Here is a 113,640-nt window from a genome sequence, read left to right on the forward strand (position 1 = left end):
CTTAGCCTAGTAACTAAGTAACTATGCCTCAGTAGAGGGAAAAGTTGACGTAAAACAAACACAGAGCTGCCGACTAAAATACCGGTACATGGCGTGAAGCCCCGTTGTACCGAGTTGGAGTCAAAGTGACCCACAACAGTATTCTCAGAGGCAAAACAGCAGCGCAGTCATACCCATGGACGTAACCCCCTCATCCCCCAGAAAGTGGTTGGACAACCAGATCAACCTGCTGAGCATGTAACAGTATGTTATTAAAAATAAATTATTGTTAAAAAATGTTATTATTTATTAAATAAATGTTATTAAATAAATCGCAACAAACAGGGACCAAAATAATACGTACCGGCAATTAGCAGTAATAACTCTCACTAAACGCAATCATCTTTTTGGTTCACAAACTGGATGCCAACCCGCATTGAGATAGCAGACAGCCCACGCTAACAACAGCGGGACAATATTGTCCTATAGTGGTAAACAGAGCACATGAGCAAGCACACACATAAAGTTTGCTGGACAAGTTAACATGCGGTTACACACACACACATACCTGGGGAAAGCCATGAATGGGGTCCCACGAGAGGGCGGTGCCAGCAATGACACATAGCCAGGTAACCCAAAACCAGCCTTTATATAATTCATTCACTGATCACGTGACCCAGCAATCAATTAGTCTCATTCACTCTGCTACACAAGCATTCATACACCTTCCTAATGGTAGCTGCACAAGAATAAATGACCGTATCTTCTGCATAAAAATAGAAAGATGCATGTTGAACATTTTCGCCTAGACAGTTTATTTAAATAGTGAATAAAAGTGGCCCTAAAATGGAGCCTTGCGGGACCCCTTTACAGATTGATAAATATTTTGACGTTAGGCCATCAACTTGCGTAGCTTGAGTCCTATCATCGAGGTAGTTAATAAACCAGCCCACAGAGTGCTGAGATATACCTATACTGATCAGTCTCTGCATTAATATACTATGGTCAACAGTGTCAAATGCTTTGGACAAATCATACACCGTTCCACCTGTGGAACACTACCACTAGGGGCTGAAGCTCATAATTTCATTGTAACTTTTAAGCATTAAATCCTCTAAAAACACGAAAAAACTTATGTTTCAAGTAAAGTTTATACTTTCAATATTTTTTTAACCCACGCACAAAGCATAATAGGATTCATAGCCGTCATACTCTTAGAAAATTTTTTTTGGAGAAAACTGACCTAGGTAGCGCTAGACCAGTTTTTCCTTACCTTTAGACGCATCCCTTTCTTCACTGGGGTAATATATTCCAAAACAAATATTCCACAAAAATCCACTAATATCAAATATTCCGAAAAATTGGAAACAGTGGTGCACCACCATCTTTGTTTCGGCTCTAACTTCTCATTGGGGTATTCAAAAATTCTAAATTACGTCATATTTATAGCCCGGGGCGTAACGAATCAAACAAGCCCTCACTTGAGCCAATCGGTGCTTGTATTGCAGAGATAGACGGCTGAGAAGCCAATGAGGTCAGACATCATTTTTGGGAACCCTCGCTTGACTGACAATTACTCCTTCCAATAGCAATGAAATTGGCCGGGACCTATACAGCTCTTTAGCCAATAAGCAGACGATTCCAACGGTATGCCACGACCCGCCTCTCTAATGCTGGCTTCTGCACGAAAATCGTGAGCGATGGGTTTATTGCGCAATCCTCGACCTTTTCACACTCTCACAGCTCAGGGTGTCAGGTTACAGGCCTTTTTACACAACAGAATAGTAGAGAGAGAGGCTGTGTTTGTTTTAGGCCTTTTAAACTGAGCATGCAGTCTTTTAATTCAAAGTTATACAGTAAACAAGTAAACAAGAAACACATGACCGGATGGACATGTCCGTAGAAAAATAGTTTTATTGAAGCCATTTTTGGGTCTTTTGACTTGATTTTTTTTTGGGTGAAAGCCAAGACATGTGGCTATGACCCTCAGGTGTTAAATGTTACCTAAAATGTTCCAGAGAAATAAGATAAATTAAAAACCTCAGGCAAAAATCTAAATTTTCCATTCTAGCCTCTGTAACTTTGTGTCAGTAAGGCCTAGAATCAATCTGACACTTGTATCTGAAAGTAGAGAATCACTTCTTTCCAATGAGACCAGGCTCACCCCTGTGTGTTAAAGTATGTGGGAGCTGTATCACTTTTTGTTTTGTATACAATTTCGTCCGATCGTTCGTGTGCATGAACAGGTTAACATAGACACACAGTGTTTCTTATCATCAAGTGCTTTGACTATATCATTAATTACATGTATAGCAGCAGTGGTTTTACCATAACCTCCGACGACCTTGTGTCCACATACGTGGACATCACTGCAACTAAAATGCAAGGCCAAACCAAAGCTCAGGTCTTAGGAGGTTAATATTGGAGTCGTGGTTCCTCTCTGAGTCTTAGGAGCTTTAACTACTTTTGTTTATTTTGTTATAACAGAGGAAGTGGGACTGGTAAGATGTCGTGCGACTTCCATTGTACCACACGTAGGTAACTCGACGTTAAATACATTAGGTAAGAGTGTACGCCACCACCTGTATGTTTCTGTTTAATAGCTTAGAGTAGGGAAGTATAGGCACTCTGCGATGAAGACTTTATTTTATTTACTTTGGCATCACTAATATCTCATTTTCTCTTGGGTTTATATTTTTATATTTTGTTGTCCATTTACCTTTCTCGCCTGGTATATAATCAAGCACACATTTTATTGTTATTTCATGTCCCTGCATTCTTCTTTTTGCTTACTACACCCACAAAAATTACCACAACCATAAATGTTACTCCTTACCCTAGACAACTTTTAAAAGGTCATAACAATTATACTTCACCTCTGTGTAGCTTTGGACATTTCTATATTTATTGTACTTCTTTTGTGCTGTTGGTACTTTGTCAAAGTAGCTGCAGTTGTAACACTTTACACTGTGCTGTTGACTGAACCAGAGTTGTGCATGGATGTAATGATGGGCCGGGAACAGCAGATGCTGAATCTGTATGCAGAGATTTAATGAGAAGGCAAACATTCCAAAACAGTAGGCAAAGGGAAAGTCAAAAAACAGGCAAGAAATTCCGAAAATCAGAGAGCAAAAGAGTGGCAAACAAATCTGACAAACAAATCCAAACACAATAAAATAAACAAATTGAACAAGGGCAAAATACAGCAAGACAAGCAATGGAACCACAAGGTAATGCAAGGAAAACACTGACAATAATTTGCATTAAACAATAACACAAGGTTTCCTCTGGTGGGCTGGAGGGGAAATGCAGGTATTGCTGTAACAAAAGGGTAATTCTTCTTCACTAAATCTACACTTCTGTTTAGTGAAAGTGGATTTAGTTTGATGACAAATTTAAACCTTACCCTAACTTTTAGCCCTGTATGTTTGTGATGTATGTTTGTGATGTGGAACACAAAACACAGAGATACACTAAAACACAAACTTGAAATGTACTTTTATTTGATAGGAAACAGGCAGCAGTTATTATCACCCATATCCTTACACATTAAAGAAACAAGTGCTCAGAAATCCCAGGTATAGAATATATATATATATATATATATATATATATATATATATATATATATATATATATATATATATATATATATATATATAAAACATAAAAAAGAATAATGATGATTTTAACATGTTTACATGGCTTGGTGTTCTAAACTTCCTGCATAGGTGTAAATGAACTGAATATGATTTAGTTCTTTATTCTTACAAAGCAGACATAAAACAGTAAAATATGCAAACCAACACACTGTAGTTTAAACATCAGGTTAATAGATTTCACCTACATTACCCAGAAACCCCATTATTAACAAAAACCGTCAGTAATAATGATAATAATAATAATAATAATAATAATCATAATGTGTAGAAGAGTATAAATGAGACATTACTGTAGATCAGCTGATGCTGGACACAGATGATGGACCACAACTTGTCTTCAGTCTTCATGTTTAATAAAACAAATCTTTAAACAATTTTAAATGCGATATCAATGAAGCGCAGTAAAACACAAGCATACAAAAACACTGTGACTAATCATCATAGGTAGAGCAGATGAAGTTGAGCTTCTGGCTCTCAGGCAGCTCGATCCACTTCTGCTCTCCTCCAGACTGCACTGCTCTGCTTCTCTTCTCATGACTACAGTCTTCATTCCAGGTCCCATTCCCTGGTGCCCAGCCCTGATAGCAGATTATTGATCCAACAACCCAGAACCAGACACGCTGGGCGCAGTCGTGACGCAGGCCGAGCCACACGTGTTCAGTGGAGGTGTTTTGAGTCACTTCCTTCACCCAGAGCTGCATCTCCTCGGTGCGCACTGACACCAAGTCATGATGATGGTTCCTGCAGTATGTCAGAGCTTTCCACCAGGTCAGATTCTCCTTAATCAGGACCACTTTATCTGGATTAAAGAGGCAGCATTCAATAAAAGCTAAGGTGAACATTTACAACCCAATTGTTTTTTCATCTTTTATTTAGCCAAAGATTTAAACAGGATTCTGGATATAATATCCTGAAAATATTGTTAATATAAATATTTTTTCTCCAAATTTTATAAAAAAAAGGTTTAATTATCTCTCTCATATCCATTTGTGATTGTATTTATACAACAAACTGTATTTTATAGAGTTCATGATAATACAAAACAGCATCAGGAATCTAATAAATGAAACACGAATCCGCATCATTTAACTTACTCTCATGGCAGATGAACGGGAGTTTTTCTGTGCAGTCCACATCAGTCCAGTAACGTTGCTCAGACTCAGACACTGCAGCACAGATCAAACTTCCACTAGGTTTGTCAGATCTCCAGTATCTGAATGTGTAGTTACTCTGATCTGACCACTTCCAGGAGTCATTAAACAGACCGATCCAAACACCTGAACTGACTGAAACATTAACCACACTCCAGATCTCGTCATTCTCAGTTTGGTTCCTCACACTGACCAGATCGGTGTAATTCTCTCTGCAGTAGGTCTGAGCATTTTACCAGCTCTTTGTAACATTAATATATACATATTTATTCGTGTTTGTGTTTTTTCTGAAAATAAAAATTTACACAATGATTAGATCATTCATGACTTCATTAATTTTTTGCTGATTCTTAAGTCAGTAAAAGAACTTTATTATTAACTTTATTTTCTGAAAGAAAAAGAAAAAAACAACCAAACATGCAGTTAACACAATTAAGAGCTCATTCATTACTACATTAGATTTTTGCCTTTTGTGCCAATAAAGGAATTTTAACAAAAAACTAAAAACAAAAATCAAGAAAAATAACTAATACAATTAGATCCTCCATTTTAGAATTAGATTTTCATCACTGTAACATTATTAAATATATTACTTTTTATTAACATCTCTTACCTTCATACCATACAAAAGGATACAATGTTTCACATCGGTTATCATTCCATGTTGTATCAGATCTATAACATGCCACACAGTACTGAATTCCCCCAAGATTATTTGGCTGTCCACTGTCCCAGTGTGTGTAAGTGACTCCGTCTCTGTAGAAAGTTTGGTCTTCCAGAGACCACAGCCATCTCCCAGGTCCTGCTCTCTGTAGACCAATCCAAGCTTTCTTTGTATTTTCCTTCATCAGTGTGTGATTCAGCTTCTTCATCTCTCCCTTGTTGCTGATGGTTGCCAGATCAGTGTAATTCACTCTGCAGTAAGTCTGAGCTTCACTCCAGGTTTTATTCTCCTTCACAAAGTGATAGTGATGAGTATATGTTCCTATACCACATACTACTGTGAAAAACATAAGAAAGTGACGTGTTATTGCATGATGTTATGATACGATTTTAAAAGGTTACCTCTTACTTTCAAAAATCAGTTTAATTTTATTTTTATTTCCTGGAATAACAGACCAACCCTTCACATTATTATAGTCTCATGGTTTTAAGGTTCTTAAATGTGCAAGGTAACATATGCCAGGTGAAAGTTCCACCACGAAACATTTTACACTTAATAAACACAAGTGGCTTTTTAAACCTGTTTTTTTTTCACCATGTAATTTTTCTATTTTGTGGAATCAGAAACAGAAACTAAAGCATGACAAAATGTATTATAATATAACATTAGCTAAGCAGCTAGAAATGAATTCAAGTTGTTCAACATCAACATGATCATTTAATCCATGAAAACTGGCTAAATGTTTCTTGTGCGATTCTTTATTTTGTTTGTAATCAGATCATCAAATGTCTCTTTACACTTCATAATAAAACACTTGTGTCTCTGTTTATGTTTCATTCAGCTTGGAATCACCCTAAGTGATGCTGTTATTAAAAAGATTACAGTCTGCTTTTTGTAGATTTATGTGAAATATTCATGAGGTCAGGTGCATATTAAGTATATTATGTTAAATATATGTTAGAAAGCTTCCTTGAGAATAGACCTCATGATTAGGATCTCACAGAACACAACAAGGTTTGTTAAGCTCACAGCTAATGTCATGCTCCTGTTTGGAGTTTTATTTAAATATGACAAATAGTGACCATGCACAAAACTGTGTTGTAAATGCAGGACATGGCTTTTAAAATGGCTTCAGATAAATATACTCTGATGTCTGGGTTTGTGCTAAGACGGAAGTATCGGACTTTCACCACTGGTGCATCAGCAGATTTTTCACCCACTTTTAAGCTGCACAATACTTCAGCATTGAGGGCTTCATTTGTTGATACAAAAATAGCCTCAGATTACAAAGAGAAAAAAATAATGTTCAAAATTGTTTCAAACTGAAACTAAAGAGTAAATACAAGAATTGAGATCAGAATAAAGTCATTTATAGCCCCACATTCACAGAGTCTGTCTTTTTCTTTTAAATAACACACACACACACACACACACACACACACACACACACACACACACACACACACACACACACACACAGTGTACATTATGTACACACTGACCTGAGAAGAGCAGAGTCACTGAAACGAGTTGAACCATATCTGTAAAGAAATTGTTAAAAAAAACATTTCCAACATTACAGCTTATGAATTAACAATCTGACTCTTTCTATGTTCTTTATCAGTTATATTACTGTAGTAAAGTTATTAATTCACCAACTTCTCTCTCTCTCTCTCTCTCTCTCTCTCTCTCTCTCTCTCTCTCTCTCTCTCTCTCTCTCTCTCACACACACACACACACACACACACACACACACACACACACATAAATAAAACAAATAAAAACATGAATAAATAGATATCCGTACCTCATGTATGTCATGTACTCCACACAGGGTGTGTGTTACGAGTGTTCTTCACCTCACTTTGTGCACCTAAACCTAACAAACCTCTTATTTTAAAGTATCACTGCCCTCTTTCAATCCCACCCATCACTTTACATATTCCCTTAGATACAGATGTTATCTCAGTATCTGCTGCTCATCATAGTATTACTGTTGTTGTGATGCTGTTGTTATGTGCTTTTATTTGGAACATATTTGAATATATCCGTGTGAGATGTTACATATTTACAGAATAAATGCTGCAGGGTTTTTCCATGACTCTGGATAAACAAAAGACAGATGAACAGAAAAAGTTGAATTTAAAGAATGGAGAATGTGAACTTAGTTTTAATTCTTATTATAAAGTCGTATGCAAAAGTTTAGGAACCCCCTGACAATCTCCATGATTTTCATTTATAAATATTTGGGTGTTTGGATCAGCAATTTCATTTTGATCTATCAACTAACTGAAGGACACTAAAATAATATTTCAGTAGTGAAATGAGGTTTATTGTATTAACAGAAAATGTGCAATATGCATCAAAATGAAATTGGACAGGTGCATAAATTTTGGCACCCTTGCCATTTTGTTGTTTAAAATACCTGTAACTACTTAGCACTGATTAATTGGAACACACAATTGGTTCAGTGGCTCCATAAGCCTTTAACTTCATAGACAGGTGCATCCTATCATGAGAAAAGGTATTTAAGGTGGTCATCATTGTTGTTCTCTTTGACTCTCCTCTGAAGAGTGGCAACATGGAAGCCTCAAAACAACTCTCAAATGACCTGAAAACAAAGATTGTTCAACGTTATGGTTTAGGGGAAAGCTACAAAAAGTTATCGCAGAGCTATAATCTGTCAGTGTCCACTGTGAAGAACATAGTGAAGGAATGAAAGACCACTGGCACAGTTCTTGTTAAGGCCAGAAGTGGCAGGCCATGTTGTAGAGGCAAAAGCGAAGGATGGTGAGAATGGTCAAAAACAGCCCACAGACCACCTCCAAAGACCTCCAACATCAATGTGCTGCAGATGGCTTCACTGTTTATCGTTCAACAATTCAGCACACTTTGCACAAGGTAAAGCTGTACGGGAGAGTGATGCAAAAGAAGCCTTTTTTGCACAAACGCCACAAACAGAGTCGCTTGAGGTATGCAAACTCATTTTGGAAGAAGGTGCTGTAGAGTGATGAAACACGTTAAAAGTAAAGGAGCTATGATGATATCGACATTGTTCCCCTTGACATAGGGCTAATGTATCTGCCTGATCAATACAGTGGGCACTTCAAGGTCTCGAGTATTTTGTTAACAAAGACTTGAAATACAGCAGGCAATTTGTTAAGTCCACATAGTATGACAAAGTACTCGTGTCCCCTGGTAGTGTGGAATGTGGTTTTCCACTTGACTCTCTCTCGCCAGTGGTTCATCTTTGTAACTTTCCAAAGCCTGGGTCTCTGAGATAGACAGTAAGAATATTCTGCTTTTAGAAAGGGAGGAGTTCGGTAATAGATTGATAGTACAATCCCATGATCTATGTGGTGGCATTTGGGTGGCTTGTTCCTTGCTGAACACCTCCCCCAGGTCATGGTATTCCAGGGAGACGTCAACAACGTGAGTGGTGTCTAGGATTTCAATGGAGGTTGAGTGGCACCGGAAGCTCATAGAGAATGAATGCTGAGGAGCTCCGCAAGGTGGTAATCTGCGTTGTTGTTAAGTTGAATTTAAATTGGCCTGTAGAAGAAGTTATTGTAGCTCATAACAAGCATGATATCTCGTTCCATGCTAAACGACTGCTTCCTGACTGCCATTGTCCCCGGACCTCCATGCTGAGATATCAACGTCTTGGGGAATCCCTATTCTTCACTTCTAATTATTCGACTATTGTAGGGCCAGGGGTATTCAGCCATGCCTAGTGGCTCTCCCCTACACTGCCCGCATGGAGGAAGCCTGCGCCATTGGAGTCACCTAAGCCATTGTGTGGAAGGCCTACATGGAAGCAGGACAAGCCAATGTGCCCCTGCACAACATGGTGGTCTTGCAGGCCTACCAGGCTGACCTGCTAAAAGAGCTTAACTGTGGTGGAGATTGAACCTCAAGGCAATATCAGAGCTCCACCAAGCCAAAGATCTCGCACTCCGTGCCACAAAGCAGACGGCCCACACCATAGGTTCCATGGCTGTATTTTTTGTCACAAAGAGGCACCTGTGGCTTAATTGAACAGAGATTAAGGACAGAGATAGATCCTTTCTCCTGGATGCCCGATCGGGGAAGCAGTGAGTACTGTCGTCAACAGGATTCAGGGAATTTATCCATTGTCACAGTGAGCAGCCTGGGCCATCTTCCAGCCACAACCAGCCCCACCTCTGACCTTTCCTGCTCAGAGTGAGTGATGCAGCCCGAGCTCACCCATCAAAGTCTATGGAGGCCTATCAGCATGCCCAGACCCAGGCCTGTCAAGTAAGCAAAAAAAGAAATCCTGATGCCCGAGGGCTTCGATTCCTAGGAGCGACTTCCCCTTCCTCCGACTTTGCCGTCTCTGGCATTTTGGAGGTCAGTAAGGTCTGCCCTTACTCTCTTTTCTTGTCTCCTGGATCAGCACCTGAAGGGTATCAGGGAGATCAGCATGACGTTGACATCTTTTGTAGACAATTTGGTAGCATGGAAACTACTATGTGGGTCTAAGTGGGTCCTAGATACTGTAGAAAAAGGTTACAGGATCAAGTTCACCTCCTATTCTCCGTTTCAGGGTGTATTACCCACGGTTGTTGGCAAACACCTAACCATGTTTCTCCAACCACTGCTCTCGCTTCTAAGGAAAGGGACCTTAGTTTATGTTACCCTCCCAGATCAAGACTCCAGCTTTTACATCTGGTATATTGTTGTATATATATATATATATATATATATACAGGGGTCTGTGTCCAACTTTGGACCTGCAGGCTCTAAACGCTGAATGAGATTTGCATGATGAGTAGTTTGAAGGATGTAAGAAGCATTTAATCATTCAACAGCCACTTTAATAGGAACAGCTACACCAATTCATGCAATTTTTATTCTATGTCATATATGCAATGCATAAAATCCTATACAAGCTTCAGTTAATGTTCAAATTCTAAAATATAGTGCCAAATAGGCTCAACAACAATGACTTTAACATTGGAAGTCAACATTTAAACCAGGATCCAACACATTATATAATATTCTGCCAAAAGAATGCAAAATAAAACCTAAAAGAAATGCCATGTTATAGTAAAGCAGTTCATCTAGTAGTACAGGAATGAATTATAACAGTAATACAGTTCATTTAAAGCATTTGGCAGACACCCTTACATTTTACCTCATTTTATAGCTAAGCAATTGAGGGTTAAGGGCCCAGCAGTTGCAGAATAATGGACATGGGATTCAAACTCACAACCTTCCGATTGGTATTCCAACACGTTAACTACTAAGCTAGCCCATCCTGCAATTTTTTGTCAGTGGAGTAAGTAGTGACAGCAATTGTGTCTTTTAAAAACTTGCTGTATGTGAACAGTCTGTCTTTGCTTGGACAAGAGATGGTTTCCAGTGGATATTTTACCATAGCATTTTGTTTATTTACCATGTTGAGATCAAAATCACTAGTTCTCGTTCTCTCTCTCTCTCTCTCTCTCTCTCTCTCTCTCTCTCTCTCTCAACACACAAACAGACACCCACACAAAACACACAATCATTACATACACACTGACCTGGGAGCAGGGGCAGGTTGTTAAATGAGACCAACCATATTTACAAGTAACATAAAAGCTATTTAAAGACATTTACAAAATTACACCGTACGTTCAAGTGTATATATGAATAAACATCAGCTATACATACCTGTCAAGTTTCTCATGTACTTTTCTGATTAAGTGGATGTAAATGGTCAGGGTGTTAGTTGTGATGTTTGCAGTAATATATAGCTGTTTTCTCACCTTATTATTTGTGATCCTTGTGATTCCTGTTTGTAATTATATTTCTGTCCTCTTCTATCCTCTCCCATCTATTTGCCCTCCCCTCTTGTGTCTGTTCTATATATGTATTGTTCTGCATTTCCACAAAACTATTTACATAGAGGAAAGAATGATTAGTGTTTCTTATTTGGAATTAATTTAAATAAAGGATAGCTTTGTTTGGGCAAGCTGTTTGTGTTTACAGACAAACATACTAAAAACTTGTGTTGTTTGATGGCTATAAAGTACAATCTGAGCTCCACAAACTTTGGATATGTAAAGTAAGGGCTTGTGATGTCAGACATGGCTGTATGTCCCCATATTCTTTTTTACTGTATTTTCTTGATTCCTTAGGTTCTATTCCTGTATGTCACCAGATGGAATGGTAGGATCGTAGTGTAGCAGAGCGGTAGGGGAAAGAGTGTAACACTGCTACACAAAACATATACTTGAAATGACGAGGCCTTTCCAGAGCAAGAGGAGATAACACATGACCCAGCTACGTACAGTGTCAAGCCACACAACTCACACATGTGAAAGGTACACAAACAGCACACAGTGAACAAGCCACCCTCAAAAAGGTACAGCAATTATTCCTCCCCCTCAAAGACGACCCACCCAACACAAGTATTTTTTTTGAGATATGAGCTGTGATTAGACCAAATTTTTGTCCTGATATACTAGCAAATTTTTGAGATACGAGCATCCGAGCCACCGCAGCCGAAAAGAAGATCTCCAACAACCACGTGTGCTCTTGTAGTAGGGCAGTCTAGGTACCGCCCTATTAAAAGCAGTTTTAACCTGAATGACAAGTGCGACAGCCTATTGGCTGCTGCTCCGTGTGTATTTAAGACGTAGTTTGTCACCTGGGTATGCATCATAAAACCATTGTGTGTGGGTGTGCGCGTGCAGCTTGCGGGAGGTATGTGTCCAGCTTGCGGGAGGTATGTGTCCAGCTTGCGGGAGGTATGTGTCCAGCTTGCGGGAGGTATGTGTCCAGCTGTATGGCTAACGTTGCTGCTAGCGTCTGTGCACTATCTAAGGTGTATTTGTTTATAGCCAGGTTATGGTCTCGATTGGTACGACGTTGCTGTTGGGTGTGTGCTCTGGATCACCTGCATAGTTGCAGTTCGTTGATTACGGATAAAGCTGTGAGTAACTGAACCCGTGTGCTTCACGCTCTACTTCCGGGTATGTATATCTAGTCCTTTTGAGCATTATTGGGGTGGTGTTTTTGACGATTGATTTTATTAACTTTTGTTTAGCTGACCTACTGGTAAGCCCTACTGGTAGCTGCCCTACTGGTAAGCCTCAGCCAGAAAGTTTCTTGTTTTTTTCTTTATTTCTTGTCTCTGTTTGGTCAACAGTTTTTCTTATTTTAACTAGTATTGTGCAATAAAAGTATTTTGTATTTATATCCACGTCTCCTGCATTCAGTGGTAACGAACCTGTGCGCTATATTTTGGGTATAAATTTCCCTGTTTATAGAAATGGGATGGCGTAGTCAGCTCTAAATTTTTAGTTGTGTATTGTGTCAATTCTTGCCCTCCACCGCCCCGCCACACTCTGTTGACAAACGACGGCCGATAAAACGGAAGTCATTTATTTCCTATGGAGAGTCGCAAAGGCTCTGCGTGAGGTGCCGACCATCTGCGGATCCGTAATTTTCCGTTTTGAGCGTTCGATCCGTTTGCGACAACAGCGCATCCTATATGCCGACCGGACAGGTTTTTATTAACTGAACGTAATTGCTACAATTTCTGTTTTTATTAATTTTGCTTAATTAATGTAAAGAAAACAGAAATTGTAGCTATTAAGTTCAGTTAAGAGAATTTCTGTTCTGTCAGGACCACTTTGTCAAAAGAGAATTTATTAGATGATATGCATACAGTTAGTGTTGGTGGTATGGTTCTGTTCTGGACAAAAATCCACGCGCCCGTCCGTGTGCTTGCATGGTCAGAGTGCAGAGAGCAGAGACTAGAAAACAGAATACACCCCCCGTACAACAGAACCACTAAGCATGCGTAGTATTAGATATGCTTGCTTACGTGTTTTTGGAAAGTAATAAATGAATGGATAAATAAATAATTAAATAATTAGAGAGAGAGAGAGAGAGAGAGAGAGAGGTAGAGAGAGAGAGAGAGATGTAGATTTATGACGTAAACTGGTACAAGGAACACGGGTTCCGGCATGGTGGAGTCCGGTTGGAGGAGGGAGTTTAGATCACGCAGCAGTGAAGCGCTAGAGCGGCTCTATGAATTGGAATTTAAATTGTCGGGTAATATGGATGTCGTAACCGGATTGGTGTGCCGTCGTGGACAGCTGATTAACAGCTAATGCACACTTGACGACGTGGCCTGCCAGAACTAACACGATGCTTGATTTAAGTTCGTTAATTTTAGTGAGGTTTAGTTAAGTTCCATTTAAGTGTAAAGTAACATTAAGAGTGTACAGTGGCGAGTAAGTAAACGAAAGTAAAAGTGTTCGTACAAGACAAAATTCCTCCTCCTCCGCCTGTTTAATCATCCCTCAACCTCCGTGCGCATCTTCCGTAAAGTAAAACCAGTTTATTTTTTTTAACATTCTCTTTTATTACTGTATGTTTTTATACATCATTTGTCATTTATGAATACAGGTACTGTACATTTTCCTATTCAAAACAACTGGAGTGGAATTTTGCGAGCTGGAACGGATTAATGAGATTTCAATTCATTTAAACGGGGAAAATTGTTGTGAGATACGAGCAATTTGAGATATGAGCAAGGTCAGGGAACGAATTAAACTCATATCTGACAGTATGAGATGGTATCGATTAACGATAGTTGGTACTTGCAGATTTACTAGATTTACTCTCACTAATACAGATTTTATACATGCAGATTTAATAGTGCATACTTCAGTTCTAGAAGGACCCAGAACAAACTAATGGTGATATTAAATCACATACATAAAAGAAAACAAACAAAATACAAAGAGAGGAGTGCTGAGACAAGTAGCAACAAATAAATAAAACCAAAAAAATAGAGTTGACATAAAACAAACACATAACTGCCGACTAAAATACCGGTACATGGCGTGAAGCCCCGTTGTACCGAGTTGGAGTCAAAGCGAACCACAACGGTATTCTCAGAGGCAAAACAACAGCGCAGTCATACCAATGGACGTAACCCTCTAATCCCCCAGAAAGTGGTTGGACAACCAGATCAACCTGCTGAGCATGTAACGGCATGTTATTAAAAATAAATAAATCGCAACAAACAGGGACCAAAATAATACGTACCAGCGATTAGCAGTTATAACTCTCACTAAACGCAATCATCTTCACTAGATTGATTTTTTTTGGTTCACAAACTGGATGCCAACCCGCATTGAAATAGCAGACAGCCCACGCTAACAACAGCGGGACAATATTGTCCTATAGTGGTAAACAGAGCACATAAGTTTGGCAGACAAGTTACCATGCAGTTGCGGTCACACATACACACAAACACACACACCCCTGGGGAAAGCCATGAATGGGGTCCCACGAGAGGGCGGTGCCAGCAATGTCGCATAGCCAGGTAACCCAAAACCTGCCTTTATATAATTCATTCACTGATCACGTGACCCAGCAATCAATTAGTCTCGGTGTAACTGTGGAAAAAAGATGCGGAAAGTTTTCATATTGAAGCCCTAAATACAGTTATTTTATGGTCAATGAATCAGCCTATGAGAAGAGTGTTTAGTGTCGCGTTCGACCAATGATGTGTCTGAATGCTGGTCAGTGCATTGCTTACTTTCTGGTTTCTCTCGCCCATGTGAGAGAGAGTCAAGTAGTGTGCACGTGCGACAGATAGAGAGCAGAGGTAATTCGAGAACTCCAGAGAAATGTGGGGTATAAATTACTTTAATACTGAGCTTTTACTCAGTATTGAGAGAAGTAGAGATAAAAACATCTTCAGAGTAACGGTCGCACGAGTTAAAACGGAATTTATCATTGGTTTTGGTGAGTTAAAGTTTGTAAATTCATTACATTTAATGTGTTTAAATGTATATAAGTTAAATATGCAATGTGAAGAAGTTTATTTAATTTTCTTTACGGTTTGAGAGTGAAATGTGAAGCTTATCTGCTTTATATGTAAAAGACTTTGAAAACTAATGATGCTTTTATGGCCTTGTGTATTCAAGGTCAGGTTTTTTTTTTGTTTGTTTGTTTTTCTTGTTGTTGTTGTGATTGTTTTGAAGTTGCATGATCCTTTGTCTCCATTGCTCCTGCTCTGTGAATACTGCATGTTTGGGTGCTGGTTTGTACATGAGGCTAACGTGCTACGGTAACGATAGCATTTCCTGGAATCGTTTCAATTCTCCCTTTAATGGATGGAGTTGCGACTGGCGAGCCACGAGGAGTTTTCATCGAGTCATAAATGCGTGAGATTTAACCCTTTCATTGCCAAACGGACTGTAGGCAAGTGAAACACACACAGTTACATTTTTCCCATTTTTCTTGTGGTGGAAATTCACCTTGAAGGAAAGACTGAGATACAATACTGTTTTGAAAAAGACTGATTAACTGTTTTGTAAAAGACTGGTTTACTGATTTGATGAATGTGATGTACATTTTAAATGTGCATGTGAGAACTTACAGTGAATTTATTGTTTTTGTTTTGGGTTATATGTTCAATTCTAAGGTTCAAGTCTAACCTTTTGAAATAATCGTTATATGCAAATTGAGAAGTGTTAATGTGAATTGACTTACCAGTGATTTATTTTATTTTTTTCCTGTATTACTGTGATTCAGGTGATTTACTTTCACAGAGTAAATTATATATTTATAGAAGGGAAATTTTGATACTGTTTACAATATAGAAACAGAACAATTATTTTGGTTTATTTTTGTTTATTTTCTTAATTTCCTTTTCATGTCATGTTACTTGGCAATTCAATACATTTATCTATTTTCAGTTGAACTTAAGTGTGTGAGTGATTCATTGTTGTTGGAAGCTCCTGGGCTCAGTAGTCGAATCAAATCTTCTGAAAGAGATGGTCCATAGTTCAGACCCATTGTGTTTGTAGGAGTTAGAAGAAGGGTTACATCATTCACTCTGCTACACAAGCATTCATACACCTTCCTAATGGTAGCTGCACAAGAATAAATGACTGTATCTTCTGCATAAAAATGGAAAGATGCATGTTGTACATTTTCGCCTAGACAGTTTATATAAATAGTGAATAAAAGTGGCCCTAAAATGGAGCCTTGCGGGACCCCTTTAGAGATTGATAAATATTTTGACGTTAGGCCATCAACTTGCGTAGCTTGAGTCCTATCAGCAAGGTAGTTAATAAACCAGCCCAAAGAGTGCTGAGATATACCTATTCTGATCAGTCTCTGCATTAATATACTATGGTCACCAGTGTCAAATGCTTTGGACAAATCAATGAACATAGACACACAATGTTTCTTATCAAGTGCTTTGACTATATCATTAATTACATTTCAGTCAGGACCACGTGAGTCAAAATAAAGACAATTCTTTGAAATATTTACATTTTTTATTTGCAAGCTTATGAAATTTACATTTGGCGGTATGGCTCTGTTCTGAATTCCCCTTCCTTTTCATGAGCTCCATGAAAGCTAGTAAGGGAACAGCAGCAGCTTCGTGGGGGGACAATCTCCCATTAACTGGGAAAGCAGCCAGACAAAATCCCCCCCCCCCCCCATTTAGAACAGAGCCTGCATCAGTGACAACAGAATGACACTGATTAAGTTAAACACAGTACCAAGGAGGAGCTAGGGGAGGAGGTGGGTTGCAGCAATGCAGAGGAAACAATAGCGCGACCAAAAGCGTGCTTAGGAATCAGATCAGCTGATGGGCGACGTTAGAAAACTGACATCAGCTGATAGCCGAGCTTGACTATGTGGCCTGCCTGAACTGACGCTGAACGCTATATTTCAGTCAGGACCATTTGAGTCAAAATAAAGACAATTCTTTGAAATATTTACATTTTTTATTTGCAAGCTTATGAAATTTACATTTGGCTTTATGGCTCTATTCTGAATTCCCCTTCCTTTTCTTGAGCTCCATGAAAGCTAGTCAGGGAACAGCAGCAGCTTCGTGGGGGGACAATCTCCCATTAACTGGGAAAGCAGCCAGACAAAATCCCCCCAAACAGACCATACCAGGCAATCCTCCTCCCTGGCTCTTCATGCTAACTGAAGAGCCAGCAGAGGATTAAAGCGAGCTTTTACTAGACAAACTTATTAGTAAAATACCAACAGAGCAGAGGACATGTTATCAGGCACGGAAAGCAGTTCCTTTACCATTTACTAGCAACCACTGACCATTAACCCCCCCAAAACCAACGGAAGGCTCAGTGCCTGTATACGATTCAAGGCTGCAGAAGACTCCAGATCATCATGAACATCATGCCATCCCAATTTCCCAAGGAGCCATTGATTATCAATCCAAAGGTCACTATCTTTCGCTGGACACTCGTACAGAGAGGAGAGAAATTTAATCAAGCTTTTCATTTTCATTGCTGGCTAAAATTTAACCATGTCAAGTTAAGAAGTTAAACCATTTGCCAGTAAATATTTCCTGCATAACGTATCATAACAGCCTAGCGAGGCATGGCATAGCACATCACAATAGCCTAGCAAGGCACAGCGTGACGCAACATAACGCCTAGCAAGTCATGGCATATCATATCATAACTGCCTAGTTGGGCATAGCACAACATACCTTAGCCTAACGAGGCATCGTAACAACGCCTAGCAAGGCATGGCATAACACATCATAACGGCCTAGAGAGTCCTAGTACAACGCAACATAACGCCCAGCAATGCATGACATAAGGCATTAAAACAGCCCAGCGAAGCACAGCCCAGCAATGCATAACCCAGCGTTATGCAACCCAACACAGCCCAGCAAGGCATATCATAACGTAACGCAACACAGCCCAGCAAGGCACAGCACAATGCAAAATAATGCCTAGCAAGGCACCGCATAACGTATCACTACAGCCCAGCAAGGCACAGCACAACGCATTACAACAGCACCACGCAACACAACATAGCACAGCGCAACCCAACACAGCCCAGCAGAGCACAGCACAATGTAACAAACACAGCTCAGCAAGGCATGGCACAACATATAATAGCCAAGAGAGGCACAGCATAACGTAGCAAAACGCCTAGCAAAGCACGGCCTAACGCATCACAACAGCCTAGTGAGGCACAGCACAACGTAAACGCCTAGCAGGCATGGCCTAACGCATCATAACAGCTTAGCGAGGTACACAGTGCAACATAACCTAACATGGCCTAGCAAGGCATAGCATAAGGCAACATAGCCTAGCGAGGCACAGCACAATATACTGTACCATAACACAGCCCAGCGGAGCATAGCACAACGTACAGTATCACAACACAGCCTATCGAGGCACAGCATAACGCGTCACAACAGTCTAGCAAGGCACAACATATGGTAACGTTACCCAACACGGCCTAGCAATGCACAGCCAACCGCAATGCAACACAACATAGCCCAGCAAGGCACAGAACACCACACCATAACACAGCCTAGCGAGGCATAGCATAACGCATCACAACAGTCTAGCAACGCACAACATATCGTAACGCTACCTAACACGGCCTAGCAATGCAACACAACATAGCCCAGCAAGGCACAGCACAACACACCATAACACAGCCTAGCGAGGCATAACATAGCGCAACGTAACCTAACATCGTCTAGCAAGGCACAGCACAATGTATCACCACAGCCTATCGAGACACAGCCTGACATATCACAACAGCCTAGCGAGGCACAGCATAGAGTAACGTAACCTAACACGGCCTAGCAAGGCACAGCACAACGCAACAAAACAAGCCCAGCAAGGCACAGCACCAAGCACCATAACACAGCCTAGCGAGGCATAGCATAATGTATCATAACAGCCAATGGGGCCTAACATAGCGTAACATAACATAGCTTAGCAGGGCATAGCATAACGGAACCTATCGTAGCTTCGCAGGGCATAGCATAACGGAACCTAACATAGCTTGGCAGGGCATAGCATAACGGAACCTAACATAGCTTCGCAGGGCATAGCATAACAGAACCTAACATAGCAGGGCATAGCAAAACGTAACCTAACATAGCTTCGCAGGGCATAGCATAACGGAACCTAACATAGCTTGGCAGGGCATAGCATAACGGAACCTAACATAGCAGGGCATAGCAAAACGTAACCTAACATAGCTTCGCAGGGCATAGCATAACGGAGCCTAACATAGCAGGGCATAGCAAAACGTAACCTAACATAGCTTAGCAGGGCATAGCATAACGGAACCTAACATAGCTTGGCAGGGCATAGCATAACGGAACCTAACATAGCTTGGCAGGGCATAGCATAACGGAACCTAACATAGCTTGGCAGGGCATGGCATAACGGAACATAACATAGCCTAGCAGGGCATAATGTAACCCAACATAGCCTAGCAGGGCATGGCATAAAGTAACCTAACATAGCCTAGCGAGGCATAGCATAACATAGCCTAGCAGGGCATAACGTAGCCTAGCGAGGCATAGCATACCGTAACTTAACATATCTTAACAGGGCATAGCATAAAGTAACCTAACATAGCCTAGCGAGGCATAGCATAATGTAACGTAACATAGCCTGGCAGGGCATAACGCAACCTAACATAGCCTAGCAAGGCATGGCATAACGTAACCTAAAATAGCCTAGTGAGGCATAGCATAACGTATCATAACAGCCTAGGCATAACATAGGGCAACGTAACCTAACCTGGCCTAGCGAGGTATAGCATAATGTAACACAGCCTAGCAGGGGATAGGATAACCTAACATAGCTTAACAGGGCATAGCATAATGTAACCTAACATAGACTAGTGAGGCATAGCATAACAAGTCGTGGCCTAACGGTTAGAGAGTCTGACTTGTAATCCTAAGGTCGTGGGTTTGAGTCTCGGTCCGGCCACGATTGAGGTGCCCTTGAGCAAGGCACCGAACCCCCCAAATGCTCCCCGGGCACCGCAGCATTAATGGCTGCCCACTGCTGCGGGTGTGTGTTCACGGTGTGTCTGTTCACTGCTGTGTGTGTGTGCACTTTGGATGGGTCAAATGCAGAGAACGAATTCTGAGTATGGTTCACCATACTTAGCTGTATGTCACGTCACTTTCACTTAACATACCCTAGTGAGGCATAGCATAACGTATCATAAAAGCCTAGCGAGTCATAACATAGCGTAACATAACCTAACCTGGCCTAGCAAAATAGCCTAGCAAGGCGTAGCCTACCTAGCATAACAGACTTTACAACACGACAGCCCGGTCGCTTCCGGCTCAACAAGCGCACCATTAGACACGAACATGCGTGCCATATCAATTTACCGTAAGTTCAAAGCGTTTTCAAAACGTCCCCTTCGGCTCGAGTATACTAATAGTAATCACGACCTCTTATAGTGCCATATCGCGAACACAAAGGGAGATAACTTGCGGTTTAATCTCTAATAGCCGCCGAATTTAACTCGCAGCAGCAGCAATGCAGAGGAAGCCCCATAACATAACAAGCTTGCATAACAAAGCATATCGAGGCATAGCATTACCTAGCATGAGGTAATCTAGCTTAGCAAAGCAAGCATGGCATGACCCATCGTGACGTTCATAGCAAAAGCATAGCATAACCTCATCTAATAACATAGCATAACATACAATAATATAACCTAGCATAGCATATCGAAGCATAGCCTAACAGACTGTACAACATGCCAGCCCTTCCGGCTCAACAAACGCACTATTATACTGTACACGAACATGCGCGCCGTATCGATTTACCGTAAGGTCAAAGCGTCATCAAACCTCCTTTTTGGCTCAAGTCTACTAATAGTAATAACAAACTCTTATAGTCACATTTCGCGAAACCAAAAGGAGATTTGGTTTAAACTCTAATTAGCCGTCAAGTTTGAATTGCAGCAGCAAAGCAGAGGCAGCAGCCCCACAAAAGAAGATAGCTTGCAGTTTAAACTCCAAATAGCCACCGAGTTTAAATCGCAGTTGCAGCAATGCAGAGGAAGCAGCCAAGCAGACAGACTGAAAAAAGCATTTAAATAGGGCGCCCTGTTTGAAATGGACCAATAGCGCGCTTAGGAATCAGATCAGCTGATGGGCGGGGTTAGAAAATTGACATCAGCTGATAGCCGAGCTTGACTATGTGGCCTGCCTGAACTGACGCTGAACACTATATTTATAGAAGCAGTGTTTTTGCTATGTTTTACCATAACTTCCTACGACCTGGTGTCCACATACGTGGACATCACTGCAACTAAAATGCAAGGCCAAACCAAAGCTCGGGTCTTAGGAGGTTAATATTGGAGTTGTGTTTCCTCTCTGAGTCTTAGGAGCTTTAACTCCTTTTGTTTATTTTGTTATACCAGAGGAAGTGGGACAGGTAAGATGTCGTGCGACTTCCATTGTACCACACGTAGGTAACTCGACGTTAAATACATTAGATAAGAGGTGTACGCCCCCCGCTGTGTGTTTCTGTTTAATAGCTTAGAGTAGGGAAGTATTTGGCGCTTGGCGATGAAGACTTTCTTTTCTTGTTTATTTTCCTTAGTTAGGTTAGAGGTTTAAAACAGTTAGTATTGGTTTTGTTATTTTTCTTTATTTACTTTGGCATCACTAACGTCTCATTTTCTCTTGGGTTTATATTTTTATATTTTGTTTGATTTGTCCATTTATCTCCTTTCTGACCTGGTATATAATAAATCACACATTTCATTGTTATTATTTTATGTCCCTGCATTCTTCTTTTTGCTTACTACACCCACAAAATTTACCACAACCATAAATGTTACTCCTTACCCTAGACAACATTTAAAAGGTCATAACAATTATACTCCACCTCGGTGTACCTTTGGACATTTCTATATTTACTGTACTTCTTTTGTGCTGTTGGTACTTTGCAGAGGTGGGAAGTAACGGAGTAAAAATACTTTGTTACTGTACTTAAGTACATTTTTCTGGTATCAGTACTTTACTCCACTATTTATTTTTCAGACAACTTTTTACTTTTACTCATTACATTTTTACAGAAATATCTGTAGTTTTTACTTCCTACATTTTCAAAATGGACTCGTTACTTTCAGTATTATTCCTTCTCATTGAGCGCTGTTTACAGCCTATCATCCTATCATTGTGCGGCTTTTTCCCCATGTGACTGATGTACTGTATTATTTACTGGCATCAGACATAGACTAAGGATAGCGGAGCTAACAATGAGCAGCACGCCTACAAAAGGAATGGCTAATGTTAATTCAGAGGGAGTCACCGATGTTAAAATAACTAACAACGAGGACATTCCTGAACACACATGGCCATATATGAGGGAGATGTTTGAAATAATCGGCGTCAAAAAGGATTCCTGGCGAATGCATTGCGAATTGTGTCAACCAGGGGCGGTTCTAGACCTTTCTTAGGGTGGTTTCAGCCTCCTGTCTGTAATCTCAGCCACCATAAATCTATGACTTCAATTTTTACTTTCATAAATAAACAATAAAAATTACGTTAAAATGCAGGACATGTCGTCGATGGGAAAGAAAATTGTTTATCAGTTTGATCCAAAAGCGATTTTTTTTACTTTGCTTTTACGTGTGTGTGTTGTAGTCTTTCAAAAGTGCAGAGAGCAAAATCCGTGTGGCAAACAAATCTGACAAAGAAATCTAAACACAATAAAATGAACAAATTGAACAGGGGCAAAATACAGCAAGACAAAAAATGGAAAAGCAAGGTACTGCAAGGACTGGGCTGGAGGGGAAACGCAGGTATTGCTGTAACAATGGGGTTATTCTTCTTCACTAAATCTACACTTCTGTTTAGTGAAAGTGGTTTTAGTTTGATGACAAATTTAAACCTTACCCTAACTTTTAGCCCTGCATGTTTGTGATGTATGTTTGTGATGTGGAACACAAAACACAGAGATACACTAAAACACAAACTTGAAATGTACTTTTATTTGATTGGAAACTGGCAGCAGTAATTACGATCCATATCCTTACATATTAAAGAAACAAGTGCTCAGAAATCCCAGATATAGAAACCATCAACATTTCATTATGCAGACATCCTGATGATAAACTGAAAGAACAAAGAACTGAAAGAAAAAATAAATTATATACATATATATAATAAACAATAACATAAAAAATAATAATGATGATTTTAACATAACTGTTTACATGGCTACTTCCTGCATAGGTATAAATGAGCTGAATATGATATAGTTCTTTACTCTTACAAAGCAGACATAAAACAGTAAAATGTGCAAACCAACACACTGTAGTTTAAACATCAGGTTAATAGATTTCACCTACATTACCCAGAAACCCCTTTATTAATAAAAACTGTCAGTAATAATAATAATAATAATAATAATAATAATAATAATAATAATAATAATAATAATGTGTAGAAGAGTATAAATGAGACATTACTGTAGATCAGCTGATGCTGGACACAGATGATGGACCACAACTTGTCTTCAGTCTTCATGTTTAATAAAACAAATCTTTAAACAAAAAACAAAAAAACAATTTTAAATGCGATTTCAATAAAGCGCAGTAAAACACAAGCATACAAAAACACTGTTACTAACCATCATAGGTAGAGCAGATGAAGTTGAGCTTCTGGCTCTCAGGCAGCTCGATCCACTTCTGCTCTCCTCCAGACTGCACTGCTCCGCTTCTCTTCTCATGACTACAGTCTTCATTCCAGGTCCCATTCCCTGGTGCCCAGTTCTGATAGCAGATTATTGATCCAACAACCCAGAACCAGACACGCTGGGCGCAGTCGTGACGCAGGCCGAGCCACACGTGTTCAGTGGAGGCGTTTTGAGTCACTTCCTTCACCCAGAGCTGCATCTCCTCGGTGCGCACTGACACCAGGTCATGATGATGGTTCCTGCAGTATGTCAGAGCTTCCCACCAGGTCAGATTCTCCTTAATCAGGATCAGTTTATCTGGAAAATAAGAGGCAGCATTCAATAAAAGCTAAAGTGAACATTTACAACCCAATAGTTTTTCATCTTTTCTTTAGCTGAAGATTTAAACAGGAATCCGGAAATAATATCCTGAAAATATTGTTAATATAAATATTTTTTCTCCAAATTTTATAAAAAATATCATTTGTGATTGTATTTATGAAACAAAGTGTATTGTATACAGTTCATGATAATACAAAACAGCATCAGGAATCTTAAATAAATTAAACAATTTTATCCACACCATTTAAGTCTCTCTCTTGGCAGATGAACGGGAGTTTTTCTATGCAGTTCACATCAGTCCAGTAACGTTGCTCAGACTCAGACACTGCAGCACAGATCAAACTTCTACTGGGTTTGTCAGATCTCCAGTATCTGAATGTGGAGTTACTCTTATCTGACCAATTCCAGGAGTCATTAAACAGACCGATCCAAGCACCTGAACTGACTGAAACATTTACCACACTCCAGATCTCGTCATTCTCAGTCTTGTTCCTCACACTGACCAGGTCGGTGTATTTCTCTCTGCAGTAGGTCTGAGCATCGTACCAGCTCTTTTCATCACTAATATATACATATTTATTAGTGTTTGTGGTGTTTTCTGAAAATAGAAATAACAATTTACACAATGAACAGCTCATTCATGGCTTTATTATATTTTTGCTGATTCTTATGTCAATCAAAGAACTTTAACAAAAAAGTGAAGTAGAACAAAAATCAAGAAAAATAACAGACAATTAGATGCTTCATTTTAGATTTAGATTTTCATTACTGTAACATTATTAAATATAGTTACTTTTTATTAACATCTCTTACCTTCATAACATACAAAAGGTTTCCTCGTTTCACATTCGTTATCATACCATAATGTAGTGTAGTAATCATATCCCACACAATACTCAACTCCCCCAGCATTATCTGGTTCTCCATAATGCCAGAGTGTGTAAGTGACTCGGTCTCTGTAGAAAGTTTTGTCTTCCAGAGACCACATCCATCTCCAGGGTCCCGCTCTCTGTAGACCAATCCAAGCTTTCTTTGCATTTTCCTTCATCAGTGTCTGATTCAGCTTCTTCATCTCTTCCATGTTGCTGATGGTTGCCAGATCAGTGTATTTCTCTCTGCAGTAGGTCTGAGCTTCACTCCAGGTTTTATTCTCATTCACAAAGTGATAGCGATGAGGAATATATGCTCCTGTAACACATACTACTGTGAAAAACATAAGAAAGAGATGTGTTATTGATGCTATGATAAGATTTTAATATGTTATCTCTTACTTACAAAAATCTTTATTAGTTATTTATTTATTTATTTATTTATTTATTTATTTGCACCTGGTCATAAACAGAAACTAAAGCATGACAAAATTTATTATATTATGACATTATCTAAGCAGCTAGAAATGATTTCACAATTTACTCGTGTCTCTGTTTATGTTTCATTCAGCTTGGAATCACCCTAAGTGATGCTGTTATTAGAAAGATTACAGTCTGCTTTTTGTAGATTTATGTGAAATATTCATGAGGTCAGGTGCATATTAAGTATATTAAGTTAAATATATGTTAGAAAGCTTCCTTGACAATAGACCTCATGATTAGGATCTCACAGAACACAACAAGGTTTGTTAAGCTCACAGCTAATGTCATGTTCCTGCTTGGAGTTTTATTTAAATATGACAAATAGTGACCATGCACAAAACTGTGTTGTAAAAGCAGGACATGGCTTTTAAAATGGCTTCAGATAAATATAGTCTGATGCCCGTTTTTGTGCTAAGACGAAAGTATCGGACTTTCACCACCGGTGCATCAGCAGATTTTTCACCCACTTTTAAGATGCACAATACTTCAGCATTGAGGGCTTCATTTGTTGATACAAAAATAGCCTCAGATTACAAAGAGAAAAATAATGTTTAAACTTGTTTCAAACTGAAACTAAAGAGTAAATACAAGAATTGGCATCAAAATAAAGTCACTTATAGCCCCACATTCACAGACTCTGTGAATGTCACACCTACACACACACACAAACACACACACACACACACACACACACACACACACACACACACACACACACACACACACACACACACACACAGTGTACATTGTGTACACACTGACCTGAGAAGAGCAGAGTCACTGAAACGAGGTGAACCATATCTGTAAAGCAACTGTCAAAAAAACATTTCCAACATTACAGCTTATGAATTAACAATCTGACTCTTTCTATGTTCTGTTATCGGTTATATTACTGTATTACTCACATAAATAAAACATAAATAAATACATGAATAAATAGATTTCCGTACCCTATATATGTCATGTACTCCACACAGGGTGTGTGTTATGAGTGTTCTTCTGTTCTTCACCTCACTTTGTGCACATGAACTTAACAAACCTCTTATTATACAGTATTACTGTCCTCTTTCAATCCCACCCATCACTTTACATATTTCCTTAGGTACAGATGTAATCTCAGTATCTGCTGTTCATCAGAGTGTTGCTGTTGATGTGATGCTGTTGTTAGGTGTTTTTTCTTTGGAACATATTTGAATGACAGATATATCTGTGTTCATAGTTACAGAATAAAGCCTGCAGGGTTTTCTAGGAATTTGGATAAACAAAAGACAGGTGAACATAAAGAGTTGAATGTAAAGGATGGGGAATGTGAACTTCACTCTAATTCTTATTATATTGGCTTGAACAACCCAAAATTCTGTTTTGCTTCATTACCTTATTTTTTTTTAGACAACTAATTTCTAAATTCTAATCATTCTGACCTACATGCACCTACATGCACCAAACACAGGTAAGTCTATCTATCTACACCCTAAAAAATAATACATTGGCTCAACTCAAAAAAAAAATTGGTAACAATTTGCATGCATCTTTTTAAGTAGCTTCAACTCAGTCATTATTATGTAGATATCATGAACCTTTTATAGTTAGACTAACCAAATTTGTTTAGTACAACAACAGCTGCTTTACGTGTATGCACAACAAAATTAACTTGCTTATTATTTAACTATTTAACTTGTTAGAGGTTTAAGTATGTATGTACTGTATGTATGTGTGTGTGTGTGTGTGTGTGTGTGTGTGTGTACGTGTATGTATGTATGTATATATGTGTGTCTGTATGTATGTGTATGTACAGTATGTACGTGTATGTATGTATATATGCCTATGTGGTGTGTATGTATGTATGTATGTATGTATGTATGTATGTATGTATGCATATGTGATGTGTATGTATGTATGTGTATGTATATGTGTGTGTGCTTGTGTGAGTGTGTGTGTATGTGTGTATGTACGTATGTACGGGTACGTATGTACGTGTATGTATGTATGCGTGTGTGTGTGTGTGTATGCATGTCTGTCTGTCTGTCTGTCTGTGTCTGTGTCTGTCTGTCTTAATCAACCCAGTGTAAACTTTAAATTCGGACGACACTAAACATGTTCGATGTCAATTAACATCATTCAGCTGCCATTGTAAAACAAAACATAAAGTCTATTTTGAACACACTAGCTAGCTAAAAGGCTATTAACTTTAGAATCGATGAACTAGCTTAGATCAAATGGTCTTTTCAGTTTAGTGTGTGACAACAACGATTTACTTAAGTAAAGTTGGCCGCATATTCATTGTCTTTCATATGTAGATTCATATGTATTTTGTCCCCCATGGAGGAAAGCTGATTTTGAGGAAAATTGGGTTGTAGCTGCCTCTCTACATTACTATGATAGAAAAGAGGTGATATTTGTGTAGTAACAGCATTTAGCTCAGGAGTTATTGACTCCGGAAATTTGAATCTGTGAATATGCGCCAACTTTACTTAATTCAATGATTTTTTTGTGTAGACAGTTGGTAGCTGCTAAGATTAAGACAAAGCAAAAATATTAACTTACCTATATAGCCTCGATTCTCCTGTTTCTCTGGCTCCTAGTAGTCCCGCTCTGGCAGAAAAACAAGCCCCGGCAAATTCCTTCTTTACTCAGCTTTTAAAGGATGCTCACTAGATATACAAGTTTCACTAACTTAATATTTTTCTGGACCATGAAGATCTTCAATGTCCATGATGTGGCCCGGTAAGGTGCAACCGGGGCCCCACCCTGGACCCAGCGTGCGAGCGCCTGGTGGCCGGGTCTTACCCAACGGGGCCTGGCCGGGCTCAGCCCAAGGAGCGACATGGGGCCCATCTCACGTGAGCCCACCACTTGCAGGAGGAACCGTAACCAAACATACTGTGAGAGTCTGCAGGGAACATTTGGTTAATAATAATAATAATAATAATGTGTAGAAGAATATAAATGAGACATTGCTGTAGATCAGCTGATGCTTGACACAGATGATGGACCACAACTTGTCTTCAGTCTTCAAGTTTAATAAAACAAATCTTTAAACAAAAACCAAAAAAACAATTTTAAATGCGATTTCAATAAAGCGCAGTAAAACACAAGCATACAAAAACACTGTGACTAACCATCATAGGTAGAGCAGAGGAAGTTGAGCTTCTGGCTCTCAGGCAGCTCGATCCACTTCTGCTCTCCTCCAGACTGCACTGCTCCGCTTCTCTCCTCATGACTACAGTCTTCATTCCAAGTCCCATTCCCTGGTGCCCAGCCCTGATAGCAGATTATTGATCCAACAACCCAGAACCAGACACGCTGGGTGCAGTCGTGACGCAGGCCGAGCCACACGTGTTCAGTGGAGGCGTTTTGAGTCACTTCCTTCACCCAGAGCTGCATCTCCTCAGTGCACACTGACACCAGGTCATGATGATGGTTCCTGCAGTATGTCAGAGCTTCCCACCAGGTCAGATTCTTCTTAATCAGGATCAGTTTATCTGGATTAAAGAGACAGCATTCAATAAAAGCTCAGGTAAACATTTACAACCCAACAGTTTGCCGCCTTCCGGTTGCATTTGTTTGCTTGGCTGAGTATTTTAATTCAATTTTGAGTTATCCTGACTTTATACTCTAACTTCTTACTTTTTACAAACGGCGAACACATGGCAATAGCAATAGCATCTTAAGAGTAGAACAATCGCTCAAAATACTTTTTGATATCGCTAAACATTTCATTTTCCTAGCGTTTTCCTAGCTTCTGCTTCTAGCTGGTTAGCATCACTGCCTGTTAGCCCAGTTACGGCTAGTACACCTTTTCACACCAATTATCCCTGTTGTACTTGCCCTATAACACCATGTCGCTTGTGTGTCTGCCTTATAGTGCAGGTGAGGACACGTTCGAGATGCACTGGGTGGAACTGGAGCTGGAAGCTGTGGGGAAGCAGATTCGTGACCTACAGGTTAAGCAGGCCGAGCTGCGGTAGCGGAAAGCTGCGCTGGAAGCTTCCCGGTCGGTCACTCACCTGTCTCAGGTAAATTACCGGCGTCCAGTCCCAGCGCACCCAGCCTTCCCAGGCACTGTTTTCTCCGGCGCCAGGGTACCCTGTGTGCAGCAGCGGAAGACGCGAGCTGCGCCCCGGTCATGGTCCTCTCCCCCTCTGCTGCCACCAGTCTTTGAGATCCATACCTGGAACCGCTTCGCCCCCCTTTGCGAGACGGTCCGCGACTTTGTGCTCATCGGAGACTCCATCGTCCGCCTCGTCCGTGCTACTGTGGCTAAAGGTAAGGCTCGCACAGGTACCTAGGGTCGTGAGCAGAAACACCAGAGCTGTGGTTCTTCATGCCGGCATGAACGACACCAGCCTGAGGCAGTCGGAGATACTGAAGAGGGACTTCAACACCCTGGTGGAGACAGTTCACAGCACAGCGCCCGTGGCGAGGATCATCGTGTCTGGATCTCTTCCCACGTACCAGCGAGGAATCGAAAGGTTCAGTAGACTCTATGCTTTAAATGAATGGTTACACTTATGGTGTCGTGCTCAGAATTTACTCTTTATTGATAACTGGAATATTTTCTGGGAGTGTCCTAGGCTGTTCCGTGCTGATGGCCTGCACCCCAGAAGAGTTGGAGCAGAAATCCTCTCGGACCACATCTCCAGGGCGCTGCACACCTTCTGACTGGTAAACTACGATTTAAATCTAAATTTTAATAGCCATCCTTCACCTCGTCAAATTGATACAAATGCACACATAGCTCATCCTATAGAAACTGTGTCTGTTTCCCGAGTAGTGAGATCAAAATGTAAATGCATGAGAAGTTCTCGAAATAATCTTACTGTAACTAGATCAGAAAAATGCCAAAGAAACAAACAAAAACAGTTCCTAAAGTTTGGGATTCTGAACATTAGATCACTTGCACCCAAAGCACTTATTGTAAATGAAATCATCTCAGAAAATAGCCTTACTGCACTCTGCCGTACTGAAACTTGGATTAAACCAAGTTCACATGGGCAGCAAACCAGAGTTTAAACCAGAGAACACAGCATAGATTTAGTTCTTTTGTATTGCTTGTTCTTAATGTTACACTCCTGCACATGCACACGAAAAAATCCATGATGTCCTTTGCTATAGTGACTGTGTATAGACCCCCACGGCCCTACACGATTTTCTTAGAGAATTCGCAGACTTTCTTTTGGACCTATTGGTTAACTTTGATAATGCATTAATTGTAGGAGGCTTTAACATTCACTTTGACAATACAAACGATGCTTTAGGACTCACATTTATGGATCAGTTAAACTTATTTGTCACTAGAGCAACACATCGTCTTAATCATACACTACTGTAGATTTAATATCACACAGAATAGATGTCACTGATATAGATATCATACCTCAAAGTGATGACATCACAGACCATTACCTCATAATGTACTATTACTATTACTATAACTATTATTCCGACCTCTAAAAACAGATTCACAAATAACCTGCCTGATCTAGACTTCTTACTGTACCCTTAAACACAAACGATCTAGATGTAATGACTAACAGCATAGGCGCTATATTCACTAGCACATTAGACACTATTGCCCCCATCCAATTAAAGAAGGTTAGAGACAAAACACCTGCACCGTGGTATAATAGTCATACTCACAGTGAACACACTGTTCCATCACAGTTCAGTAGAGAAGATGAGCTTATTCACAGGTAAAATTAAAAGCATCAGAAACAAAATAGGTGATGTTCAACTCATGAGAGCACCTTGTGACCCAGTTTCACCTAAAGTGCTACGCTCACAACTACAGTGCTTTCCAAGTACAGGACAGGAAGAGTTAGATAAACTTATAACTAGAGCTAAATCAACAACTTGTTCACTAGACCCCATTCCAACTATATAACTGAAAGAAGTGTTACATAAAGCTGGTGAGCCTCTTCTTAATATTATTAACTCCTCGCTATCTTTAGATTACATCCCTAAATCTTTCAAGTTGGCAGTTATTAAACCACTCATTAAGAAACCTCATCTAGATCCTAATGAACTATCAAATTGCAGACCTACTGTATTTCACATCTTCCATTTATTTCTAAAATACTAGAAAAGGTTGTGTCTGTTCAACTGAGCTCCTTCTGACAGGAGAACAATATCTTTGAAAAGTTTCAATCAGGTTTCAGGCCCCATCATAGCACAGATACTGCACTTGTTAAAGTTACAAACGACTTGTTCTTAGCTTCGGACCAAGACTGTATGTCACTATTAGTTCTACTTGACCTTAGTGCTGCATTCGACACTATAGATCACATTCTTCTAGATTGCTTACAAAATTACACAGGTATTCATGGACAGGCTTTAAGTTGGTTTAGATCCTACCTATCTGATTGATAGAATTTTGTAGAATTAAATGGTGAATGCTCCAGTTTATTACCAGTTAATTATGGGATCCCTCAAGGATCATTTCTAGGTCCTCTGCTTTTCTCAATATACATGTTTCCATTAGGGAACATCATTAGAAAACATGGGATTAGTTTCCACTGCTATGTTGACGAAACACATTTATATATCTCATCAAAACCAGATGAAATAGCTAAAGTGTCCAAGTTAACTCAATGCGTTAGAGAGATAAAAGATTGGATGAGCTGCAAATTTCTGTTATTAAACTCCGATAAGACAGAAATACTACTTATAGGCCCAAAAACCAGTACACAGAAACTTTCACAATTTAACTTCCATTTAGAGGGATGTGCTGTTACTAGTAGCTCTACAGTGAAAGACCAGTGTGTTACATTAGACAGCAACTTGTCTTTTGAAAATCATATCGCTCATACTACAAAAATACAGCCTTCGTCCACTTTAGAAATGTTGCCAAGCTGAGAAACATCCTGTCTGTCTTTGATTCTGAGAAGCTAGTTCATGCCTTCATGACCTCTTGTACTGGACTATTGTAATGCATTACTAGGTGGTTGTCCGGCATCTTCAATAAATAGCTTACAGTTAGTCCAAAATGCAGCTGCCAGAGTTCTCACTAGGACAAGAAAGTATGACCATATAACCCCAATTTTATGATCTATACACTGGCTACCTGTTAAGTTTAGAATTGATTACAAACTTCTTCTACTTACATACAAGGCTCTTAATGGTTTAGCTCCCATGTATCTAACTAGTCTTCTAAAACATTACAATCCTTCACGCTCTCTGAGATCACAAAACTCAGGACTTCTGGTAGTTCCCAGAATATCTAAGTCTACTAAAGGTGGTAGAGTGTTTTCATATTTAGCTCCCAAACTCTGGAATAGTCTTCCTGATAGTGTTCGGGGCTCAGACACACTTTCCCAGTTGAAATGTAGATTAAAAACTCATCTCTTTAGTCAGGCGTACACATAATACATCCCATAATATGCTGCACTATTACATCAGACTTTTTTTATGAACAGCATGTAATGTTAATCCCGCTCCACTACTTCTCTCTCTCTACCCATCCCGAGGCATCCAGACATTGTACCAGCTCTGATCGTCTTCCATGCGATTAAGATTTTGGACCTCCACTGAGATGAGGCTGACTCTGTGAGAACGCTGAGGCATCTAGAGATCTACCAGCTCCAGTTGGACTCTGTGATACTAAAGAGGAGATGTGAACTCCATGTGAACCTTACACCAATACAACATTTGTTTGACTGTATATTTATAATCACACCCTCCAGTATCACCCATATGAGGATTAGGTTCCCCTTTGAGTCTGGTTCCTCTCAAGGTTTCTTCCTTTACCATCTAAGGGAGTTTTTCCTTGCCACTGCCACCTGAGTCACCTCAGACTTGCTCATTGGGGACAAATACATACACATTTTGAACTATATGTACATATATATATATATATATATATATATATATATATATATATATATATATATATATATATATATATATATATATATACATAATAATAATCTTGATTTTTTTTATATTAATTCTTTATATTATTCCTTATTTTTACCTTCTGTTCTACGTTTATGTTCTGTAAAGCTGATTTGAGACAATGTCTATTGTAAAACATTCTATACAAATAAACTTGAATTGAATTGAAATACTCCAAAGAACTACAAATAGAATTTAATCCACATCATTTAACTCACTCTCATGGCAGATGAACGGGAGTTTTTCTGTGCAGTTCACATCAGTCCAGTAACGTTGCTCAGACTCAGACACTGCAGCACAGATCAAATTTCCACTGGGTTTGTCAGATCTCCAGTATCTGAATGTGGAGTTACTCTGATCTGACCAATTCCAGGAGTCATTAAACAGACCAATCCAAAAAGGTGAACTGCATGAAACACTCCTGATCTCCTCATTCTCAGTTTGGTTCCTCACACTGACCAGGTCGGTGTAATTCTTTCTGCAGTAGGTCTGAGCATCATACCAGCTCTTTTTATCACTAAAATAAACATATTTATTAGTGTTTGTGTTTTTTTCTGAAAAAAAAAAAATAATAAAAATTATCACAATGAACAGCTCATTCATGAGTTTATTAGATTTTTACATCTCATGTCAATAAAAGAACTTTAACAAAAAAGTGACAAAGAACAAAAAGCAAGAAAAATAACTCAGACAATTAGATGCTTCATTTTAGATTTAGATTTTCATTACTGTAACATTATTAAATATAGTTACTTTTTATTAACATCTCTTACCTTCATAACATACAAAAGGTTTCCTCGTTTCACATTCGTTATCATACCATAATGTAGTATAGTAATCATATCCCACACAATACTCAACTCCCCCAGCATTATCTGGTTCTCCATAATGCCAGAGTGTGTAAGTGACTCGGTCTCTGTAGAAAGTTTTGTCTTCCAGAGACCACATCCATCTCCAGGGTCCCGCTCTCTGTAGACCAATCCAAGCTTTCTTTGCATTTTCCTTCATCAGTGTCTGATTCAGCTTCTTCATCTCTCCCATGTTGCTGATGGTTGCCAGATCAGTGTATTTCTCTCTGCAGTAGGTCTGAGCTTCACTCCAGGTTTTATTCTCATTCACAAAGTGATAGCGATGAGGAATATATGCTCCTGTAACACATACTACTGTGAAAAACATAAGAAAGAGACGTGTTATTGATGCTATGATAAGATTTTAATATGTTATCTCTTACTTACAAAAATCATTATTTATTTATTTATTTATTTATTTATTTATTTATTTATTTATTTATTTATTTATTTATTCATTTATACATATTTATTTAATACAATTAGATCCACCATTTTAAATTTAGATTTTCATTACTGTAACATTATTCAATTTATTACTTTTTATTAACATCTCTTACCTTCATAACATACAAAAGGAAACAGCGTTTCACATTGGTAATCATACCATAATGGATTGGGATTCCAATATGCCACACAGTACTGATTTCCCCCATAATTATTTGGTTGTCCACTATGCCAGTGTGTGTAAGTGACTCCGTCTCTGTAGAAAGTTTGGTCTTCCAGAGACCACTGCCATCTCCCAGGTCCTGCTCTCTGTAGACCAATCCAAGCTTTCTTTGCATTTTCCTTCATCAGTGTGTGATTCAGGTTCTCCATCTCTCCCATGTTGCTGATGGTTGCCAGATCAGTGTATTTCTCTCTGCAGTAAGTCTGAGCTTCACTCCAGGTTTTATTCTCATTCACAAAGTGATAGTGATGAGGAATATATGCTCCTATACCACATACTACTGTGAAAAACATAAGAAAGAGACATGTTATTGCATGATGTTATGATAAGATTTTAAAATGTTATCTCTTACTTTCAAAATCAGTTTTATTTTATTTTTATTTCCTGGAATAACAGACCAATCCTTCACATTATTATAGTCTCATGGTTTTAAGGTTCTTAAATGTGCTAGGTAAAATATGCCAGGTAAAAGTTCTACCATGAAACATTGTACACGTAATAAACAAAAGTGGCTTTTTAGATCTCTCTTTTCTTTCACTCTGTAATATTTCTATTTTGTGGAATCAGAAACAGAAACTAAAGCATGACAAAATGTATTATAATATAACATTAGCTAAGCAGCTAGAAATGAATTCAAGTTGTTCAACATCAACATGATCATTTAATCCATGAAAACTGGCTAAATGTTTCTTGTGCGATTCTTTATTTTGTCTGTAATCAGATCATCAAATGTCTCTTTACACTTCATAATAAAACACTAGTGTCTCTGTTTATGTTTCATTCAGCTTGGAATCACCCTAAGTGATGCTGTTATTAGAAAGATTACAGTCTGCTTTCTGTAGATTTATGTGAAATATTCATGAGGTCAGGTGCATATGTTAGAAAGCTTCCTTGAGAATAGACCTCATGATTAGGATCTCACAGAACACAACAAGGTTTGTTAAACTCACAGCTAATGTCATGTTACTGTTTGGAGTTTTATTTTAAATATGAGAAGTAGTAACCATGCACAAAACTGTGTTGTAAAAGCAGGACATGGCTTTTAAAATGGCTTCAGATAAATATAGTCTGATGTCTGCGTTTGTGCTAAGACGGAAGTATCGGATTTTCACCCACTTTTAAGCTGCACAACATTGAGGGCTTCATTTGTTGATACAAAAATAGCCTCAGATTACAAAAACACACACACACATACACACACACTCACACACACACACACACACACACACACACACATACACACACACACACACATACACACACACACACACACACACACACATAAATAAAACATAAACAAATACATGAATAAATAGATTTCCGTACCTCATGTATGTCATGTACTCCACACAGGGTGTGTGTTAAGAGTGTTCTTCTGTTCTTCACCACACTTTTTGCACCTGAACCTAACAAATCTCTTATTATATAGTATTACTGTCCTCTTTCAATCCTACCCATCACTTTACATATTCCCTTAGGTACAGATGTAATCTCAGTATCTGCTGTTCATCAGAGTTTTGATGTTCTAGTGTCGCTGATGTCATGTGTTTTTATTTGGAACATATTTGAATGACAGATATATCTGTGTTCATAGTTACAGAATAAAGCCTGCATGGTTTTCTAGGAATTTGGATAAACAAAAGACAGGTGAACAGAAAGAGTTGAATTTAAAGCATGGAGAATGTGAACTTAGTTCTAATTCTTATTATATTGTCTTGAACAACCCAAAATTCTGTTTTGCTTCATTACCTTATTATTATTTTTTTAGACAACTAATTTCTAAATTCTAATCATTCTGACCTACATGCACTTACATGCACCAAACACAGGTAAGTTGTTTATCTATCTATCTACACCCTAAAAAATAATACATTGGCTCAACTCAAAAAAATTATGGTAACAATTTGCATGCATCTTTTTAAGTAGCTTCAACTCAGTCATTATTAAGTAGATATCATGAACCTTTTATAGTTAGACTAACCCAATTTCTTTAGTACAACAACAGCTGCTTTACGTGTAGATTATGCACAACAAAACTTTTACATGAATCATTTCAGAAAGACAACAGCCTACTGACTAAATATGAAAAATTGCAAACTTAAAGAAATGTGTCAGCTGCCTATCCATCAAACATAATGCAGCAGATTGTATATGAAAGAAAAATAAAAACTTAAATGTTGTAATGGCAAATTTACAAAAAGTTCAAGGTTTACAAAGTTACAAAATGGATCAACTGTGAAAACGTAAGCATCAGCACAGCAGATAAAAATGGCGCGCACACACATTGTCATGTTAGTTAGTGTGCTTAAATTAACTTGCTTATTATTTAACTATTTAACTTGTTACAGGTTTATGTGTGTTTGTATGTATGTATGTATGTATGTATGTATGTATGTATGTATATATATGTGTGTATGTATGTATGTATGTGTGTATGTATGTATGTATGTACGTGTATGTATATATGCATGTGTTTGTGTGTGTGTGTGTGTGTGTGTGTGTGTGTGTGTATATGCGTGTCTGTCTGTCTGTCTGTCTGTCTGTCTGTCTGTCTGTGTCTGTCTGTCTTAATCAACCCAGTGTAAACTTTAAATTCGGACGACACTAAACATGTTCGATGTCAATTAACATCATTCAGCTGCCACTGTAAAACAAAACACAAAGTCTATTTTGAACACACTAGCTAGCTAAAAGGCTATTAACTTTAGAATCGATGAACTAGCTTAGATCAAATGGTCTTTTCAGTTTAGTGTGTGACAACAACGATTTACTTAAGTAAAGTTGGCCGCATATTCATTGTCTTTCATATGTAGATTCATATGTATTTTGTCCCCCATGGAGGAAAGCTGATTTTGAGGAAAATTGGGTTGTAGCTGCCTCTCTACATTACTATGATAGAAAAGAGGTGATATTTGTGTAGTAACAGCATTTAGCTCAGGAGTTATTGACTCCGGAAATTCGAATCTGTGAATATGTGCAGACTTTACTTAATTCAATGATTTTTTTTTGTGTGTAGACAGTCAGTAGCTGCTGAGATTAAAACAAAGCAAAAATATTAACTTACTGCTGAAATGAATTTTCTTTATGGTAATTAATTTTTGTGCTTATTTCATTTTCTTTCCACATTTCTCTTTCTTTGTCGAAAGGAATGCCCCCCCTCCCCCACTCTGGTCATGCTGGAGAGTCCACCTCCGTGTTTTGGACTTGATTTAGCCAGGTGTGGCGACATTTAGGAGGAATGGAGCTCGACCTTTAACCTCCTTGGCCGTGATCTTGTGAGTCTCCTGGGACTCTCTATAGCTTTTAGAGGTTCCCACATGACTGTACAAACTCTCGATACCTCTGTTCCAGATATTCTCGCTCTCTCTGACTGTGTACTTCCACATAACGCTGCTGCAGTTAACGCTGTCTGTTCTCTCCCTGCTCTCTTTCCCGCTCTAGAGTCTGTTACTTCTTCTTTGTGGGCGGAACACAAGGATGACGTGGGCTGCGTTTCCTGTCCTCCATACGAGGCCAGGATTAAACATTTGACTCCTGTATTTATTAGACAATATCCTTTGTCACCTGAAAAAAGTGACTCAAAACGCCTCCACTGAACACGTGTGGCTCGGCCTGCGTCACGACTGCGCCCAGCGTGTCTGCTGGCATTGACTCTAATTTGAATTCTCTTTTGCAACAGGGCGTTATCACTCCATGCGTCAGCCCATACAATACACCTGTCAATCCTGTTCCAAAACCAGATGGTTCGTGGAGGTTCACACAAGACCTGAGAACGATAAATGAACTGATTATTCCTGTTGCTCCAATTGTCCCTGATGTATCCTCAATTATAGCCTCTATTCCATGTACATATAGAGTCTTTTCTGTGATTGACCTTTGTTCTGCTTTCTTTAGTGTTCCTGTAGGGAAAGACACACAGCCACTCTTTGCCTTCACACACAGGGGACGGCAGTATACGTGGACCAGGTTGCCACAGGGTTACATCGATTCCCCCGCAGGCTTCGCGACCACGGTCAAGAACGCCCTGTCAAGCCTCTGCCTTCCCCCAGACTCAGTGGTCTTACAATATGCAGGTGACCTCTTGGTGGCTGCGGCCGATTATGACACCTGCCAAGCAGCGACCCTGGCTCTACTCACACACCTGGCTGAGAAAGGTTTTAAGGTGTCCAAGTCAAAACTCCAGTTCTGCCAGAACACTGTCCGCTACCTTGCGACCTTGTACGTTTCTTTCTAAATCCCTCGACTCTGTGGCTCAGGGTTTGCCTGCCTGTCTACGTGCTGTTGCCGCCTGTGATCTGATGGTAACTGATGCTGAAAAGATCGTTTTATCTCATCCTTTGATCTTACACACCTCACATCAGGTAACGCAAATTTTACACAATTTAAACACACAGCACATGTCATCCCAGCGACGTTCAGGATATGAGACCGTGTTATTGGCCACTGAGCATTTAACTGTACGTCCATCATCCTCTCTTTACACTGTAGCGCAATGCCTTGCAGTGCCTTCTTAATGCACAGGATGATTGTATGGGTGAATCTGATCATGATTGCCTTACTGAAATAGTCAATGCCACTAGCATTCGCCCTGACCTCTCCTCCGTTCCCCTACAGACAGGTGATGTCCTCTTTGTAGATGGCTCTTGCTCCAAACCTAGTGATGGTGTTTATCTTTAACACTGTCCTTGAATCTTTTTCTCTCCCTTTCTCCTCTGTGCAGGCAGCTGAACTCTTCGCTCTCACTCGTGCCTGTGTTCTCGCTGAGGACGCTGACGTCACTATTTACACTGACTCTCGTTATGCCTTCAGAGTAGCTCATGATTTTGGCCTCATCTGGCAATCTCGTGGGTTCACTGCAGCTAACGGCAAGCCTATCTCCCATGCCTCGTTAGTGAAGGATTTAATCACTGCCTGTCATCTGCCTCGTTCTGTGGCCATTGTTAAAACTAGGGCGCATTCCTCTGGTGACACCGATGAAGTGCGAGGGAGCAGTCTCGCTGACCGAATGGCTAAACAGGCTGCGGCCTCACGCACACTTCCCCAAACCTATCTCCAGCCATGGTTTCTGTTAACTCCATGATCAGTGCTGTTCTACCTGACATGGATCTCCCTTCGCTGCAGGCTTCAGCTTCGCCTGCTGACCACGAATTTTGGACTAGTCAGGGTGCGACTGATTCCTATGTTATTCTAGATAACAAGGGCCGTGTCTGTCTACCGCGACATTGTACTCCTTTTCTCGTCCGCGAGTTTCATGGCCCCACTCATCGCGGACGAAGAGGGGTGTTACAGGACTTATCTGAGGTTTTTTTGTATTTTCCGCTTACACACAGAAGTGAATAGAATATTAGACGGATGCTTAATATGCGCACAGAAAAACATTTCAAACAAGTGGCTTTGGATCACCTGTCTCCCTATGAGCTCGTGATGGGGAGATCATTTCTCCAACCTTGGCGAAGAGGCAAACAGGCATTGGGAACGGGGGACCTTGATGTACACCTCAGCGAGTACTCTGCAGGGTTAATTCAGAAGCTCAATGAGTATTGGGCACGGGTAAATTCAAAACAACCCCAAATTCCAATTGGCAATTCCTTTTAAGGTGGGAGATTGTGTCTTGGTCATAAATTTGGGAAAATTAGGCACGCCTTTGGATGAGACCCCGTATAGTGGACCTGCAGAAATAGTCGCTGTGACTCGCACTGCTGTGTTAACTGATCTTTTTCCACAGTGGATCCACGCCTCCCGTCTAAAACCAGGCACGGGTTTGGAAAGAAGGATCATAAGTAAAAAGTCTGTCTAAACATGTTTGTGTTTCAGAAATCTGAGGCAACGACCTTTTCAGGGGTCCCTTCTTCCCAGCATCCGAATAAAAGGATCGGCTGATCTACAAAGAGGGGTCTGTCGGTGAGCTTCAGGTGGCGACACACATCTCTCTGCAAAAAGGCTGACATCATTGAGCGAAACGGTGTGGTGACCCCGCAGACTCTCCTGTGCCGCCTGTTCGGACATCTGCCACGGTGCAAATGGTGCGCGAGGAAGCCGTTGGGGGACAGAAAGACAACCTCTACTGGAATCAGGAAACATAGCCAGTGACCAGTATGGCTGTTCTACTTCTACTACTGCTCGTCGCGCTTGGGACAGGGATTCCCGTCCAAGCTCATCCGCACGATAATACCTTCTGGCAGTTCGCGAATTGGACAGCAAGAAATAGTGTTTGCATTTGTAATCATACTTCATTATTAATCAGTATAAAAGAGGGGATTGCTGAAATGAATTTCCTTTAATTAATTTTTGTGCTTATTTCATTTTCTTTCCACATTTCTCTTTCTTTGTCGAAAAGAATGACCAGAGTTGGGGGGGGGGGGGCATTCTTTTCGTGTTTTGGCTGATCTGTGATAAGTGTGTTCATGTTTTCTTGTTTTTGTACCCTGTGTTTCTGCAAACATAAGCAGGATGCTAAGGCTTGCTGATAACGTAACCTTAATCTTAAGGGAATAGAAAACGAGGAAATCTCTGTCATGTAAAAATTTATTTCTGTGTTATATGTTATATGTCAGCTTCACCTCTTCTGATTTAATGTTCTTGATTTGAGTCTATCCTGTTATTTTAGTGCTCTTGACAGGATGAAGAAGACAAGATAGGTTGACCTGCTTGTGAGATTACTCGCAGGACACTCAGTTTCTCTTTGCTCATGCACAGGCTTTCTGACCTTCAATGCTTGGATAAGAGTTGTGAGGAAGCAGCATTCTGGCATACCCCTATCTATGTTGATAAAACTTAGCCCCCGCCTTATCTCATACACCATAGCTTACTGTATTTCATTGCGTATATATTCTGTTCTGTCGCTCAGTTCTTTGAGCAGCTGTTTGGAATAAACCAGATTTGATTTCACTCGTGTGGTTTGTTCTCTCAGTGCTCGGAGCCCTCCTATTGTTTTGCAGAGGTAAAGAGATGCGGACAAGTGCGAGGAGGAATCTTTCTTACACATACCTATATAGCCTCGATTCTCCTGTTTCTCCGGCTCCTAGTAGTCCCGCTCTGGCAGCAAAACAAGTCCGGGCAAATTCCTCCTTTACTCAGCTTTTAAAGGATATACAGATATACACTAGATATACAAGTTTCATTAACTTAATATTTTTCTGGACCTTGAAGATCTTCAAAGTCCGTGATGTGCCCAAAGGAGCGACATGGGGCCCATCTCCCGTGGGCCCACCACCTGCAGGAGGAACTGTAAGGGGCCGGTGCATTGTGGATTGGGTGGCAGTCGAAGGCGGGGGCCTCGGCAACCCATTCCTAAGACAAGGAATCTGGCTCTAGGGACATGGAATGTCACCTCGCTGGGGGAGAAGGAGCCTGAGCTGGTGCGGGAGACAATTGGGCTCGCCTCCACGCACAGTTTGGGCTCTGAAACCCAACTCTTCGAGAGAGGCTGGACTCTCTACTACTCTGGAGTTACCCGTGGTGAGAGGAGATGGGCTGGTGTGGGCTTGCTTACAGCCCTCCAGCTCAGCCGCCAGGTGTTGGAGTTTTCCGCGGTGAACGAGAGGGTCGTTTCCCTGCGCCTTTGGGTCCGGGATAGGTCTCTCACTGTTATTTGCGATTATGGGTCATTTGGCAATGTAGAGTACCCGACCTTCTCTGCATCTCCGGGAGGGGTGCTGGAAAGTGCTCTGACCGGGGACTCCGTCGTTCTACTGGCGGAGATCAATGCTCACGTGGGCAGCGACAGTGACACCTGCAGGGACGTGATTGGGAGGATCGGCCCCTCCGACCTGAACCCGAGTGGTGTTCTGTTATTGGACATCTGTGCTAGTCACAGTTTGTCCAAAACGAACACCATGTTCAAGCATAAGGTTGTCCATCAGTACACATGGCACCAGGACACCCTAGGTCGGAGGTCGATGATCGACTTTGTGGTTGTTTCATCTGACCTCCAGCCGTATGTCTTGGTCTCGCCCGAGAGGGGCGGAGCTGTCAACTGATCACCACCTGGTGGTGAGTTGGATCCGATTGGGGAGGAAGTTGAACAGACTTGGCAGATGCAAACATACTGTGAGGGTCTGCTGGGAACATTTGGTAGAGTCTCCGGTCAGAGAGATCTTCAACTCCCAACTCGGGCAGAGCTTGAACCAGATCCCGAGGGAGGTTGGAGACATTGAGTCCAAGTAGACCATGTTCTCCACCTCCATTGTTGACGTAGCCACTTGGAGCTGTGGCCATAAGGTTTCCGGTGCCTGTTGTGGTTGGAATCCCTATACCCGTAGTAAGTAAGGGATGCCGTCAAGCTGAAGAAGGAGTCCTATCGAGCCTGGTTGGCTCGGGGGACTCCGGAGGCAGCTGATAGGTACCGGAGGGTCAAGCGAGCTTCAGCCCTGGTGGTTGCGGAAGCGAAAACTCGAGTCTGGGAGATGTTCGGTGAGGCCATGGAGAAGGACTATCGGTTGGCCTTGAAGAAATTTTGGCAAACCGTCCAGCACATCAGGAGGGGGAAGCAGTGCCCTGCACACACTGTTTACAGTGGGAGTGGGAATCTGCTGACTTCTACTGGGGACATTCTTGGAAGGTGGAAGGAGTACTTCAAGGATCTCCTCAACCCCACCGACATGTCTTCCACTGAGGAAGCAGAGGCCGAGGGCTCAGTTGTGGACTCGTCGACCCCAAAGCTGAGGTAACTGAGGTAGTTGAGAAGCTCCTCAGTGGCAAGGCACCGGGGGTGGATGAGGTCCACCCCGAGTACCTCAAGTCTCTATATGTTGTGGGGCTGTCTTGGTTGACACGCCTCCGCAACATCACGTGGCGGCCGGGGACAGTGCCTCTGGACTGGCAAGAAGGGAGGCCAGAGGGTGTGTTCCAACTACAGGGGGATCACACTCCTCAGCCTCCACGGAAAAGTCTATGCCAGGTTACTGTGTCTATGTCTATGCCATGGTGTTAATTGTTCATCAGGTGGATTGCTTGAGGGAAGAAGCTGTTCCTATGTCTGGTCGTTCTGGAGCTCAGGGCTCTGTAGCGCCGACCAGATGGCAACAGTTCAAAGAGGGAGTGTGCTGGGTGTGAGGGGTCCAGGGTGATTTTCTTTGCTCTTTCGCACACTCTGGAGGAGTACAGGTCTTGAAGAGTGGAGAGAGTTGTGCCAATGATTCACTCAGCAGTCCGGACTACTCTCTGTAGTCTTCTGAGTTCGAATTTGGTGGCTGAGCTGAATCAAACAGTTACAGAGGTGCAGAGGATGGATTTGATGATGGCAGTGTAAAACTGTTTCAGAAAATGCTGTGGCAGGTTGAAATTCTTCAGCTGACGAAGGAAGTACAACCTCTGCTGAGATTTTTTCACAATGGAGTCAATGTGAATGTCCCATTTCAGGTCCTGGGAGATTGTGGTTCCCAGGAATCTGAATGACTCCTGTGGTGGAAATTCTATTCTATTAATCAAAGATAATAGTTCAATTGAACTTTTCACTAAGTTGCAGAGAAGAACGCAGCAGAGTCCTGTGGAATATCAATAACTTCTTTATTCAATACACTTGCAAGTGTGAAGTCAGTCTGTCCCAACCTTTGTCTGAACAGAGTGAGTTACTTGGATGTAAGGCAGTTCTCCTTTTATGCATGGAGCTATGTGTGTGTGTGTCTTCCACTGTGCATGGATTCCTCTAATCTTGTCTTAGCACAAGCAGTGCAACGGTCTTGTCGTTGCACAAGCAGTGCAATGGTCACTCCTTTAGTCTCCGTTATTTCCACACACCTGCAGCCTGCAATGTTCTTGTTTCTTCAACCTAGTGTGCAACTGGAAACAGTTCAGTTCCCCTTCTACTTTTTTGCTTTTTTTGTACCTAGTTTTTGGTGTGTGGGCATTTTGGTACAGAATGTTCAATGTTCATTTTTGTTATTCACAACATTTTCTATTACATTTCCACCCTTTTGAATCACAAAAATGGACATAAAATTTGCTAAGGAAAAAACATTACTGCAATTACTGATCTGTATAATACACATATATTAAACTTTATTATGCATGCGTGTGCTAATATGTGGTTTGAATAGGGCTTCTTAAGCAAGCATTAGCTAAAACAGTGATGACATAACAGAAAATGGGTCTTCTTCTAGTTGATACACTTGTGTCCATCTTTAATGCTGTTCTTAGTGCATTTATACATGTGGGCTTGTCTATATTCTTCTCACACCATCTGGCACCAGTTCTGTTCAGGTATCGTGTATGTTGATGTCCGCGCTCCTTCTCTGTCACGTTGCCTGATATGCACATTTCTGAGATGCAGACCTGGGCCATAGCCGTATGGGTGTTGTCAAAAGTATCATTTTGAGGTATCAGGGTGTTTTTTGTAGTAGACGTTGGGAACACCTTACTCACGTAACATGACTCGTTAGTATCTTGCCTGGCCGTCCAGTTGGCGCATATCCAGAATTTGTTGGCATGTGGATGAGATGATGCTGGGTCGCTCAATATGATCAGCAGTGCTGACAGGATCAAGAAGACTCTCATTTTCCTTTTATGGCACCCGGCACACTCTTTTCCCTTACCCATAGTCACTGAGATTAACCCAACTTCTTGAGTCTACGTGCTGGCACTTCAGGGCAAATACGTTTCCGTATTCAATTACACACCTGGCCCGCCCAGCAGACTATTGGGTGTCTCAGTAATCTATTGCACGTCACGAGTGTCCGTCGGTGGTGCCGGAACCTTCTGTGTGTGGCTTTGATGGATCCAGGACTCTCGTCCACCAACCTTATACGCTGTCGGTGTGACCAGTAGGACTTGGAACGGTCCTCTCCACCTCAGGGATGATCAGTTTTTCCTCCGGAAGTCCTTGATCAGAATCCACTAACCAGGTTTAAGCTTACTCTTAAACTTGCCTTTTTCCTGTTCCTTGACAACCTGCTTAGAAACAACAGCAAGAGCATGGCATAGCTTTTCACAGAATTTAATCATAGCATCATCACACATCATTGTCATGTCATAGGACATAGGAGTGTTATTCCCATGCTTGGTGCCTGCCAAAAAGAATTTCAAATGAGCTTAGGTTAGATCGTTCTCTGATATGTGTTCTCATGTAATGTGGGCCATGGCAATCCGGTGTCTTAACAGTATCTGGCCAATTTGTTTTATAGAGTACCATTGCCACACCTGATGCACTCAGGATTCCCCACCTAAGAATGATTTCCATAAACAGTGCCTTTGCTACTGCCGTGGAGTCTTGTTTTGCTGTTGGGAAAACCTCTACCCATTTAGAGAACATGTCGACTATTATTAGGCAATACCTTTTGCCTGCTGATGGAGTAAGGTTAATAAAATCCATCTGTAGGTATTAGACAGGTGCTTGTGGCTGGAATGGGATGCCTGGATGCACCTCCAACCCCCTTGTGTTTCTTACAGATTAAACATCAATCTAAAAAAATTTTTAGAGTAATTTTGGAATCCCTTAGTCTACCAGGTCTTTATTATTTCACGGTACATCCCCCCTTTTGACACATGGTCTTTACCATGTGTCAACTTAACATAAAAAGACAACAATATTTTTGGTAAATCTGGTTTCCCTGAGGCCCATACCAAACACCTTGTTTTTGGACACTTCCCACCTTCCTCCAGCGTTGTTTCTCCTCACAATCACGTATAACCTGTAATTCAGTGAGATTTAGGATAGAAGAAAACCGTGTAATTTTGAAAAGCACTGCATCAGCTTTTCCATTAAATAGGAATAGGTTAGTATTAAACATTTACATATTGCAATTGCTTTTGAAAGTAGAATTGCATCCAAGAGGTCAGCTATCAGGCCATGGTGTGTGTTGGGTTTGCCTTGGGCAACAAACTTCATTACAGTCATAACAATTATACTTCACAACCGTCACACAATCATGAGGCTCCCCATCATGCTCTGTGGGAAGAATTGTGGCAGGGTTAGGAATTGTACATCGTTTAATAGTAACATTCAGCATTATTAAGAGCACATTGTTATATCTTAACCATTGTACAACCATAGTATGTGCTATTTTTTTGTTATAAAAGCAGTTGCGACACTGCATGGGGTATCAAGTTAATTCGCTGTAGCCTACTGTTTTGAGAAACATGAGCAGACCTGCTGAAACTGGTCTGAGTTTGCCCCCATGCCCTTGGAGCAAACTAATCTCATGCATCTCCCTTTGCCTTCAACATTTTGTGCAAGTAGTCTTAGGGTCAGGGATGCCCAGTATCATCTGTAATGTCTGTTTCAGTCGTTCAAATGCAGCTTTTGCATTCTCAGTCCACGTCACTTTGCTGTGTGCTTGTAGGCCTTGTCCATGAGCCATTGTGCTCAGTGGTCCCTCTAAAACAGCATAATTGGGTATAAATATCCTACAAAATAAACACATGCCTAAAAAAGACATGAACTGTTTTTTCCTTTTTTTTTTGTTACCGGTTTTGGAATTTTCTGAATTGCCTCTATTCTACTTGACTTGAGTCGTTTACCTACTGCAGAAATTAAATGTCCTAGGAACTTCACTTCTTGTTGAACAAATTTCAACTTTGACAGGCTTATTTTCTTTCCTAGAAATGATAGGGTTCGCACAGGAGATGTCTCACATGATACAATAACAGCTTTTAACAAAGGAGTTGAATACCGTGTTATACCTGCTATAGCTTCTGGTTTTAACTACATCATACTTTACACAATTCTTTGGGCACCTTTTGTAATCTTCAATTTTACACAATGGGTTAAGATATGATAAATCATCAGGATGGATCTTTACATCTCTCTTTTGCCCCAACCATCCAATTTAGTGGTGTACTATGTAAATTAAATTTTGAGCTGTAAAAGACAGCTGGCTGCTCGGTTTGCTTCCAATAATGAGTCTGAGCAACCTGTAACATCCATATTCCCAAGTTTTTCCATTGGCAGATTTGACCAAAGAGAGATGTGGAGACGCATGGTTCATTTGGAATGGGTGTGGTTAACCAGCTCAAGTTAAAACCCGAGATAAGTCAAGATAAGTCTACCTCTACTGCACATCTGTTCTCAGTCCATATCAAATGTTTCAACAATCTGGCTAATCTAATTTCCTATACCACTCTTTCTCATACTGTAGCTTTCATCCGATTCACATCTGTGTATGTGTGCAGTGCAATGTAAAGTTTTTTATGTAGTCTGTGTGAGAAGAAGAGATGAGAATTTTTTTTCCCTTTCCACAAGAGTGTGTGTGACATCAGTAAAAGAAAAATCACACAGTTTCCATTTGTATCATAGAGCAGAGATCTGGGATACCATTTTACAAAGCAGGAGTCATCTCCCCATTCTATCTTAAGGCCTAGTGATGTGCTGATTATTTCTAAATTTAATTTGCACATCAAATCTCGACCCAACAGATTTATTGGGCAATACTCAGAAATTAAAAAAAATCCAAATTGTTTCTGTGTAATTACAGTTTCGCACCTTAAGGGCACTGAGAATGTCTCATTGACTGACATTCCTGATGCTCACGTAGTAAACAGGGGGTGATTGCTCATTTTAGGTGAAACAGATCATTCGCACAATCATATCACAGAGTGCTGCTCCTGAGTCAATTAAAAACTGTATCGGTATTTGTTCGACTAATAATGTAGTCACAGGCATTTCTTTAAACCTGGGCTCAATATATTTAGCATAACTTTCATTCACAGATATAATAAAAAAGCTCTGATTTTTTGCTAGACATTTAATTAGTAACAGGTGGAAATAGGACAGTTAGCTTAAGCTTTTCTTCCTTGCATTACATAAAATTGTCAGACTTACCCATCCCTGGGTGCTCACCCATCCCAGACCTGTTCAAACCTCAGGCCTCTTTGTTTCCACTCGACATTTCTTAGGACAATACCGCTCCCAGTAATCTGCACATACAAAACATCCATTCTGAAATCCACGTCTGTTCCGTCCTCTTCCTCTGATGGAATCTCCCCAGACAACTGAACTATGTTGAGACGGTGTTTCATTTTTAACCTTTCGGTTTTTTCTTTTTTGTCTCTCTGCCTTTAGCAGCTTTTCTGCATGGATGAAATGCTGTTCAATCATAGACAGTTTTCAGTGTCCCAGGTGATGCAAGTTTACTTGCAATGTCCTCTCTTAATCCATTTATGAAACTGTTTCTGAGATGTGCCTCATACGGAGTGAGGTCAGCAGCTTCAGCCATGTTATCAGGGCATTCAAGGCCACTGTGTGCATCATGTACTACTGGCAATAGTGCAAGATATCTGGAGACTGTTTCATCGTCCTCTTGTCTACTCATGGAGATTTTTGTCATGTCCATTTTTACCGGAAAGTAAAAAGATCATGTTCCCTAAATGTGTTGAAAGAGGATCATCTTGTCTCACACTTCTGAGAGCTGCATTCCTTTGTGCACATCTGTGTGTAACATCCTGCTGGAAAGTAAACTGTCCGTTGATTGGATGTAGAAGTAGTAGCAGTAAGAAACAGTGTAACAACTGGTGGTTGGTTATTGTTCGTCTGCGGGGGTGCCTGAGGTGGCGGTCTGGGTCTACAAAAAATTTAAAACAGTGAAGAGAAAAATATTGTGAATGTTTGTGTGTGATTTGCATGCTCTTTTACTTCTTGTTTCTTGTCTTTGAAGCCTCGTGCTCCTGCAATTTTCTATTAATTTTTCTCTCAATGCCTTTCACTATCACTAGCTTTTCCTGGAAATCCACAGTCCATTACCCACTTGCAATATTGTGATACAGAACCAGGTCCATAACTAGTTATCATAAATTGAACATTAGGATGTTTACAGGCCCTTAAAAATTTTCTGACTTTTCCTCTCTTTGTGCAGTATATTGTTACATCAGGGGTGCCGTGTGTACTAGCCATCCATAGCCCTAAATTCTCCCAGTTTTCAGACTTTGATTTCATAAGCCTATACATCTCTCTCAGACATCCCTTATCATATTAGCTGAGTCTCAGACTCTGCAAAATATTTTCCTCATCCTTCTCTTCCTTATTGCAACAACACGCACTCTTAGTATAACAGGACCCCATGATTAACAATAATATGCTCTCACGGCTCGTCAGCACGTGAGCGGAAACCCAGTTTCCCTTTCACTATGTTCTCACTGCTCGTCAGTCAAGTGAGCGGAAACCCAGTTTCCCTTTCACTATGTGCACCAAAAACTGTACTGTAATTACGTCGATCGTCATTTAAAATACCCCTCTGGAGTCTGCTCGTTATTTCTCTCTGCAAGGGTCTTTTTCCCTATAGGATAGTAGCGTCATCCCAGTCCCACACTGATTCCCGCTGTCCTTTGGGTCAGACAGGAGGTTGATAACAACTTGACGTGACTTCTGCGGCAGCCCGTCGCCTCTCAGGTGGTCCTGTGGACGAACAAACTATCCCGGATGAGCCAGAAATGTGGTGGAAATTCTATTCTATTAATCAAAGATAATAGTTCAAGTGAACTTTTCACTAAGTTGCAGAGAAGAATGCAGCAGAGTCCTGTGGAATATCAAACTTCTTTATTCAATACACTTGCAAGTGTGAAGTCAGTCTGTCCCAACCTAAGTCTGAACAGAGTGAGTTACTTGGATGTAAGGCAGTTCTCCTTTTATGCATGGAGCTATGTGTGTGTGTCTTCCACTGTGCATGGATTCCTCTAATCTTGTCTTAGCACAAGCAGTGCAACGGTCTTGTCATCGCACAAGCAGTGCAATGGTCACTCCTTTAGTCTCCGTTATTTCCACACACCTGCAGCCTGCAATGTTCTTATTTCTTCAACCTAGTGTGCAACTGGAAACAGTTCAGTTCCCCTTTGTTACTTTTTTGCTGTTCCTAGTTTTTGGTGTGTGAGCATTTTGGTACAGAACGTTCAAAGTTCATTTTTGTTATTCACAACATTTTATATTACACTCCACTGCTGTGACAATGCTGTCCATGATGGTTAGTGGGGGAAGAGCAGGGGGTTTCTCCTGAAGTCCACTATCAACTCCACTGTCTTGAGCGTGTTCAGCTCCAGGTTGTTCACGCTGCACAAGACAGCCAGCCGCTCAACCTCCAGTCTGTAAGCAGACTCGTCACCGTCCTGGATGAGGCCAATCAGTGTGGTGTCGTCTGCAAACTTCAGGAGCTTGACAGATGGGTCATTAGAGGTGCAGTCATTCGTGTACAGGGAGAAGAGTAGTGGGGAGAGAACACCGCCCTGGTGGGCGCCAGTGCTGACGGTGCGGGTGCTTGATTTGAGTTTTCCCAGTCGCACTATCTGCTGCCTGTCTGTCAGAAAGCTGGTGATCCACTGGCAGACAGAGGAGGGCACGGAGAGCTGGCTTAATTTGGGCTGTAGGAGTGATGGGATGATGGTGTTGAAAGCAGAGCTGAAGTCCACAAACAGGATCCTCACATAAGTCCCTGGTCTGTCCAGATGCTGCAAAACATAATGCAGTCCCATATTGACTGCATCATTCACAGACCTGTTTGCTCTGTAGGCAAACTGCAGGGGGTCCAGTAAGGGTCCCGTGATGTCCTTCAGATAAGCCAAAACCAGTCTTTCAAATGATTTCATGACCACAGATGTTAGAGCCACAGGTCTGTAGTCATTAAGTCCGGTGATTTTGGGTTTCTTTGGGACGGGGATGTTGGTGGAGCTTTTGAAGCATGAGGGAACTTCACACAGCTCCAGTGACGTGTTGAATATCCGCGTGAAGATGGGGGCCAGCTGATCAGCACAGGCTTTCAGACAGGCTGGTGAAACGCTGTCTGGGCCTGGAGCCTTTCTGCTCTTGGTCTTCCCAAAGGCCTGACACACATCATCTTCACTGAACTGAATTGAAGGTGTGACTGATTCGGGGATACAGAAGGAGAGAATTGGGCTTTTTCAAACCTACAGTAGAACTCATTCAGGTCGTCTGCCAGTTGTTGATTCACCACAGTGCTGGGGGATGGTGATGTGTGGTTGGTGATGGCTTTCAAACCTTTCCACACTGAAGCTGAGTCATTGGAGGAAAATTGAATCCATAATTTTTCGGAATAATTCCTCTTGGCCACTCTGATCTCCTTTTCCAGTGTGTATTTGGCCTAGCTGTTTTTAGCTTCTGCCTGTAGGTCGGTATCAGATGAACTAAGCAGTGATCAGAGAGTCCTAGAGCTGGCCGTGGGACAGAGTGATATGCATCCTTTATTGTAGTGTAACAGTGATCCAGTGTTACTGTCTTTGGTGGGACATGTAACATGCTGTCTGTATTTAGGCAATTCACGTGAGAGAATCGCTTTATTAAAGTCCCCAAGAATTATTACTACAGAGCCCGGGTGTTGTTGCTCACTCTCTGTGATCAGATCAGCGAGTGTCTGTAAGGCCGAGCTCACGTGCGCTTGCGGTGGAATGTAAACACTCACCAGAATGAACGAGCAAAACTCCCACGGCGAATAGAACGGTTTGCAGTTAATGAAGAGTGTTTCAAGATCTGGACAGCACATCTTCTTTAACACAGTTACATCAGAACACCACCTTTCATTGATGTAAAAACAAGTCCTGCCACCGCGCGATTTCCCCGTTGATTCTGCGTCGCAGTCCGCTCTGAAGAGCTGAAAGCCCTTCAAACTTAACGCGCTGTCCGGAACAGAGTCGTTCAGCCAGGTTTCCGTGAAACAGAGAGCAGCAGAGTTCAAAAGTTCGGCGTGCTTTCCCTGTCTGCGCGTTCTGAAACGCTTGAACAGCGCAGCCGCTCCTCCAACTACAATATCCAGCAAAATGTCAGAGAACTCAAAAAGCGGAAAATATCTTGTGGTGTGTGCTGCCGAATGTTCAGCAGTTCATCTCTGGTGAAAGTGATCTGGTTTTCTTCACAGAGAACAGGAAAAACTAACAAAAGAACAAAAACTGTGGAGCTAAGCAATGAGGCTGCCATTCCTGGTGCCATCTTGGATCATCTTGAAATCGATATACATATACAATTAAGGACAGTATTCTTTATTTTAATTTTGAATGACTAAATAAAAATACAAGAAAGACTAAGAATAAATAAAAGTACATATTACAAACTGAAAATGTTGTTTATTTTAAGTTTTACGAACTAACCCCATCATTTTTTAGAGTCTATCTATCTATCTATCTATCTATCTATCTATCTATCTATCTATCTATCTATCTATCTATCTATCTATCTATCTATCTATCTATCTATCTATCTATCTATCTGTGTCTATTGCTGTAACAATGGGGTTATTCTTCTTCACAAAATCTACACTTCTGTTTAGTGAAAGTGGTTTTAGTTTGATGACAAATTTAAACCTTACCCTAACTTTTAGCCCTGCATGTTTGTTATGTATGTTTGTGATGTGGAACACAAAACACAGAGATACACTAAAACACAAACTTGAAATGTACTTTTATTTGATAGGAAACTGGCAGCACTCATTACAATCCATATCCTGACATATTAGAGAAACAAGTGCTCAGAAATCCCAGGTATAGAAACCATCAACATTTCATTATACAGACACCCTGATAACACACTCAAAGAACTATATATATATATATATATATATATATATAATGAAAACAAAAACATAAAAAATAATTATGATGATTTTAACATAACTGTTTACATGACTTGGTGTTCTAAACTTCCTGCATAGGTGTAAAGTAAATGAGCTGAATATGCTATAGTTCTTTATTCTTAGAAAGCAGACAAAAAACAATTATATGTGCAAACCAACACACTGTAGTTTAAACATCAGGTTAATAGATTTCACCTACATTACCCAGAAACCCCTTCATTAATAAGAACCATCAGAAATAATAATAATAATAATAATAATAATAATAATAATAATAATAATAATAATAATAATAATAATAATAATAAGTAATTTGTTTAAGAGAATAAATGAGACATTGCTGTAGATCAGCTGATGCTGGACACAGATGATGAACCACAACTTGTCTTCAGTCTTCATGTTTAATAAAACAAATCTTTAAACAAAAAAAAAAAAAAAAAAAAAAAATTTAAATGTAATATCAAAAAAGCGAAGTAAAACACAAGCATACAAAAACACTGTGACTAACCATCATAGGTAGAGCAGATGAAGTTGAGCTTCTGGCTCTCAGGCAGCTCGATCCACTTCTGCTCTCCTCCAGACTGCACTGCTCCGCTTCTCTTCTCATGACTACAGTCTTCATTCCAGGTCCCATTCCCTGGTGCCCAGCCCTGATAGCAGATTATCGATCCAACAACCCAGAACCAGACACGCTGGGCGCAGTCGTGACGCAGGCCGAGCCACACGTGTTCAGTGGAGGCGTTTTGAGTCACTTCCTTCACCCAGAGCTGCATCTCCTCGGTGCGCACTGACACCAGGTCATGATGATGGTTCCTGCAGTATGTCAGAGCTTCCCACCAGGTCAGAATCTCCTTAATCAGGATCAGTTTATCTGGAAAATAAAAGGCAGCATTCAATAAAAGCTAAAGTGAACATTTACAACCCAATAGTTTTTCATCTTTAATTTAGCAGAAGATTTAAACAGGAATCTGGATATAATATCCTGAAAATATTGTTAATATAAATATTTATATATTTTCTGCAAATTTTATAAAAACGTTTCATTATCTCTTTCATATCCATTTGTGATTGTATTTATAAAACAAAGTGTATTGTATACACTTTATGATAATGCAAAACAGCATCAGGAATCTTTAATAGATTAAAAAAAACTCACTCTCATGGCAGATGAACGGGAGTTTTTCTGTGCAGTTCACATCAGTCCAGTAACGTTGCTCAGACTCAGACACTGCAGCACAGATCAAACTTCTACTGGGTTTGTCAGATCTCCAGTATCTGAATGTGGAGTTACTCTGATCTGACCAATTCCAGGAGTCATTAAACAGACCGATCCAAACACCTGTACTGACTGAAACATTTACCACACTCCGGAACTCGTCATTCTCAGTTTGGTTCCTCACACTGACCAGGTCGGTGTATTTCTATCTGCAGTAGGTCTGAGCATCATACCAGCTCTTTTTATCACTAATATATACATATTTACTAGGGTTTATGTTCTTTTCTGAAAAAAAAAAACAACAACAACCAAACATGCAGTTAACACAATGAACAGCTCATTCATGACTTAATTAGATTTTTGCATCTTATGTCAATAAAAGAACTTTAACAAAAAAGTGAAGGACAAGAAAATCAAGAAAAATAACACAATTAGAGACATAATTTTAGATTAGATTTTCATTACTGTAACATAATTAATTATAATTACTTTTTATTAACATCTCTTACCTTCATAACATACAAAAGGAAACAATGTTTCACATGGGTAATCATTCCATAATTTATTATAGGACATATATAACACACAGTACTCAATTCCCCAAGCATTATTTGGTTCATTAGGATGCCAGTTTGTGTAAGTGACTCTGTCTCTGTAGAAAGTTTGGTCTTCCAGAGACCACAGCCATCTCCCAGGTCCCGCTCTCTGTAGACCAATCCAAGCTTTCTTTGCATTTTCCTTCATCAGTGTGTGATTCAGGTTCTTCATCTCTCCCATGTTGCTGATGGTTGCCAGATCAGTGTAATTCTCGCTGCAGTAAGTCTGAGCTTCACTCCAGGTTTTATTCTCATTCACAAAGTGATAGTGATGAGGAATATATGCTCCTGTACCACATACTACTGTGAAAAACATAAGAAAGAGACGTGTTATTGCATGAAGCTATGATAAGATTTGGAAATGTTATCTCTTACTTTCAAAATCAGTTTTAATTTATTTTTATTGCCTGGAATAACAGACCAACCCTTCACATTATTATAGTCTCATGGTTTTAAGGTTCTTAAATATGCTAGATAAAATATGCCAGGTAAAAGTTCTACCATGAAACATTGTACACTTATTAATGAAAAGGGGCTTTTAAACCTGTTTTGTTTTTTATTATTTTTAACTCGGTATTTTTTCTATTTTGTGGAATCAGAAACAGAAACTAAAGCATGACAAAATGTATTATAATATAAGATTAGCTAAGCAGCTAGAAATGAATTCAAGTTGTTCAACATCAACATGATCATTTAATCCATGAAAACTGGCTAAATGTTTCTTGTGCGATTCTTTATTTTGTCTGTAATCAGATCATCAAATGTCTCTTTACACTTCATAATAAAACACTTGTGTCTCTGTTTATGTTTCATTCAGCTTGGAATCACCCTAAGTGATGCTGTTATTAGAAAGATTACAGTCTGCTTTTTGTAGATTTATGTGAAATATTCATGAGGTCAGGTGCATATTAAGTATATTAAGTTAAATATATGTTAGAAAGCTTCCTTGAGAATAGACCTCATGATTAGGATCTCACAGAACACAACAAGGTTTGTTAAGCTCACAGCTAATGTCATGTTCCTGCTTGGAGTTTTATTTAAATATGACAAATAGTGACCATGCACAAAACTGTGTTGTAAAAGCAGGACATGGCTTTTAAAATGACTTCAGATAAATATAGTCTGATGTCTGTGTTTGTGCTAAGACGGAAGTATCAGACTTTCACCACCGGTGCATCAGCAGATTTTTCACCCACTTTTAAGCTGCACAAAACTTCAGCATTGAGGGCTTCATTTGTTGATACAAAAATAGCCTCAGATTACAAAGTGAAAAAATTTATGTTCAAACTTGTTTCAAACTGAAACTAAAGAGTAAATACAAGAATTGGCATCAAAATAAAGTCATTTATAGCCCCACATTCAGTGTCTGTCTTTTTCTTTTAAATAACCCACACACACACACACACACACACACACACACACACACACACACACACACACACACACACACACACACACACACACACACACAGTGTACATTGTGTACACACTGACCTGAGAAGAGCAGAGTCACTGAAACGAGGTGAACCATATCTGTAAAGAAATTGTCAAAAAAACATTTCCAACATTACAGCTTATGAATTAATAATCTGACTCTTTCTATGTTCTGTTATCAGTTATATTACTGTAGTAAACAGTTATTAATTCACCAGTTTCTCTCTCTCTCTCTCTCTCTCTCTCTCTCTCTCTCTCTCTCTCTCTCTCTCTCTCTCTCTCTCACAAACAAATAAATACATGAATAAATAGATATCCGTACCTCATGTATGTCATGTACTCCACACAGGGTGTGTGTTACGAGAGTTCTTCTGCACCTGAACATAACAAACCTCTTATTATACAGTATTACTGTCCTCTTTCAATCCCACCCATCACTTTACATATTCCCTTAGATACAGATGTAATCTCAGTATCTGCTGTTCATCAGAGTTTTGCTGTTGTTGTGATGCTGTTGTTATGTGGTTTTATTTGGAACATATTTGAATATATTCATGTGAGATGTTACATATTTACAGAATAAAGCCTGCAGGGTTTTCTAGGAATTTGGATAAACAAAAGACAGGTGAACAGAAAGAGTTGAATGTAAAGGATGGAGAATGTGAACTTAGTTCTAATTCTTATTATATTGTCTTTAACAACCCAAAATTCTGTTTTGCTTCATTACCTTACTTTTTTAAACAATTAAATTCTAAATGCTAATCATTCTACAGCTTTTAACCTACAGGCACCAAACACAGGTAAGTTGTTCATCATGGTCTGACTTAAAGTGCTTTTACTTTGGTAAGTGATAGGAATTCTGGATTTCCTGGTACAGAAGCTCAAAAAGGCCTAAATTCCTAAAGAATTGCATTCAAAATTCTGAAGTTTTATATATCATTATGATTTCAGGCTATTTTCTCCAAATTAGCTAAGTATATTTAAACTTCTCTTTGTAATGAAGATGTTATGGATACGATATTTAGTAATAGATGCTGACAGAGAAAGAGGAAATAAGTGCTGTTGTATAATATTGTGTCTACATTATTGTTACATATCTAAAAATGTTTTGTGGGAGTGCCTGTGTGTTTCTCTCTCTCTCTCTCTCTCTCTCTCTCTCTCTCTCTCTCTCTCTCTCTCTCTCTCTCTCTCTCTCTCTCTCTCTCCCTCTCTTAGAACCTCCTGTGACTACTGATTGGCTCGGGGAGATGTCAATCATCATTTAGCTTTGACCTATCCGCTGGCAATGAACTTCAGCCGGCAGATATAAAACGGCAGGAAACGAAGCGAAAAGGACTTCCGCGTTTCCATTTATGTTGTTGCCATGTTACTCATTATTTATGTTGAATGTGCTATACTGTTACCTTAATATTGGAGTCGTGTTTCCTCTCTGAGTCTTAGGAGCTTTTGTCCTTTTGTTTATTCTGTTATACCAGAGGAAGTGGGACAGGTAAGATGTTGTGCGACTTTCATTGTACCACACATAGGTAACTCAATGTTAAATACATTAGGTAAGAGGTGTACTAAACCCCCTGTATGTTTCTGTTTAATAGCTTAGAGTAGGGAAGTATAGGCACTCTGCGATGAAGACTTTCTTTTCTTGTTTTATTTTCCTTAGTTAGGTTAGAGGTTTAAAACAGTTAGTATTGGTTTTGCTATTTTTCTTTATTTACTTTGGCATCACTAATATCTCATTTTCTCTTGGGTTTATATTTTATATTTTGTTTGAATTTTCCATTTACCTTTCTCACCTGTATATAATAAAGCACACATTTTATTGTTATTTCATGTCCCTGCATTCTTCTTTTTGCTTACTACACCCACAAATATTACCACAACCATAAATGTTACTCCTTACCCTAGACAACTTTTAAAAGGTTGTAACAATTAATGGGGTCTTGTCCAGGATCTTTATCAAAATAATTCTTTGGTAATTGTGGTAATTTTCTGGTTGTGTGTGGCAATGCTTTAGTTGGAGTATGTGGCAGCATTGAGCATGCAGTTCAGTAGTGTTTTGGTTTGAGTGGTTTGTCATTATGGCAAAGTTTAACTTGGAAGATTTTGTAACTAGTCCATCTGTAAAACAGATTGAATTATGCAGAAAGCAGGATTTGATGAAGATAGCGGATCATTTCAGTAAACTGTTCGTAAAAAAAAAAAAAAAAAAAAAAAAAAGTTAAAACGAATGTTAATCTTGCGTTTGAACGAGCTGCAGGTTTGGCCTACGTCAAACATGGAAGTTGGTGTTGACGACGTGTGTGGTGTTGCTAATGAGCAGTTCAGTTCTGGGGAGGAGGATAAGTGGAGTGGGGGAGCTGATGCTGAAGCAGAGGCCGAAGCTATGGCTGGCTTACCACCGTTTGATCCATTAACACTCAGGTTTGTTGGTTCATGGGAAGGAGCGGGACAAAAAGACAGCATGGCCCATTTGCACTATGAAGCGCAAGAGAGAGCCCAGACAGGCAAAGCTGAATTGAACTTGAAACTGGAAATACAAAAGCTGGATATCGAGAGCCAGAAGCAGGTGAAGCTGAAGCTTGAGTTAGATGCAGTAAAAAACTGCTACTGGCTCAACTGTACAGCCGGACCTCGCTCAAGCCCATTTTCCTTCACTGCAAGGTGGTTTGTCACCCGACAATTTTGACGAGAGTAAACACATTGCACTTGTTTCTCTTCATTGGCCTAAGGAGGTCTGGTCATTACTTTTGCAATGTAGGTTATTTGGCAAAGCGCAAGAAGTTTGTTCTACATTATCAAATTGAAGAGAGTCTGAAATATGAATCTGTAAAATCTGTTATCTTGTGAGCTGGTCCCGAAGGCTTATAGGCAACGTTTTAGGAAATGAAAAAAGAGCCTTACACAAACATTTGTGTAATTTACAAGGGAGAAGCGAGTGTTGTTTGATAAATGGTGTTCTGCTAGTAAGGCAAATGATTTTGACTCTTTAAGAGAGTTGATGTTGCTGGAAGAATTTAAGGGATGTTTAGATGAACATGTAATAGTGTATCTTAACGAGCAGAAAGTTAATACTTTATCACACGCAGCCGTACTCGCGGATGAGTGTATTTTAACTCACAAGAATGTATTTTCTTCTAAATGTCCTGACAAGTTACAGACTGACAGTTCAAAATCTCAAACGTCACGTTAAAAATTTAGCTCAGCAGACCACAGCAGACCACAAATAAGACTTCAACGGTCTAAGTAGTGAAGTAAGAGGACTCAGTACAGTCAAAAAATTCTTACAAAGCTACTATAATAGCCTGCCATATGCAAAAACCTTCGCAACTCTCCATGGGTCGTAGGAATCGGAAAATCTGTTATGGCCGTGACTTTAGCCGCTACCGGTCGTACTTGGCCTTGGCCGACCTCCTTTCCAAGGTAAGTAACAGATGCTATAACAAATTCATATTTTGCTAAATTAAGCGTTAAGTTTGCTTTCATCAGATGTTCAAATACGGTTCTCAACAGACAAATGTGTTCTTTCCAAATCAACGAATACAACAGCAGATCATCAAGATTTGTCACATCACAGAAAACAATGCTAACGAGATCTTGGAAAGTTGCTGGAGCGTTCCTTAATCTGAAAGCCATCATATATGTATATATGTGTATACTGCAGAAAGTTATCTGGTGTTACAAAAGCTGAAATAGCTTTTTGTCAAAGTAGCTGCAGTTGTAACACTTTACACTGTGCTGTTGACTGAACCAGAGTTGTGCATGGATGTAATGATGGGCCGGGAACAGAAGACGCTGAATCTGTTTGCAGAGATTTAATGAGAAGGCAAACATTCCAAAACAGTAGGCAAAGGGAAAGTCAAAAAACAGGGAAGAAATTCCGAAAAGCAGAGAGCAAAATCCGTGTGGCAAACAAATCTGACAAACAAATCCAAACACAATAAAATGAACAAATTAAACAAGGGCAAAATACAGCAAGACAAGCAATGGAACCACAAAGTAATGCAAGGAAAACACTAATATTACATTGCATTAAACAATAGCACAAGGTTTCCTCTGGTGGGCTGGAGGGGAAACACAGGTATTGCTAAAATGTACTTTTATTATTTAAACAAGTGCTCAGAAATTCCAGGTATAGAAACCATCAACATGTCATTATGCAGACATCCTGATAACACACATATATACATATACATATACATATATATACATATATATGTATATATACATATATACATATATATATATATATATATATATATATATATATATATATATATATATATATATATATATATATATATATATATATATATGTATGTGTGTGTGTGTGTGTGTGTGTGTGTGTAATGTATATGTGATGAAAACAAAAACATGAAGAATAATGATGATTTTAACATAACTGTTTACATGGCTTGATGTTCTAAACTTCCTGCATATGTGTAAATTAGCTGAATATAATATAGTTCTTTATTCATAGAAAGCAAACAAATAGCTGTAATTATAATGTATGTGCAAACCAACACAATGTTGTAAACATCAGGTAAATAGATTTCACCTACATTACCCAGAAACCCCTTTATTAATAAGAACAGTCAATAATAATAATAATAATAATAATAATAATAATAATAATAATAATAATAATAATAATAATAATAGAAGAGAATAAATGAGACATTGCTGTAGATCAGCTGATGCTGGACACAGATGATGGACCACAACTTGTCTTCAGTCTTCATGTTTAATAAAACAAATCTTCAAACAAAAACGATGAAAAAAACAATTTTAAATATGATATCAAAAAAGCGCAGTAAAACACAAGCATACAAAAACACTGTGACTAACCATCATAGGTAGAGCAGATGAAGTTGAGCTTCTGGCTCTCAGGCAGCTCGATCCACTTCTGCTCTCCTCCAGACTGCACTGCTCCGCTTCTCTTCTCATGACTACAGTCTTCATTCCAGGTCCCATTCCCTGGTGCCCAGTTCTGATAGCAGATTATTGATCCAACAACCCAGAACCAGACACGCTGGGCGCAGTCGTGACGCAGGCCGAGCCACACGTGTTCAGTGGAGGCGTTTTGAGTCACTTCCTTCACCCAGAGCTGCATCTCCTCGGTGCGCACTGACACCAGGTCATGATGATGGTTCCTGCAGTATGTCAGAGCTTCCCACCAGGTCAGCTTCTCCTTAATCAGGATCACTTTATCTGGATAAAAGAGGCAGCATTCAATAAAAGCAAAAGCGAACATTTACAACCCAATTGTTTTTCATCTTTTATTTAGCCGAAGATTTAAACAGGAATCTGGATATAATATCCTGAAAATATTGTTAATATAAATATTTTGTTCTGCAAATTTTATTAAAAAGTTAAATTATCTCTCTCATATCCATTTGTGATTGTATTTATAAAACAAAGTGTATTGTATACAGTTCATGATAATACAAAACAGCATCAGGAATCTTTAATAAATTAAAAAATTTTATCCACATCATTTAACTCACTCTCATGGCAGATGAACGGGAGTTTTTCTGTGCAGTTCACATCAGTCCAGTAACGTTGCTCAGACTCAGACACTGCAGCACAGATCAAACTTCTAATGGGTTTGTCAGATCTCCAGTATCTGAATGTGGACTTACTCTGATCTGACCAATACCAGGAGTCATTAAACAGACCGATCCAAGCACGTGAACTGACTGAAACATTAACCACACTCCAGATCTCGTCATTCTCAGTTTGGTTCCTCACACTGACCAGGTCGGTGTATTTCTCTCTGCAGTAGGTCTGAGCATCGTACCAGCTCTTTTCATCACTAATATATACATATTTATTAGTGTTTGTGTTGTTTTCTGAAAATAAAAATAAAAATGTACACAATGATTAGATCATTCATGACTTCATTAGATTTTTGCTGATTCTTAAGTCAATAAAAGAACTATATTATTAACTTTATTTTCTGAAAAAAAAAAACAAACAAACATACAGTTAACACAATTAATAGCTCATTCATTACTACATTAGATTTTTGCCTTTTGTGCCAATAAAGGAACTTTAACAAAAAACTAAGAAAAATAAATAATACAATTAGATCCTCCATTTTAAAATTAGATTTTCATCACTGTAACATTATTAAATATATTACTTTTTATTAACATCTCTTACCTTCATAACATACAAAAGGAAACAACGCATCACACTGGTTATCATTCCATAATGGACTGGCAGACCAATATGTCACACAGTACTGAGTTCCCCCAGCATTATTTGGTTGTCCACTGTCCCAGTGTGTGTAAGTGACTCTGTCTCTGTAGAAAGTTTGGTCTTCCAGAGACCACAGCCATCTCCCAGGTCCTGCTCTCTGTAGACCAATCCAAGCTTTCTTTGCATTTTCCTTCATCAGTGTGTGATTCAGGTTCTTCATCTCTCCCATGTTGTTGATGGTTGCCAGATCAGTGTATTTCTCTCTGCAGTAAGTCTGAGCTTCAGTCCAGGTTTTATTCTCATTCACAAAGTGATAGTGATGAGGAATATATGCTCCTACACCACATAATACTGTGAAAAACATAAAAAAGTGACGTGTTATTGCATGAAGCTATGATACGATTTTAAAATGTTCTCTTACTTTCAAAATCAGTTTTATTTATTTTTATTTCCTGGAATAACAGACCAACCCTTCACATTATTATAGTCTCATGGTTTTAAGGTTCTTAAATGTTCTAGGTAAAATATGCCAGGTAAAAGTTCTACCATGAAACATTGTACACTTTATAAACAAAAGTGGCTTTTTAAATCTCTTTTTTTTTCCACTATGTAATTTTCTATTTTGTGGAATCAGAAACAGAAAATAAAGCATGACAAAATGTATTATAATATAACATTAGCTAAGCAGCTAGAAATGAATTCAAGTTGTTCAACATCAACATGATCATTTAATCCATGAAAACTGGCTAAATGTTTCTTGTGCGATTCTTTATTTTGTTTGTAATCAGATCATCAAATGTCTCTTTACACTTCATAATAAAACACTTGTGTCTCTGTTTATGTTTCATTCAGCTTGGAATCACCCTAAGTGATGCTGTTATTAGAAAGATTACAGTCTGCTTTTTGTAGATTTATGTGAAATATTCATGAGGTCAGGTGCATATTAAGTATATTAAGTTAAATATATGTTAGAAAGCTTCCTTGACAATAGACCTCATGATTAGGATCTCACAGAACACAACAAGGTTTGTTAAGCTCACAGCTAATGTCATGTTCCTGTTTGGAGTTTTATTTAAATATGACAAATAGTGACCATGCACAAAACTGTGTTGTAAAAGCAGGGCATGGCTTTTAAAATGACTTCAGATAAATATAGTCTGATGTCTGTGTTTGTGCTAAGACGGAAGTATCGGACTTTCACCACCGGTGCATCAGCAGAGTTTTCACCCACTTTTAAGATGCACAATACTTCAGCATTGAGGGCTTCATTTGTTGATACAAAAATAGCCTCAGATTACAAAGTGAAAAAAATTATGTTCAAACTTGTTTCAAACTGAAACTAAAGAGTAAATACAAGAATTGGCATCAAAATAAAGTTATTTATAGCCCCACATTCACAGTGTCTGTCTTTTTCTTTTAATAACACACACACACACACACACACACACACACACACACACACACACACACACACACACACACACACACACACACACACACACACACACACACACTGTACATTGTATACACACTGACCTGAGAAGAGTAGAGTCACTGAAATGAGGTGAACCATATCTGTAAAGAAATTGTCAAAAAAACAATCTATAAAGAATAAAATCTTCACCATGACTGTTACCAAACACAGACAGATAAGATGTCTTTCATAAATGTCCCTGTGCGAGCTGTTACTATAGAAACAATAATATATTAGAAAATTAATATCTAAATAACCATAAATACATGAATAAATAGATATCCGTACCTCATGTATGTCTTGTACTCCACACAGAGTGTGTGTTACGATTTTTCTTCTGTTCTTTACCTCACTTTGTGCACCTGAACCTAACAAACCTCTTATTATATAGTATTACTGTCCTCTTTCAATCCCACCCATCACTTTACATATTCCCTTAGATACAGATGTTATCTCAGTATCTGCTGTTCATCAGAGTTTTGCTGTTGTTGTGATGCTGTTGTTATGTGCTTTTATTTGGAACATATTTGAATGACAGATATATCTGTGTTCATAGTTACAGAATAAAGCCTGCAGGGTTTTCTAGGAATTTGGATAAACAAAAAGACAGGTGAACAGAAAGAGTTGAATTTAAAGGATGGAGAATGTGAACTTAGTTCTAATTTTTATTACATTGTCTTTTATTATATCTATCTATCTCTCTCTATCTATCTATCTATCTATCTATCTATCTATCTATCTATCTATCTATCTATCTATCTATCTATCTATCTATCTATCTATCTATCTATCTATTCAGTATTAAGTTGAATCACAAAATTACTGCATTATACACATCTGACATTAACAATAACCTGACACTATGAATAGAACAGTGTTACATGTATTCTGGTGATGTCACAAGGATGTATCCACTGGCCTCCAATAGTATTGCTGCTCTATCTGTACACTCGCCTCCAGATCTACTGGACTTTACAAATACTTGCTCCGTGAAGCAAACAACAAAGTTTTGATGAGCTTTAAAAATCTAGTATTGATACTATTGCTTTAATAAGTCAGAAAAATTATTTAGGTCAAGGTTTAAAATGTCAAATTCCAGGCCACTGGTTTGATCCTGAGCTCAGGGTTAGTGGAAATGTGTCCAAACTGATTAGCTGAAATGTTCAGTCACAAATCATTAGACCAGTGACTAGCTAAGTGTATTTAAACTTCTCTTTGTAATGAAGATGTTATGGATACGATATTTAGTAATAGATGCTGACAGAGAAAGAGGAAATAAGTGCTGTTGTATAATATTATGTCTACATTATTGTTACATATCTAAAAATGTTTTGTGGGCGTGCCTGTGCCTCTCGATCCCTGTCTCTCTTAGAACCTCCCGTGACTACTTATTGGCTCGGGGAGATGTCAATCATCATGTAGCTTTGACCTATCCGCTGCCAATGAACTTCAGCCAGCAGATATAAAACGCCAGGAAAAGAAGCGAAAAGGACTTCCTGAACATTCCTTTGATGTTGTTGCCATGTTACTCATTATTTATGTTGAATGTGCTATACTGTTACCTTAATATTGAAGTCGTGTTTCCTCTCTGAGTCTTAGGAGCTTTAACTCCTTTTGTTTATTCTGTTATACCAGAGGAAGTGGGACAGGTAAGATGTCGTGTGACTTCCATTGTACCACACATAGGTAACTCAATGTTAAATACATTAGGTAAGAGGTGTACGCCCCCCGCTGTGTGTTTCTGTTTAATAGCTTAAAGTAGGAAGTATCGGCACTCTGCGATGAAAACTTTCTTTTCTTGTTTATTTTCCTTAGTTAGGTTAGAGGTTTAAAACAGTTAGTATTGGTTTTGTTATTTTTCTTTATTTACTTTGGCATCACTAATGTCTCATTTTCTCTTGGGTTTATATTTTATATTTTGTTTGAATTGTCCATTTACCTTTCTCACCTGTATATAATAAAGCACACATTTTATTGTTATTTCATGTCCCTGCATTCTTCTTTTTGCTTACTACACCCACAAATATTACCACAACCATAAATGCTACTACTTACCCTAGACAACTTTTAAAAGGTCGTAACAATTAATGGGGTCTGGGATCTTTATCAAAGTAATTCTTTGGTAATTGTGGTAATTTTGTGGTTGTGTGTGGCAATGCTTTAGTTGGAGTATGTGGCAGCATAGGAGTCGCTCATGCGGTTTAGTAGTGTTTTGGTTTGAGTGGTTTGTCATTATGGAAAAGTTTAACTTGGAAGATTTTGTAACTAGTCCATCTGTAAAACAGATTGAATTATGCACTAAGCAGGATTTGATGAAGATAGCGGATAATTTCAGTAAACTGTCTCGTAAAAAAGAGTTAAAACGAATGTTAATCTTGCGTTTGAACGAGTTGCAGGTTTGGCCTACGTCAAACATGGAAATTGGTGTTGACGACATGTGTGGTGTTGCTAATGAGCAGTTCAGTTCTGGGGAGGAGGATAAGTGGAGTGGGGGAGCTGATGCTGAAGCAGAGGCCGAAGCTATGGCTGGCTTACCACCGTTTGATCCATTAACACCCAGGTTTGTTGGTTCATGGGAAGGAGCACGACTAAAAGTCTGTATGGCCTGTTTGCACTATGAAACGCAAGAGAGAGCCCAGACACGCGAAGCTGAATTGAACTTGAAACTGGAAATACAAAAGCTGGAAATCGAGACCCAGAAGCAGGTGAAGCTGAAGCTTGAGTTAGATGCAGTAAAAAACTGCTACTGGCTCAACTGTACAGCCGGACCTCGCTCAAGCCCATTTTCCTTCACTGCAAGGTGGTTTGTCACCCGACAATTTTGACGAGAGTAAACACATTGCACTTGTTTCTCTTCATAGGCCTAAGGAGGTCTGGTCATTACTTTTGCAATGTAGGTTATTTGGCAAAGCGCAAGAAGTTTGTTCTACATTATCAAATTGAAGAGAGTCTGAAATATGAATCTGTAAAATCTGTTATCTTGTGAGCATGTGAGTTGGTCCCGGAGGCTTATAGGCAATGTTTTAGGAAACACAAAAAGAGCCTTACACAAACATTTGTGTAATTTACAAGGGAGAAGCGAGTGTTGTTCGATAAATGGTGTTCTGCTAGTAAGGCAAATGATTTTGACTCTCTTACGGGTCGCCGTGCCGTGAAGACAAAGTGACCACTAGGGGATGACCCAGAAACAAGCTTCAATTCAACTTTAAAGCATCAAATCCTCCAAAAACATGAAAAAACCTATTTACCTAGTAAAGTTTATACTCTCAATAATTTTTTAAGCCCACACACAAAGCACAATATGATTCACAGCCTTCATACAATTAGAAAAAAAATTGACAAAACTGACCTAGGTGGCGCTAGACCGGTTTTTCCCTTACCTTTAGACGCGTCTCTTTCTTCACCGGGGTAATATATTCCAACACAAATAATCCACAAAAATCCACACAGGTCCAAGGAATTGAAATCTGTAAGCCTTTTATCCAAAACGCTCTGGTCTCGCCGCAGATATTCCGTTAGTGTTCTGAAAACTGGAAACAGAAGTGCGCCATCATCTCGTTTTGCCGCTCTAACTCCTAATTGGGATATTCAAAAATTCAAAGTCTACGTCATTTTTATAGCCCAGGTCCTAACGAATCAAATAAGCCCTCATTTGTGCCAATCGGTGCTTGTATGGCAGAGATAGACGGCTGGGAAGCCAATGGTGGCATGACCTCATTTTTTGGGAACCTGCATTTGACTGACAATTACTCCTTCCAATAGCAATGAAATGGGCTGGGACCTATACAGCTGTTTAGCCAATAAGCAGACGATTCCAACGGTATATGACATGCCGTATGTTCTTTGACTGTGTCTGCGTGAACTGGATGCGCAGAAGAACTCTTGCGTAATCCCTGACCTTTTGTCCCTCTCACAGCTCAGGGTGTCAAGTTACAGGCCTGTTTTCACACCAGAGTGATAGAGAGAGAGTCTAGGCTTATTTATGGCTTGTCAGACTGAGCCTGCAGCCTTTTATTTCAAAGTTATATAGTAAACAAGTACACAAAAACGCTGCACCAGACGACCAGGGCCGTAGAAAAATATTCATATAAAATCCATTTTTGGGTCTTTTGACTTGAAATATTTTTTGGTGAAAGCCAAGACATGTGGCTATGACTCTCAGTTGTTATTTGGTCCCTAACATGTTCCAGAAAAATAAGATTAATCAGTTTATCAGGTAAACAACCCAGGCAGACATGAAAACCTGCATTCTAACCCCTGTAACTTTGTGCCAGTAAGGCCTAGAATCAATCTGAAACTAGTTTCTGAAACTAGAGAATCTCTTCTTTCAAATGAGACCAGGCCCCTGTGTGTCAAAGTATGTGGGAGCTGTACCACTTTTTGTTGGGCAAGTCATATAGGCGGAGATCCTTAAGAGGTTTAAGAGAGTTGATGTTGCTGGAAGAGTTTAAGGGATGTTTAGCTGAACGTGTAATAGTGTATCTTAACGAGCAGAAAGTTAATACTTTATCACACGCAGCTGTACTCGCCGCTGTAACTCACAAGAATGTATTTTCTTCTACAAGTCCTGAAAAGTTACAGACTGACAGTTCAACATCTCAAACGTCATGTCAAAAATTTATCGCCGGTTTGTTAAAGTGTTAAAGTCTGCGGTCGATGTACAGTCTGCAGAGAAAATTGACGAAAGTTACCAGCCATTTGTGTCGAAGGAGTTAATATCTCTGTCTGAAAAAAGTGAGGACCAGGAAGAAATAAAAATACTCAGGGATACTGGTGTTATGGAATCTTTTATTGTGGCAGATAATTTACAATTATCTGATGATACCTTCCGTGGCTCTAGTATGATTGTACAGGGCATTGAGATGAGTTACATGGAGGTTCCGCTCCATTGGCTGCACTTACAGAGTTAATTGTGTACTGATTTTGTAAGAGTTGCTGTGTGTCCTTCACTTGATGTGAAAGGTGTTGATTGTATTCTCAGTATTGACCTAGCAGGTGGAAAGATCATGCCTGTTATTGAAGTTGTTGATAAACCAGATGCTCTGTGTGACTCCGAAATACTGTCTGAAAATCAAGCATCGTGTTAGTTCAGGCAGGCCACGCAGTAAGCTGCATCAGCTGCTAATCAGCTGTCCACAAGGGGTACCAATCCAGCACGACCTCCGTAATTTCCCTCCTTTAAATCCTCGCCTTCGAGTGCACCTACGCATCGTTACTGCTGCGATCCAACACCCTCCTCCGTTCACGACTCCTCCAGCCAGAACCTGTCGCCAACCCCGATTACATTCTTCACATAAAAAAATCCACACCTCGCGCAATTTCGGTTCTGATTCTGAGATGTAATGGGAGGTCTATTCATTCCCCAGCACTGCCTCCCCGCCCTGTCCTGCATGTGCACGGATAGGCGTGTGGGAAAATTCTCCCAGAACAGAACCATCGCTAACCTTCATTTACAAAGTCATCCTGACTGAACTTACCCTGATGATTTTCCAGCCTGCGCCGTTAGGCGTGCCCAATCGCGCAGAATCGGTGATGTAGTGGATATATCTAGCTCATTTATGTGTCCACTGTTGTCAGGTGATGCATCATTGGATATGAATCTTGAACCAAATAATCATTCAAAGACCGAAGACCTAGGTGAGATAATGTCAGATGCAGAAATACTTGAATTGCCAAGGTCACATGAGAAAATTTTAACTGGGCAGAAAGAGGATAAAACTCTTGTTACTTGTTTTAATTCTGCTATTTTCCTTGATGTGGCTAAGGATAAGAAATGTTCTTCCTGGATAATGACTTACTGATGTGAAAGTGGTATTCTAATGCTGATGAGATTTTAGACTGGAATGTTGTGTATCAAATTGTGATTCCGTTTTCCTATCATCAACATGTCTTGGCTGCTCATTTAGGAGTTACCAAGACACATGATCGGATTTTGAGACACTATTTTTTTTGGCCTGGGCTAAAGAAAAATGTTGTTCACTATTGCCGTACTATTGGATTAATGGAAAGCCAAATCAGAGAATTTCACCCGCTCCTTTATCTTCTATACCTGCGATGGGAGAACCGTTCGAACATGTGTTGGTAGACTGTGTTGGTCCAGTACCAAAAATGAAGTCTGAAAATCAGTTTTTATTAACTGTTATGGTTATGGCCACCTGATTTCCCGAGGCGATTCCGCTAAGAAAAATTACTGCACCTGTTGTTAGTAAATTCTCCAGTTCAGACTTCCAAAAATAATACAGACTGCTTGCGTCATTTGTATTCAACATATTTACATGTTTAACATACCCACATCAAAAAACTTGTCAAACCACACAAATATATACATAAATTCACCTCCAAATGACTTCCATGAGCATAGGCATGAATATATGGCAAATGGGCATTAAGTCTGAAACAGTCCAGTAAACAGACTTATCTGAAGATGAACAAGAATGTGTAGGTTGATGAGGAGGATAATAATGTTCCAACTTTTATCCCTCTTTTGGCGCTAAGGCCCGTGACATAGAATCCAACTAAATCCCAGAGAGAGTTTCTTCAGTCAAGTAAGCAGCCTTTCCTCATATATTGACCATCTTACTGCAACTCAGAGAATAAACATTGTAAAATTGCTCAGTGATTTTAAATGTTTCTATGCAAACAAATGTTCTGAAACATGACATTAATGTGAACGGTGCTCGACCCAAAAATCAACATGCCTACCGGGTAAGTTCATTGAAACAATCTGTTATACGGAAGGAGGTAGAGTATTTGCTGGAAAACGATTTAAAGCCGAGTTGCAGTCCCTGGTGTTCTCCGTGTCTATTGGTTCTAAAACCTCACAGCACATTCAGATTTTGTACAGATTACCATAAAGTAAATGCTGTGACTGTACTGGACAGTTACCCGTTACCTCGCATGGAGGACTGTGTTGATAACATTGGGTCTGCACGTTTCGTTACAAAGCTTGATATGCTGAAAGGAAACTGGCAAGTTCCGCTCACCTCACAAGCTTCAGCTATTTCAGCTTTTGTAACAGCAGATAACTTTCTGCAATATACACACACACACACACACACACACACACATATATATATATATATATATATATATATATATATATATATATATATATATATATATATATATATGATGGCTTTCGGTTTAAGGAACACTTTCCAACATCTCGTTAGCATTGTTTTCTGTGATATGCCAAATCTCGATGATCTGCTATTGTATTCGTTGAGTTGGAAAGAACACATTTGTCTGTTGAGAACTGTATCTGAATGACTGATGAAAGCAAACTTAACGCTTAATTTAGCAAAAAGCTTTGTAAGAATTTTTCGACTGTAGTGAGTCCTGTTACTTCACTACTTAGACCGTTGAAATCTTATATGTGGTCTGCTGAGAGCATGCTTTTGAGTTCAGTTAAAACTTTGATGTGTAATGCACCTGTTTTAATGTCACCTGATTGTACAAAATCTTTTAAACTAGAGGTGGATGCAAGCTCCATGGGTGCTGGTGCTGTTCTTATTCAAGAGGCTGAGATTGGAATCGAACATCCAATTAGTTATTATTCTCAAAAGTTTAATAAACATCAGCTAAATTATTCAACGATTGAAAAAGAAGCCCTTGCTTTACTGCTCGCGTTACAACACTTTGAGGTTTACCTTGAATCCAGTAGTTTACCAGTTGTGGTCTACAGTCTTGTGTTTTTAACTCGTATGTACAACAGAAATCAGTGCTTAATGCAAACATAGGAAGGGTTCGGAGAATGTCGTGGCTGATGCTCTCTCGAGAGTACAGATGGGTATAATATTTATGTTGTTTTCACAAACAAGTCTCTAAATATGTTTTGTGGGAGTGCCAGTGCTTTTGTATGTTTTTGTATGCCACCCCCTGTATGTTTTGTTTAATAGCTTAGAGAAGGGAAGTATATGGTGCTCTGCACTGAAGACTTTCTATTCTTGTTTATTTTCCTTAGTTAGGTTAGAGGTTTAAAACAGTTAGTATTGGTTTTGTTATTTTTCTTCATTTACTTTGGCATCACTAATGTCTCATTTTCTCTTAGGTTTATATTTAGTTTGAATTGTCCATTTATCTCCTTTCTCACCTGTATATAATAAATCACACATTCCATTGTTATTTCATGTCCCTGCATTCTTCTTTTTGCTTACTACACCCACAAAAATTACCACAACCATAAATGTTACTCCTTACCCTAGACAACATTTAAAAGGTCGTAACAATTATACTTCACCTCTGTGTACCTTTTGGACATTTCTATATTCATTGTACTTCTTTTGTGCTGTTGGTACTTTGTCAAAGTAGCTGCAGTTGTAACACTTTACACTGTGCTGTTGACTGAACCAGAGTTGTGCATGGATGTAATGATGGGCCGGGAACAGAAGACGCTGAATCTGTATGCAGAGATTTAATGAGAAGGCAAACATTCCAAAACAGTAGGCAAAGGGAAAGTCAAAAAACAGGCAAGAAATTCCGAAAAGCAGAGCGCAAAATCCGTGTGGCAAACAAATCTGACAAACAGATTCCAAACACAATAAATTTGAAAAAGGGCAAAATACAGCAAGACAAACATTGGAGAAGCAAGGTAATGCAAGGAAAACACTAATATTACATTGCATTAAACAATAGCACAAGGTTTCCTCTGGTGGGCTGGAGGGGAAAATCAGGTATTGCTGTAACAATGGGGTTATTCTTCTTCACTAAATCTACACTTCTGTTTAGTGAAAGTGGTTTTAGTTTGATGACAAATTAGCCCTGCATGTTTGTGATGTATGTTTGTGATGTGGAACACAAAACACAGACATACACTAAAACACAAACTTGAAATGTACTTTTATTTGCTACTGTAGGAAACTGGCAGCAGTCGTTACGATCCATATCATTACACATTAAAGAAACAAGTGCTCAGAAATCCCAGGTATAGAAACCATCAACATTTCATTATGCAGACATCCTGATAACACACTCAAAGAACAAAGAACTGAAAAAAAATATATATATAAATATATATATATATATATATATATGATATAGTTATAGTGATATAGTGATATGATATAGTTCTTTATTCTTACAAAGCAGACATAAAACAGTAAAATGTGCAAACCAACACACTGTAGTTTAAACATCAGGTTAATAGATTTCACCTACATTACCCAGAAACCCCATTATTAATAAAAACTGTCAGTAATAATAATAATAATAATAATAATAATAATAATAATAATAATAATAATAATAATAGTAATAATATTGTGTAGAAGAGTATAAATTAGACATTGCTGTAGATCAGCTGATGCTGGACACAGATGATGGACCACAACTTGTCTTCAGTCTTCATGTTTAATAAAACAAATCTTTAAACAAAAACCAAAAAAACAATTTTAAATGTGATATCAAAAAAGCGCAGAAAAACGCAAGCATACAAAAACACTGTGACTAACCATCATAGGTAGAGCAGATGAAGTTGAGCTTCTGGCTCTCAGGCAGCTCGATCCACTTCTGCTCTCCTCCAGACTGCACTGCTCCGCTTCTCTTCTCATGACTACAGTCTTCATTCCAGGTCCCATTCCCTGGTGCCCAGCTCTGATAGCAGATTATTGATCCAACAACCCAGAACCAGACACGCCGGGCGCAGTCGTGACGCAGGCCGAGCCACACGTGTTCAGTGGAGGCGTTTTGAGTCACTTCCTTCACCCAGAGCTGCATCTCCTCGGTGCGCACTGACACCAGGTCATGATGATGGTTCCTGCAGTATGTCAGAGCTTCCCACCAGGTCAGGTTCTTCTTAATCAGGATCAGTTTATCTGTAAAAAAAGAGGCAGCATTCAATAAAAGCTAAAGTGAATATTTACAACCCAATAGATTTTCATCTTTTATTTAGCCGAAGATTTAAACAGGAATCTGGATATAATATTCTGAAAATATTGTTAATATGAATATTATGTCCTGCAAATTTTATTAAAAAGTTTAATTATCTCTCTCATATCCATTTGTGATTGTATTTATAAAACAAAGTGTATTGTATACAGTTCATGATAATACAAAACAGCATCAGGAATCTTTAATAAATTAAAAAATTTTATCCACATCATTTAACTCACTCTCATGGCAGATGAACGGGAGTTTTTCTGTGCAGTTCACATCAGTCCAGTAACGTTGCTCAGACTCAGACACTGCAGCACAGATCAAACTTCCACTGGGTTTGTCAGATCTCCAGTATCTGAATGTGGAGTTACTCTGATCTGACCAATTCCAGGAGTCATAAAACAGACCGATCCAAACACCTGTATAGGCTAAAACATTAACCACACTCCAAATCTTGTCATTCTCAGTTTGGTTCCTCGCACTGGTCAGGTCGGTGTAATTCTCTCTGCAGTAGGTCTGAGCATCGTACCAGCTCTTTTTATCACTAATATATACATATTTACTAGTGTTGATGTTCTTTTCTGAAAAAAAAAACAAAAACAACCAAACATGCAGTTAACACAATGAACAGCTCATTCATGACTTTATTAGATTTTTGCATCTTATGTCAATAAAAGAACTTTAACAAAAAAGTGAAGGAGAAGAAAAATCAAGAAAAATAACACAATTAGAGACATAATTTTAGATTAGATTTTCATTACTGTAACATAATTAATTATAATTACTTTTTATTAACATCTCTTACCTTCATAACATACAAAAGGATTCAATATTTCACATGGGAAGTCATTCCATAATGTAGGGTTGTTATAATATCCCACACAATACTCAATTCCAAAAGCATTATTTGGTTCTCCACTGTCCCAGTTTGTGTAAGTGACTCCGTCTCTGTAGAAAGTTTGGTCTTCCAGAGACCACAGCCATCTCCCAGGTCCTGCTCTCTGTAGACCAATCCAAGCTTTCTTTGCATTTTCCTTCATCAGTGTGTGATTCAGCTTCTTCATCTCTCCCATGTTGCTGATGGTTGCCAGATCAGTGTATTTCTCTCTGCAGTAAGTCTGAGCTTCACTCCAAGTTTTATTCTCATTCACAAAGTGATAGTGATGAGGAATATATGCTCCTATACCACATACTACTGTGAAAAACATAAGAAAGAGACGTGTTATTGCATGATGTTATGATAAGATTTTTAAAATGTTATCTCTTACTTTCAAAATCAGTTTTATTTTATTTTTATTCCCTGGAATAACAGACCAACCCTTCACGTTATTATAGTCTCATGGTTTTAAGGTTCTTAAATGTTCTAGGTAAAATATGCCAGGTAAAAGTTCCACCATGAAACATTGTACTCTTTCTAAACAAAAGTGGCTTTTTAAATCTCTCTTTTTTTCACTCGGTAACTTTTCTATTTTGTGGAATCAGAAACAGAAACTAAAGCATGACAAAATGTATTATAATATAACATTAGCTAAGCAGCTAGAAATGAATTCAAGTTGTTCAACATCAACATGATCATTTAATCCATGAAAAATGGACAAATGTTTCTTGTGCGATTCTTTATTTTGTTTGTAATCAGATCATCAAATGTCTCTTTACACTTCATAATAAAACACTTGTGTCTCTGTTTATGTTTCATTCAGCTTGGAATCACCCTAAGTGATGCTGTTATTAGAAAGATTACAGTCTGCTTTTTGTAGATTTATGTGAAATATTCATGAGGTCAGGTGCATATTAAGTATATTAAGTTAAATATATGTTAGAAAGCTTCCTTGAGAATAGACCTCATGATTAGGATCTCACAGAACACAACAAGGTTTGTTAAGCTCACAGCTAATGTCATGTTCCTGTTTGGAGTTTTATTTAAATATGACAAATAGTGACCATGCACAAAACTGTGTTGTAAAAGCAGGGCATGGCTTTTAAAATGGCTTCAGATAAATATAGTCTGATGTCTGTGTTTGTGCTAAGACGGAAGTATCGGACTTTCACCACCGGTGCATCAGCAGATTTTTTCACCCACTTTTATAAAGAGAAAAAATAATGTTCAAACTTGTTTCAAACTGAAACTAAAGAGTAAATACAAGAATTGGCATCAAAATAAAGTCATGTATAGCCCCACATTCACAGAGTCTGTCATTTTCTTTTAAATAACACACACACACATACGCACACACACACACACACACACACACACACACACACACACACACACACACACACACACACACAGACAGTGTACATTGTGTACACACTGACCTGAGAAGAGCAGAGTCACTGAAACGAGGTGAACCATATCTGTAAAGAAATTGTCAAAAAAACATTTCCAACATTACAGCTTATGAATTAACAATCTGACTCTTTCTGTGTTCTGTTATCAGTTATATTACTGTAGTAAAGTTATTAATTCACCAGTGTCTCTCTCTCTCTCTCTCTCTCTCTCTCTCTCTCTCTCTCTCTCTCTCTCTCTCTCCTCTCTCTCTCTCTTTCTCTCTTTAAAAATGAGCAAGAAACTATAAAGAATAAAATCTTCACCATGACTGTTACCAAACACAGACAGATAAGATGTCTTTCATAAATGTCCCTGTGAGAGCTGTTACTATGGAAACAATAATACATTAGAAAATTAATATCTAAATATCAATAAATACATGAATAAATAGATTTCCGTACCTCATGTATGTCATGTACTCCACACTGGGTGTGTGTTACGAGTGTTCTTCTTTTTTTCACCTCACTTTGTGCACCTGAACATAACAAACCTCTTGTTATACAGTATTACTGTCCTCTTTCAATCCCACCCATCACTTTACATATTCCCTTAGGTACAGATGTTATCTCAGTATCTGCTATTCATCAGAGTTTTGCTGTTGCAGTGACAATGTTGTTATGTGTTTTTTTTTTTTGGAACATATTTGAATATATCCGTGTGAGATGTTTATATGTACAGAATAAATTCTGCAGGATTTTCCCCTGAATTTGGATAAACAAAAGACAGGTGAACAGAAAGAGTTGAATGTAAAGGATGGAGAATGTGAACTTGGTTCTAATTCTTATTATATTGGCTTGAACAACCCAAAATTCTGTTTTGCTTCATTACCTTTTTTTTTAGACAATTAATTTCTAAATTTTAATCATTCTACAGCTTTTAACCTACTTGCACCAAACACAGGTAAGTTGTTCATCTATCTATCTATCTATCTATCTATCTATCTATCTATCTATCTATCTATCTATCTATCTATCTATCTATCTATCTATCTATCTATATATATATATATACCCTAAAAATAATACATTGGCTCAACTCAAAAAAATTAAGGTAACAATTTGCATGTATCTTTTTAAGTAACTTCAACTCAGTCATTATTAAGTAGACATCATGAACCTTTTATAGTTAGACTAACCCAATTTGTTTAGTACAACCAACATGAATTGACTTAACCTCTAAGAGCTTAATTAAGACTGAAACAACTTAATTTTAATTTCAAAGTTTGTGATATTAAGTGGTCAAATTACATAATTTAAGTTATTCTAACTTCTTTATTTTGTCCATGCAAATTGTTACCTTAATTTTTTGAGTACAAGTAACTTATTTCACTTCAATCAGAAGAAATAACACAGCAATTCCAGTTTTATGATGAAACTGGTTTATTATAAAACCAATGTCACCTTATGTCCAAAAGGTTTTTTTATAATACTTGGACGAAAAGATAATTATCCAGGACTCAAGTATTTTTCAAGTAAAGTCAAGTAAAGAATCGAGTATTTTTCTTAGTAAGCTGGTAGTTTATTTGTTCTGATATGTACCTAAAATAATAATAATAAATCACAGGAAACGTGAAAAATTAATTCCAGCAACAGACACAATTGCCAGATTATTGGTCCACCTAGCTGAAACTAAAAGTTCTCTTCCTTTTTTTTTAATATTATTGCAAAGTATAAAATTTTACCTTCATCACATAAACTACAGCCCCCATAAAGTCTCAAACAAATACAACACTGTAACCTTCATGTAAAAAGTTGTCAAAATTACAGCTGCTGTATGTGTATGCACAACAAAAAGTTTACATGAAACATTTCAGAAAGACAACAGTTTTTTCTTTACAGTTTTTTTGGATTGCTTAAGCACGATTTTCAAAACAGGGCCCGTGTTTTCAAAACACTACACACAATTAGCACAACCACACACACAATTAGCAAAACACTACAGATCCCTTGCATAATTAAACACTCTTGTAAAAACTATACACTTCTGTTTAAAAACCGCACTTTGTTACCATATGAAACACACACGTTTCACATTACTATACTCTGTTTGCACGAGTTACACTCTGTTGTGATAAACCTAAAACACGTTTAGCACTTTTACTTCCCTATGATTAGAGTAGGCTACCATCAATAAAGTACAAATATAATGTAAATTCACCAAACACTACACAAGACCAATGTTGCAGACTGAAGAAACTCATTTATTTGTCAACACGCCCAAAATGTTCACATGTACTGTAAGTTTATGGTAAAAAATACAAAAAAAACTAGACATTGTCTGTTCGCCTAGCTGGATCTGGCCAGAAAATTACATCAACATCGCAGGCAATTTTGTCATTAGTAAGACACCTTGGAAAGAAACATAGTGAATGATGAATCCATCCTTGCATTGCTGCTACCTCCATCTGGTCACAGGCCTCCTCCATGGCTTGGATGAGGGGTACCTCAGCCTGGAGACGGAGATCATAGACCTTCCACCGCCATGCTGAGAAAAACTCTTCTATAGGGTTGAGGAATGGAGAGTATGGTGGAAGATAGAGGATGGTGAAATGTGGATGTTGCTTAAACCAGTTGTTAACCAGAGCAGAGCGGTGGAAAGACACATTGTCCCAGACAACAAAATATATCATATGATTGATTTGATTTGCTGCTGTTATCTTGTCCAATTGGTCCAAGAATGTAAGTATGAGTGTTGTGTTGTAAGGGCCCATATGGGCATGGCGGTGGAGGACTCCATCTGTGTAATGGCTGCACAGAGTGTTATATTACCCCCACGTTGCCCTGGGACATTGACTATAGCCCTGAGGCCAATGATGTTTCTTCTCCTTCTTCGTGTTCTCGTCAGGTTGAACCCAGCCTCATCAACGTATATGAACTCATGCTGGATCTCCTGTCCATCCATTCGTAAAACTCTCTGAGGAACAATGTCATGCAAAATTGTGTAGTTCAGTGTAGATATGATGTTGATATGATGATATTTTTACAATACACTGTACCTATTTTCCAGTCGAAATGTTATCACACTTGCCACTGTGTATCGGCTTAGATTTGGCTGTACTCGCAGTCCAGCCTCCCTCAGCGTCAGGCCGTGGGTGACAACGTGGTCAACCAGTGTTGCGCGGATCTCATTTGTCAGATTCGGTCCTCTTTGAGCACCTTCTTGTCTTCCTCTTGCTCTACCTCTACCTCTACCTCTACCTCCAGCATGGCCTCCATCTCTTCCTCTTCCTCTGTTGATTCCTCCTCTGTTGATTCCTCTTCCTCGCCTTCCTCCTCCTCCTTCTCGTTCTGCTCGTTCTCCTCCTCGTATTACTCTTTCTCTGACTCTTTACATTGTGCTTGAAGACCTATGAACTCACCTGCTGCTTTTTATATTCAATTCAAGTTCAATTCAATTCAAGTTTAATTGTATAGCGCTTTTTACAATAGAAATTGTCTCAAAGCAGCTTTACAGAACATAAGCATAGAACAGAAGTAAAACATATATTGTAGTGATTATACACCTGATTGGTGTGTCTACAATTAAGCAAACAAGTGTTTGCACACCTGATGACTGTGTTGACCCGACTGGTTGGACGGTGCAGTAATTTGACAGTCAGTGCTTTGGTATTGCATGGAAGTGACTTCATGATAGATTTTTGTGTGTAATGTATGTTAAGTGTGTTTAGTGTTTTGCAAATCACTGTGTGTAGAGTTTTGCAGCAAGTGTGCGGTTGACAATGTGCTTATAGTGCAAATATGGGCTGATGTTTTGCCTCTTGAGTGTAAGGTTTTGCTAATAGTGTACTACTTTTAATTTTAGTGTGTAAGCAATCAAAAAAAAACTGTAAAGTCATTAGAGATCTTCCTCCTTTTCTCCAAGATATACTATTAAGGAACGTATAGCAGTCTCGAATCATCTTGTAAAGAAACAGGACATTAATGGACACAGGAGTTAAATCTTAGGATACACTGCAAGAAATATTCAGACCTTTTAAACTCATGACTTGACAGCAAAAGCTTATAAAGAAATATAAAAGAATTATACATTGTATAAAAAATTGTAGTCTTAAGTGTTGCTGACTAATGAATCTTTTCAAATTGTGTTTAAGTTGGCCTACTGACTAAACTATTACAAAAAACTAAAAATTACAAACTTAAAGAAATGTGTCCGCTGCCTATCCATCAAACATAATGCAGCAGATTGTATATGAAAGAAAAATAAAAACTCAAATGTTGTAAAGGAAAATTTACAAAAAGCTCAAAGTTTACAAGGTTACAAGATGGATCAACTGTGAAAACGTAAGCATCAGCACAGCAGATACAAATGGCGTGCACACACATTGTCATGGTAGGTAGTGTGCTTAAATTAACTTGCTTATTATTTAACTATTTAACTTGTTAACGGTTTATGTATGTATGCATGTATGTATGTGTGTGTCTGTATGTGTGTGTATGCATGTATATGTGTGTGTGTGTGTGTATGTATGTGTGTGTGTATGTATGTATGTATGTATGTATGTGTGTGTGTGTGTGTGTGTGTGTGTGTGTTTGTGTGTGTATGTATATATATATGTGTGTGTGTGTGTGTGTGTGTGTGTGTGTGTGTGTGTGTGTGTGTATTTATGTATGTATGTGTGTGTGTGTGTGTATGTATGTGTGTGTATGTATGTATGTATGTATGTATATATGTATGTATATGTGTGTGTATGTATGTATGTGTATGTATATGTGTGTGTGTGTTTGTGTATGTGTGTATGTGTGTATGCGTGTGTATGTACGTATGTACATGTATGTATGTATGTATGTATGTATGTATGTATGTATGTGTGTATGTATGCGTGTGTGTGTGTATGTATGTGTGTGTATGTACATGTACGTATGTACGTGTATGTATGTATGCGTGTGTGTGTGTGTGTGTGTGTGTATGCGTGTCTGTCTGTCTGTCTGTCTGTCTGTCTGTGTCTGTCTGTCTGTCTTAATCAACCCAGTGTAAACTTTAAAATCAGACGACACTAAACATGTTCGATGTCAAATAACATCATTCAGCTGCCATTGTAAAACAAAACCTAAAGTCTATTTTGAACACACAGCTTGCTAAAAAGCTATAATTTTAGAATCAAAGAACTAGCTTAGATCAAATGGTCTTTTCAATTTAGTGTGTGACAACAACGATTTACTTAAGTAAAGTCGGCCGCATATTCATTGTGTTTCATATTTAGGTTCATATGTATTTTGTCCCCCATGGAGGAAAGCTGATTTTGAGGAAAATTGGGTTGTAGCTGCCTCTCTACATGTCAGGACTCAGCCCGGACTTTTGGCCATGTGCCATTGTTTACGTTTCTCATCACGTGTCTGCCCCGCCTTCATCTGCCCCTCCCTGTCTCCACAGCTGTTCCTAATCATGTCTCTAATCGGGAATCAACTGTTGTCTTTGTCCTGTCTAGTCTGTGTTATTTTTCATGTTTTTTCATTATTAAACCCTGTTATTTTTGCCATCCTGCGTTTATGTCCCTTTTATCCTGGGTTCATGACACTACATTACTACGATAGAAAAGAGGAGATATTTGTGTAGTAACAGCGTTTAGCTCAGGAATTATTGACTCGGGAAATTTGAATCTGTGAATATGTGGCCAACTTTACTTAATTCAACGATTTTTTGTGTAGACAGTTGGTAGCTGCTGATATTAAAACAAAGAAATATTAACTTACCTATATAGCCTCGATTCTCCTGTTTCTCCGGCTCCTAGTAGTCCCGCTCTGGCAGCAAAACACGTCCGGGCAAATTCCTCCTTTACTCAGCTTTTAAAGGATGCTCACTAGATATTCAAGTTTCACAACTTAATATGTTTCTGTTGTTACGTGAAGTTAAAAGTGTTTGTTCAAAATCGATATATAATTAAGTCAAGACAGTATTCTTATTAAAATGAGTTATCAACTCACCAATACAAGTACATATTACAAACTTAATTTTTATGCTGGAAATGTTGTTAATTTTAAGTTTTAAAAACTAACCCATTAATTTTTTAGAGTCTATCTATCTATCTATCTATCTATCTATCTATCTATCTATCTATCTATCTATCTATCTATCTATCTATCTATCTATCTATCTAATGTAGTGGAAATTTTTACTTTAGAGAAGAACACATGAATCTGTCCTTCTAGGCTTCTGTATTTCCCATGGCTGGTAGTTATTGTGACTAGAGATTTCAGTTGTTTCTTCCTAAAACTGCCTTTAATCAGACCTTTCCCATGAGACCTTTTATGTTCCCGTGGGATTAGCTTGGTCAGAAGATGAGCAGGCGATGCTTCTAAGCCAATGGTGGATGATGTTTTGGTTTTACGTGTCCTGTTTCATTTTATTCCTGTCTATAAAATGCTGGTGTTATCAATAATGGAGGCCCTTCCTCTCTGATTTTACACGTAGAGTGTTGGGTCCTTCTGCAAAGCTGAACACAATAAACCGTGAAAACGTTTATACTCTTGCCCGTGCCTGTTGGTGTGATATTTTTATGCTTTAATTCTCTCGAAACTCAAAACTTCCACAACAGGCTGGTGTTGTCGGCAGGATTCCGCGTTTGAGAGTCGACTTCGGGGATTCCCAGGGAGGCTTGCAGCGCTCAAGCCTTGAAGGCTGTTAACTTCACCTCGACCACAAAATTGGCTATGAGCGTGAGAGGACTCGGGAGTTCACCGTGAGCCGCCTCAACGCTGGAATCAAAAGTAATTGGATGTGTGGAAGGTGAGAGAATCTATTTTTATTTGTGTTAAAAAACACTGCTTAATCTGCTAAAGTTGTAAGGGTTTTATTTTGAAAACCATAGTTGAATTCATTAGTGTTGAATAGTGAATATTGTTGGTTGTCTCTCTGTAGAAAGTGCTGTAAAGACAGGATTTAAACCTGGATCTGTCGACAGGTCAGTGATCTGGATAGGCACCTAGTGCAAGGCCTAAGAATATAAAAGTAAAGCACGGCACTAATCTGGGATTAGGTGCTAAAGGTGTCTTGTTTGCGAGGTTTTGAGAAAACCCGCCGCTAAGAGCTGACGAGCTCGGTGTAGACTCTCCAGAGAGCAAAGCAGGTTTGGGGAAAAGAGAAAAGGCCAAAACAAAAGATAGCACACACACACATAGCACAGGCTTTCTGGTGCAGAGACTGTCAACAATAAACTAAGATAGTCATGGGCAACAGTATTTCTAAGAGCATGCTCAATAAAAACCCAGTGTGTGTCACTGGACCTAATGTGAATTATATGAGAAATAATTATGGTCCTGATTCTGTGTCACAATTGCTGCGGTGGGTGACGGAGTGTGGCTTCCCAGACGGCGGCAGTTTTAGCTTGAAGCAGTTAGATTTGCTGAAAGGTAACCTGACCCAAATGGAAATAGTGAGATAATGTTGGGAAGAAGAAGAAGAGCAGGGTAGAAATAAACTGGACAGCTTTTCACTTGTGGAAGTTAGAGGCTGAAAAAAGTTTTTAAAAAGCACAATGTACTCCAAAGAGAGCATCTATACAATATGTACAGAATACACAAAGTACAATAAGTAACTCACAAAGTCTCCAGTGTCTTAAGTCTTTTTCAGATGATCCTGACCTGGATGGACCGCCTCCTCGACCACGTCTGGCAGCGGCTGCGTCATGTCGACAGGTGTGCGCGGATCCGGAGCCAGCTCGTGTGGAGCCGAAGGAGAGTCCACTGCCTCCACCATAGGCAGTTAAGGCTGACCCACCCTCTCCACCGATCGCGGATCGTACACGCCAGAAAGACAAGCAAAAGGAGACTACGGATCTTGAACCTGTCAGAGAAGAGGCTTCGATTCCAGAGGTTAAAGAGCAACTTCAGAGTGTGATTACAATGCCCATGGTGGAAGTAGCAGGGCCGGATGGAGACCCTATGTTAGTACACCGTCCGTGGACACTAAAGGACATTGAGCATGCTCATGAGCACCTCCCTGACCCGAGAGAAGGGGGGGGGGGGGGGTTTGGTGTGGAGTTGGAACGTTTCTGCAAAGAATTTCGTCCCACCTCTCTTGAACTGAGGCGCCTGCTGGGAAGAAAACTAGCATCTGAGATAACGCGGATTCAGTATGAATGGCCGGATGAAAATCTGTGCATGAGGCATCCAGATCATGAGAGCGGGAGGAATGCGACGTACTGTAACTTCGTAACGGAATTACGTGAAGCGTGTTATGAAGCCTTTCCAGTGAAGATGGATATGACAAAGATTGCGCTGTGCAAACAGCAGGACAGCGAGACAGTTGCGCAATATCTTCATCGCCTCACGGAAGTACACAACGTGCACAGCGGCCTTATTGCCCCCGAGAATATGAGTGAGGGGGTAGTGACCGCATACGAGGCGCATTTGAGAAACAGTTTCATGAATGGACTGATTCCGGAAATATCTGACAAGGTGAAAAACCTATGCATCACGTGGGACACTGGAAAGCTGAGCCTTATCGAACAACATGCTCTGCATGCGGAAAAGCTGCTCACGCAAGCCAAGCAAGATCAGGGAAAAAAGAGAGAAGAACAAACACACAAAGTTCAGCTGACAATGATGCAAGCCATGACGAGATCTCAGACACAATGGAGAGGGACCTCCACATATCGAGGAAGAGGGCGATATCGAGGAAGAGGGAGAGGAAGAGCCAGAAGCGGAAAAGAAAAAGGGGGAGAGAGTGGATGTTTTGTTTGCGGAGGACAAGATCACTGGGCAAGGGAATGCCCTAAGAGACATGGTGAGGAAACTGCATGACCATCAACATCTCAGGTCGAGGAGGTCAGTCCTGAAGGGATGGGTGAGTCAAAATCTTTGATGCAATGCAATGAGGAAATTCTTCAGCTAACTTCTGATTCCGACTTAAATTTTAAGGTTTTGAATGCTATTGATTTTCTTGAAAAGAAATATACTCCACAAGGCACATATGCAAAATACAGTTTAGATGCCTACAAGCACATGCCAGTGCACACATTGAATGTAGAAGGGAAAGACATTTTGTTTTTTGATCACAGAGGAAACTCTGTGATCAAATTACATGAGTTGAGTGAGATGCCAGAAATGAGTGGTAGATCCCTGAATTCAGTTGGAGCGTCTGGGATTATCGTGAAAGAAAAATTTACAGCACCCTTAAGGTGTGTTGAGAATAACCAACAGTCATTCACATTTTCTTTTCTGCTTTCTGAATGCTGCCCGATTAATTTGATGGGCAGGGATTTGATCTGCAAATTGGGAATAAACCTAATTAGCACCCCAAACAGATTAAAAGTGTGTAAAAGTCAAATAGGTGAATTTCAGGGCATTAAGTGGGACCCCAGACCTCTGTTGTATGTGTATGAGTGGGAACTCAGCACCTCTTCTGTGAATTCAGTGAATCAAGCACTCTTAGATAAGGCCTATAATGTTACTAACCCTACACGCACACAGTACATGAACACACATGATCTGCACTGCACAGCACACACACACACAGGGCCTGATGTAGTTTATGAACAAGAGTGGTTTGAAATGCAGCCAAAAGCTGATGTGTTGTTACTGACAAAGTTGTATTGGGATAATCACAGATGTACTGCAGAAGTGAGTCTTTCTTGTATAAATGTGAAGCCGGGGAAGGCCCATCCGTTCACTATAGAGAATTCACACCCACATGTGTCTTTATCAAAAGGTGAAACAGAGAAATGGGAAGATTTAGGGATGTGGACATTAAAATGTGTGAAAGCTGATGATTGGAAACCCAGTTCAGATTCCACAGTGTTGTACAGTGAGAAAACTAAAGCCTATTGCATGCACTTGAATTGGGTAGATTTTGTTGACAGAACAGTTGAGATAATGCCACAGGCAGACACAGATGTACTGAAAACAATGTGGCAGATGACACACATTTCTGGGGAAGATCCCCGATTACAAGCAGTTCCTAGAGAACTTTGGGCAACAGGGAAAAATGATGTAGGTCTGATAAAAATTGTGCACCGGTGCAGATAACACCTAAATCGGATTACAGACCTTGCAAAACTCAGTACCCCTTAAAGCCAGAGGCTATTAGGGGTATCACACCAGTGTTTAATTCACTGCTTGAAGCTGGAGTGATTGTGCCATGTGAAACCTCCCCAGTGAGAACACCTATTTTTCCAGTGAGGAAACCTAGGCCTCTGGGTGAACCAGAGTGGCGTTTTGTCCAAGATTTGCAAGTAGTGAATGATGCAGTAATTCCAAGAGCTCCAAATGTGCCAAACCCTCACACAATCTTGTCTCAGATTCCACCAGAAAGCAAGTGGTTTTCTGTGGTAGACTTAGCTAATGCTTTTTTCAGTGTACCAGTTCATCCAGACAGCCAGTTTTGGTTTGCGTTTTCTTTCGATGGAAAGCCGTACACTTTTACCAGATTGTGTCAGGGATTTTGCGAATCTCCAACTATTTACAATGAAGCTCTTAAAAACAGTCTTGAATCTCTGACGCTGACCCCAGGGTCAGCAATTCTTCAATATATGGACGACTGCATGATTGCAGCGCCATCTAAAGAGCAATGTGAAAAAGACACTATTGCGTTACTTTGTCATCTAGCGGAGGAAGGTCACAAGGCGAGCTTATCAAAGCTGCAGTTTGTAAAACAGCAAGTGAAATTCTTGGGGCATCTGATAACAGAACAAGGCAAAACTATTGAGCAGAACAGAGTTGCAGCAATACAAAACATTCCAAAGCCTAACACAAAAAAACAACTGATGTCATTTCTAGGCATGTGTTCTTACTGTAGGACTTTCATACCAAACTATGCAGTCCTCGAAGCACCTTTGAGCGCAATTGTTCATGGGAAAGGCCTACAGGCCCACAGTGCACTGACTTGGACACCAGAGGCAGAAAAAGCCTTCGTAGATTTAAAAATGGCTTTACAAACCACCCCAACATTAGGGATTCCAGATCCAAACGAATTGTTTGTACAAACAGTTGATGAAAAAAGTGGTTGTATGACATCAATGCTATTGCAAAATCATGGTGGGAAAATGAGACCAGTGGCCTACTTGTCTGCTAAATTGGATCCTGTAGCGGCAGGCCTGCCAATGTGTTTAAGAGCAGTAGCAGCAGCTGAGAAAGCAGTTAATGCTTCTAGAGATATTGTGGGATACAGTGAACTATCTCTTTTGGTCCCACATGCAGTGTCACTTCTTCTTCTTGAACAGAAAACAGCACATATGTCTGCAGCACGTTGGCTGAGATATCACACTATTTTGCTTGACATGCCAAATGTGAAAGTAAAACGCTGTACTGTGTTAAACCCTGCAACTCTTCTCCCTACAGAAGCAGATGGAAAACCACACAATTGTGTTGCAGTTGTAAATGAAATTTGCAGTCCTAGGTCTGATTTGCAGGAAACGCCGTTGCTGAATCCAGATCTTGAGTTTTTTGTGGATGGATCAGCCTTCAGAGATCAGAAAACAGGCCGCAACTGCGTGGGGTATGCAGTAGTGACACAACATGAAACGATTAAAGCAGAATCATTACCAGAGCATCTCTCTGCGCAGGCAGCCGAATTGGTTGCTTTAACAACAGCATGCAGGTTAGCAAGAGACAAAACTGTCACCATTTATACTGACAGTAGATATGCATTTGGGGTAGTACATGATTTTGGTGCATTGTGGAAAAACAGAGGTTTCCTGACTTCTTCAGGTAAAGCAATCACGCATGGCCTGATTTCTGAACTCCTGGATGCAATCCTGTTGCCAAAATCTATTGCCATATTTAAGTGTGAAGCACACACTGGGAAACATGACCCCATTTCAAAGGGCAATGCGCAAGCAGATGCAGCAGCAAAATCAGCTGCACAGAAACTGATTTTCTCGTCAAAGAACGACAAAACTTTTTGTATGTTGAAAATATGTACTCCCTTCAATCACAATCTACAGCCCAAGAAAGAGCCACATGGAGGAAAGCAGGAGGTGTGGTAAGAGATGGGGTTTGGTACGGCCCTGATGACAAGCCATGTTTGCCAAAGAAATTGTTTCCATTCTATGCTAAATTGGCGCATGGCCAAGACCATGCGTCAAAAGGGGGGATGTATAACAGTGTCTCCAGATACTGGCACACTAAGGGCTTTGCAAACTATTCCCAGAAGTTTTGTGAGAAATGTATAGTGTGTGCAACAAACAACATTGGCCGAGGCGTTAAAGTCTCCCAGAGCGCCCATCCTCCGCCACAGCGACCATTTGAACACCTTCAGATGGACTTTATTGAACTGACACCCAGTGAAGGCAAAAAATACTGTTTGGTGATAGTGGATATGTTCTCTAAGTGGGTGGAATCTTTCCCCACTTCCAAACAGGATGCAAGTGCAGTAGCTAAAGCACTCTTGTCTGAAATTATTCCTCGTTGGGGAATCCCTGACAAAATCAGTAGTGACAATGGGACTCCATTTGTAAACCAAGCACTTCGACGGGTGGGAGAGTACTTGGGTATAGATCTCAGACAACACTGTGCGTACCACCCTGCCAGCGGAGGGGCGGTAGAGCGAGAAAATGGTACGCTAAAAAATAAATTGGCCAAGTGCTGTGATGAAACAGGTCTATCATGGATAAAGGCCCTTCCCATTGTGTTATTATACATGAGAACGAGAACTAGAGGGAGAGTGAATTTAAGCCCATTTGAGATACTGTTTGGCAGACCCCCAAATACAGGAATTGAGCCTGGACACACACCCAGATTAACCACAAGCCAATGTGAAGATGAAATGCTGTGTTATTGTGCAAACGTGTCCTCTGTTTTGTCTCAAATCCATAAGCAGGTGAAGGAAGCACTGCCTAAGGTGACGCAAACAGATCTGCACAGTCTCAAACCAGGTGACTGGGTGGTGGTTAAGGATTTCAGGAGGAAAAGCTGGAGAGCCAGGCGGTGGCTGGGACCATTTCAGGTACTTCTGACCACGCAGACTGCAGTGAAGGTTGCAGAAAGAGCAACGTGGATTCACGTTAGCCACTGTAAGCGGGTTCCTGAGCCAGAGGAAAAACCAACACCCGACAGCTGCAAAGAGGAATGAGAAGGGGCATCAGGGCACACGGTGACGTGCTAGTAACCTCTCCCGTGAGCTCCAACTGACTTTCCACGACGCGTATAGTGTCTGAGTCAGAAGAAAACCCTGATACAACGCAGCAGCCGACACCGAGAAGGAGCAGCGTCATCTGAAGGAGTAACATCGACACACACACACACACGAATGTAAACACAAATGTTAATGAAATTAATGAACTGAAAGAGGTAAATATGACAGACACTTACGACAGCAGATGACTGTACAGCATTACACATTTACGACAGCCAGACTCCCATACAAACACAAATATAAGATCTGACTTCTACAATCGATCAACATTGATGAGTAAAAGCTCCTGTTAAGATGAGGAGCCTGTTTGACTATCACCCAAGAGTTTTAGGGATCATTGGCATCCTTATGATCTGCCTGTTAATTAGAGGGAATGCAGAAAAGACTTGAGAAAGGATAGAAAGGATGCTTATAGAGTCCAGAATGGCACACATTTGAGTCTGGTGATAAATTCACCGGCCTCCCTGTGGTGTGAAGCTGGAGGTCCTGGGAGGACTGATTTAACTGGTACCACCATATGTCTACGGACTCTAATGCGTGTGACAAAATGAACATTCAAGGTAAATCAAATAAGAGTTAACACATTTGTTGCACAGCCTCCTCCTAAATTGAACTACACACACTGTTTTGTAGGTACAGGAAACATACCGTTGGGTAATATCGCCAGCCGTAGGTGCACTCATTTATATTACCCATATTCTGATGACGGAACCTGCCCACAGGCAGAGTGTTCCCTCATTCATCCATCTGACACCGGCACATTACTCAGGGCTGACGACTGGTACTGGGTCTGTGGTAAAAACGTGTATCTAGCCCTACCCCGTAACTGGGGAGGAGTATGTACTTTAGCAAGGTTTAGGTATCCAGGTGTGGTCATAGCTCACTCACACTCACCAATAAAGCGACCCAAGAGAGACGTGCCTGATAATGACTTTCCTCCGCCAGAACATAGACTGAAACCTAAACTGAGTAAATTCTTTGATTCCTTCTTCCCACAGTATGGGATGACTCAGGTTTGGAATCAACTAGAAGTCACACATTATCGGCTTGCCACTTATATTAACTCCACTAATCGGGCAACCGAAGGCATTAAACAGGAACTCCCCGCGGCCCTTAGATTGACTGCTACACAAAATAGAATGGCCTTAGATATTCTATTAGCTTAAGAGGGAGGTGTATGTGCCCTGATTGGAGATCAATGTTGCACCTTCATTCCCTCGAACGATGACGACCATGGGTCTATCTCTGATGCACTGCATGATATGCACAATGTGGCAAACCAAATGAAACGAGACGAACACGGAGATAATAGTTGGGGACTTTGGTATACACTGTTCGGACAGTGGACTCCCTATCTATCAATGATAATCCCAGTGATTGTGGTATTTATCTTATTATGTTTGTTTGGCCCTTGCGTATACAAATGCATTCATTACATCATAATGTCCAATCTAACGACCAAACAACTTGTGAAACTAGATGAGATTGACGATGACCCTGAATGTAGTCCTCCGTTCAGCGATGACTATTTCACTGAATTTGCCCAGACTGATCCAGAAACAAACAAAGGTGAATACGGACAGTAGAGACTGTGACTTGTAGTGAAGTTAAGACTTGATTAATGCTTAATGCTTTTCCTTTAACTGCATATTTTTTATATATACGGGTCCTGTCCCCACAAAAACAGCATATTATCCACTAAAGATCATGTATTTTATGAAGCATTCATGTGACACATGATTAGCTTAAGATTTAAATGATTATATTCTAGCTGATTAACAATGTTGTAGATTAAGTAGTTGATTAACAATACTGGTATCGATCGATCATTTAGAGTTTCTATTTTGTTACAGATTAATGATTAGTAAAATTTTGTGTATTGTCCCAGGGACCAAAGGGGGGAATTGTAGTGGAAATTTTTACTTTAGAGAAGAACACATGAATCTGTCCTTCTAGGCTTCTGTATTTCCCATGGCTGGTAGTTATTGTGACTAGAGATTTCAGTTGTTTCTTCCTAAAACTGCCTTTAATCAGACCTTTCCCATGAGACCTTTTTTGTTCCCGTGGGATTAGCTTGGTCAGAAGATGAGCAGGCGATGCTTCTAAGCCAATGGTGGATGATGTTTTGGTTGTACGTGTCCTGTTTCATTTTATTCCTATCTATAAAATGCTGGTGTTATCAATAATGGAGGCCCTTCCTCTCTGATTTTACACGTAATGTGTTGGGTCCTTCTGCAAAGCTGAACACAATAAACCGTGAAAACCTTTATACTCTTGCCCGTGCCTGTTGGTGTGATATTTTTATGCTTTAATTCTCTCGAACCTCAAAACTTCCACAACACTATCTATCTATTGCTGTAACAATGGGGTTATTCTTCTTTACTAAATCTACACTTCTGTTTAGTGAAAGTGGTTTTAGTTTGATGACACATTTAAACCTTACCCTAACATTTAGCCCTGCATGTTTGTGATGTATGTTTGTGATGTGGAACACAAAACACAGAGATACACTAAAACACAAACTTGAAATGTACTTTTATTTGATAGGAAACTGGCAGCAGTCATTATCACCCATATCCTTACACATTAAAAGAACAAGTGCTCAGAAATCCCAGGTATAGAAACCATCAACATGTCATTATGCAGACATCCTGATAACACACTCAAAAAACAAAGAACTATAGAAATATATATGTATAATGAAAACAAAAACATAAAGAATAATGAGGATTTTCACATAACTGTTTAAATGGCTTGGTGTTCTAAACTTCCTGCATAGGTGTAAATGAGCTGTTGTTCTTTATATATATGCTATAGTTCTTTATTCTTTGAAAGCAGACAAAAAACAATTATATGTGCAAACCAACACACTGTAGTTTAAACATCAGGTTAATAGATTTCACCTACATTACCCAGAAACCCCTTTATTAATAAGAACAGTCAATACTACTACTACTACTACTACTACTACTACTACTACTAATAATAATAATAATAATAATAATAATGTGTAGAAGAGAATAAATGAGACATTGCTGTAGATCAGCTGATGCTGGACACAGATGATGGACCACAACTTGTCTTCAGTCTTCATGTTTAATAAAACAAATCTTCAAATGAAAACCAAAAAAAAAAATTTTTTAAATGCAATATCAAAAAAGCGCAGTAAAACACAAGCTTACAAAAACACTGTGACTAACCATCATAGGTAGAGCAGATGAAGTTGAGCTTCTGGCTCTCAGGCAGCTCGATCCACTTCTGCTCTCCTCCAGACTGCACTGCTCCGCTTCTCTTCTCATGACTACAGTCTTCATTCCAGGTCCCATTCCCTGGTGCCCAGCCCTCATAGCAGATTATTGATCCAACAACCCAGAACCAGACACGCTGGGCGCAGTCGTGACGCAGGCCGAGCCACACATGTTCAGTGGAGGCGTTTTGAGTCACTTCCTTCACCCAGAGCTGCATCTCCTCGGTGCGCACTGACACCAGGTCATGATGATGGTTCCTGCAGTATGTCAGAGCTTCCCACCAGGTCAGGTTCTCCTTAATCAGGATCAGTTTATCTGGATAAAAGAGGCAGCATTCAATAAAAGCTAAAGTGAACATTTACAACCCAATAGTTTTTCATCTTTTATTTAGCCGAAGATTTAAACAGGAATCTGGATATAATATCCTGAAAATATTGTTAATATGAATATTTTGTTCTGCAAATTTTATTAAAAAGTTTAATTATCTGTCTCATATCCATTTGTGATTGTATTTATAAAACAAAGTGTATTGTATACAGTTCATGATAATACAAAACAGCATCAGGAGGGACATTCTACCAGAAACGTACATTATCTGTCCTTGAATTGTTTACAGGGAATTAAAAGTATTTTATCCAAAAATGTCTAAAACTGACTAATGGTTGATTTCTGTGAAGTGTTCTGTAAATGAATATGTCATTCATTAGGTTTTCAGATGTTTTTTTCTTTATTAAAAACACTTTTTAAAATTACAAATCCTGTCCTTGTACAGTATTTGTCCTCAGCCGAATTGAAGCTGCAGCTTTCATAGTTTTGTTATGCAAAAAACTTTTGTTATGAAAAAAAAAACTCCATCATTAAAAAGTTTAAGTTGTTATCAATCACATTAATTAATTAAAAACATTAAATTATACATAAATTCTACAAATAAATACTATTTTACAACTGTCCCCATGTTTTCGGTCTGTCCTGTCACGTTTACATAAAACTACATAAAATGTGTGCGATACACCTTTAAGGGTATGACTCAGAGGAAGTGACATCATTTGACTGAGGAGACGCTGACACTGGTCAAGGGTGAGTTCTGTCATTTAATTGTATGATTTTAAGCTTGTTTTTGTATGTTTTTTTTTTGAGAAGGACGAGCTAAAGGGTCAGGCCCTGTCACGGTAAAACATCCCAGAAATTAATGAAAATGTTTTAATTCCAAAACATGTCTAAAAGGTTAATGAAAGCTCTTGCTTGCATGTTAACAGTTTTTATGCTAGCATGCTGGCAGGCTGATTAATGGCGGTTTAAAATGGCCGACCGTCAGGCCCTGTCACATCCCTGTGTGACAGGGGCTGACAGGCCTTCAGGGAACTGAAGAGGAGCATGGCTGAGAACGAATGCGTCATACATGTGGACTTCTCAGAGAATTATACATGTAAATATGCATCTGAGATCCAGGCAGTGCACTTTGGGCAACGCTGCACACTGGAGTTTTATATGTAGGACCAGACGCTGAGCCAGTTTGCTTCAGCACCATCTCACCATCACGACTGAAGGGGCCCCCAGCCATTTGGGAACATCTAAGCCCCATTCTGTCCTATGTCAAGGACCTCTTCCCTGCTGTCACAGTGGTCCATTTCCTCAGCCATGGACCTTGCACACAATACCGCCAGAAGGGGAACTTCTACCTCTTCACCTTTCTCCTTCACAAAAAGGGATTCCAAGCTGGGACATGGAATTTCTTCGAGGCCAGCCATGGCAAAGGGGCGCCAGATGGGGTTGGAGGTGTTATAAAGAGGAGTGCAGATCGGTTGGTGAGCCATGGCCACGATATTCATAATGCAATGGATCTGTTTGAGGCCTTGGTGCACACAGGTACCACTCTTAAACTATTCTATGTAAGCGAAGCATCCATTGACAGGGCAATGAAGGACATGCCGGACAGCATCCCCCAAGTCCCCTCAACAATGCGAATACACCAGGTTGTCACTACATCTCCTGGGAATATGTTGCACCGGGACGTTAGCTGCATGTGCACTGTAGACAAGATTCTACAGTGCACATGCTATAACACAAAGGCATTCAGCTTTAACACACCAAGCGCACCAACAACAGATGAGATAGAATGGGGTCCAGAAGTTATTCAAAAGTGGTGCGGCATAAAATATGACGGAGACATCTACCCAGGCATCATCACCGCCATTGATGAGGTTCAGGTGCAAGTGAGATGCATGCACCGTGTGGGAGTGAACCGATTCTTCTGGCCCACCAGAGAAGACATAATCTGGTATATATTTGACGATGTAATCTGTTTCATCCCACCTCCTCAGCCTGTAACCACCCTTCACCACGAGATCCGAAAAGACATTTGGGCAAAGCTTGTGGAGCACAAGGATTAGAAATGTGCCATTCTAGTTGGTAATTGTTATTGTTAATGTTAAATTAAGTTTACCATATGCTTATCGATACAATTTTGTTTTCACTCCTGCCTGTGTTTGTGCCATTTTAGCTGTTTATTGTTATTGTACCTGGCCATGTTATTGTTCAATGGAATTTTAATGAATTGTTAAATTAAATATGTTTTTATATTGAAATAAAATGATATTAGTTTATTGAATTAAAAAGACGTTTGGACTTCATCAGTTGTCAGTCATAATTTTAACGAATTACGTCCTTATTATGTCCTTGGCTGAACTTTACCATAGTCTAATATTACGTTAACATTAAAATTATGATGATTTAAAATAATAATGCTAATTAAAACTTAAATAAAGAACACAAAACATAGCTTTATCTGCATTAACGAAATCCATAAAGTCAGTCCTGTCACAGCATCGTCAGTCCTGTCACACAGGAAATCATTATATAAAAATGTATAATTTGAGGAAATATTGATGAATGAATCTCTTTAACTGTGTAGATGAATGTGGGGGTATATGTCCACTATTATGTTTTTGTAAAAATCTCCTATGTAAAGGTAGTTATTTTATAATTATATGAGTGCCTGGCGGGTATTCTGTGATTTTTGTGTACTATAGCTGACCGAAAAGTTCCTTATATTTCTTATAGGGATTACAAAACAATGTGAGATACAATCAGGGACATGTGACCAATAAGAAAATGCTATTTATATATATATAAAAAAAATTATTTGGAAACCATTCTAACATATACATATTTGTCTGTGACAGGGCCTGACATTTTAGGGGTGCAAGGCGTGTAAAAATGTATTTTATTCAATCATAAAAACATGCTGAGATGGCATTATATGTGTTTCTCATAGTTTAACATGTCCTCAGTATGAATCAATGTTCAGATTTAAGAATAAGATCCCCCCAAGATTTTTTACAAGTTTTTACGTTTCTGGTAGAATGTCCCAAGTATCGGACTTTCACCACCAGTGCATCAGCAGATTTTTCACCCACTTTTAAGCTGCACAATACTTCAGCATTGAGGGCTTCATTTGTTGATACAAAAATAGCCTCAGATTACAAAGAGAAAAAAATAATGTTCAAACTTGTTTCAAACTGAAACTAAAGAGTAAATACAAGAATTGGCATCAAAATAAAGTCATTTATAGCCCCACATTCACAGTGTCTGTCTTTTTCACTTAAATAACACACACACACACACACACACACACACACACACACACACACAGTGTACATTGTGTACACACTGACCTGAGAAGAGCAGAGTCACTGATACGAGGTGAACCATATCTATAAAGAAATTGTCAAAAAAACATTTCCAACATTACAGCTTATGAATTAATAATCTGACTCTTTCTGTGTTCTGTTATCAGTTATATTACTGTAGTAAAGTTATTAATTCACCAGCTTCTCTCTCTCTCTCTCTCTCTCTCTCTCTCTCTCTCTCTCTCTCTCTCTCTCTCTCTCTCTCTCTCTCTCACACACACACACACACACACACACACACACACACACACACACACACACATAAATAAATAAAACATAAATAAATACATGAATAAATAGATTTCCGTACCTCATGTATGTCATGTACTCCACACAGGGTGTGTGTTACGAGAGTTCATCTGTTCTTCACCTCACTTTGTGCACCTGAATCTAACAAACCTCTTATTATACAGTATTACTGTCCTCTTTCAATCCCACCCATCACTTTACATATTCCTTTAGGTACAGATGTAATCTCCGCTGTTATGTTTTTTTTTTTTTTTTTGGAACATATTTGAATATATCCGTGTGAGATGTTACATATGTACAGAATAAAGCCTGCAGGGTTTTCTAGGAATTTGGATAAATAAAAGACAGGTGAACAGAAAGAGTTGAATGTAAAGGATGGAGAATGTGAACTTAGTTCTAATTCTTATTATATTGTCTTGAAGAACCAAAATTCTGTTTTGCTTCATTACCTTATTTTTTTTAGACAACTAATTTCTAAATTCTAATCATTCTGACCTACATGCACCTACATGCACCAAACACAGGTAAGTTGTTTATCTATCTATCTACACCCTAAAAAATAATACATTGGCTGAACTCAAAAAAATTAAGGTAACAATTTGCACGCATCTTTTTAAGTAGCTTCAACTCAGTCATTATTAAGTAGACATCATGAACCTTTTATAGTTAGACTAACCCAATTTGTTTAGTACAACAACAGCTGCTTTACGTGTAGATTATGCACAACAAAACTTTTACATGAATCATTTCAGAAAGACAACAGCCTACTGACTAAACATGAAAAATTGCAAACTTAAAGAAATGTGTCAGCTGCCTATCCATCAAACATAATGCAGCAGATTGTATATGAAACAAAAATAAAAACTTAAATGTTGTAATGGCAAATTTACAAAAAGTTCAAGGTTTACAAAGTTACAAGACAGATCAACTGTGAAAATGTAAGCGTCAGCACAGCAGATACAAATGGCGCGCACACACATTGTCATGGTACTTAGTGTTATTAAAGTAACTTGCTTATTATTTAACTATTTAACTTGTTAACGGTTTATGTATGTATGTATGTATGTATGTATGTATGTATGTATGTATGTATGTATGTATGTATGTATGTATGTATGTATGTATGTGTGTGTGTGTGTGTGTATGTGTATGTATGTATGTATGTATGTATATGTGTATGTATATGTGTGTGTTTGTGTGTGTGTGTGTATGTGTGTGTATGCGTGTGTATGTACATATGTACATGTATGTATGTATGTATGTATGCGTGTATGTATGCGTGTGTGTGTGTGTGTTTGTATGTGTGTGTATGTGTGTGTATGTACGTGTATGTATGTATGCGTGTGTGTGTGTGTGTGTGTGTGTGTGTGTGTGTGTGTGTGTGTGTGTGTGTATGCGTGTGTATGTACGTATGTACATGTATGTATGTATGTATGTATTCGTGTATGTATGCGTGTGTGTGTGTGTTTGTATGTGTGTGTATGTGTGTGTATGTACGTGTATGTATGTATGCGTGTGTGTGTGTGTGTGTGTGTGTGTGTGTGTATGCGTGTCTGTCTGTCTGTCTTAATCAACCCAGTGTAAACTTTAAAATCGGACGACACTAAACATGTTCGATGTCAATTAACATCATTCAGCTGCCATTGTAAAACAAAACATAAAGTCTATTTTGAACACACAGCTAGCTAAAAGGCTATTAACTTTAGAATCAAAGAACTAGCTTAGATCAAACAGTCTTTTCAGTTTAGTGTGTGACAACAACGATTTACTTAAGTAAAGTTGGCCGCATATTCATTGTGTTTCATATTTAGGTTCATATGTATTTTGTCCCCCATGGAGGAAAGCTGATTTTGAGGAAAATAGGGTTGTAGCTGCCTCTCTACATGTCAGGACTCAGCCCGGACTTTTGGCCATGTGCCTTTGTTTACGTTCCTCGTCATGTGTCTGCCCCGCCTTTTGTCTCCCCCTCCCTGTCTCCATACCTGTTCCTAATCGTGTCTCATTGTCTTTTGTATTTAACTGTGCCGCGATGCCTTGTGCAGCGCGGAATCAACTGTTGTCTTTGTCTGGTCTAGTCTGTGTTATGTTTCATGTTTTTTCGTTATAAAACCCTGTTATTTTTGCCATCCTTTTATCCTGGGTTCATGACAGATGATTCCGCTGTACTAAGTATGTTTGAGAGTATTTTTTATTTTTTTCCTTATTTTTTTCTTCTTGGACCTTTTTCATGGACTTTGGTTTTGGTGACATCGGTCCGCATTTTTTCAGTGAGGGACGTCGCCCCGCTTCCGGTTTCTCTGCGGGGGGCGCCGCCTCACTTCCTGGTTGTGGACCATTTTGTTTCTTTTTTCGGTGTCCTGTGACATCGCCCCGCACCTGTTCCGTTGGGGGCGTCGCTTCACATCCGGTTTCCGTGGAGGACGCCGCCCCACTTCCTGTCTGCGGGGGGTGTTGCAGGGCCGTGTTTTGCCCCATGGATTTTTTTTTTTGTCGACTTTTCTGTTTTGTGGAAGATTTGGTTTTTTTTCTCCCCGCCCTCCCTCCCCCTTTCCTTGTTCTCGAGAGTGGGGTCTGGCCATGGTGCGTCGGGGGCTGCCTTTGGCCCTCCCTGCTCGGCTGTGGACGTCGCTCTTTCCCCCTGCTCAGCTGTGGACATTGCTCGGCCCTCTCTGGCTGCACTGCCGTGTGCCTTGCTCCCCCCACCAGCCTTGCCATGTGCCTTGCTCCCTCTACCTGCCTCACCGTGTGCCTTGCTCCCCCCACCCGGACCCCGTCGGGACTATCAAGACGGGTTGGTGCGTCGGGAGCCGCGCCTAGAGGGGGGGGCTCTGTCGGGGATCAGCCTGGACTTTTGGCCATGTACATTTGTTTACGTTCCTCATCACGTGTCTGCCCTGCCTTCGTCTGCCCCTCCCTGTCTCCACACCTGTTCCTAATCGTGTCTCTAATCGGGAATCAACTGTTGTCTTTGTCCTGTCTAGTCTGTGTTATGTTTCATGTTTTTTCATTATTAAACCCTGTTATTTTTGCAATCCTGCGTTTGGGTCCCTTTTATCCTGCGTTCGTGACAATACATTACTACGATAGAAAAGAGGTGATATTTGTGTAGTAACAGCGTTTAGCTCAGGAATTATTGACTCTGGAAATTCGAATCTGTGAATATGTGCCAACTTTACTTAATTCAATGATTTTTTTGTGTAGACAGTTTGTAGCTGCTGAGATTAAAACAAAGCAATAATAGCTTACCTATATAACCTTGATTCTCCTGATTCTCCAGCTCCTAGTAGTCCCGCTCTGGCAGCAAAACAAGTCCGGGTAAATTCCTCCTTTACTCAGCTTTTAAAGGATGCTCACTAGATATACATGTTTCACTAACTTAATATTTCTCTGTTGTTACGTGAAGTTAAAAGTGTTTGTTCAAAATTGATATATAATTAAGTTAAGACAGTATTCTTTATTTTAATTTTGAAAGACTTATTAACTTAAGGCTCTCGCCCCCTATTGCAGGTTTTTCGCCTACATGACCTACCCAACAAAACGTGGTACAGCTCCCACATACTTTGACACACAGGGGTGAGGGTCAACTGAGGGTCATAGCCACATTTCTTGGCTTTCACCAAAAAAATCAAGTCAAAAGACCCAAAAATGGCTTCAATAAAAATATTTTTCTACGGACATGAACGTCCAGTCATGTGTTTCTTGTTTACTGTATAACTTTGAATTAAAAGACTGCATGCTCATTTTAAAAGGCCTAAAACACACAGAGCCTCTTTGTCTACAAGTCTGCTGTGAAAAAAGGCCTGTAACCTGTAACCTGACACCCTGAGCTGTGTGAGTGAAAAAGTCGAGAATTGCGCAATAAATCCTTTGCGGAACTTTTTTGCGCAGCCTGAGGCCTCGGAGACGTGGCATGTTGCATACCGTTGGAATCGTCTCCTTATTGGCTAAAGAGCTGTAGAGGTCCCGGACCATTTCATTGCTATTGGAAGGAGCAACTGTCAGTCAAATGGAGGGTTCCCACATAGGATGTAAAGACATCATTGGCTTCTCAGCCGTGAATCTCTGCACTACAAGCGCCGATTGGCTCAAGTGAGGGCTTGTTTGATTCATTAGGCCCCGGGCTACAAATATGATGCATCAGTGTAATTTTCAAAATCTCCAATGAGAAGTTAGAGCCGAAAAAAAGATGGAGGGGCACTACTGTTTCCAGTTTTCGGGTCACAAACGGAATATTTGCGAGGCGACCAAAGCGTTTTGGATAAAAGGCTTACAGATTCCAGTTTCTTGGACCTTTGCGGATTTTTGTGAAGCATTTGTTTTGGAAAATATTACCCCAGTGAAGAAAGGGAAGTTTCTAAAGGTAAGTGAAATACTGGTCTAGCTCCACCTAGTTCAGTTTACTACCAATTTTGTTTCAAATAGTATGATGGCTATGAATCATATTATGCTTTGTGTGTGGGCTTAAAAAATTCTTGAGAGTCTAAGCTTTACTAGAAAAATAAGATTAACCTTGTATTTAGAGGATTTAATGCTTAAAAGCTACCACGAAGCTTGTTTCTGGCTCATCCCCTAGTGGTCATTTTGTCTTCAATGCCGTGGACTGCACGGCGAGCCGTAAATGAGTTATCAACTCACCAATACAAGTACATATTACAAACTTAATTTTTATGCTGAAAATGTTCAAGTTTTACAAACTAACCCCATCATTTTTTAGAGACTATCTATCTATCTGTCAGGGTTCAGCACGGACTTTCGGCCACGTGTGTTTGTTGTCGTTCCTCGTCATGTGTCTGCCCCCACCTTCGTCTGTTCCTCCCTGTCACCACACCTGCTCCTCATTGTGTCATTATTGTCTGGTGTATAAATGTGAGCCGTGTTGCCGATGGCGGCGCGGATTCATTGGTTACGTCTAGTCTAGGTTGGTTTCGTCATGTGTATTATTTTAGTCATCGTTGTTGTCCTGTATTTGTTTTTATCATTTATTAAACCCCCTTCATTTGAAGCTATCCTGTGTGCGGGTCCACCTCCTTCCTCCTCTGGTTGTGACACTATCTATGTATCTATCTATCTATCTATCTATCTATCTATCTATCTATCTATCTATCTATCTATCTATTGCTGTAACAATGGGGTTATTCTTCTACACTAAATCTACACTTCTGTTTAGTGAAAGTGGTTTTAGTTTGATGACAAATTTAAACCTTACCCTAACTTTTAGCCCTGCATGTTTGTGATGTATGTTTGTGACGTGGAACACAAAACACAGAGATACACTAAAACACAAACTTGAAATGTACTTTTATTTGATAGGAAACTGGCAGCAGTCATTAACGATCCATATCCTTATACATTAAAGAAACAAGTGCTCAGAAATCCCAGGTATAGAAACCATCAACATGTCATTATGCAGACTTCCTGATAACACACTCAGATGTCTAAAATATAAACAATTGAGAAATGCAAAAAAATAAAAAAATAAAAAAATAAATAAAAGAATTAAAAGAATAATGATGATTTTAACATGACTGTTTACATGGCTTGGTGTTCTAAACTTCCTGCATAGGTGTAAATGAGCTGAATATGACATAGTTCTTTATTCTTACAAAGCAGAAAAAAACAACAAAAAAACAATTATATTTTCAAACCAACGCACTGTAGTTTAAACATCAGGTTAATAGATTTCACCTACATTACCCAGAAATCCCATTATTAATAAGAACAGTCAGTAATAATAATAATAATAATAATAATAATAATAATAATAATAATAATAATAATAATGTGTAGAAGAGAATAAATGAGACATTGCTGTAGATCGGCTGATGCTGGACACAGATGATGGACCACAACTTGTCTTCAGTCTTCATGTTTAATAAAACAAATCTTTAAACAAAAACAACAAAAAAAAATTAAATGCAATATCAATAAAGCACAGTAAAACACAAGCATACAAAAACACTGTGACTAACCATCATAGGTAGAGCAGATGAAGTTGAGCTTCTGGCTCTCAGGCAGCTCGATCCACTTCTGCTCTCCTCCAGACTGCACTGCTCCGCTTCTCTTCTCATGACTACAGTTTTCATTCCAGGTCCCATTCCCTGGTGCCCAGCCCTGATAGCAGATTATTGATCCAACAACCCAGAACCAGACAAGCTGGGCGCAGTCGTGACGCAGGCCGAGCCACACGTGTTCAGTGGAGGCGTTTTGAGTCACTTCCTTCACCCAGAGCTGCATCTCCTCGGTGCGCACTGACACCAGGTCATGATGATGGTTCCTGCAGTATGTCAGAGCTTCCCACCAGGTCAGATTCTCCTTAATCAGGATCAGTTTATCTGGATAAAAGATGCAACATTCAATAAAAGCTAAAGTGAACATTTACAACCCAATAGTTTTTCATCTTTTATTTAGCCGAAGATTTAAACAGGAATCTGGATATAATATCCTGAAAATATTGTTAATGTGAATATTTTGTTCTGCAAATATTATTAAAAAGTTTAATTATCTCTCTCATATCCATTTGTGATTGTATTTATAAAACAAAGTGTATTGTATACAGTTCATGATAATACAAAACAGCATTAGGAATGTTTAATAAATTAAAAAATCGAAACCACATCATTTAACTCACTCTCATGGCAGATGAACGGGAGTTTTTCTGTGCAGTTCACATCAGTCCAGTAACGTTGCTCAGACTCAGACACTGCAGCACAGATCAAACTTCCACTGGGTTTGTCAGATCTCCAGTATCTGAATGTGGAGTTACTCTGAACTGACCAATTCCAGGAGTCATTAAACAGACCGATCCAAACATATGAACTGACTGAAACATTAACCACACTCCTGATCTCGTCATTCTCAGTTTGGTTCCTCACACTGACCAGGTCGGTGTATTTCTCTCTGCAGTAGGTCTGAGCATCGTACCAGCTCTTTTCATCACTAATATATACATATTTATTAGTGTTTGTGTTTTTTTCTGAAAATAAAAATAAAAATTTACACAATGAACAGCTCATTTATGACTTCATTCATGTCAATAAAAGAAAAACAATAAAAAAAAACTTTAACAGAAAACTGAAGGAGAAGAAAAATCAAGAAAAACTACTCAGACAATTAGAGACATAATTTTAGATTTGATTTTCATTACTGTAACATAATTAAATATAGTTACTTTTTATTAACATCTCTTACCTTCATAACATACAAAAGGATGGAGTGTTTCACACAATTCATCATTCCATAATGTATCGTAGTTATTATATCCCACACAGTACTCTTTTCCCCCAGCATTATTTGGTTCATTAGGATGCCAGTTTGTGTAAGTGACTCCGTCTCTGTAGAAAGTTTGGTCTTCCAGAGACCACAGCCATCTCCCAGGTCCTGCTCTCTGTAGACCAATCCAAGCTTTCTTTGTATTTTCCTTCATCAGTGTGTGATTCAGCTTCTTCATCTCTCCCATGTTGCTGATGGTTGCCAGATCAGTGTATTTCTCTCTGCAGTAAGTCTGAGCTTCACTCCAAGTTTTATTCTCATTCACAAAGTGATAGTGATGAGGAATATATGCTCCTATACCACATACTACTGTGAAAAACATAAGAAAGTGACGTTTTATTGCATGATGTTATGATATGATTTTAAAATGTTATCTCTTACTTTCAAAATCAGTTTTATTTTATTTTTATTCCCTGGAATAACAGACCAACCCTTCACATTATTATAGTCTCATGGTTTTAAGGTTCTTAAATGTTCTAGGTAAAATATGCCAGGTAAAAGTTCCACCATGAAACATTGTACACTTTCTAAACAAAAGTGGCTTTTTAAATCTCTCTTTTTTTCACTCGGTAACTTTTCTATTTTGTGGAATCAGAAACAGAAACTAAAGCATGACAAAATGTATTATAATATAACATTAGCTAAGCAGCTAGAAATGAATTCAAGTTGTTCAACATCAACATGATCATTTAATCCATGAAAACTGGCTAAATGTTTCTTGTGCGATTCTTTATTTTGTCTGTAATCAGATCATCAAATGTCTCTTTACACTTCATAATAAAACACTTGTGTCTCTGTTTATCTTTCACTCAGCTTGGAATCACCCTAAGTGATGCTGTTATTAGAAAGATTACAGTCTGCTTTTTGTAGATTTATGTGAAATATTCATGAGGTCAGGTGCATATTAAGTATATTAAGTTAAATATATGTTAGAAAGCTTCCTTGAGAATAGACCTCATGATTAGGATCTCACAGAACACAACAAGGTTTGTTAAGCTCACAGCTAATGTCATGTTCCTGTTTGGAGTTTTATTTAAATATGACAAATAGTGACCATGCACAAAACTGTGTTGTAAAAGCAGGACATGGCTTTTAAAATGGCTTCAGATAAATATAGTCTGATGCCTGTGTTTGTGCTAAGACGGAAGTATCGGACTTTCACCACCGGTGCATCAGCAGATTTTTCACCCACTTTTAAGCTGCACAATACTTCAGCATTGAGGGCTTCATTTGTTGATACAAAAACAGCCTCAGATTACAAAGAGAAAAAAAAATAATGTTCAAAATTGCTTCAAACTGAAACTAAAGAGTAAATACAAGAATTGGCATCAAAATAAAGTCATTTATAGCCCCACATTCACAGAGTCTGTCTTATTCATTTAATTAACACACACACACACACACACACACACACACACACACACACACACACACACACACACTCACACACACTGTGTACATTGTGTACACACTGACCTGAGAAGAGCAGAGTCACTGAAACGAGGTAAACCATATCTGTAAAGAAATTGTCAAAAAAACATTTCCAACATTACAGCTTATGAATTAACAATCTGACGCTTTCTATGTTCTGTTATCAGTTATATTACTGTAGTAAAGTTATTAATTCACCAGCTTCTCTCTCTCTCTCTCTCTCTCTCTCTCTCTCTCTCTCTCTCTCTCTCTCTCTCTCTCACACACACACACACACACACACACACACACACACACACACACAAATAAAACAAATAAATACATGAATAATTACATATCCGTACCTCATATATGTCATGTACTCCACACAGGGTGTGTGTTACGAGAGTTCTTCTGTTCTTCACCTCACTTTGTGCACCTGAACCTAACAAACCTCTTATTATACAGTATTACTGTCCTCTTTCAATCCCACCCATCACTTTACATATTCCCTTAGATACAGATGTTATCTCAGTATCTGCTATTCATCAGAGTTTTGCTGTTGCAGTGACGCTGTTATGTTTTTTTTTGTTGTTTTTTTTGGAACATATTTGAATATATCCGTGTGAGATGCTACATATTTACAGAATAAAGCCTGCAGGGTTTTCCATGAATTTGGATAAACAAAAGACAGGTGAACAGAAAGCGTTGAATTTAAAGGATGGAGAATGTGAACTTAGTTCTAATTCTTATTATATTGTCTTGAACAACCCAAAATTCTGTTTTGCTTCATAACTTATTTTTTTTAGACTACTAATTTCTAAATTTTAATCATTCTACAGCTTTCAACTTACTTGCACCAAACACAGGTAAGTTGTTTATCTATCCCCTTAAAAATAATACATTGGCTCAACTAAAAAAAAAAAATTAAGGTAACAATTTGCATGCATCTTTTTAATTGAGTTCAACTCAGTCATTATTAAGTAGACATCATGAACCTTTTATAGTTAGACGAACCCAATTTGTTTAGTGTTGTGTAAGTAGTAGAAAAACAAAGCAGTCACAGCCATGGTTAACTATAACTTTCTTTACTCCAAAACTTCTTCACACACCATTCTCTTACTCTCCTGCATACATAATAGAGATGAGCCGGATAGTCGGCTGAAACGAGTATCCGGTACCGATAAAGCACTTCTGCCGAGTACGAGTATTATACGAGTAATACGAGTCAATATCTGTGCTCGGATTGAGTGAAAATCATCATTGGGTAGCTGATTGTGTCAGCGTTCTGTGATAGGCAAGTCACAGCGCCCCTCCCCTACACACATACACATGTATTGTGTTGCTGTGTCTCGCTCTGCTCACTCACAATCACACACACAACAGCTATCTGTGTCTCCCTCAGTCACTCGGGTTCGCGGGGCTTTTCCGTTAACGTTTAGGGTTTCTTCAGCTTTTTACTTCGGGTTGTAACGTTAATAATACGTACTTACTAACCAGTAGAGTTCTGGTAAATGGGGGTTCGTTCACACGTGGTGCTTGCTTGGTAGAATGCGACTCGCATTGCGTCTCTGACTGTCGGAGATTTTTTTTCTCTTTTAAACCTTCAGCTGTCTCTAACCAGTAACCAGACACTAAGTGTCTCACACAATTTTGCTGTATTTCGTAAAAACATAAAGGTAGTAAGCTAGTGTTATAAATATTACAAATTAATTATTAAGCTACAGACACACACACACACACCTGGTATGGAAATAAAAAAAAATAAAAAAGAACCAAAAATATATATATATATAAAAAAAAAAAAAAATCACACTGATCATAAAAAAATTAAAAGTTAAAAAGAAAGTTATGTTGTTCATTACATTTTACTTCATAATTGCACTGCATTGTTTTGTTTTCATTCTTGCAAAACTTGTTCTGTAATATAGTTCGTTTTCTATCGTGATCAAAACCATTGATCTGAAGCTCAATCCTGATGCTGTCCTGTAAATATTTTTATAATCAGCAAGAAATATGACAATTTCTGATCAACCCATATCAATGGCATGCTTAAAAAAACATACCGGTTACAGCCCCGCCCATTTGAAGACACTTTCATGTTAGGCCCCACCCACTCTGAGTACAGATACAGATACAGATAATTCATATGGTTAACACATACAGATAATGCTGTACTCGCTCATCCCTAATACATACGTATTCTGTTGAACAACATTGGTGCATCGTGCCACTAACTGGGCAGGAGGTGTATTGCACTATACCACATATTCCTCTCTTGTAAGAAATAAAACTCTTTACTGTAACTTCATGAACAATATATGTAAACTGAAACAACATGAAGCATGTATTTTCCTTAAGTAGCAAAAGTTGTAGAAAATAACAATCTCACATGTGATCACATGGCAAGTATGTAGAAACAAAATCAGTAGAAATGTAAGTTGTAATATCGATAATGACCTGCACATGGAAGTAAATAACAGAAAACAGAAAAATGTCAAATCTTGACCAGCATGTAACAGAAAGTCTAATCAGTGTCACAATTCAATCTTATTACAAAATAGACTAGTAAATGAACTGTATATACAATCTTCAGGGAACAGAGACAAAATAAACATGTTCACATCGCTTTATCTTTTTTTTTTTTTTTTTTTTTTAAATCACATAGTCCCTGGACCATACTGGGGCATGTCGCATCCTTGGGACTCTTGGAGAGAGGGGAAGGGGTTGCACAGTTTCAGGTGATTCAGAGGTGCTTGGCAGCAAACAAGCATCATCAGGCTGTGATGTAGGAACACTTGAAGTGGTGGGGGGTGTAGGTGCAAGGTGGATGGCATTCCACACATGTCCATCGGATAACAGGTAAGTAGTAGGACCTTTCTGGGCTACCACTTTAAAAGGTTGGGTAAACTTAGAACATCCCTTTGCAATGAACCCAGGCTTGCGGACACGGACAGAAGATCCAACTTGGAAAGTGGATGGTTGTGCACTACGTCGCTTGTCCGTATACCGTTTTGTTTTCTGTTGCTTCACCTGGATGTCCTGTTTTAGGTTTGTGTGCTCTGTAAGAGGCAATGTGGAGTGGAGACCTCTGATATGCAGCTTTGTATTGAGTGGTCTACCATGAAGTAGCTTGGCAGGAGACACTGAGGTCATGGCATGGGGAGTGGCTCTGTATGTGTGTAAAAACTCAGTGACAAAGGCTTTCAAAGGTTTACCTTCGATGTTGGCTGTCTGTAAGCAGTCCTTGAATACTCTGTTGAGCCATTCTATTTCCCCATTTGCTTGTGGGTAATAAACAGAGCTGCAGGCAATGCTTGATATCTCTGTCAGCAAGGAAAGATTCAAACTGAGCTGAAACAAAATGAGGGCCATTGTCATTGACCAGTTCGAGTGGATTTCCTTCCCTACTAAACACAGTGGCAAGAAAGTTCATAACAGTCATTGAGGTAATACCTGAGCTTAAGGCAATCTCAGGCCATCGGCTATAGTAAAGAGAGTTATCGCAAATCGGCAGGAGGTGCAGTTTGAATAGGTCCCACAATATCCACAGCTACCTTTTCCCAGGCTGCAGTCGGAGTAGGCACAGGTTGTAGCGGGGCAGTATTCTCATGCCTGCACGTCCAAGGCCTTTGGTTGAGAGTAAGGTAATCAGAGGGCTGTTGTCCGTTCGTAAAGTAAAGTGACGACCCCACAAGTAAGTGCCCCACTTTTCAGTCACCCAGACACACACTAAGGCCTCCATTTCAATTGTAGAGTACTTGCGTTCACACTCAGTCAGTGCTCTAGAGGCAAATGCAACTGTCTGTTCTATATGGCCCTGGATCTGTGTCAGCACAGCGCCATTGCCGTAATCTGACGCATCAGTTGTGATGACTGTCGGCAAGGAAGGATTGAACAAGGCAAGAGCAGATCTTGTAGCTATGATGTTTTTAACTCGGGAGAAATGGAAAACAGTAGACTTTCAAAGTAGAGCACGAAGAGGTTCTACAAGTGTGGCGTAATTGGGAATGAACTTTGAATACCACGCAGTCAGGCCAAGAAAAGAACGTAGTGACTGAGCATCATGAGGAGGGGAGCTTGAGCCACAGCTTGAACATGGCCAGGGTCTGGTTGTAGGCCAGAGGCAGAAATGAGATGACCAAGAAAGGACAACTCAGACTTCCTGAAATGGCATTTAGCTGTGTTCAGCTTCAACCCACTCTCCTGTAGGCAGTGAAGAACAGCTTTCTGTCTCGTGTCATGAAGTTCAGGAGTCTCACCGTATAATATGATGTCGTCTAGATGGCATTGCACACCTTTTTATCTGCCAGAATCTGAGACATCATCCGTTGGAAGGCACTAGGTGCTGAGGCCAAGCCGTATGGAACTCTTGTAAAGCGAAAAAAGTCTGTCATGCATAATAAACGCTGTAAGATCTCTGCTGCTTGGGTGTAACTGGACTTGATGATAGGCATTTTGCAAATCGATTGTGGAGAACATATTTGCACCACAGAGCTCAGTAAAGACTTCTTCAATGTGTGGCAAAGGGTGACTGTCTATCATCACCGCTCTGTTTGGCTCACGTAAATCCACACAAAGACGAATGCCACCAGTCTTTTTCTTCACGACCACCAGAGGTGACACCCAGGCAGACGAGTCAACTCTCTCTATGACGCCTTCTGCTTCGAGCCTTTTCAACTCCTCTGAAACAGCATAAAGAACAGCAAATGGCAGTCTGCAAAGTTTCTGCTGAATTCGGGGCACATCTGAACGCATTATAACTTTGTGGGTAAATCCAGTAGCAATGCCTAAAGCCTCAGTGTTGTTGACAGCAGTTCAATCCTCTGCTGGTGAAGCAGGTGGTTCAACGTGTCCATCTTGAATTTGAAGGCGCAGAGCTGTGAAAAGATCCATTCCAAGCAAAGATGTCCCATCACGGACAATGTAGAAGTCTGTTTTCGTGCTATGGTTGCAGTATGTAACAGTAAGATGAAGGCATCCAAGGACAGGAATAGGTTTCTTCATGTAGGTCACTAGACGTACTGTAGGCTTTTTAAGGGGCATATGCAGAAATGTCCAGCGGTAAACATGCTCTGGAAGAATCGAAACTGCTGAACCTGTGTCTACGAGCAAATCTGTGGTAAGTAACTGTCCATCTTTTACATGAAGAGACACAGTACAGGTAAGATGTTTTGTCTGTGACACAGTTGAGGTAGGAATAATATTTAAGACTGTAAGATCTGCCACATTAACTTCTTGCACATTGCATGTGGAAGCTGCGCTGCGACAAACTTTGGCAAAGTGTCCTATTTTCCCACATTGTTTGCCTTTTGCATGTTTAGCAGCACATGTAGAGTTGGCTAAATGTGAATTGGATCCACAACGGTAACAAGTTTTGCATTGGGCAGTGTGAGTCGGGCCATTGTGTGTACGTGTTGCATTTGATTTCGTTGTCGGTCTACGTTTGTGTGTGGCAGCACCACCTCTCGATTGAATGAGTTTGACTGTAGCTTCAGCTGCGGGATCCATCGCTTTTTCCTCAGGAACTGCAGTTTCAATTTGGGACGCAATTGTAATAGCTTTTTGCAGTGTGAGATCTAAAAGTAGACGTTCTCTAATACGTCCGGAGGACGTTTTCTCTATGATCTGATCCCTAATCATGTCATCAGCGAGAGTGCCAAAATCAGAGTTCAAAAGCAAGTCCCGTAATGCAGCAACGTAATGAACGGTAGATTCGCCGTGCCTCTGCGCACACTGATGAAATTTATTCCTCTCCGCAACCACGTTCACTTTCGGAAAAAAAAAGGCTTGTAAAGCATCACATGCAGACTTGTGAGACTTACTGACATGCGGAAGTGTAAGAAAAATCCGCTGACCTTCTGTGCCCAAACAATGAAGCAGCAGCGCATGCTTTCACTTGTCCGGCATCTCGTTAGCAGTGAGTGCAAGGAGATAATTTAAAAACATTTGTATCCAAGACTTATAGAACATTGTTGGCTCACCAGGAGTGTCCAGGAAAGCTGGGGGTTGTGAAATTCCAAAAAAGCCATTCCTCGTCACCAATATGTTGTGTAGGTAGTAGAAAAACAAAGCAGTCACTGCCAAGGATAAACTATAACTTTCTTTACTCCAAAACTTCTTCACACACCGTTGTTTTACTCTCCTGCATACACACGTATTCTGTTGAACAACATAGGTGCATCGTGCCACTAACTGGGCAGGAGGTGTATTGCACTATACCACATTTAGTACAACCAACATGATTTGACTTAACCTCTAAGAGCTTAATTAAGTTGAAATAATTTAATTTTAATTTCAAAGTTTGTGATATTAAGTGGTCAAATTACATAATTTAAGCTATTCTAACTTCTTTATTTTGATTCCCTTCTACTTATATATGTCCATGCAAATTGTTACCTTAATTTTTTTGAGTACAAGTAACTTATTTCACTTCAATCAGAAGAAATAACACAGCAATCCCAGTTTTATGATGAAACTGGTTTATTATAAAACCAATGTCAACTTATGTCCAAAAAGTTTTTTACAATACTTGGACAAAAAGATAATTATCCAGGACTCAAGTATTTTTCAAATAAAGTCAAGTAAAGAATCGAGTATTTTTCTTAGTAAGCTGGTAGTTTATTTGTTCTGATATGTACCTAAAATAATAATAATAAATCGCAGGAAATGTGAAAAATTAATTCCATCAACAGACACAATTGGCAGATTATTGGTCCACCTAGCTGAAACTAAAAGTTTTCTTCCTTTTTTTATATTATTGCAAAGTATAAAATTTTACCTTCATCACATAAACTACAGCCCCCATAAAGTCTCAAACAAATACAACACTGTAACCTTCATGTAAAAAATTGTCAAAATTACAGCTGCTGTATGTGTATGCACAACAAAACTTTTACATGAATCATTTCAGAAATACAACAGCGCACCATTTCAGAAAAACAACAGCTTTTGGTTCATTAGAGATCATTAGAGATCTTCCTCCTTTTCTCCAAGATATACTATTAAGGTGTAGCGAATTTGGCTCGCGAAGCAAGGTAAATATTTATAAGCAATTATAACGTGTTATAGTGACCCCTAAATATTTTAACCTAAGTTGAAATTAACGGTAATGGAATAAACGTTACACTTATTTGGTCTGTTCGTCCACCGAACAGGCTGTGTAACCTTTATTAATTATATGAAGGAGGTATCTTCCCAGCCAAGGAAGGTAAACTCCCCTTTTACTTTACACCGTAATTAGAATTAAATTAACTTAATAGAGCATGTAGTTCAGACCAGATGTTGCAGGTACCTTAAGTTTGTGAGTGATACTCAGAGACAATCACTTGTGGCACAAAAATATGGCATTTAATGAATGAGACAAAACACAACATAAAACTAACTACACAAACAAACAGAAGAAATAGGGAAAACGAAGATGAAAATAAAATAACACAAAAGAAATTAAAATTGGGGAAAGGGAGGAAGAGACTGGAAAGAAGAAGTTGCAAGCTTAAACTTCAAAATTAATCACACCCTAACTGGGAAATTGTCACAGAAAACTTAAATTCACCTTAGAACACAATACAAGGTTCATACTTAAAATAAGCATCTACATTGGTTGGTAAAGGAGACGGTTACTTGCATTGGCTTACTGCACAAGAGTCCGGATGCAACAGAGAAATCTCTGAATAGTCAGTTAGGGTGGGGTCAGACGTTCTTCCAAGTTCTCCTGAAGATCAGAGCAGTTGCCGGAACTTCATTGAAGGAAGATGGAGTCGTCTCCAAGCTTTTACGAAAGTCTGACCACGGATTGGTGGTGTTTGTGACAATTTAAAGGTCGCAAACTCCACCCATCTTTGGGGAGATGGCCAATACTACGGCCTGAGATTTCGGAGGGAAAAACTCCCTTTGTTTCTCCCGTGGTTTAGCTATCAAACTTTTAGATGACTTTAAAGTTTTATGTGTTCTGACAAATGAATAAAATACACCCTTGTCAGGAAAGTAAGGAGTAAATCATTTTAAGTCAGGCAAGCCTTAAAAACACATTACA

General features: G+C 39.4%; 8 protein-coding genes, 2 long non-coding RNA genes and 2 pseudogenes across 17 annotated transcripts; 3 read left to right on the forward strand and 9 right to left on the reverse strand.

Moving 5' to 3' along the window:
• Positions 1-3,666: 3,666 nt before the first annotated feature.
• Positions 3,667-5,048, reverse strand: LOC113648708 (annotated as a pseudogene).
• A 9,062-nt stretch (positions 5,049-14,110) lies between these two features.
• LOC125139417 lies at positions 14,111-14,826 on the reverse strand. The gene is made up of 2 exons (XR_007138471.1): positions 14,526-14,826; positions 14,111-14,456 (listed from the first exon to the last, which is right to left on the reverse strand). It is a non-coding gene; the product is annotated as an uncharacterized LOC125139417 (long non-coding RNA).
• Positions 14,827-23,241: 8,415 nt separating this feature from the next.
• Positions 23,242-27,348, reverse strand: LOC113637224 (macrophage mannose receptor 1-like). Its single transcript, XM_047803403.1, has 7 exons — positions 26,592-27,348; positions 26,404-26,453; positions 25,103-25,492; positions 24,531-24,887; positions 23,903-24,265; positions 23,742-23,815; positions 23,242-23,401 (listed from the first exon to the last, which is right to left on the reverse strand). Exons 1-6 carry the CDS (start codon positions 26,603-26,605, stop codon positions 23,802-23,804), a joined length of 1,188 nt encoding a protein of 395 aa, XP_047659359.1. The 5' UTR covers positions 26,606-27,348; the 3' UTR covers positions 23,242-23,401; positions 23,742-23,801.
• A 1,188-nt stretch (positions 27,349-28,536) lies between these two features.
• Positions 28,537-56,924, reverse strand: LOC113637166 (macrophage mannose receptor 1-like). The gene is made up of 7 exons (XM_047803662.1): positions 56,859-56,924; positions 34,943-35,332; positions 34,308-34,697; positions 34,195-34,219; positions 33,753-34,051; positions 28,761-29,123; positions 28,537-28,673 (listed from the first exon to the last, which is right to left on the reverse strand). Exons 1-7 carry the CDS (start codon positions 56,893-56,895, stop codon positions 28,660-28,662), a joined length of 1,518 nt encoding a protein of 505 aa, XP_047659618.1. The 5' UTR covers positions 56,896-56,924; the 3' UTR covers positions 28,537-28,659.
• Positions 36,748-41,337, forward strand: LOC113637232. Of its 7 annotated transcripts, none has more exons than XM_047803406.1 (5): positions 36,748-36,881; positions 38,199-38,327; positions 38,494-38,795; positions 38,947-39,413; positions 39,773-40,846. In XM_047803406.1, exons 4-5 carry the CDS (start codon positions 39,120-39,122, stop codon positions 40,130-40,132), a joined length of 654 nt encoding a protein of 217 aa, XP_047659362.1. In that variant the 5' UTR covers positions 36,748-36,881; positions 38,199-38,327; positions 38,494-38,795; positions 38,947-39,119; the 3' UTR covers positions 40,133-40,846. The 7 variants fall into 7 exon arrangements, 5 of the variants coding, with proteins under 5 accessions (XP_047659362.1, XP_047659365.1, XP_047659361.1 ...); XM_047803409.1 differs by having other exon boundaries at positions 38,732-38,795; XR_003439314.2 differs by lacking the exon at positions 39,773-40,846 and adding an exon at positions 40,867-41,337 and having other exon boundaries at positions 38,494-39,413.
• On the reverse strand, positions 53,781-55,545 carry LOC113637042 (annotated as a pseudogene).
• Positions 56,925-61,133: 4,209 nt separating the features above from the next.
• LOC113637206 (macrophage mannose receptor 1-like) lies at positions 61,134-65,024 on the reverse strand. The gene is made up of 6 exons (XM_027137743.2): positions 64,759-65,024; positions 64,533-64,571; positions 62,958-63,347; positions 62,300-62,644; positions 61,641-62,003; positions 61,134-61,550 (listed from the first exon to the last, which is right to left on the reverse strand). The coding sequence occupies exons 2-6, from the start codon at positions 64,567-64,569 to the stop codon at positions 61,537-61,539; spliced, it is 1,149 nt and encodes a 382-aa protein (XP_026993544.1). The 5' UTR covers positions 64,570-64,571; positions 64,759-65,024; the 3' UTR covers positions 61,134-61,536.
• An 8,482-nt stretch (positions 65,025-73,506) lies between these two features.
• Positions 73,507-77,196, reverse strand: LOC113637191 (macrophage mannose receptor 1-like). Of its 2 annotated transcripts, none has more exons than XM_027137733.2 (6): positions 77,074-77,196; positions 76,660-76,698; positions 75,149-75,535; positions 74,580-74,924; positions 73,920-74,282; positions 73,507-73,832 (listed from the first exon to the last, which is right to left on the reverse strand). In XM_027137733.2, the coding sequence occupies exons 2-6, from the start codon at positions 76,694-76,696 to the stop codon at positions 73,819-73,821; spliced, it is 1,146 nt and encodes a 381-aa protein (XP_026993534.2). In that variant the 5' UTR covers positions 76,697-76,698; positions 77,074-77,196; the 3' UTR covers positions 73,507-73,818. The 2 variants fall into 2 exon arrangements, with proteins under 2 accessions (XP_026993534.2, XP_026993525.2); XM_027137724.2 differs by having other exon boundaries at positions 73,508-73,832; positions 75,149-75,538.
• A 7,174-nt stretch (positions 77,197-84,370) lies between these two features.
• Positions 84,371-89,867, forward strand: LOC125139410. Its single transcript, XM_047803317.1, has 2 exons — positions 84,371-85,453; positions 89,426-89,867. The coding sequence occupies exon 1, from the start codon at positions 84,511-84,513 to the stop codon at positions 85,408-85,410; it is 900 nt and encodes a 299-aa protein (XP_047659273.1). The 5' UTR covers positions 84,371-84,510; the 3' UTR covers positions 85,411-85,453; positions 89,426-89,867.
• Positions 89,868-92,282: 2,415 nt separating this feature from the next.
• On the reverse strand, positions 92,283-97,329 carry LOC113648709 (lithostathine-1-alpha-like). The gene is made up of 4 exons (XM_027156029.2): positions 96,988-97,329; positions 96,663-96,701; positions 92,941-93,303; positions 92,283-92,850 (listed from the first exon to the last, which is right to left on the reverse strand). Exons 2-4 carry the CDS (start codon positions 96,697-96,699, stop codon positions 92,837-92,839), a joined length of 414 nt encoding a protein of 137 aa, XP_027011830.2. The 5' UTR covers positions 96,700-96,701; positions 96,988-97,329; the 3' UTR covers positions 92,283-92,836.
• Positions 97,330-100,668: 3,339 nt separating this feature from the next.
• LOC125139413 lies at positions 100,669-103,438 on the forward strand. Its single transcript, XR_007138462.1, has 2 exons — positions 100,669-101,286; positions 103,015-103,438. It is a non-coding gene; the product is annotated as an uncharacterized LOC125139413 (long non-coding RNA).
• Positions 102,208-105,907, reverse strand: LOC113648707 (macrophage mannose receptor 1-like). Its single transcript, XM_047803312.1, has 5 exons — positions 105,672-105,907; positions 104,115-104,504; positions 103,555-103,899; positions 102,896-103,258; positions 102,208-102,809 (listed from the first exon to the last, which is right to left on the reverse strand). Exons 1-5 carry the CDS (start codon positions 105,706-105,708, stop codon positions 102,796-102,798), a joined length of 1,149 nt encoding a protein of 382 aa, XP_047659268.1. The 5' UTR covers positions 105,709-105,907; the 3' UTR covers positions 102,208-102,795.
• Between the last annotated feature and the right edge of the window lie 7,733 nt (positions 105,908-113,640).

The sequence above is a fragment of the Tachysurus fulvidraco genome, chromosome 18, assembly GCF_022655615.1.
Source record: "Tachysurus fulvidraco isolate hzauxx_2018 chromosome 18, HZAU_PFXX_2.0, whole genome shotgun sequence".
In the NCBI taxonomy this organism is placed as follows: Eukaryota; Metazoa; Chordata; class Actinopteri; order Siluriformes; family Bagridae; genus Tachysurus; species Tachysurus fulvidraco.

Coding starts and splice junctions, on each gene's coding strand:
- LOC113637224 (XM_047803403.1), bottom strand. Junction 25,493..26,403: donor AGTGACTCTGCTCTTCTCAG/GTCAGTGTGTAC, acceptor TGTTTTTCACAG/TAGTATGTGTTACAGGAGCA. Junction 24,888..25,102: donor ACCTTTTGTATGTTATGAAG/GTAAGAGATGTT, acceptor TTCTATTTTCAG/AAAACACCACAAACACTAAT.
- LOC113637191 (XM_027137724.2), bottom strand. CDS start 76,696: ATGGTTCACCTCGTTTCAGTGACTCTGCTCTTCTCAG. Junction 75,539..76,659: donor AGTGACTCTGCTCTTCTCAG/GTCAGTGTGTAC, acceptor TGTTTTTCACAG/TAGTATGTGGTATAGGAGCA. Junction 74,925..75,148: donor TCCTTTTGTATGTTATGAAG/GTAAGAGATGTT, acceptor TTTTTTTTTCAG/AAAAGAACATCAACACTAGT.
- LOC113648707 (XM_047803312.1), bottom strand. CDS start 105,708: ATGGTTTACCTCGTTTCAGTGACTCTGCTCTTCTCAG. Junction 104,505..105,671: donor AGTGACTCTGCTCTTCTCAG/GTCAGTGTGTAC, acceptor TGTTTTTCACAG/TAGTATGTGGTATAGGAGCA. Junction 103,259..103,554: donor CCCGTTCATCTGCCATGAGA/GTGAGTTAAATG, acceptor TCTTTTATCCAG/ATAAACTGATCCTGATTAAG.
- LOC113637206 (XM_027137743.2), bottom strand. CDS start 64,569: ATGGTTCACCTCATTTCAGTGACTCTACTCTTCTCAG. Junction 63,348..64,532: donor AGTGACTCTACTCTTCTCAG/GTCAGTGTGTAT, acceptor TGTTTTTCACAG/TATTATGTGGTGTAGGAGCA. Junction 62,004..62,299: donor CCCGTTCATCTGCCATGAGA/GTGAGTTAAATG, acceptor TCTTTTATCCAG/ATAAAGTGATCCTGATTAAG.
- LOC125139410 (XM_047803317.1), top strand. CDS start 84,511: ATGCCCATGGTGGAAGTAGCAGGGCCGGATGGAGACCCTATGTTAGTA.
- LOC113637166 (XM_047803662.1), bottom strand. CDS start 56,895: ATGGTTCACCTCGTTTCAGTGACTCTGCTCTTCTCAG. Junction 34,698..34,942: donor TCCTTTTGTATGTTATGAAG/GTAAGAGATGTT, acceptor TGTTTTTCACAG/TAGTATGTGTTACAGGAGCA. Junction 34,052..34,194: donor TTTCTTGCTTTTTGTTCTTT/GTCACTTTTTTG, acceptor TGTTTATTTTAG/TGATAAAAAGAGCTGGTATG.
- LOC113637232 (XM_047803405.1), top strand. CDS start 39,120: ATGCAGGTGACCTCTTGGTGGCTGCGGCCGATTATGACACCTGCCAAG. Junction 39,414..39,772: donor TCTTACACACCTCACATCAG/GTAACGCAAATT, acceptor TCCTCTGTGCAG/GCAGCTGAACTCTTCGCTCT.
- LOC113648709 (XM_027156029.2), bottom strand. CDS start 96,699: ATGGTTCACCTCGTATCAGTGACTCTGCTCTTCTCAG. Junction 93,304..96,662: donor AGTGACTCTGCTCTTCTCAG/GTCAGTGTGTAC, acceptor TCTTTTATCCAG/ATAAACTGATCCTGATTAAG.